Consider the following 135,513-nt stretch of genomic DNA (forward strand, 5'->3'; position numbering starts at 1 on the left):
TTATACAAGTTATAAAGTTATAAAGTTATAAAGTTATAAAGTTATAAAGTTATAAAGTTATAAAGTTATAAAGTTATAAAGTTATAAAGTTATAAAGTTATAAAGTTATAAAGTTATAAAGTTATAAAGTTAATAAAAGTTATAAAGTTATAAAGTTATAAAGTTATAAAGTTAATAAAGTTATAAAAGTTAATAAAGTTATAAAGTTTAAAGTTATAAAGTTATAAAGTTATAAAGTTATAAAGTTATAAAGTTATAAAGTTATAAAGTTATAAAGTTATAAAGTTATAAAGTTATAAAGTTATAAAGTTATAAAGTTATAAAGTTATAAAGTTATAAAGTATAAAGTTATAAAGTTATAAAGTTATAATAAAGTTATAAAGTTAATAAAGTTATAAAGTTATAAAGTTATAAAGTTATAAAGTTATAAAGTTATAAAAGTTATAAAGTTATAAAGTTATAAAGTTATAAAGTTATAAAGTTATAAAGTTATAAAGTTAAGTAAAGTTATAAAGTTATAAAGTTATAAAGTTATAAAGTTATAAAGTTATAAAGTTATAAAGTTATAAAAGTTATAAAGTTATAAAGTTATAAAGTTATAAAGTTATAAAGTTATAAAGTTATAAAGTTAATAAAGTTATAAAGTTATAAAGTTATAAAGTTATAAAGTTATAAAGTTATAAAGTTATAAAGTTATAAAGTTATAAAGTTATAAAGTTATAAAGTTATAAAGTTATAAAGTTATAAAGTTATAAAGTTATAAAGTTATAAGTTATAAAGTTATAAAGTTATAAAGTTATAAAGTTATAAAGTTATAAAGTTATAAAGTTATAAAGTTTATAAAGTTATAAAGTTATAAAGTTATAAAGGTTATAAAGTTATAAAGTTATAAAGTTATAAAGTTATAAAGTTATAAAGTTATAAAGTTATAAAGTTATAAAGTTATAAAGTTATAAAGTTATAAAGTTATAAAGTTATAAAGTTATAAAGTTATAAGTTATAAAGTTATAAAGTTATAAAGTTTATAAAGTTATAAAGTTATAAAGTTATAAAGTTATAAAGTTATAAAGTTATAAAGTTATAAAGTTATAAAGTTATAAAGTTATACAGTTATAAAGTTATAAAGTTATAAAGTTATAAAGTTATAAAGTTATAAAGTTATAAAGTTATAAAGTTATAAAGTTATAAAGTTATAAAGTTATAAAGTTATAAAGTTATAAAGTTATAAAGTTATAAAGTTATAAAGTTATACCCTAACACCCTAACACCCTAACACCCTAACAACCCTCACACCCTAACACCCTAACACCTAACACCCTAACACCCTAACACCCTACACCCTAACACCCTAACACCCTAACCACCCTAACACCCTAACACCCTAACACCCTAACACCCTAACACCCTAACACCCTAACACCCTAACACCCTAACACCCTAACACCCTAACACCCTAACACCCTAACACCCTAACACCCTAACACCCTAACACCCTAACACCCTAACACCCTAACACCCTAACACCCTAACACCCTAACACCCTAACACCCTAACACCCTAACACCCTAACACCCTAACACCCTAACACCCTAACACCCTAACACCCTAACACCCTAACACCCTAACACCCTAACACCCTAACACCCTAACACCCTAACACCCTAACACCCTAACACCCTAACACCCTAACACCCTAACACCCTAACACCCTAACACCCTAACACCCTAACACCCTAACACCCTAACACCCTAACACCCTAACACCCTAACACCCTAACACCCTAACACCCTAACACCCTAACACCCTAACACCCTAACACCCTAACACCCTAACACCCTAACACCCTAACACCCTAACACCCTAACACCCTAACACCCTAACACCCTAACACCCTAACACCCTAACACCCTAACACCCTAACACCCTAACACCCTAACACCCTAACACCCTAACACCCTAACACCCTAACACCCTAACACCCTAACACCCTAACACCCTAACACCCTAACACCCTAACACCCTAACACCCTAACACCCTAACACCCTAACACCCTAACACCCTAACACCCTAACACCCTAACACCCTAACACCCTAACACCCTAACACCCTAACACCCTAACACCCTAACACCCTAACACCCTAACACCCTAACACCCTAACACCCTAACACCCTAACACCCTAACACCCTAACACCCTAACACCCTAACACCCTAACACCCTAACACCCTAACACCCTAACACCCTAACACCCTAACACCCTAACACCCTAACACCCTAACACCCTAACACCCTAACACCCTAACACCCTAACACCCTAACACCCTAACACCCTAACACCCTAACACCCTAACACCCTAACACCCTAACACCCTAACACCCTAACACCCTAACACCCTAACACCCTAACACCCTAACACCCTAACACCCTAACACCCTAACACCCTAACACCCTAACACCCTAACACCCTAACACCCTAACACCCTAACACCCTAACACCCTAACACCCTAACACCCTAACACCCTAACACCCTAACACCCTAACACCCTAACACCCTAACACCCTAACACCCGTTAGGTGGTTAGGTAGTTAGGGTGTTAGGTCTCAGTCGCTTAAAATTAACCTATATAAACCTAACCGGTTAGGTAGATAAGTTAAAATAGCTTATAACAGTGTTAAACCTAACCGGTTAGGTAGTTAGGTTAAAATATCTTATAACAGTATTAAACCTAACCAGTTAGGCCTATTCAAGTGTTTTAAGCCGCCGAAGGCGGCCTATTCCATAGGAAACTTCGGTTAGGTCGATCTAACCGGTTAGGCCTAGGGAAGTGTTTTAAGCCGCCGAAGGCGGCCTATTCCATGGGGAATCTATGGTTAGGCCTAGGGAAGTGTTTTAAGCCGCCGAAGGCGGCCTATTCCATTAAAATCCTTTAATTAAGCCTAGTCAAGTGTTTTATGCCGCCGAAGGCGGCCCATTGCATGCCAAACCCCCCTCCAAAAGATTGAATTAAATCAAAATTTCCCTAGATCTAACCAGTTAGGTCACCTAACCGTAGATTTCCATGGAATAGGCCGCCTTCGGCGGCTTAAAACACTTGCCAAAGCCTAACCATCGATTCCCATGGAATAGGCCGCCTTCGGCGGCTTAAAACACTTACCAAAGCCTAACCATAGAATTTCAAGGAATAGGCCGCCTTCGGCGGCTTAAAACACTTGCCAAAGCCTAACCATAGAATTTCAAGGAATAGGCCATTCGGCGGCTTAAAACACTTGCCAAAGCCTAACCATAGATTCCCATAGAATAGGCCGCCTTCGGCGGCTTAAAACACTTGCCTTGGCCTAACCGGTTAGGTCGAACTAATCTAGAATTTTCAAGGAATAGGCCGCCTTCGGCGGCTTAAAACACTTACCTTGGTCTAACCAGTTAGGTCCCCTAACCATAGAATTTCAAGGAATAGGCCGCCTTCGGCGGCTTAAAATCCTTAACTTAGTCTAACCGGTTAGGTCCCCTAACCATAGATTTCCAAAGAATAGGCCGCCTTCGGCGGCTTAAAATCCTTGACTTGGCCTAACCGGTTAGATCCCCTAACCATAGATTTCCAAAGAATAGGCCGCCTTCGGCGGCTTAAAATCCTTGACTTAGCCTAACCGATTAGGTCGTCCTAAACTAGAATTTCCATGGAATAGGCCGCCTTCGGCGGCTTAAAATCCTTAACTTAGCCTAACCGATTAGGTCGTCCTAAACTAGAATTTCCATGGAATAGGCCGCCTTCGGCGGCTTAAAATCCTTGGCTTGGTCTAACCGGTTAGGTCTGGTTAGGGACGTTAGGTGACCTAGCCGGTTAAGGTGTATCGCGCACCCGAAACATGATCAGAACCGTCGGTTAGGTCCAAATCTAACCGGTTAGGTCATCGCGCTCCTTATAGAGGCGAAAAACGGGTCCACCTAACCTTCACCTAACCAGCAACCTAACCTCAACCTAACCAGCATCCTAACCTCATCCTAACCAGTTACCTAACCGGTTAGGTTACATTTTCAGAAAAATTCTCTTTTTTATATATATTTTTTTATAAAAAAAAAATCCTAAAACTCATGAATAAAATTATTTTTTTAAAATCCTACAAAGCCAAGCAGAATGATCTCTTTAAAAATTAACATTGCTTCTTATGCAAAAAAAAATCCTCTTAGAACGACATTTCTAGTAAAACAAATTTCTCCAAACTATAACAGCAATTTAAATGTTATTAATAAAGATCTAAAGAACATTTATCTCTTTTTTTACAATATAGGCAAGCAGATCCTTTTGGTTTAACGCATTACCAAGCTTTTGCCATCTCGTTACAACTATAATGCGCTATTCTAAATACCAGAACATAAAAAAAATTATTCTTCTAAAAATAATCATAAGCTATTTCAACAATATAGACCATAATGTTTAAAGAGCTGCAGTAGCGTTATTTCTTTATATCACTAGAACGCCCTTACAGTTTTTTGCTCCTTTGCCAAGAGAAACGCTCCCGAAGAAAGCCCCCCTCCAAGCAAAGAAAGTAATCCCTCCCAAACAAAAAAGAAAAAAAAAATCCGCCGGACCAAACCTTGTCTCGAGCCAATCACGCTCCCCGAAAGTCTCGCTGTATGTAAGCAGGCAGTCGAAACGCTACCATGGGACTAATGTGTCCGAGCACGCGACGCAGCACTCAGTAAATCCGTGGAATGTGGCCAGCTTGCACCGGATACCGGCTAATACATAGTCAATTCTGCAAAGGCGTTGGTGTGGTTCCCTCCCATAGGATTGCGCGAACGGCAAACTATGCTTGCCAATGATACCATATGTTCCCACCTAAATGTGGGTAATAGATGTATGCCCCTCGAGCATCCAAATGCATTGCCGGGGAGTCAAAAGACTCACGTGTTTGCCACCCAACTGGCGCCCTGATATCGATGAATAAAGACGGGCAAAGAAGACCTGACGTTACAGTACAATGGCCTACATATATAACGTCCATTGTTGCATTTAGGAACTTTGGATCCCATCATTAACTCGAGTTAGCATATATTTCTTTGAACGTCTTCTGAAATGTATCGAGCGAGGAACCACCCTAAAAAACCCCAATTCCAAAATGCATCAAGGGACGCCGTACATGAACGCAGCCAGTGAAACCCGGAGTGGTACAGCATAGTGGGCCGTTGTAAAGTGGAAAACAGCATTCCCAAAAAGAAAAAAAAAAATAGAAATGGTCGAGTTGGCAGCCTTGCGAAGTAACTTCTACCGACTGATAGAGTTGGTGAAACGTTCGCAAATTCAGAACTGGAAACCTAAGAAATCGAAGCCAAAAAAAAAAACAGTAATCATTCTAAATAGACAATACGTAAACATAACTTATGTAGTTCAGAGTATCTACGAGTTTTCAAACATGAAATCTGCTATTTAGGCTTCAAATTCTTAGGATTCCAGCATTGCATTTGTTTCACCGAGCCTAACAGCGAAACAGATTTCGTGTTATTTGACTATAGCAAATTTTTACTATATTCAAATTACTGCTTTCCATTTAATTAAACGTAGTAACCAAAATTAATTGAGTAAAACGACATTTATAATAAAAACAATTAAACTAAAATAACCATTAAATTGTAACTATCTAAGCTTTTATTAAAATGTATAGTACTTCATAGTTACAATCCTATGTTCCGCTGTTAAAGAAAAACCCGTACTACAGGCAGCCATTAATCTTGCGTCAGGCGAGGGGAATTAGAGGGGTGAAGGGATATCTAGGGAGTTTGTCCGTCAAATAGCGCCCTCCGATCGTAAACAAAAGTAATATTTTCGGAAAACGATTGCGGAAAAGAAGGAAGGATTTTACTACATAACAGAGAAGAAAAAAAATAGATGAGTATAAATTAATAACACAAAGTGAAAATTATTGTGAATTTATAAAGAAATATACTTTGTGGGTATTTTATTTCTGTTACAAATCCTATTCTTCATGAATTTAAATTGCAGGAAAGAAATACAATGAATGAAAAGGACTAATTTATAAAGCATTTCTGTGGCCCAATAGTTTGTGACATAATTAGTGAATGTGTCAGAAAGATTGCTGCGTATACAAAGAAATTAAAATGATGTTTAATAATATTTTGATTCCTATTAGTTCAATATATTATTTTAATTTCTTCCTTAACCATACGTACATAGTAATTATATATTCTTGTAGAACCTATCTAACTAAATTGCAACTATTTTAAATCTACAGCTATTCAATGATTTTTACTATTCAAAGTGAGACAAATTGCGTAGAGTTTCTGCAAATAGTCTGTCATATTCTTCGACATATTACCTAAAATTTATATGCCTCCTTTATTTTCTTCTAGTCTATAATTTTATTATCAATTTTGCAGATAAAATGATTATGTTGATATGTAATTAATTTTATAAATATTGGAATGATTGTTAAACCATTGTCTTATTAAATTTGGAAAATTGGCATTTGAATGATGCTATTTAAATTGGGCCTCTCTTCGATATGTTTTCATAATACTTGGATAGTTCCTTAAAAGTTATATGTGTATAATACTGAGTTCATCTTATTTTTTAGCTTCGTTTTCCAGCTATGTGCTTGAATATACATTTTGAATATAGAATACTTATTACAATGTTGTCAGGATTGATAGAAAGATAATCATCTGATAAGATATAACGACTGAATAAATTAAAGTTTTAGGACAGATAAGTCTCATGAACAAATAGGAATAAGTATTGCATATTGGGAATGGATATCCAAATATATAGCTGGAAAACGAAGCTAAAAACAAGATGAACTCAGCAATATTGGTCGACAATATCCTCTCAAATGGAAGGAAAATATATCATGTGGATGAGGTGCCAAACATATTTAAGTTCAATAAGTCCAGTGTCCATTCTTTAAATTTAATACAGCGAATAGTTTACCAATCATCCTAATTATTATAGAAATAATTAGACAGCAGAATAAGCATATCTGAGCATATTTGAAAATATCTAGAGAATTATTGGTATGTGTTCAAAACTAGAAGGAATAATCAAGGCAAATAAATGTCGTACGAGATGTGAAAGCATGTCAAGTATACGGATGAATAAGAAATTAGCAGAAACTTTATGCAAATAATCTCACATTGAATAATAAAAATCATTGAATAGTTGTGGATTTAAAATAGTTGCAATTTAGTTAGATAGGTTCTACAAGAATATATAATTACTATGTACGTATGGTTAAGGAAGAAATTTATTGAACTTTATAATAATAGGAATCGAAACATTATTAAACATCATTTTAATTTCTTTGTTTACGCAGCAATCTTTCTCACACATTCACTAATTATGTCACAAACTATTGGGCCACACAGAAATGCTTTATAAATTAGTCCTTTTCATTCATTCTTGTATTTCTTTCCTGCGATTTAAATTCATGAAGAACTGGATTTGTAACAGAAATAAAATAACCACAAAGTATATTTCTTTATAAATTCACAATAATTTTCATTTTGTGTTATTAATTTATACTCATCTATTTTTTCTTCTCTGTTATGTACTAAAACCCTTCCTTCTTTTCCGCAATCGTTTTCCGAAAATATTACTTTTGTTTACGATCCGAGGGCGCCATTTGACGGACAAACTCCCTGGATATCCGCCTTCCGCGCGTCATTTTCCCCAGTTGCAGATTCGATGGGTGAATTCAGAAGAGAAACTACGAGCGCTCACTGAGCAATCGCATCTGATTGGTCGTAAGTTTTGCCAATCAGATGAAAATGCTCATTGAACGCGCTCACTGATCGATGAAGCGTAGCATAATTCAAAATGGCAGATTTGGCGAGACCGTGCACACCAACACAATGATAGCCAAGTGTCAATGTATAAATAAATTACACTCAAAAACTGCGAAAATTGACCGATAGTATACATACACCAATTGTACATTCATTGTGCTCGCACGGTCTCCTTTCAAATATTTTAAAAACAATCTTCTAACCTTATCTTTCAATGTCGTTTAGCACAAGTCTATCGAAGCATCTGTAACAATTTTACATAAATATCGGACAAATAATCCGAATCAGTAATTTGTTTGTACCAGTGGATGAAATCACACCATCCTACGAGATTCTATCGAGTGATTCTCTCATTAAAACCTGATCTGAATAAACAACTTTTACCTTAAATCTTAACGAAAGAACATGGCTTTAATGAGGAACTAGATAAGAACTTATTTGAAATTTTATGAAAGGAACTCAAGGGAGATTACATTCCTTTATACATCCAAGTTATGCGCTTTTGTATATAAAACAAAAAAAAACTAATAACATGGAATAGGTATTTTTATTGCTGACGTTTAAAAAAAAAAGGTAAGAATTATAGCACAAAAACCTAAGCCTAGCAAGGGTGTAGCGGCAAATACATTTGACAGAATAAGAAATATTTTGATGATAAAATGTTTCGCTCAAGTACTATTATTGGTTTAGGCGATAATAATTGATTTAAAATAGAAAATATTGCTCCTTCGTCTAATCTTTGATACATATATATATAGGCTTTTCATATATTGAATTTCTGCTTTTTCTGCCTCCTTCGTTTCTCCTTTTTCTACAAAAAATCAAGCATTGTCGGTGTGATTTGATTGTTGTAACAAAATGTGAATTATCATTATTATAAAAATATAAATTTACCGTCGGTTGCTGGAATTTTATATTTTGCGATGGCTTCTGCATACTACCGCCTTGGAAACTTTCGAAATTTACTGCCTGATAGTCGAATTTCTTTGATGGCAGCATAGAGTTTTGTTCCAGTTGTTTACTAATTTTTTTCTTATCACCTTTGGCTCTTGATCTAAAAAGAAAAAACCCGTAAATCGTATCACGTATTTATGTGGTATTGACACCCTGCTTATTATTTCTATATATACAAAGATAAGGTAATTACCTAATAATAGTTGGTCTGTCATTAAAATGGTCGAATTTTTGCATTTTGTCTTTTCCTTTTTTCTTTGGAGGGAATTCTTTCCCTTCCTTCGCCGAGTCATTTACAAGTATAACGTCTGAATCACTGTCGTCCTCAACATTTGCTTCTCTCTTCCGTTTCTTGCCGGGCATTTGGCCAAGCGGCGTTTGATTAGGCTTTTTGCATTTCCCTTTTTCTGGAATTATTTCGGTCACTTGTTTAAAGTGTTCGTAAACTCTATTTACGCTCCTCGCAGTTTCCTCTTTATCTTTACTAAGTTTCGCCAATCTCTCTTCCTCCAACTTTCGATCATCTTCCCGTTTCTTCGCTTCCTCTTCCGCCACCATAGGAAGCACTAGCTTATACCTTTGGAACGGACTTATGAAAATTGGTTTTTCAAATGCTTCGGTATTGCTTCCTTCGTCCTTTTGTAAAACAAATAAAGCCAATAACATTAATGTCTTAAAGTTTATGTGAATAATTTGTCCTTCGAATATTTACCTCTGATGTTGGTGGACTATCGAAAATACTAATTTTTGGAGTTGCTGATTCCATAACAGGATTGTCTTTTGCATTATCGTCCAGCAAACAAGGTAAATTAACTCTGGCTTCGGCGCCATTCGGTATGTCATGGGGGAGATAAGACCATGCTTCTGAATTTATTGCTTCGTTTGTGCGAGCCATAGGTTGTGTGATCTCCACTGGTACCACTGGTTTGATTAAAGGCTGATTTCTAGCAGTCAGTATAATTTTATGTAAATTTAACAAATTCTGCCTCACTAATGGTGGAATAGGATTGCAGCAGGCTAGAATTCCTTGCATTTCTCTGGGGAGGGTCTCAGCAATGTTTAATAACATATGATTGGGTAACACATAGCCTGTGCTATCATCTTCCTCTCTAGCGACTGTATCTCTCCACCTATGAATTTCTCCAAGTGCATATAACTGCTTATTGTTAAACATCTTTTGACTTTTTCGATATATATTCATATATGACTCTTCTGTCCACACTGGTTTTATATAAGTTTGCTTGCAAAGCTGCGTACTTCTATCATAAACAGCTTTCAGTATATTTGACTTACCATTAGCAGAATCTATTAAATCGTTAATTAAAATGTCTTTTATGTAAAGTAAATAATGTGTATCTTCTCTGGCATATTTTTTGAAATCATCGGGCAATGGTCTTATTCGCCAGTCTGCCAATTGAAAACGTTTGTTGGGATCGATATCGCAATAACGTTTCAACAAATAAGATAAGCTTAAATATGGAAAATTCAGTTGCTTAGCTGCTTGATGAGTATCAAACATATTTACGATATACAATGACAAATCCCGCTGGAGCCACTGTATGTCAGATTCTGCGCCATGAAATACTTTCAGTACCGTAGGTTTGGTAAAGATTTCATTCAATTCGTGCAGCTCTGATCTCAACGACAGGGTATCTATAATATAATCTTTATGCTTTGTTGATATTTGCATCAAACAAGTAATTCCTTGAAAGGACCTGTAGGAATGGTGCTCCAAATCTATAGCTATCTCATTATATTCTTTCAAGTCGCCGAGTAGCCTCTTTAGATCGTTTGGCGTTTCTACCATGATTAATGGAGTTTCATCTATCGAATTGTACTTGGCTGGCTCTCGTTTATTCAATTGATCGCTGTGTGGCTCAAATTTGTCGAGCTCCACTTCGTACGGGTGATTAAAAAACTCCCCATTTTCACCCTCTTCTAAATAAATTGCCAATGGCTTTAAGGAATTGGGTTTCTCCTTTATTCTTGGCTCCCAAGGTTTGGGACTGTTATCAATTTTATCCTTGAAAAATATTTGTGGCCTTTGAACATTTTTTCCACCAATCAGTCTGATACTCTGCGAAGCATTCTCATCTAATTTTGGTGCATTTGCTAATGGCATTACGTTCCAGCTGGCGGCTTTAGGTTTGGTTTGAGAAACAACCAATTCTACTATTGGATTCTTACCTATGCCACTTTCCAGATCCATACACATACCCTACAAATAAAAGGCCTTGTTGATATAAACAAAAAACAATCATTTTAATTAATACCTAACATTTTCAAGGGTCTTACCGCCCTATCTAAGAATACATCATTAGCTTCTTGCAAAAGGTCAAATTTTTCATTTATTTCTCTTCTATGAATTTGACCAGGAACTCCAGCAGCTTTAATAATTTTTTGCATTGAATTTAAAATTTTAGACGTGACTGTGTCTTTGGCCCTGCTGAAGCTAGGAAAACAATTGTAATAATTATAATTGCTTCCTGAGGGCAAATTATTTGCAGTTTTTATACCCATTCTCATTGCTTCAAAGGCATCCTAAAATCAAGTGCGAGATCCAGTCTTTTGTTGTTACTGAAAACGCTTCTGATATACGTTACTTTACCTTTACGTAGCTATCGAAACCAAAATACCCAGGTACAATTTGTTCAATGTCTTTAATTTGCTCGATTGTTTGACGGGCATCGTCTTCCGCCCAATTTTTATCATCCTCCGATGCCATGTGGTACAATTGCCTCTAATAACGAAAGCGCCACAAAAAAGGTACGATTAGCTAAGAGTTTAAAACGTGATTGTAAGCGGTAATTATGTGCTTTAAGGTTATGTATGATGTATGGTTAGAGAGGTTATAGTGGTAACGCAGCGAGACTATAGGCCAATTGATATTTTATTCGATAATCGATTTTTTGAAGCGAGTTTTTAAAATACGATGAATCGACACGGACAAAAACGGTGTCGCAGTAAACCAAAGTGTTTCAACTAAAAATGAATAATTTTCATAAGGGATATAAGCGGCTCGTAGATGCTTTTGACGTCGATGTTCGTAGAAAATTGAGAGGAGAAGGAAAGAAACATTCTCAACTCGTCAAAATAGTTCCAATTTGGTTTTTGCAAATCGTAATATTTCCTGAAATAAATTTCAAAACGAAAAGGATGAAGGTAGGTAAAAAAGAGGAGTGTAAAATAATACAAACCTTTACTTTTTAAATCGGTAAAACAAATTTTTTGTTTGACAGATCGCCTAACAAAATTAGAAAAATGGAAGTAAGATTGTAAAAATGATAAACAAGCAGTAAAGAAAACTCAAGTCTTCCTTTTAAAACATGGGCATTACATTATGACTGTATGGGAGTTCTCTCTATTGTACTTTAAATCTGCTTTTGGGCCAGTGCCTTATGCCCTGGTGAGTGTCCAGCGGCCCAGACTTAAGCCCCTGGAACAACAAGACCCTAAATTACAGACGACACTGGAATAAAATGTTTCTATATATAAAGAAGCATGGCTAGATGCCATTTGGCAGGCTAAATTACAAAAATACATACAAGCCACTGATCAATCTGTTAATAAATATAGACCTCCAATTTTTTTTTATTTGTTAGCAAACATCCACTAATACTTCAAAAACAATCAAAGAAGCATTAAAGACTATGATTAATCACTGTGCAAAAGTAAGTTATAAATCGTTTTATGCGGAGATGGCTTAGTTTAGATCAATTTTCAAAGTTTCATTGATTATAGACCTCTATATGGTACCTTTGGATGGATCAAAAGTGGATTTAGTATTTGCTCCAGAAAATTCAACATCGATTGACAAATTGAAATGTGCTATGCAAAAAGCACTATTGTATTTAAGAGTTGAGTGAGCGTATGCTAGTTTAAGGGTTGGTGCTACACATTGCCATTCAATAACTACCATATAAAATCAACAAGAGCTTCTTCGACGCAACAAAAAATTGTTGGTATGTAGTAGTTTTGTCTCTTAATATAAAAGTATTGTTTATAAAACACAAATATAAGAATTTATTTCTTTACACAAATTATTATAGGTACAAATTGCGCTTGGAATTATCCTCGATTAGTTCTACATCTATTGCAGATTCTTATATTAAAATTTTTGACAAATTGTTGTTTCTTAGTGATGCACTAATTGATTGGACTATATTTAGATGGATGGAATGTAATTTAATGATATTTACCAGCACGAGAAGAGAACTTTTTTTACAAGGAAAATATTCATTCAAGGTAAATACCTCAGGGAACCATTGTCTCCCCTATAAGTAGAAAAGTAATAAATTAAATACATAATAATAATTCCTTATTGTATTAAACTGGATTTGAAAATAATTTGTTCCTTAATTTTTGTAGAATTTACAATTGCTTCGAGTACCACCCAAAAGGCCGCTCTCTTTCCAAGTAGCAAAATCATTGGCAGGTTTAAAGAAAGATGCTGATTTTTTGCAGCAATACTTACATAAAACAGATTGTAATCATTTTTCTGTTTCTATATACACATAACAAAATCAATAAAATATAATTTTAATCTTTCTCTGTACAGCTGGAATTAATCAATTGCCGGAATTTGATTGTTCTAAATGGAATCATAGTTGAGAATGGATGTAAAACTAGTATAACTATAAAAGAGAAATCTAGGTCACAGAGATCAAGGTGCACTGCTACATAATAAATCGGTAAATAACTCCATGCCAACAGAAAACCAAGATACTATAAATAATTTTTAAAAGCTCTTTGACCATAAATTGCGCCTATATTGCCTAAAGAGAACTTATATTTTAATTACAGGTTTAACATTTCTTTTAGCTGATTTTTAAAATGAAATGTTTGCTTCCTCCTTAACTCACAATCACCAAACTAGGTGGAAAAGTAGCTTCCATAGCATTTAGCGGTGCACCAGATTACGCAATTCCGTTTCGCTTTGAAATTTACTCCAGGATATATTACGATTTACAAAAACCAAATTGGATCTACTTCAACGTTGAGAATGTTTCTTCTCCTCTTAATTTTCTACGAACATCGACGTCACAAGCATCCCCGAGCGCCGCATATATCCCTTGTGTAAATTATTCATTTTTAGTTGAAACACTTTACTGCCCTCAATAAACATGACAACATTAACTATTTAACACTATTACGAGCGTAATCACTGAATATAATACGGGCGTACATATAGCTATTAAAATTAAATCATTACTCGAAAAAACGAAGGCAAAAATTGAAAATACTCTTGTGACAATTCAGAGATTGGAATTTAAAAATAGAAATATAATTTTCTAACAAACACTATTGTAATTGTTAAGTTTCTAATTGTTATTGTTTTTAATACATATATGAAAAGTTGATTTGAGCAGATTATATGGTGTATGTATCAAGGACCGGGTTTAGGTGGAAAAATTCAGTGCTAGAAACCTCAGAATTTGAAGGGAAAAAAGCAGTAATCATCATAGGTAGACGCCAATTTTATGCGAAGGTGATAAATTGTCATATAGTATGTCTAGTTTCATTTCAGAGTGTCTTCATTTCGCGAGCTTCCGAACATAGAGACTGCTCCTTTGTCCTGAAATTCTGAGGTTTTTCTAGCCCTGAGAGAATTTTTCCATTTTCCACCAGCCCTAAGGGAGGCAATTAAATTGTTTTTAACGATTTCCTAAATTCGACTTTATTGACCAGCTTACCATTTATTCTATTGAAAAGTCTTAATTGGCTCTCTAAACTTTGGTATAATAAAACCTCCGGCAAAAACTTTTTGCGTAGCTATGTCGATATGCAATTATTTTTCAAAAGTTTACACAATTTCTAGGATGCCATTATGACATCGAGAGATAGCATACGGATAATTGATCGCAGAAGACAACTCTTTCTTGATTGAATTTATAAAAAGAAGATATATATTAAAGTATATATATTTTTCTCTCTAACTTTAATACGATCTCAAGCGTGATTTAATGTTGAATTAAGGATTGTTTCCACTACTGTGAAATTAAGGTTTATTTTTGTGACAGACCTTTCCTTGATACATTTTTCATTTTTACGTTAGTACTATATTAGTTTCTATATAATGCTGAAAGAGAAAATCGATAAATATCGAGCATATCGAGTATCGAAGGACGGTGAAGGACGGTACGCGACATTGAATGGAAAATTTAATGGTGCAATCAAAGATTTCTTTACGAGCAGAATATATGTTTAGAATATATTGTCAAAATACTGCATCTGACGTGCATAATTTTCGTCAAGGCGGGAAAAGAATACCTACGGTGTCTGACTTTATTTTTGCAAAGATGATCCGAACGAACGTATATGCGTAGTCACGTGGTGTCTCGGGGGGTATACTATGTACAGTCAGTCAGTACTCAGTAGTCACGTGTCATTTGAGGCACGTGATCCAGTCAGTCAGCGATCTCGTTGGTTATTGTTTATGTAATCACAGATGGCACGACGGTCGATACTTATTCGTCCAATAAACGACGCATCCTGCGATATAATTATTATTTTTACACGTCCTTGAGATTAACGATATTAATTAATGGTTCTGTACCCAATCTGTGCAAAATCTCATTAGCTGGCTAAATTCTTCGTATGTTCGATGGTAAATTGGATTGCGTAAGATGAATAAGGGTAAACTTGACTCTCCATTAGATTTATAGTGCAACAATGCCCTATCAATTCTTTACATCCAAGTCTTTCAGTGAACGCCACGTGGTTTTATTTTATTTTCTAAGCGATTCAATTACGTGTCTCTCATTTCCACGTCTCTCGTAATCCGCAACAACGTAATCTTCTTTGTAGTCTGTGTATATACGTATTATTATTTCATCATAGAACGTGAAATACTTAATAATTGTTCGCCAAGCGCCTTGACCTTTTCTATAGTCCATTATAGATATATATATACCTTGAGCTACCTATATGTTTACATTAAATCTAAAATGAGCTCGCTAGAATGAAAGAAGCTTCTGCTACTTCATCAATATTGTATTATCCTACTCTTTTATTGTTGTACTCTCATAAATTCGTTCGCGTTCTTTTTTTATGTCATAAAACCTTAATGTTTTCAATCTCTTTATTTAGCAGAGAGAGAGAGAGAGAGAGAGAGAGATTATATTGTTCGATGCACAGAAACAATACTGTACTTTTCCTATTGTTCAACAAGTTTGTGCTACCCCTTCAGGCTGCCGCCAGTGTTCCAGTTTTAAAAGTGGAATAATTATTTCACTATTGTAACTATGCAATAAATATAAATGAATGGATATATTTGATCAATGCCATAAATAGCGTTCTTACGTATATTTTGGGTAATTGATAAAAATTTGGAGAAGAGTATTTTTTCAATTTAGAAATATAATGACGAAAAAATGTGATAGAGAAAAGAGGAAAATATAAGCGTTATCGATACAAATAATAACAATACTACCCGGTAATAGCTGCGATACTTTTCATTAAAAATGTGTAGTAATATCAACGTTATAATCAATAATACAAAGAGACATTATTATTAATTAAAACTAGAATAGCGCTCTTGTGTAAATAACTCACGGAACGAATGAAACTTTGGGGCAAAAGTACTTTTGCAATTGAGCAATAAAATAATGAAGCATTGTATAACTAAGGGAGGGCAATTTGAGCGACTCTCGTATAGGTAATGTTTGAATGAGATAGTTGGCATCACACACACACACACACACACACACACAAAATAATATAGATTATAAAAATTCTATGAGGATTCTGCAAACTTTAAACCAAGGCTGTGCTCCAGTCAATGAGCGGCAAACGCGCTAGGTTGGCACAACTAAACGCTCATGAGCGCTCATTGACCGAAGCTCAGTCTTGATGTAAAGTGTGCAAAATCTTCATGGAATTTTATTTGTATTATCCCAATGCTGCCCATTAATTATTTGACATCGGAAATTAAAATGCACGAGGACCCACAATAACATTTAACCAAGATTCTCCGTATAGGTAAGTTATTACGCGAACGCGTTAGTTTTTGCGCGAGAACGCGAATTAAATTTCAAAATTTCCCATTAATCAATAAAGAGGTAAAACAGCAAACCGGCAGCAACTTCTCGCCAATTCCGAAACAATCAATAAAAGGGGAGAGTGAAAAGTCAGCAGAGCAACTTCTCTCTGTTCCCTCCCACTTGTCACACTTATGGTATATACGTGTGAATGCTGCTGTGCATTCATAAAGGCGATACATAATGGCGGGCAAAAAATGTTATCTTTTACCTCTCCTTTTAACCATGGGCTAAATTTAAAAACGAACAACGGGATTTAGCTTAAAAAGGTCTCAGGAATGACCCCTTTCAAGGAAGTGCGGTGTTAACGTTCCACTTCACCCTGTATTAGCATTATTCATCATTAAAGTTATAAAATCAAGGACTCTTTTAAGTATTTTGCTGAAGAAAATGAGAAAATTTAGACCAATTATTATTTCAGCTGAGAAATAAAATTATGGAAAATTTAATATATAGGAGAAATGCAATCGTCACACTGGTTCGAATAGGTAATAATAATACTCCATGAGGTAACGAGTCAAGTGGTGTACTCGAGGGTTGAAGAGGATACGCGGCGACGGATTACAAGAAACAATCGTTGAAGAGGAGGGCGGTCAAGAAGAGGGCGTGGGGAGGGCTTTAAAGCGGGACGATTGACGAACCGCGTGGACCAATCGGCGCCGACTCTCATCTTCAACCCCTTCGGCCTGAAAACCCGAAGACGGCCGAGCCAAGTGGTACATGTACCATAGGAAACGTGCAGCGAAATTCAGTCGACGCGAGTTATCCGACGCGTACGCAATATAATATATCGTTCACGCTCTTCGTTCTTTTCCTCCAGTGTTTCTCTCTCTCTTTCTCCCCTCCCTCCCTCCCTCCCTCCCACCCTCTCCTCCACAATTTCATTACAAAGGGGGAATTTTTGCAAAAACTCTCACCGCCCTCTAAACCTCTACAGTTTTCTTCATTGTCCAAAAATATACAGTGAGTCTATATATATAATATATATATATATATGCAGGGTTGTTCAGATAAAACGAATCAGACACCATGTGGACATAAAATGCTGTTCGACTTTGTAACTGGAAGAGATACAAACTTTTGCTACAACACATGCTTGTAGCGTCGTTTGATTTGCGTTCCAAAAGGTTTTTTGTAGCAAAAATTAATGTCTCTTCTAGTTACAAATTTAAACAGCATTTTGTGTCCATGGTGTCTGACTCGTTTTATCCGAACAACCCTATATATTAATATACCATTGTATTCCTATCGCACTCCGCTCATCCTCGACTATTAATTAAAACTTTCATCCAAGCATTATTATTCTTCAAAAGTTTCCAATATAAATAAAGAAAGAAAAAAAGAAAACGTTTGACCTGGTTTCCCCACATAGAAAACGAGTAAACTGAATTTTTAAATATGTAATCTTGAAAAATCTGTTGGCTACATGTGAAAGATATACCACAGAAAAGTCAATCTGATGGGAATTGGAGTTTACGGGAGGAATTTTACAGTCTTCAACTTTTTATTGTTTATAATGAATTCTTTGCGACGATTAGTATAGAGAAGACACATGAAAGAGATTTCAAGTTATTGTCGACTGTAAGCTTATAGTTGGTCCAATTGGACGAGATAAGTGTGGAAAAGCGAGGGAATTGGTTTAATTAATTTTTAATACATTTTTAAACTATCCTCAAAATTTTTTATTCGTATTTTTATCATCTCGGTGCTCACCATAGTTTTGCGATAAGCTACGTGATTTCGGAGGGGAATAATGTTTAATACGAAACGGGAATATACAGGAGGAGAAAGCGGTTGAGAAAAGGGAAGAAGAATAGAGATACGTGCATGCGTGGGGGGATTTGTAACAGGTGGCAAAGGAAAGAGCATTCTTTTTTCTCAACAAAACTCTCGGAATCCCGTCTCTGCTTTTTCGCTGAAAAAAATATTAAAAACTATAGAAGAAAAGAAAAAAGTAGGTTGCTTAACTACGGGACAAGCTTTAAAATCAGTAAATTGCCAGTTTAGGAGAATGAATGCATAAAACGCGCTCGTTTATTGCAACAGGTGATAGCTGCTGCCACTTAGCCCAATTAACTTTCCTTCCAGCGAGGTATTTTCTGAAAAACATTCAACAGTAGTTTTTTATGCGAATATAAAAAAATGGGGGAAGCAGGAAGAATCGAAATAAAGAAAATTAACTAGATTAATGCTTGATAATTCTCTCTCGTAAATACACGTTTTGTATATATATAGCAGATTCCATTGGAGAGATTCATTTGTTAGAAATGCGTGAAATCTGTACGAACCTCGGATATACCGCGTAACGTCCCTTCGATCACGTCAATGCATCTCTATTCGTACAATAAACATATTGACACGATAATCCATTCATTTGTGCGTGTGTGTGTGTGTGTTTTTCTTTCAATTCTCCCAGGTTTACAGCATAAATTTCAGTATTAATTTACAAAATGGGAGAAGGATGTTTTTGAATAGATATAGGGGTGGGTTTCTGCAGGTGACGTGACACGTTGGGTATATAGAGATAATGAAACGCTCTCGGGAGATGGCATTTGTTTCAAATGGTCTTGTTGACTCTGAATAAAAATTAACTTACGTAATTTATGGGAAAGTGTCCAGCCATGCGTTTATTAATGGCCAAGGAGGAAACGTCGATCAAGTAGAAATTTACCCTCCATAGTCTGCGTGGAATAAATTTATTCAGGCTATATATATTATTGGATTTTATTTAGAGAATAATATCGGCTTTTTTGTAAAATTGTAAAAAAAGAAAAACAATTTCTAATATATACATAGTCATTACCACTAAATTGTGTGTGTGTGTGTGTGTGTTGAAAAATTAGAAACGTGAAGGTATATAATGTGTTGCAACATCAAAGTCTTTTTCTCTTTCGTTGTAATTTCTATACCAGTTTTCACAAAAATTCTTCATTACTTCGTTATGTACGAGAGAATGCGAAAAGAACAAATCTATCAGCAATAGATGATTTTCGTAATATTTCAGTAAGAAAGGAGAAAATTATGACAGTTTTTATAATATCACTCGCGCGATTAATCGGGAGGGAAATCTCCATGAGAAATTCTTAGCTGACGTAGAGCACGTGTCAGCTGTGAGTCGAAGTTAATTTTAGTTTGACAACTAATTGCTTCGGGGACGCTTCGATACTGGTCAGTTTAATTGCCAGTGGGTTAGTTTGGAGGAGGAGGAGGAGGAGGAGGGACTGTGGAACAACTCTCTCCTTTGTCAAACTGTATATAATCAACAATAATTTTCCTTGGCTATACGCGCGCGTTTGCGAGATCCCTCCCAGAGATTCTTCATGGAAATTCTACTTATTCGACGTATACACATACACCCCAGTCTCGAGCTTGAAAAATGACGCTTCTTCGGGTTTACGCTTCGGTGAAAATATAAATAGTGTACGTGGAAGAGAGAGAGAGAGAGAGAGAGACACGACGTCGCTATTATTATTATATCGGCGGAAAGGAGAGGAAAAATGAGATTGGGGGGAGGGGGAGGTAGAGAGCTGAATAGATTGAATAAGAAATATATCGAACGATCGATATTATCCCGATGACAGAATAATTGGCTGGAGCAAGAAAAAATAGATGATCCTAATTTCACATTTTCGCTGCTTAAAGCATTTTTCTGACAAGAAAGAAAATGCACAATTGCCATATATATATATATATATATATATATATATATATGTGTATATAGGTACGAGAGAATGGCCGCAAAGTCGATGGGCCCGGAGATGTCATAAGAAGTGTTGGAGATGCGTTTGTTTTTTATTTTTGGTATATTCAGAGCGTCGCGCGAAAGAATATCGCTTTATTAATCGTTGGTGCCGATTAAATGCTTGGGATAAAGTGATGTATGGGGGGGGGGGGAGGGGAGGGCCAGTGCGTGTGGCGCGACGTCGATGGGATAAAATTTGCATAGAAATAATCGAGGCGAAAAGAGTTTGCTAGGCTAGTTTGCATTATTGGGATTTTATCCGCGCGCACACCTCGGCCAATTTTCTGATTATTCCACATACAAATCAAACTTACCAATCTCACGTGCATGCACCCCGTACAACGGGGCCATATTCCGCAGCTGCAGAGAAACCTGCGCATCCATGCACATCAGGGAATATAATATTATTCCTATATATACCGTACACACCTGTTATGCACACATATTTCTTCACCTTCTCTCTCTCTCTATATATATATATATATATATATGTATATAATAGCATGAATATATAAATTAGGAGACTAATATATAGTGCGTGTACCTGCACATGCGAGTAGCGTAATATATCTATGGTATATATAATCTCGTTGCAAGTTTCATGTTCTTTCACTTGTCAAAGTCATCCTGTGCGAGTTAAAATCATTATGCTTTTATGGAAATGATTGATCGAGCGTGCGATACTTTTTCTTCAACACAATTGATATTCCTGACCCTTCTCATCGCAAAATATGCATATATGTATATGTATATATCAAAGAGAGAAATAATGGGGGGAGGGATAAAGTTATTTCTCGCGATCCGGCGGTGAAATTTAATGTTGTTTCACTTGGCAGTGATCGCGCGTACACATAAAAATCAATCGTCTTATGGGAAGACTATATACGCAATCAAGAGCAAAAGATTTTTTGCATGCACATATATAAATTAAAGAAATGATATAAATAGCGATGGGGGTGTGGGCAAGGGGAAATTTCCATCCGGTGGTGAAATTTAATGCTGTTTCACAGTTGTCGGTGGTCATGGATGAGGTCTGGAGAATATATCGATTATATAAAATCAATCCCTTTGGAAATATAGCTAATGGAGTAATACCTTTTTCATCGATCGATAGTCAATTTCACGGCATAATTCGTTCATGCCTCTATTATTCATTCGATTACAAGAATTTGAACTCGAAGCAGTCAAATGGAATAGCGAATCCATTCAACGTTTCTCATTTTTATTTCTATTGACAGTTTTCTGTGTGTGCATGGACTGTTGAGGAAAAAAAAGTGTATTTTATACGTGTTATTTTAACAAACGCTGGCTTTTATTCCGTCTCTTGGCGTATTTGTTAAAAAAGGAGCTTGAAATTGTGTCCAATTGGCCGGAGGGTTACTGCTGCTGGTGAAAGGCACGAAAGATCCTGCAACCTGCATGCCTCACAGAGAGCAAACACTCATCCCCAGTTGCCCTCTTCGTTATGCAGCACATTGTAAATCGAGCTACATATATAGGTGTATGTAGAATATACACGAAAGGAAGAAAATATTTTCTTTAATCCATCAAATTCCTTTTATTTTATCTTCTCTTTTTTTTCTTCGTTATAAATTAACTTTTTCACCCCACTCCACCCAACCCCTCCCTCTCCACCCTCGTCGTTGCATGCACCTTTCTGTATGATACAAATCGAGCATCGGGTTATGAAGAGAGACACGTAAGATTTATTCTCGTTTATCAAAGAGTAGAATGGAATAAACCTGTTGGAGATTTTCCTCCTCTTTGCTTGCATCTTATTGTTATAGAAATAAAGGGGTTGGCTAGGGAAACTCAGAGAGAGAGAGAGAGAGAGAGAGAGAAAGGGAAATGATTCTTCTCCTTTGTCCTCTCCATAAGTTGGAACGTTGAAGCAATCAAAGATTCCACCCAGCGAAGAATCGATACTCGAAAACATAACGGTATTGTATTATCCTATTTTTAAATCACCTCTGCATATATATGTAGACTCAAACTCTTTTCAGAGATCTTGAGTGAATAGAATATTGAGAGCAGTGTGTGTGTGTGTGTCCTTGAGAAAAGAGGATCAAGCATTTTTTCAATATAAATGGAGTTATGTTAGACACGATCGAGGGGATGGCTTGCATGATGTAATTGAGACTTTGGGGAACATGGGCATATAATCTTATACAGAGTGTGTAATAGCATTGATATTTATAATTTTAAACTCATATTCTTAAGGTAAAACCTAGTGGAAGAGTCCTATACTATAATAACATGCGTAGAAGCATCATTGCTGAGATAAATGAATATGAAAGCGATAAATCAGGGCTTTGATTCAACGGAAAAATTACCTTACTCTCTCACTTTTGTTGACAGTTCTCTTTCGAAAAACAAAAAAGCTCCAACTTCTCCACCGTTCCGTACTGCCGTATATGCGCACGCACACACACACACACACACATATGCACGCGACTACGCCGATTATTAATTATCAGGATATTGAAATGCTTTAGGATCAAACTATTCTTAAATTGAAAATTCCTGTGAAAGAGTTATAAAGATATTGATATTTTTCTTGGAAGGTAAATTTTTCGAGGTACCTTCTCTCCTCTATAGATCCATTGCTTTTTGCAAAATAAGCAGGGGCACCTCGCGAAGGCTATTGCAATGGTCTTGAACACACAACAGAGGCTATGTTTCATCGTTTTTGGTTTATTATAATTTTAATTTATCTTTAATACACAAAAATAAAATTTGCATATTTAAAAAGAGAAATGCAAAAACGAAGAAAGCTCGTTGCGCGTAACATTGTTCCTGAGCATATATGTTTGCTCTTACCCCCGCGGGCCCCGCGGGAAGGAAAAGAAAATGTGGGAAAAAGGAACCTGAAAAAGAAAGCCTGCCTAAGACCGAAAGCTATAATGCCTACCTAGTACGCGAAGCTGAAATGCCTACCTATATCGGAAATCTAAACCTGAAAACACAAGAGTAAATGAAGAAATGGTTTTAACCGAAGAATGACCGATTGGAATCTAACGGTAGCTTCTCTCGGTCATTCACGGATTAATAAAAAAAAATGCACAGTTTTACCCGTGGGACTCACTCATTCTCGGCGAAAATCCAACCATGATTCATCTGCAGCATGCAGGATATGACGACGATGACGACGACGATGGCACTTGCAATTATTTAATAATATATAGGCGTAGTTGCGTGCATGTACGACAAGAAGGAACGGTGGACAAGTACGAGCTTCTCTTTTGTCTTTTCCAAAGGGAACTGTCAACGAAAGTGAAGGAGTAAAGTAATTTATCCATTGAATCAAAGCCCTGATTTATCGCTTTCAAATTCATTTATCTCAGCAATGATGTTTCTACGCATGTTATTATATATAGTATAGGACTTTCCCACTTGGTTTTTCTTCAAAAATATGTGCAGGTTGAGATAAAAAACATCGTTGCTGCGATACACACCCTGTATATAGATACACGCGTTTCTTCTCCACACACACTGGATCCTACAGAAAGCCCGTCAATTTTTCAATCTTCCAATTGAAATTATTCCACTGAGAGTTTTTACTTTTCTCATTGGTCTATTCGATATATATATATATTGCTGAATTCTCCCTTTTATTATATTCCATGTATGTGGAATAAATCCATCGTTGAATATGTCGACGTTTGTCTGATAAATATTCTTGATATTCTGAAGCGCGCGTTGGGTTTTCCTTCAGGTAGGAATCTCAGCTGAGAGATAAGAGAGAAATCTGGAAGAGTGGTTTATTGGGAAGAATGCAATTTTCATATATATACATGCACGAGAATGGATTTGTTTCTTCTCTATGGCTTGGCGTTTTACGCATTTCGTCATTTTATTTTTCTTTTTTTTGTCGAAACAGTTGCTGCGCTTATGCCACTTGTGTCACTGCATAGCTCTATATGTATATATGCATGTGTATATCAACTAGTTTGAATTATTAAGGGAGAATTTACAGTATCTTTGTGCTGCTGTTTAAAAGATTTTAACTCTATGCTCATGCGAATTAATTAAATTATTTCTCTTTCTTTTAAATAAAAAACGAGGCAGAAATAAATAAGAAAGAGTATACACAAAAGAAAGTTGAAAGGGAAAGGGCCAAGTTTTCAAAGGGATTGTGTGGATGCTCTCTCTCTCTCTCTCTCTCTCTCTCTTATGAAATTATTTATGTAATGCGGTCTAGCATTTTCTTTCTTATATAAATTCCATTTTTTCTCTCTCCCTCTCTTTTATATAAAAGTTATAGTAAAGGAGAGTGCAAAAGAGAAAAAGAGAGAGTTATAGGAGGGGTGGGGGGGGAGGGGGGGGGGGGAGATATCAGTTACGCTTGCTTCGCGAAGGTTTTCGATGCTGCTGAAAAAATTCATCCGCTGTGCATGAATTAAATTGAAAAAAAGTAGTAGGAAAACGGTGAAAAATGGTCGAAGGAGCCTAGAAAATTGGTTTTCGGCGTACACACGTTGGAAAGCCGAAGGTATATAGTAATTATTGCAGCTTTTGCACTCCCTTCCCCTTTCAAATGCATGAAATAATTGCCTCTTTCACCATCACCAGCTATATATATATATAGAATGAGCCTGCATTTTTAATTTCAATTGCAAAAATTCTAGGACAAATCTGTTCAAAAATAAAATTACTTTATATAAGGTACCATACATCAGGCAAAATATTTTTCTTACTTTTTTTTCCATGTAAAAATTGCTATTGTTAAAGAAGAGACGTAAATTAAAAGTAAATATATCCAGTTTTCTCCACTTTTCCTCTCTCCTCCTTATCCTTTTTGATCAATTATTCTAATCTCCTAAGAAGCCTGAAAAAATTATTACATGTATGTTGGATATTTTGGAAAAAGTTTGACCGAAAATAAAGGCAGTATACTTTCTTCGAGGCAGATAAAAGGACGAGAGTCTTTAAATAGTTTTTTTCTTCTCCGTCTCTCATTTAGAAAAATGTCCTCGACGCGTGACATGTGTTTCGGAACGAATCGCCCTGAAGCGTACAAATACTCGTGCTTATTCTAAATTGGCTCTGGCGAATATTTCTTGTCAAAGACCCCACCTTTCTTTCCCTTCTAAATTATCCCAGGTTGTTGCATTATTTTCCATCGTATTTCCACCGGCTGAACGTGGATTATATTTTTATAATTTCTGCAGAGGCCGCTAAAAATTGCTTATCTCTGATGCGGGCTGGGATTATTTGGAAAGAAGAAGAAGAAGTTTCACTTGTGGAAAACGTAGAAAAAATTAGGTCGTACTTGTGTGCAATGTTAGTGAAAATTTTACCAGTATAAGAATATTGAAGGTAAACCCAAATAATAATTCCTTTGATCCTCTTTATCTTTCCTGTTATTCCAAGAAGCTATAAAGATAATTAAAGTTTTAGAGTACACACACAAAGGCAATCGATTCAAAGGATGAATGTGTTTTGGCTATAACAGCTGGCCGCAATTCTCTCGAAAAGGTGAAAATAATTTCTTCCTCCAGCGAGTTTTTCTCTCTCTCTCTCTCTCTCTCCCCCCCCCCCCCCCTTCCACAAATCTTTGTTTCTTCGACAAACGTAAACACCAATTTTGCACTTTACGTTTTATGCCCGAGAAAATAGCTGATAAAAATGCAAGCTCTTTTAGCAATTTTAGCCATGTGTTCTCTTGGACGAATAAATACATTAAAAGTTTTTTAATAAATTGCAATGTTTCCAAGGGAAAAAATGAATAGTAAAATGGAAGAAAGTTATTCGGAGTAATTTAAAAAGTTGGGCAGCTTAATTTTCACACACAGGTACTATATAAGAGAAAAGAAATATTTTTTTCTGGCAGCTATAATTCAAATCTAATAGAAGCAGCAGAATATCATTATTGCATCAGAGTTTCAAGAATTGTACGCAGAAATTCGGTATGAGAATGAGAAATTTTCTATAGCAACGCTATAGAAAATATCTCTAATACTACAATAATATTTGCAAAGATTGTTTTCTCTCAGCATATATATATATATATGAATGGGAAAATCATAATGGGTCGTCGAGAGAATTCTCCGAGTCGCAAGTCGCGCAATAACCGTGTGATTTACGCGATAACACGATAAGCGATTCACAGAATTCCGTTAATTACTCTTTGCAAAGGTTAAATAGGAATATCGAGTTACGTGGCACATGGCACGATTTAGAAGCGGAGCAGGTATACCATGTACATATACATATATGTATATGTCTGTGTGTGAGTGCAGAATGTGGAAAATGGATTGGGGAGAAATATGAAAACACATTAATGATAGTAATAAACATATATACACACATATAATAACAGGTGGACCGAGCGTGCACGAGCGAAGAAAAGTTGGGCGAAACGTATAGGGGAAAAGATTGAGAGAGGTGGGAAAGTGACCAGTGCGAAGTTAGCACCCCAAATTTTAAAAATGGAAAAAAACCAAACAGTTCTGGTAGCACCTGGACAAGTTCTACAGTTACTTGCTATTTTTCGAAAACTTCTACAGATTGAACTCGAAAAAGATGATGTGCGGTGCCAAGTTCAGATTCTCTAATATGCAAACGCCAATATCCTTTAAACTAAAAGTACGTCCTATAGATAAAACCTATTAGACATATTTATAGAACTCTTTGGGGTGCCATCAGAACTCTAGTTAAAAATGGAAAATTAAACAGAAATTTGTTTTATTTAATTTTTAATTATTTTTTTAAATGTACAAAAAATCAATTTTTCTAATTTTCTATTTTTAACTAGAGTTCTGATGGCACCCCAAAGAGTTCTATAAATATGTCTAATAGTTTTTATCGGTAGGACTTTTAGTTTAAATGATATTAGCGTTTGAATATTAGAGAATGTGAACTTGGCACCGCACATCATCGTTTTCTAGTTTTTCGAGTTCAATTTGTAGAACTTTTTTTAAAAAATGGCAAGTAACTGTAGAATTTGTCCAGGTGCTACCAGAACTGTTTGGTTTTTTTCCATTTTTAAAATTTTGGGGTGGTAACTTCATACTGGTGGGAAAGTGTGCAGGGGGAGGGAGGGGAGCTGATCCTGTGGGAATCCCCAGCTCATGGAACACGCTATCGCACTGCGAGAACCGCAACTCTTCGAACTTTCTCGCTTCTTCCAATAAGAATTTAAGCTAAAATTTACTTGTTAATATATATATATATCAACGCATTTTTTTTTCACCATAAAATGCAATGATAAGATTTCTTCATAAGAGTCACATTGGAGAAAGAGTACGTTGTCATTTAATTGCATATTTATATAATATTCTGCACATGGAAGAAAAGGAATATATTTGTGTAAGATAATATGAGAGGTGGTGGGAGAGGGTTTTCTTTTGTTATTTAAAAACGAGATTTTTTTCCAGGCAAAAATGTAGAGGGACTCTGGGAAAGGTGCGTTAGAGAGAGAGAGAGAGAGGGTGTGGGGAAAGGATGGACACAAATGGTACAGGCAACGACACTCTGGAACTTTGTAAAGTTCAATACAAGAACTTTGTGGCCCCACATGAAGGTAATTTCATTTTATCACTGTTTTTCTTTCTGTCTCGGTGGAGGGATTATATATATAAATATATTGTAACGTGATGAAATCACGTTACAGAAGTGTACATATTTTTTAACTCTCCTCTCTCCCCCTTAGTGCCTCCCGCGCCTCCCAATATACCTGTGAGTGCATGAGTGTAGTATGACGAACCTTCGGTGGGGCTATAATGTAGTTTTCTGCAGAAGGAATGTTGTAAGTGTCGCCCACGGAAGGAGAGTGTATTTTTTTAGGAGATGGTATGACTGGGAATCGGGCGAATGTTTGTAGGATTAGTTGTAAATAGGCTTATTCGCGAATGAAGAATATTTTATTTCAGCTTAAGAGTAATAATATTAAGATGTATCCTCTGCTCCGACATGAGCTTGAAAGCTGTTATTTCCCCATCCTTATTGCTCTCCTATTGCCTATTGATAAGTCCTTCCTTCTCGCACTCGTTTCTATGTCCTAGCCTGTTTACCCTGGCGCTCCTAGCCGCGGACCGCGGTTCCCTTAGCTTCCCCTTACCGCGCGTGAGTACCGAGCCACTAGTCCCGTCCCCTTACCGCACCCGCCCCGCTACATCACCACGAAGCTCCAGCGTCGTCCGCTACAGAATACGACAACGCAGGATATTCACGCAGACGGCTAGCTAATCGGCTACATGACAAAGCATACAGATGATTGACAGGAACGGCGAAAGCTATATATATGGATCGTGGATCCATACGTAATCGAGGATTGGTCTCTGGATCCCGATCATGCGGCTGACCCAATTATGCCCCTGCCGAATTAAAGGAACGAAACGGAAGGAAGAAGGACTATCTGTAAAGCAGAACCAGATCTTTTCCTGCTATCGAACGAGTCGTTTGGAAAACGATTGCGCTGCGTGATTGGCAGACCGCGCGCCGAGGATTGTGAGGTTGATTGGGTCGTCGCGGGATTATTGAGGAGTACCGAGTTCTCATTCCTGGCCCCAATCTTTGCATTGGTTTCGTGCGGAGTTTTGGAAGAGTGTCGACGCGGGAGGAAGCCGAGAGACGTCGCCGGGGCGGTTGAGTCCTTTTTCCCTGCTGTCCACCTTCCCGTTTAGTGCCCACCCTGTCGCAGCCCCTGCCGATCCCTGAATTTAGCCCTGCCAACCTCCCTCAAGTCCTCCCTTCCCTCTTTACTGATAAGACAATCGGTGTAGCGTATAATAAGTGTACCAGAGCATCGCGGGCGGCCCCTGCTTTGAGTTAAGTTCCGTTGTTCGAATAAAGTTAGTGTTCCCGAAAAAACGGCTTAGATTATTTTAAGCTGGATCGATTCCACCGGCTACAATATATGTATCTACATAAACAAAAGAAATTATTTTACAGAAATCTGGTGTAATTGGGCGTGGGACTCGGTTCTCTGCTGGCCACCGACAAAAGCATCGACTACAGCCAGTCAAAAATGCCCTTTCGAAAATGGCTTTGATATAACTAGTAAGATTTTCTCCCTTATTCTCTGTTATTATTATTAAAAGTACACGCGGAGGAAAGTAGGATAGAAATATATAATAGGAATATATATAAGATTCCCAAGGATATTCTCGTATATGTTTGCCTCCGCGAAGTTTGACACGCGGAGTGAAATTTCTGTCGTCGTTCGCTCGAATATACGAGGATCCAAGTTTCCCTGCATATGTATAGGTCGTCGCTATACAATATAGACCATTGGATTATCTATGACAATTTCAGATATACCGTCTCGCGCGCGTCCCCTTTCCTTTTTTCTATATACGCTTGCATGGGAACACAGCGAATGTGTCCGATACAGTTAAAATTGACCCAAAACACATTTCTCTCCCTTCTCTTTTTTCTTTTCATTTCCATTAGCCTTAGCTCTTCCCTATGAAAAACCCTTCGATCAATTGTTAAATTTTTTTGCTCCACCTTTGATACACTTTTACGCTCCTGTGTATCTATACTAATAACTTTATTAAACATTAAATTTTTCAAAATTACGATTGTCGAAAAAACACACACACGCAGAAAAGTCTATAGTATAATACACATAAAATATCGGATGGTACACACATATCTATTTGCGAAGTATTTACCACACCCATGCAACTGTATCATGTCCTCCTGCACCCTTGACACACATTTTAGCCAGAATGTACAGATGCATATATAGCGATGAAACCATCGCCCCTCGATTCCTAAAATTTCACGGGGAATTTAATATTTCAAAACGAAACTATTCCTATATACGAGTTGAAATTAGTCGAGAGGTGAGATAGCCCGAGAGGAAAGTTGTAATCTTACGGAATTATATAGCAATAGAAGAAAAGGTATAGGTGCGGGGATAGGCGATGGGGAGATTATAATTCAAAGCCAAAGTTTGTAATCACAGGAAGAAACAATAGTCGAGAGTCGCCGGCAAAAGAGCTTTATCGGATTATCACACTGGTAATTGCTTTCGCATATATATATATATATATATATATATATAGGTAGCCATTGTTGTATAGAAAACTTTGAAGGTCCTTCGGGCGCGCGCGCACGCGAGACGAGCCATTATTTATTCCTATTGTGCATATATAGATACTGGAGCGAGACTCAACTTTCCATTAATGATAAGCTCTCTCACGACTGATAAGAGAAAGAATCGAGGAAAATATTCAGATTTACGAAACTGGGTTGGTTGGTTGGATAAAGTTTCTCAGGGCCGTGATGTAATTAGTTTCCTTTGCGAGGGAGAAATATGTATATAGTATATATATATATATATATATATATATATATAGAGAGAGAGAGAGAGAGAGAGGGAGAGTATGAGGGGGGGGGGGGAGCAGGAGAATCGAAGGGATACAGATCAACGATAAGCACGCAGTTTTATCGGGAGGGAATTTTCCATGCACTCGCACGTGGAATTTTTATATATTGAAAGCTTATATTATTATATGATACTATAGCTCCGTAGCTGCGTGGAACAGTAATTTGGAATGTTTCAAGCTTTTTAAGCAAATCCAATGTGTCGAGAATGGATTTTTAATTGTCTTTTAATAAGAGCATTTCGTTTGGTTCGCGCGTATCGCGTTATTTCGTGCTTGGATGACCCGTGGTAAAATTCGCTAAATTCTCGTGAAACCTGATAACCAGGAGGAAGGCTATACATATACATATATATATAGATATGCAGGGGGAGGGGGGGGGGGGGGTAGGAGGGGTATGGCGATTGATTTAAAATTGTATAAATATTGGGGGGGAATTGTTGCAGAATCCGTGGAGAAGAGGTGTGGCTATAATGGCAGGTGGGAGGGTCAAAATGTTTCGTTGAAGAGCGAGGAATCGCCGAATGGCTGGACCAATTACACCAGCTGCTTTACCCCGGAAATGCTGCGACTCCATGGAAAAGTTTACACCAGCAAACTCGAGGGAGAGGTACGTGTATCGTCATCTTGACATTCCAACGAAATTTCTCAACTTTCTTACTTTATATAATAATAATAATCTTGAGGAACAAATTATAGAGGGTTGGATACACTGAAAGGTCGAGTGGATCTGGTGTGTAATATGATTTTGAACGCTAAAAAATCTCTTTGCAAATAATAATAAGAACAATTAATAGTGAGGAATAAATTGGAAGGATGTATTTTATCTGAGACAGAAAGTATATTGTTTTTTCTCTTGAAATTTGTTCCAACAGATGAAGCTGGACATAGCTGAGAGGACTCGAACACTGGAGTTTGTTGGTCTCAGCATTTCATTGGCTGCTCTCGTGGCTTCCCTGGCTATTTTTTGTCGATTCAGGTAAAAAGCATAAAATGTGAGATATTTCTTTTGCGTATGGGAAAAAAGAGCGAATCGATATCTGAAGGAGGAGAAAAAGCAAACCCCTTTTTCTATTATCTATATCTATATATATATATATATCTTGCGATTGGGTTGAAAGACCTTGATCGTAAGCTCTCGAAATTTAATGATATGCTACGGTGAAGCTTCCCCATTGGGATCCGACATTTGGGACATGGCAGGCATCACAAATTTCCGGTCAAAAGTATAGGCAATATATATATATATATATATCGGCTGCCGCGCGCGGAACGTGGGAAACTCGATCGATATAGGTCTCGGGTTATAGGAAGAAAGAGTCAGCAGGCGTGACAGTTTCATGCAGGCTACATATATATGTACATATATTATATGTAACAGATATAAGGTACACGATGTATTGAGAAAAATTATTGTTCCGTCGACGTATAATTTTTTTCTGCGCAATGTGCAATGTGTTATATATGCATATGTATTATATGAATGTAGCTGTGCTAAATGGAAGAGGTATAAAAGTAAGGAAATTAGGCAGAGAATTGTCTAAAATTCAATCAGAATCTATACCACGCTGCTTAAACTTCCCGACAATTAGAAGCAATTTACATCCATCAAAATCTTCATCCCACTTTCTAATTGATTTTATCTCCCCTTCATTAATCATCCCATGCACCTGTTTACCATTTCCAATGAGATATCCAACTTGAGAAATCTCAACCACTTCTTTATTAAGGTATTTACCAGTGAAGGTATTTGTTGAACATGAGAATGACTTTAGAAATGTATTCTACTGCATCATTTTTATAATTATAATGTGTGTGTATATATATATATATATATATATATCATGAGTAAACTATGATTAATTATCTGCAATAATGAAATTCTCTAGCGTGATTCAGTGGATGAGATTTATTTAGGCGATAATAAGCGCACATATGACTTTTTATATATACCTAACTACATCGGGTTGATATACATGCATATGTAAGACAAATGATTATATATATGAAGTAATGAGGAATTTGTGCATGGTATAGGTCGTTGAGGAACACGAGGACGAGGATACACAAGAATCTATTTGTTGCTATGGTAGTTCAAGTACTCATCAGATTAATCTTGTACATCGATTTGGAGTTGCTGAGGAGAAGAACGCATGGAATCCAGCAGGGGATTGGCAACACCGTAAGCTATTAATTCCTTTATCATTGCAATATTTTAGAAAAAATAATAAGCCTGCAATGACAATAGATTGTCGAATTATAAAAATATTTCACGAAGAATATTAACGAGAATCGAGCAATTTCCAATCGATTTTCAATCTCAAAGCTGCAGGAAAATATATTATATATAAATGCATGTCGTATGGAAAATTAAGCGCATGCAGGAATGATATATTGATTCGAAGGTAATTATATACATATTTTTAATAGTGAAATAATATTTCTCTTGTATACCAATACATGCAGCCCGTTTTGTGCGAGGCCAGCTACGTTCTGCTGGAATACGCCAGGACAGCCATGTTCATGTGGATGTTTATAGAGGGTCTCTTCTTGCATAATATGGTAACAGGTAAAACACCGTTTCTTTTCGCTATATCGTCCATATACTATGCAGTATAAATATATGCTTATTGCGAATAATGATTGCCAGCGAAAATAAGGGGACAGGTAATAGGTATAGGTACCTATATACGCGCACATATATATTTCAAAGGAAACATGTAAAGGATTAATGTTGAAGTAATTGAGTCTAATGATCGCGCAGTGACTATGTTCGCACTTTGATGTTTTATCAATGAGACACTAGTTGTATAGACATATATACATATAGGATAAAAGTTGACAAGGAATTCCTCTCTAGTTTCCCTGGTGGTTGATATGATAAGGATTGGTATATATATATATATATATATAAAGGATATACTGAGTGCAGTATTTGGAAGATAAGAGATTAGAGTTGAATGGGAAAAATGAGAGATTTATCAGTGACGATGTAACGCGCGTCTCTGTTTTTTCCGCGTTCGTGTTATTCCTCCCGACGCGATCGACGGTTGTTTTCATTAAATTGAATGTCGAAAAGAGACGCAACGTATAGAAACAATAAGAGTGGGTGGGTGACGCTCGATGAGATTGAGAAAGGAGGGGAGAGGAAGGGGTATCGTCTAGCTCCTTTTCCTTCCGGCTTCCACCTCGAACAGCTTGACTCGAAATGCGGCTAGAATGCTTGCAGTGATGAATTCTCATTGATATACATCAATCTACCTTAAAGTATTCTCTCCGAATGCCACTATATGTAATGACAATGAAGTATTTTATTCCATAGCTTATATAGCTTGTAGCTTATTTTCCAAAGAGATTAGAAACCTTGAAGACTCCATATCGAGGTTTCGTTGTCGCAATTATATCAAACGAATCCTCGGCTGAAAAGGATAGGACACTTGTAAGATTAAATAAATTTTTATCAATTCTTCATCCTTATATATGTATATACTCTTTTCCATCTTTTTTCACAGTGACAATTAATTCTTGAGAGAATCTTCAATAACATATATTTATAGATTCGTTGAATGAGATTTGTCCCTTATAGCTATATAGATATTGCATCGATATAATATTTTATTGTCATTTATTATATGAATGAAACTGCGCTCATCGGCTAATATATCAATAATTCTCTGTCCACTTTATCCTGTTTCACGCAGTGACAGTTTTTCAAGAGAACCTCTACTACCGAATTTATAGATTCGTTGGATGGGGTTGTCCCGTAATTATGACCATGACTTGGGCTGTCGTCACTGCGTTGTATTACCATCCAAAATCAAAGTAAAACAATCATCTCGTTATTTACGTATATATATAATTAGGTAGAAATATCATAATCAATCGCATCGAGTAAAAATGTTTAATTGGTTCAGATGCTGGTGGGGTTACAACCTATCCCTATACTTTTGGATCCTCGAGGGGCCAAGATTCGCAGTGATTTTGGTAATTGATTCTCCTATATATATATATATATATATATACTTTAATCGAATTAATGATTCGTTGGAATAATTAAAATGGATGTATTAATTGCGAGGGTAGCTCAATTTCCTGTTCCTGCTGAATATCATTCGAGTGCTGGTGGTCAAGTTGCGTCAGAGTCACACTAGCGAGATCGAGCAAGTTCTGTAAGTCGAACACGCTTCTTCAACACTTTTATACATATAAATCATGTTAACCATCGTACATGCATACACATTTACATGTGTGTATACGCATACAATTGAATTTTTAAACTCGTGCATGTGTCAATTGGAATGGACAGATCTTGTAAAGTCAGCAGAGTCTGGTAGAATTGGAATTAGAGCGAAGCTTTCACAGATTCTTCAATTAATTAACTGACAGAGAAAGAGAAAGAGAGAGAGAGAGAGAGAGAGAGAGAGAGAGAGAGAGAGAGAGAGAGAGAGAGAGAGAGAGAGAGAGAGAGAGAGAGTACCACCAGAGCAACGTAATTACAATTGGCACCAAATGAAAAGCAACGTTTCCTCTGTTCTTTAAACAATGCTGTTTGTTCAGTCACACATACACAGAGACATATAAAACATCTTTCAATATAGTCCATCTTTTTTTATGTTTCTTTCTTTTTCAAAGAAAATCAAAAAGTAAAGAATTTATTCTTCGTACATCTAAAATTCATAGTGTGAATTGTATCATATATATAGGCATGCAGTAATTTAATTAAAGCTTGTGTGACTCAAGAAAGTATATACTACTTAAAAAATATTGGTAAAGAAAATATTCCTCTCTGATTGTATTTTTTTTTTACATTTTAATTATATATGCGTATATGTACATTTTTTAGAAAAGCCGTGAGGGCAGCCGTAGTTTTGTTACCATTACTGGGGATCACAAATATTCTGTCGATGATAGAAGCTCCTCTGGACAACGTGAGAAAGTTTGCCCTCTGGTCTTACTCCACGCACTTTCTCACCTCCTTCCAGGGATTATTCGTGGCCACCCTTTACTGCTTCTTCAATGGCGAGGTAATAATACGCGTGCCGCACAATGAGACGATGATACGCAAAACTCGCGCTCCCTTCAATTTTCCACAATTTCATAGAAGCTAGGTCATATCAATTTTACTATATAGTAATGAATTTATCTTTGCCAATACGTGTGTGTAAGAGCTTGGTATACTTCAAGTCTATTTTCAACAATAAAAAGATGAGGGTTTTCTTCGAGAATCCTTTTATCCAGAAGTAAGTTGGAATCACAACTTTTTCCAAACGGCCAAAACGAATTCATTATACCATTTGAAATTCATGTAGCAGCAAACATTTGAATTCAACGTTGATAGAAAAATAACATGATGTTGAGAGAGAGAGAGATGAAAAAAGAAAAAAGTCGCGCAGAAAAATGGTGAGGAAATTAATGAAGGAAATAAATGAGCGGAGTATGTCAATAGGAATAAATGGGCTCTCTATTAGTTGGCGCGCGCGCGATAATCTGCCAGCGGAGGTGAGGTTTTTCAGTTTCTTCGCGTTATATTATAATGTGGAGCTGGGAGCACATAGAAGCTGGCTCGTGCGGACGGCAGGAGCGTGCCCATTTGGAAAGGATGCTCTTCCGTTTATTAAAGCTGTGTAGGGTCGCGCGCGCGCTAGTGACTCTTTAACGAGATATCCTCCCTCGCATCTCCCCGCGGCGCCATCCTTCGTGCAGGGTGCATGTTTACACGGGGATTCGTCACGCGATAAACAATTTTGTCGACCACTGTAACAAACAACTTAATTAGCATGAATGTCGAAGCGTTATTATGGTGTGTGTGTGTGTGTGTGTGTGTATGTATACCTGCTCGAAATATAATAGCTGTCAAACGATGAACAACGCTTTGATCGGTTACGCGCGCGTGTCAACCAATTATTATCAATAGTATATATATATATATATATACATCCTGCAATTATTGAACTTGCAACTGCGCGAATCTTATGCATGGGGGCCGATTCATTTTAATCCATATATGCAATGTGTGTGTGTGTGTGTGTAACGTCGATTATCTCGGAGGAATACAAGGGACGCGCGAGTACCGCGGGATGGAGAAAGAGGACGCGTTACTGACTTGACGTACCCTGAGACGTGCACCGAGGTCTCACCCCAAGATCATTTTATGGTCATTGAGATTATTTTCACTATAGCATCTACCATACATTCTCTCTTTCTATATACTTATCATTTCCTGCGCGGCTCGTCCAAAGGTACTTCCCCAGAACAACAATCATCCATCCCGCGTGAGTCGATCTTTTCATCCAGTCCTTCAGCGAACATTATCTCTTTGAAATGATGATAAATAGATTAGCGACTATGAAGTTATTTGGCCAAACCCCCCTCCCCCCTGCTTTCCGTCGCCCCGTTTCTATATTCAATTTCAAATTCCAGTTGTACCTATCGCACAACACACACAATTGGGTGAATTGACAAATGTGCATATTGTATATTATGTATAATGTTTTTTGAGAGGCTCTCGCGAGAGCAAAGTTACGATGAGAGAATGGATGATGATTTTGTTTAATATTTCAGAAATGACCTTCGCGCGTCTGACCTTGAAGTTTGTCGAAATTTTAAAAAAGATATTTCATTATTTGCGACAACCCCCTCACTCTATTTGCAGTTTCAGAAAAGAATTAGACATGTGGATATTTTTGACATATATTTTTAATAATAACATAGGTTGTTTCCGTATACGTGTACTGGGTGCTTTTTCGGGGTATTTTATAAAAAAAAAAAAAAAAGGTGGTTCGGCCTATTAGAGAAACAAGAAGGAAATATATTTTTCGTTCATTAATAATTTTCCGCTCATTTTCCTCTCGCACAATTTTACGCGATATCGACTTTTGCCACACGATGGAGGGCGGTTGGCTTTCAGCAAGGGCTCTCGTTAATTTGCAAATGATTTTAATCAGGAGAGCTATTGTAATATGATGTAGATATTTAGGATTAGCAGTGTATAATTATTTTCGATAAAGAATTGGGAAAGAGGAATATGCATAGTACATTCTGCTTGCTGTTTATCTCTATACATATAATATAATGGCTCTTTATTATTTTGAAATTTATCAGGTCAGACTGGCCCTCGACAAAACCATCTCTGTCTATCTTTCTTTACGAGGAACGGATCAGCAAGCGAGGAGACAGTCGACGTACAGTGGCTGCCAGCCACAGCGAATAACTTCAGGTAAGAGGATAAATTGCTTCCCTTGAGGGGGAGGGGGGGGGGGGGGGGGATAGTCTTCTTCTTCTCTCGTAATGGAAGAAAATAATGAAATATTGACTGACAAAAGTACCATAGGAAAAAATAAATGTTCTCGCAAGGATCGAAATTTTCCATCCATTGTTTATCCTGCGCGCACCAGTCACTCTCCATTCCATTTCCCTCGCACTTAAAATACTCTTTTTTTCAATCAACTGTAAATATATATATATACACATAGTGAGTTGACAAAATCCCTCTCTGCTTAATGGAGAGAAGCAGAGACCCTTTTGTTTTTCCAATCTCGGCTGAATCAGCTTCGTTTAATGCGATACTCCATACACGTAAAATCGATCCAATGGAAAAACAGTGGTTGGATTCTTGAACGTTTCTTATCGTGCGTGCTGCTACTCCTCTTAATTTCATCGTTCATTAATATAATCAACCGTTAGCGAGACCACAATAACCTATAGTAGTAACTCTCCCTCTCTTTCCTTCTTCCTGCCCTTTTTTACACAACTTTTTCTTTCTTTCTTTCTTCATTTTTTTGTTTTTTTTTTTTCTGTACCAGAGCATAAATTAGTCGAGCATACCTATAGAAAAAATGGCATCTTCTTGATAAACATTGCATTTTAATATCGTATATATCGATTTATATTCTATATTACTGCATTGGAATATTTCCTTCATTTTTCTTTTTCTACTACACGTACACGCGTTTCGTCTTATATTTGCAAGTGGTATATAGGAGCACAGTATTTTTTCTAAAATAATTACTCAATAACAGTGTTTGTCCGAGATGTAGGATGTATATTTTCCTTGAAAATAGTTGTCAGGACTTAAAGTTTATATATCGAAAATGTCCCAAGTGCATAAACATTGTATATATGTATATATACGTGTGATTATTTTGCAGTGGAAAAATGTTAAATCAAGTGGGTAATTGGTTGGTTGTTGGTACAGTGATCGAGATGGTGGAAGAGGAGGAAGAAATGAGGAGGTCCGGCTGGATGAAGCTCTGCTGTCGAGAGGGAAAGGCGAAGCAGCAAGTGGATTTCGCTGCCGAGTGAGTAGGACTTTGCCAGCTTTGCCAGAACCACGTACATCACCATGCAATTCCAGACTCTGCTAGGTATAACAAGAGATAAGATTTCTCCCAGACCAATTCACATGTACACACACCACCCACCGCTATCAATAATCTTTTCCATCTCATCGAACCATCATTGTATTTTTTCTTATATATATAGATATATACAAAAGCTTCCTCTCGACGATAATAACGAATTATTGTAAACCATTAATATCATTTTCTCTCAACCACGCGAAACTTTCCCTGAAATTTCCATATATCCCAAGCTTACAACCCTCCCATCGACATAATTCCTCCTAACATATTGCAAGACAATTACATCAGTTATTCAAGAACAATATTCTTCTGCACAGAGGCTCGATTAACATGAAAACTTGACGCACTTACGAAGAATGTTATGTATATGTATATATATATATATATTGCTTAGCGCGATCTATTCGTCGAACGTGTCAGTGTTGATGACCTTGACAAGAGAAATTTTTCTTTTTTTTCAGGAGAACAGACTCGAGTAAGCAGCTTCGCAATAGGATGTTTTCCAGTACACTGGAGACCAGCTTCGAAAGTCCCATCGAGACGAAAACCTGAAAGCTTTCTTTCTTTCTTTCGCGATTCTTCTCCCTCGCCCTCCCTCCCCCTCCCCCCCACTCTCTCTCTCTCTCTCTCTCTCTCTCTTTGCCGACCTTGAAGACGAGGCTGTCATCATCTTGAAGGAAAGTTGAGAGGTAAAAAATATTCCGACGAGTGGGGACCTCTTCGAGGTCCAATAATGCTGTTTCCTTAATCGCCATGTTGCTTTTTCAGGATCTTGCCAGTGGTCCTCAAGGCTGAACCTGATCACGCGTGCTGTAATGCTGAAATTGACCAAGATATATTGCCAACTCATTGCGGAAATAGGATCGAACGTCAGAATCCTCGTTTGCTTCCATGGTCGAACTATAAACGAAGGATTTCGAAAATCGATAGCCCTACCATCTGTAAAACCTCAGCAACCATTATTTTCTCTCTCCATCTCAAATTATCCTTTTTTAAATATATATATATATATATATATATATATATATATATATATATTAGAAACTATACTTGCATTCGTTACATTTGGTACTTTGGTACTGGATGACAGGTTTCCGTTGCAAGGACAAAGAAAATTAATGGTTGCGCTGACGAAAACTCCTCTCGTGCAATTTACTTGTAAATATATTACTTTGTACACTCTTGTAGATTTGGTGCTTCAAGCTTTGAGCTAACAGGGGAATTTATTGAGAAAGGGAGAGAGAGAGAGGTGCTTAAGGAATAATGTAACATTCAATGTGCACCGATTGGACTGTATACCATCGCAAGCTGCCGAATTTATTAGGCGTGCTATTGTTATTGTTATAAATAAATGGGAAACTGATTCGTGTCAATTAATTACGATAACTTTACAATTTATAAAGCTTACGGCTGTCTCTTCTCTCGATTTAGCCAATTATATAACAATTGATTTCAATCTTCGTTGTATCGTAAACATTTATACTGATTTTTATTAGAGACGTAATAACTCTACATTGTATAAGATTTTGTTAAACCTGGTTAAAATAAGTGAATAAACAGAGACTTGTCAGAAAGTTTCAACAATAATCTTTCGAATCGAGGTAGATCTTGATGGTTTTTAACAAGTCAATCCACACTTGACACATTTGGTATATTATTATACTTTATTAGTCTCTCACGTTATCCAGTAGAATATATATATATATATATATATATATATATGTTGCGTATAGAAATTCATTGATCAACGAGAAACATTTGTTAGAGCAGAGTAGACAAAAGTTTCACGGAGGACGGATTTACCTGTTTTTCTACATCTCAGTTTTGAATAGTGTAAAAACGCGATTGATTGCGTTGTCATATATTCATATATAGGGATAGAGAGAGAGAGAGAGAGAGAGAAAGAGAGAGAGATGTAGGTATATTCTAGACGTGTCATTACGACTATCACAGACTCGTTATTGTAAAGAACAATAAAGTATAGATACTGTTAGAAAGGACTATCGAAACTCATCGTGAAAACTCTTCTCAGTGTCGATCATTTTGCTCTCTAGAAAAAGATCCATTTTGCTGAAAATCTCGGATAGATCCAGTTTGCCATCTTGATTGCTATCAGACAATGATATCAAGTGCTGTGCCTCCTGAATGGCATGCCTTGGATTTCTAGGGTCTATGTACATCTGGGCGAAAGAAAGAGATTTCATCATACGCGAATCTCGAGTATTTTATATATGTATATAGATAGCTGAAGATGTACGTAATCTCTCACCAGTAATTCAGCCCTGTCAGCTTTGCCATCTCTGTTTTTATCAATGAGGTGCCTAAACTCTTTTCTCCTCTCGTCGCTACCAGCCAGTGCCTCCTCATCCCTCTCACCCTCCTCCTCATGTTCATCGTTACGACTGTCCTCCTTCAGCTCCAGACCAATTCCATCAGAGGGAGGCTCGGAAAATTCGTCCTCGGTCAACAACTCGTCCCCATCGCGATCTATGCATATATATGATATACGCGGGTAATTGAGCACATGCACATATAGAGGGGAGGAAGGAAGCTAAGAAAAGTATTGAAATCCCACCAAATTTCTCAAAAAGGTCATCGACCATTTGCAAGAGTGCTCGATGACTGCTCTCTGGATGAGTGAAAGCGAGAAACTCGTCCAAGGTCAAAGCATCTGGATCGTTTCTGGCAGCTTCCGCCCACCTCGCTCGGTCCCTCATGATGCTCTCCTTCAGGGTACGCGACATCTCTTTGTGTTTCCTGTCGTGAGAGCTTATGTAACGTTCGGAGAAGCCATGGGACCGTAAGAAATACGCGTGGTACTCCTCCCACGTTATCTCGCCTGAAACATAGCGCAAAGGTGAATGACCTATATAGGGTGCCTCGTACATTTGTGTGTGAAGCGTCTAGTAGCTCTTATCCCTATATGATATATATATATATATATATAGTGCAGATACCATTTCTAGGATTATTATCGATTATCGTGAAGAGTCCAACGTTCTCCCTGAGAGCACGAGCGATGTGCTCGGTGATCTTGGCATGGATCCACTTGGCCAATTCCTGAATGTCGAGCAATCCGTTCCCATTGGCGTCGGCTTTTCGAAAAACGTCCTCCAGCAGCGTCCTCGGATCTTGTCGATTGTCCCTAAGGACGAGGTGTTCCGCAGCAGGCGGCTTGAAAAGTGCCTCGTCCTTTCGCGGGAGGGTCCTTCTCACCGTGCTGCTGGCCGCCCTCTCCTCCTGCATCTCGTACAGCAAGCTCTCGATCACTCTCCTCCTCTCCCTGTCCTCCTCCTCCTGCTGCTTCTGCTCCACCGTCACCACGAGAACCCCGTCGACGTCGTTGCTCTTCAATCGAACGCTCCAATTGTAACGCATGAACAGCAGTGACAAGTAGAGGATCAGAGAGACCGCGACGCTCCATCGCAGAAATCTCGGCGGCCAATCGGAACGAAACCTCCAAATCGTCATCCTTCCCTGTCACACATTTTTAACTCTCTCTCTCTCTCTCTCTCTCTCTCGACCCTTTCTTCAATTTCTCATAATACACACACACACACACATATATCGATAATTATAAGAGAATACCATGCAGGATTTTAATTAATTTTATATATAGCATCATTGTCCCCCTCTAGCTCGCCTCACCGGAAGCACACAGTCGACTCGACTCTCGATCGGCGAATATTCAAATTTACCGCCATATGGCCGCCTCACTGCCAGCATCAAATCGCAGGTATTCTCTTCTCCAGCTCTGATGCAGTTGTTATATGAATATTTTATACTTTCGAGATGAATTTTCCGACGGTCCTTGCCTGCAGCTCGTCGCTCGACTCTCTCCAAAAGTATTCCGATCGAAATATCCTGGATATCATCCGGTTACACAGTATTGCTACAGCAGACACCCTGCAACCACTCTGACATTTTCAGACACGTGTGCCACTTTCACTTTGTTTCTAATAAATATACTGCATATGTATATGTGCAGTGTAACACGATGGAAAATTAAGATTTACATCCAATCGACCGATGATACGAAATTGAATCTTGTATAGTTTATTGTGTCTTTTCATTCGAGAAGAAATATTTGTCGTGCCTAGAGTTTATATCGCGTTTCGTTGGAATCAGCTCGACTCGTGCACGGGAACCTCCCCCCCCCCCCCCCCCCCCCACACACACACACACACACACACACACCGGGTCGAAACTAGAGAGGCGAGAGAAACGTGAACAAACTATACTCCATATACATACGTGTACACTGCGTCGCACATACTGAGCGATCTCGTTTAGCGCAGGATCGAGGAATTGAGTTTGATGACGATTCAATGATGGATCGGGACGGAGAGGTTTTTAGGCTTTCTCGAACCTTTGGATTTTCTTGAAATCGTGGACGGTGCGGGAGAAAGGTGAGGAGGAGAGGAGAGTGCTGCCATTTCATTCGGCGCCGACGGTTTCAGTCGTATTGATCCACTTTCACTCGAACCTCCCACTCTCTATGAAACGTACAAACACACGCACAACACCTTTTCCCTGCACTTTCTCCCAATCAGAACAATCGTCATAACCAATCTCTATTATAATTTGTCTTTTTTTTAATTCTATATACATTGATGAAGGTTGATTGAAAATTAAAAGAAATGCCGCATTCTGAGAGCGGTACGGAACTCTTTCTTTATTTTCTCTCTCTCTCTCTCTCTCTCTCTCATAACCCACACACACACACACACACACACACGCATTTCACACGTATATTTACAACAGACAAATAAATATATCGCAATTGCGATTTACAATAAACACTGGCGAGAGCATAATATAGGAGAGAGGTGCGCAAAGTTTACAAAAACACTAATTGCGCCAATGGCGCTATTAAATAGACAGAGATTATATGTATTTGGCGGTCATTAGAAAATCATTGAAGGGCTAAAATTTTGCCATTCGTTCTATTTAAAAAAGAAGAGGAGAGATATAAGGGAGGGAGACGGAGGGGGGGGGGGGGATGGTGGGGAGGAATAAGAGTAAAATGTGTGAGAAAGAAACGGAAGAGGAGGCGCGATTAAAAATGGATTCTTCGACGAATCCGGGGAGTATCGAAAGATCCAACGATTAAAAATTTTTGCCCAACAATGCTTCCACGCGAATGTTCATATATATATGTACATATTATACGCGCGCGTGTATATCGCGCAACTCTACTAGGAAAGCCTCGACTACACAACCACTACTACACTCTCGGAGAGAGAATATGCATAGAAGAAAAGGAAGGAAGGAAGAGAGAAAACGTTACAACTATTATATAGAATAAAGTTCGAGTCTAAGTTAAATTATACGCGAGTTGGGCGTCTTATACTCTTCTATATCCAGTCGTCGTTTAAGCTACAGGGCACAAGTCTAATGTGTTTGTCCTGGTTCGCGCCCGCGCCGCGGTATAGTACTCTCTTTGACGGAAGGAAGGTAGGAGATTCATGAGGGGAGGGGAGAGGATTTGGGAGTTTTGCCGTCGGATTTCTCGTCATCCATTTCGAGGGCCAAATTCGCGATACCGTGAATGTTGGCCACTCGATTGCAGCTCGGTTTCTGCTCCAATCTGAAGAAACTCGAGACGTAGGGGCTGAGCAGGTCCTGGTCCAGCTCCGCAGGATCCTGAAATCCGGTGAAGAAGCTCACCGCTAGTCCAATGACGATAGTCAGGATACAACCGATCGCGCTGTACCAGAGGTAGCTTATCTGCGGACCACACGCAAGGGGACGATCGATTAAATGACATTCTCGAGGGGGGGGGGGGGGGGGGGATTAAGGAATACATCTTATTGGTCTGCGGCGACCTTGAAAATTAAAGAAAATATTTATATAAAAAAGTAAGAGATGCTCGTGTACCTGGTAAATGACGGAGACTTCCTCCGGTGGCTCGACGTATTGAGTGGAGGGTGCAGCCGTCGAGTTGACGCAGGGACAACCGTCGATGGACACGGGTTTGGTATCGAGGCTAATTTGCCCATTGAGCACTGCAATCTGAGCCCCTAATCCGATCCAGAGTACCAGCACTAAACTGCTAATGGCACCTGATATGGCTCCCCTCGCATTCACCCATGGCACGAACATCCCCAATGAGAATAATCCCAGCGTCACTCCGCCCACCATACCGTTGAAGGACAGTGCTACCTGAATAAGCCAGAGTTGGCGCTTTCCTTATTCGTCTCGAAAATCAAACAATGCGAGAGACGCGCGTCTACGAGTATAAATATATATATATATATATATATATATACCTGAAGCACTCCGCCGAGTCTCTCGACGACAAAGATCAGGGCAAAACTGAGGGCCCCGAAGAAGATGCTGATCCATCTGGCGTAAATGGCACCCTTTCTCGTTGGTACCTCTATCCTCATGAGTCCCTGAAGAATGTCCTCGCAGGTTATGGCTGCCAGCGAGTTGAGAGCGCTAGCGACGGTTCTGCATGCATGCGCGTGTAAGAAAGAAAGAAAGAAAAGAGGAGATGATGAACCTTTAGCTATACAATATATGCATGTATGGAAAGACTGAGATCAATTGTTAAAGTATATACATGATGCACGGACCCGAGAGAGGCGGCAAAGATACCAGCAACGAAGAATCCTGGAACACCACGGAGGATACCCATGTAATTGATCACGTAGAGGGGAAGCAGTTGATCGTTTCCGGTTATGTCCCCGTTCGAGAGGGGATCGCAGTTTTTGTAAACACTGTACAGAACCATCCCCGTGAGGAAATTGATGGTGTAGATGATGATCAGTCCGAAGGACGAAACCCAGAGGGCCCTGAAGAGAATTTCGGAAATTTGCATGCATATACATCATGTATGGTATATATATATATATACTATAGGCATCAGGGGAGAAGGATGATAATGAGAGAATTTATAACATACGTCCTGACTTGGGAGATGCTCTCGACGCTGAGGTACTTTTGGATGGAGGCTTGATTGCTGCAGTACATGGTGGTCCAATAGAAGGTACCACCGATCGCGACGCTCCAAAAACTGTGCCTGACGGTGGGGCTAGGATCCATATTGAAAAACTCTATCCTTTCGGAATGCCAGCTGTCCTGCCAGATCGTCGCCGAACCTCCGGCCCAATTAATCCCGTATCCGGCGATGAGGAAGAGCGAACCTATGAGGACGGCTGCTTGGAACGTGTCCGCCATTATCACCGCCTTCATACCACCCTGAGACGCGTAGAAAATGCACACTACGTAGACTAGAGTTACAGCTATGTAAGTATTCAGGCCGGTCACTGCGAAAGTAAGGCAAACCCCTCGTACATACACATGTACATATATATAGTTTTTCACACACGCAGACAATTTCAGCTGCGCGCTGCAATCTTACCGTGACTCAATGCCAATGCCGGAGCGTAAACGGCCACGGAGGTGTAGAGAATCATCTGAAGCATGTAAAGGCAGCTGGCCAGCAGTCTGCAATGACGGTCGAAACGAAGATTCAAGTACTCGTAGGTCGATGTCAATCTGAGCTTCATGTACACCGGTAGGAAGAGTCGCGAGGTGATCGGTACTACCAGAACGAACGACATGCAGGTCATCCAGAACTGAGTGCCCTGCATATACATATATACGTATATAGATATACGTCTGACAAAAATGTTCCTTTCATCTCGCTCATCTCATCTCTTTATTCCTGAATCACACACGCATGCAAGTTTATATATGTATATATCACCTGCGCATACATCTCGGCAGGATTTCCCAATAGTTCAATGGCGGTGATAAAACTGGCTGCCAGGGACATGGCCATGGGGAAGGTCCCCATGTTCGAGCCACCCAGCAGAAAATCCTCGCTGGTCTCCTGTCTCTTCGAGAAGAATCCATAAAAGGTCCCGATCAAACAGGAAACCAGTAGCATCGTGGCCAGCACGAGATAATCCGCCCATGAAAATCCATGCAACAAGCTAGGATGTTCGTTCCTGCATTCGACCTCTTCCACCGTTGATCGTCGCTGCTCCGCCGAAGACGCGGAAATGAACAAGAAGAGGAACAATGCTACCAATACACGTGCACGCATCTTTGCGCTTCACCTGCACGGAGAGAGAGAGAGAGAGGGAGAGAGAGAGAGAGAGAGAGGGAGAGAGAGAGAGAGAGGGAGAAAACGCATATATCATTTATTCGTCGAAACAATATTTTTGCAGCACATTATGCCGTCTTTGAAAAACACGTATACATGCAAGTATATGTGTGCGTGTACAAAAGAAGAGGAACAATGCTATACTAGTACACTGTACATTCTTGCAGCTATATGTATATATCAGCCGAGAAAATGTAATTGATTGATCGAACGAAAAAACTGCTCTTCTTGCACAGCACTGTCGATGCTTATGGCCACGCGCGCCAGAGAGAGGAGAGGAGAGGAGAGGAGAGGAGAGGAGAGGAGAGAGAGAGAGAGGAACGCGATATTCTTCCGATATAAATCCCCGGTTATTGTTTACATTCTCCTATCTATACGATATTTCCGCGCGTGATTTACGGCCGATGCGAACGATCGATCGAGCAATGAGAAAGAAAGAAAAAACTTGAGGTAAAGAGCCGAAAGCTCCTACGCTCGTGTCATATTGATTTCCTCTGGAACGCGATCGATCAACGTGCCTGTCCTCCTCAAGGTCACTCGCAGAGTCAAGTTTAAAGTCAATTGAGCTGAATTCCAGCGCGCGGGATCAAAAGAATTTATATGCGAGCATATAGCATGGTAGCATTGGCGGAAATTGGTCTGGATTGAAAGTGTCGAGAGTTGGTGGGATGGAGATTTATTGGAAAGATGCATGGGAAGGACGCGCGATGAGATGTAGAGGGTCGCGATCGACTTTTCGCCGGATCTGGCATTTTCATGCAGCATTGCAGCGTAAGATATATATATATATATATATATATAGTATATATCGCCCGATCAGTGTATCTCTCTCTCCATCTCGACATGGGCAAATAAATATGTTTAAACGGTTCTGCCCCGCGATTCCATATATGTATATATATGTATATACGCGCGTATATACATGCAGAAATTCTCTGCACCACCAACGCGCGCGCGCGCAGAGTCGTTAAGGACTCGCTCTGGCTACTTCTGGTTTTAACCGGTTAGTCCCGGCAGCCTCGGGGAGACCAATCGTCGATTCGCCGCAAGGGAAAAGAGTGGAAGGAAAATTGGAAAAATTCTCTAAACGCGAGCGCGCTCGCGCGCGATATATTCCTCCCTATAGAGGCGCGTAGCGAAAAATTCAAGGTTGCGAGAAGGAGCACGCGCGCGTACGTACCGAATCATCGACTCTTTTGCTATACATGCAGGATAAATGATAAAATTCCATTGTCGCTCACATAGCCGCGTATACATTTAATGACGACGAGAAGGCGACAAGCGGAAATTGTTGCGAGCCGCGCGCGCACCGCACGTATCGCAGCGAACGCGCTCATCGATGCATGTACATATAATACCTATATATGTTGAAAATCATGCAATGGAGATCGAATCTTCGCGCCATGCAATCGCTGTGTGTACGTGTGTTTATATATACATATATATGTACGCAGGGTGATATTTCAAAGTGACGCTGCAGCAATTTCTCTACAGACATAGAGAAAAAACATTGAGATAAAATCTTACTGGTTTATATCGCAAAAGGATAGAGAATAAGAGGCACGCAGCTTTGGCTATGTCCTGCACGTGTTCGGGAAAATATTCAGCCCGCAGATATCCCTCGTGGCGTGGCGTGGCGTGGCGTGGCGTGGCGTGGCGTTGGCAAAAACGTGCGAAACTGCAGTTGAATGATTTTGCTGGTTCTCCTCGCGTAACGCATATGTATAATCGGCAAAGTAGAGTACCGATCGATCCAACGATTTTTCCCTCTAGCTCGAAAATTGATTCGACGCGCGATCACCGCGGCGACGAGATGCTCTTTTAACAATTCCTATATATATATATATATTACCGCGATTTCTCGCGCACTAAAATGTATGTGGTGAATCGAGCTGCGTGTGTGTGTGTGTGGTTCGCGGCCCAATATAATTGCGTTTAATGGCGCATGGTGAATTTTTACGCGAATAAGAGGATGCGAGATACGAAATTCTAGTGCACGCAGGCGCGCGCGCGCGCGATCGGCCAGTATATAGTGCTATATATGGTGCGGGATGGGCCCGATCCAACCGAATCCAAGAGGCTAGCTATCACTGCGTGTGCAAGTACCGCGCGCGGACAGGGATAATACTTGAAAGTGTGTGAAACTCTTTTGAGACTGATCGTTTTAATTGCACGTAGCGCCATTTTATATATAGGAAGCATCCCCCTTCCCTTCCATCGCGCTGCAGCGGTCGAACGATGGGATCCTCCGCGGCTGGCCGGGGCCTAGCTTGGGCTTGCTCCTCTCGAAAACCCAATGACATAAAACTAACACGCGCGGCTCTACGAATTTTCCGTCATCCGCAAGCCGGGGGCCCGGGCCTTTTTCCCCCTTCGCCACCTTCTCACACGATGCAAACAATTAAAAACATTGGAAATTATTTTCACATTTCTCTCTTTTTGTCTTCTCATCGGCACGAAATACATGCGCGTATTTCGTGTCGATGAGAAGACTGTACGTAAGAAAATTGACGAGCGATCCTTATAATTATACCCTTGAAATTGCTCCTTAAACATCTTCTTTTCGTAAGTTTTGGAGAATTTACGAGGAAATTGATGGGTGATAAAATTGCCATATATCTAATCCAACGGTTATTATTCGCTATACATTTCCATCGTTTCTTATATTCTCAGCTGCGCTTTATTCTCCTTGCCTTGTCCGTTCGTTGGCGAATAATGGGTGAGAATGATCGAGAGGCTCCACGATGTGTAAACAATTTTTCTAAATTACAACGGCATTTATGTATACAGTTTCATAAACCTCGCGCGTCTGTCGCTGTAAATTTACATTGCTTATGGCAAAAGAGCACAACTTGATTGTTGTACCATATTATACGCTCTTGCCGCTGTATACAAATGCAAAATTTGCGCGTTTACCAAATTTTTCTTTACATTCTATAACCTAATTTATTAATTATCTCCGAGATAAGATTGAACGCGTTATTTCTCCAGTCTTATACATGTTTATAGTCTTTAATAATTAGAGGTTGCTGTGTGTGTGCGCGCGCGCGCGCGCGAGATTTACATTGCCAAAATGCAATTATTCTTGCAGAATAATGCGAGGGAAAAAGATTAAACAGATGTTAAATCTATGTATGTATATGTAAAATCGTTAAGTAAAATGATCGAGTGAATGGTCGACGGTTTTGCAACCTCTTGATTGTTACATGTTCCCAGCAGGTCCCTCGTAAACATCGGCACGTGAATTTGATTCACGTGCCGTCGCCAGGAAGTAAGAAAAAAATAAGTTGGACCAAAAGCAGAGTAGCGTTGACACGCTTTTGTCTTGGACCATTAGCGCAGCGCGCGCGCGCGCGCGCTCGCTTCCTGAATTTCCTCGCGCGACAAAAAGAAGATCCCTATCACTGTGTGTGTGTGTGTGTGTGTGTGTGTGTCGCATTATCCCCACGAGTCACCACTCACCGCGGCAACAACGGAAAGTCAGAACAATATGCTGGAATACGATGCGCATTCATCGCTCGGTGGACATTCTGACGATAATCTTGCTGCTGAGAAAGGATAAGGAGAAGAGAAGAAAAGAAGAAAACAACAAGCCTGCACACAGCGAGCACTATTAAGGATTAGAGAGTAATTATTGTGCCGGAGCGAACAATTAATATGCTTAATTGGAGGAATCATCTTATTAGGGGAATGCCAGCTGAGAGCGACCTGTGAGCGCTGATGACGTCACGAATATCGACTTGTCAGAGGAACTCTAAGGAGAAATATGATGAGCGACCGATATGATCAGGATTAAACCGGTTTCAAAGTCACAATAAGAAAGGGCGGCAAACGAGCGAGCACCGGACACGCGGCCACCAATTCGCCTTCTCATCCCGATATCCATCTTTTCTTCTCCCATTTTTATATACCCTGCCACTATTCCTAATTTTCCCTCTAACCAAACCTCCCCCTTCCCCTTATATTCTTCAATTTCCCGCAATTCCTCGCAAATCTGGACAGATTAAAGATACTCGAGTGATACGTCCATTCTTAGTTTTACAGAAATTCTTCCAATTTTCTCACCACTTAATTTCTTTGCTTTATCAAAGAGAGCATTAGTTTTTCTTCCAGTATACGTATATATGTATAGAGAGAGAGAGAGAGAGAGAGAGAGAGAGAGAGAGAGAGAGAGAGAGAGAGAGAGAGAGAGAAAAATTGGCAAATCGAGAGCACGATGCAATCGAGGCTAATCAAATCAATTGAGAAAATAGAATTGCGATATTGATAAACAACGGTGAGAAGTAGAAAGAGAAGGAGAGAGAGAGAGGAAACGATCCTAGTCGCGTGTACGCACGTGTGCTGCTGTAATAATTACACTGGCATAATTAGCAAATAGATCTTCTGTTAATCAGGATCTAACTGGTTATTGAACTAGAATATATCGAGGTGCGTTAAACCACGGAGGAAAAAAGGCAAACATTGGCACGCGCGGTGTAAACAAGAGATCAAAGAGCACAGTGCAGGGAAATAAAACGCAAGTGTCGTGCGCGTATGTGGAAAACTTGTTAATTAATTATCTTCCATGCTATAGATTGCTACAGTTGGATTGCAAAATGCTTTTAATGTTACTCACGAATTTTCTCCTTCCAAAAGTTTCTCTCCTATAGCAAATTCTCAAACTCCATCCGTTGCGAATTCAATGATTTCAAATTACAGGGAACATCAACACTCTATTATACAACTAAAGATATATTCACTGGTTGTCTCGTTAAAAATAATAATAAAATTACGAATCTCTCGTGAAAAATTAGAAACTTTGGTAAAATTGCAAATGTGGAAGACGACGAAAGCGATCGTGATTCGCTTTGTTATGGGAATTAAAATCGAAAAGTCTATGTAAATGATAAACTGTATAGAAGGACGATGTGTCGAGTGTTAAGTAAATAGAGAGAGAGAGAGAGAGGAGGGGAGGAAGGGGAGATTGATTGTGGACAATGACAATTTTGACGAATCGAATTTAACGAGTATAGCAAAAGGGCGCGATTGAAATTGATAAATACATTTTAATTGGCACATTTATAGTGAGATTAATTAATTTAAAATCATATACCGACTACAAAAGTAACAAAGTGGAGGTGCCTCTGTTCAAATTACCAAAACGATATTCGCGCATAATGCATGGATACGATACTCCTATTTTCTATTAAAATCGTGTAGCGCTGTATTTAATTAAGAACCAGAGTTAAAAAGTATATTCGGGCTGAGCCAAGGAAAGCCTTGACAGTAAAATATATAATTCGACCTAGGCTAATTTTTAATCTCTCTCTCTCTCTCTCTCTCTCTCTCTCTCTCCTCGAGTGGCCACAAGGTCGACTTTGAATCAATTCGAAGAATAGTTAAAATTACAACGACACAGGGAAGCGTGGGGATCCAAGGTTACACGACATGCGCTGGGGTATCTCGTTGAAAAAGGTGAAAATCCCTAAAAATTTGCGAAATACATCGATATTTGTGCAAAGTTAGATCGAACCACTGGCAGCCGGATGAAACCAGTTTCAATTTGTGGTGGTATATATGATAGGACTGAGAGAGATCGACCGGGCCCTTTTTAATCATTTTTCCACTGAATCAAATCAGCCACCAAACGTCACCGTCGTTTTCTCCCCCCGCGAGTTAGTCACGTTCATTAGCGACCAATTAATTCATCAACAAGTTTTATATGGCATTCTACTCCAAGAGGTGTTAAATGATTTGCTGACCCACGTCTTCTCTCGCTTTACTCATCCTCTATTATATCCCTGCAATCGTACATTCCACTCTCATTTCCTCCCCTTCCACCACTTTACTTCGACAATCTTACAGTTTAATTATGCCTAATTTCATTCGTTCATCAAAATATTTCATAATGTTTCATTGTAATAATTGTGATCAAGGTTTTTTTTTTCTTTTTTCTTTTTTTTTTCTGTATACACATGGTACAATCTTAAACTGTGCGATATACATTTATTCAAGGAGAAACAGTGAGATGCAGTCGACACTGCATTGTATATATATTTATATATTCCATAAATAAAAAACGTATGCATTTACGACATATCACTGACACAACACCTATTTACTCGTCAAATGACTAGTAACAAGTATAATGTTTCATGTACCGCTGCCGCACAAGTGTGACAAATAACATTTAAATGGGGTATAAAACTATAAAAGAACTGTAACAATTGTGTGTGTGTGTGTGTGTCTCTATAAGAAAGTATTCAAACGCAACGCTCTAAAAACGCTAAAAAATAAAGTACCCTATAAAAAAAATTGTACCTCTAATATATATTCTCTGTGTAAATAATTAATCCTTAAACCGAATTTAGGAACGATGCTGCGATTTTTCAAGTTTCATTCGTAAATCACCTGACACACGAAACAAAAGGAACAAGAGTCATCGCATGATTATACAGAAGAAACTTGTGTGATAACGGAGTCAATGGATTTTATTCGTTCACCTTTACTAATCTGGTCAACGATCTTCGCACGTCACCATTAAAATCTATTACTTTCTCTACCCCATTAACACCATAAAAAATCTGATTACTCTCCTTACACTAATCTTTTAGGTAACCCCCTGTATTGAGCTATCTCAGCTATTTATCTCTATCCGCCGTTCCCTATACACTCGTGCAACGCAATGTGCGATTCAGGCAAAAATAGTAAATTCTCTTTACAATAAAATATATAAAATGGCAGTTTATAAAACACTGATTGGAAGACGATTCAATACTTGATAATTTTTTACAATTACGATGATTATCATAAGTAGCTTTTCCTTCGATGAACACTTAAAACCTTCACGCTGGTGAAAGCACGGTAGAGAACATATATGACTTTTTTTGGTCAGAGCATTTTCGACATACGGAATGTTCAAAGAAATAGAGTACAGACTACTGATATTCCAAGCACCGCTCATAAAGCCGAGCTGCAATTTTCCGAATAGTCAGTTTTCCCGCTGTTAAAGCTGTATTTCGTTGACAATGCGTTATCCGTAAATCCATTCTGACGCTCTTCCGCAGCCCTCTCTTGACGACGTTCAATTCTTTTGCCGAATATCGGAAAAAATAAGTTTGGATCGAGATCAGTCATCTTATTTCCTAGTATACATCGACTTAAGTAACTAACGATCAAGCCCACGAAGTACGCTAGGAAAAAGCCTATCGGGCAGTACCACATATACGAGATCCTGTACAAGTAGAAATACGAGGAATCGTTGACTCTGCAAGAAAAAATATTCAGCATTAAATTACATTCATTTCTTCAATTTTATCAAGGCGTAAGAAACGAATCAGCTTTTGTTTACTCTTGGATTTCTGGCTCTGTGACGTTAAATAGAATTTGGCTGACGGCATTGACTAAGAAAGTCTGATTGCCACAGCCAGCGGTCGTAACTGGCAATACGGGAGGAGTAGGTCTTGGCCGGCCAAAAGCAATCCACATGCAAAAGCAAAGTGAACTTATTACACCGGTAATGGCGCCCATTTCGGTAGCGGTTTCGCTAGTCATTCCTAATGTAAAAATGGCCAACAGTGGTCCACCGACCACTCCGAAGATTGTTAGACTTGCCTGAAATGTACGAGATCGACGGGAGAATCCGTAGAGTCAAATGGTTACTCTGAATTTAGCGAGAAAAATAAAATTACTAGAGACGGTACCTGAAGCACTCCACCCAAGAGCTGGGCGACAAAAGCAAGCGCTATACATAAAAGTCCGAAAACGAAAGCAAGTGCTTTCCCAAGTATCGTTGCATTTTCCGAATCAAATTCACGATTTGTAAATCTTTTATAAAGCGGCTTAAAATAGTCCTCCAAAGTCACAGCTGCCAATGCATTTAAAGCTGCCGATATTGTACTCAATCCTGCGCTAAATATACCTGTTAGGAAAATATTCATTTAAATTTATACATCGGGTTAAATAGAAATCTGATAAATTCTTATTACCTGCTATGAAGAGGCCGGCTAACCCAGGTATATGGGACATTGTATCCATAACGTATAATGGCATTAGCATATCCATTGACTTTATTCTACCTTGGGCTATTGGATCACAGTCATGGTATTTACTAAATATTGCCAGGCCACAAAAACATGTAGTTACTGAAAGAAGAGATAAAATAGGCCAGTTTAGCCACAGTGCTTTTTGGGCTGAATTCAAGCTCCTACAAACAAACAAATTTTGAATGACTTGACTTTTTCGAATAACCACATTTAAATACAAATGGGCTATTTATTCATAAAAATAAATTATTCGTTCCGAGGAATATATTTTCATGTATACCTTACTGTCAGCATACGCTGAACCTGAACCTGATTAACACCAAAGAGAGATAAAAATGTAAAAAAGCCTCCTATGATCAGAGACCACCATGTATGACGAATTGTGGGATCGATTGAAATACTAGAATGAAAATGGTTATTAGTGAAAAATTGTATTGATACGAGCGTCCCCAAGCTACTATAGAGATTAAGATTATTTGGACACACACACCTATCAAATTGTATGCGTCCTCCTTCTTCCGCGTATCTCCATATACTGTCTAAACCTCCGACAGCGTGCGCTGCAGTACCAATTATTGCAAACAAGGAAACAAACATTAGACCACCTTGGAATACATCGGTCATCAGAACAGCTTTGATTCCTCCTATGCTTGAGTAAAACGCGCAAACAAGACCTATAATGACAATGCTTAGAGTTTTAGACAGTCCGGTTGTTGCTTCCAAAGCTATTGCAGGCGCATAGAGAACTACTCCCGAATACAGAAGCAATTGAAGCCAGGAAATAATGCTCGCTACAGTTCTAGCGCCAGCTCCGAAACGTTTCTCCAAGTACTGCAAAAGACGAGACAAAAACAAATGACGATTATTTGGATTGCTCTAAATCTTTAGAGAAATCGTAATCTCTATCTTGCCTCAAAGCTACTCGTCGCTTGCAATTTGAAGAAAACAGGTAAAAATCCATGATTCACCAATGGCGTACCAAGCAGATACGATATGTTGATTACTACAAATTGAGTACCATAAATATAATTTTCTGCGGACACACCCAGCAATGTTATAGCGGACATAAAAGAGACCATTAAGGCAATACCAACAGGTATAACGCTCATCGACCTATTAGCCGCAAAGTATTCCTGTGAAAGGACATTTTACGTATTAGATCTCATTATCGAGTAGTTATTTGTATTCAAAAGAAAGTCATTGTCCCTCACCGAAATAGTTTTCTGCTTCCCTCCTGTTAGCCTGTAATATATGCCAATGCCAACACTGATGCCAAGCATTATCACTATTATCAAGTAATCCACCCATCCTAATTTCGCTGTTTCTGCCATTTTGTCGTGCCTTAAATTTGAGAAGATCACGCATTAGATAATCAGTTGTTTGTAAATGATAAGCGTTGAATAATAATGCAAATTGATAAGACTGTAGATTGCACCGTCTTCATCTATACTTGTAAATAGTTTTTTTGTTAAAGGTTTACGCTATAAAAGAATATGAAGCAAGTTAGTGGCTCAGGTTTATCATATCACTAAAGTAAACTTTCTTAATCAATTAAGCCTTTGGCTCAAAGTTATAACACATAAATGGTTGCTATTGGCTGAATCAACTCATACGTGTACCAGAAGTACTCAGCACTTTAATCAAAAAGGTTAAAAATTAATTGACCCTGCATATTCTAAACCATTTCTATAATTATTATTTTTACTAATCTCAATTACGTAATATTAGTAAAAACCATTGAAAATGATGATAGAGCATCGTAAAAATGGGCTGCAACAATTTATTGTAAATATTTGAATTAATTTTCAAATGACAAAATGAATGAAAGTATCGTCAATTTCTAACTTACTGAATAACCAGAATTTATCGAGACGCTAGGAACAGAAATCAGTTGCTTGGCGTATCTATGGATTAACTAATCGTTAAGAGAACTTGTAAAGTACTGGCAGCTTGCGCTTTTTGTATGCCCCGCCAGTGGGCCTGTTTTTAACAATCGAAACTTCTTCACCATTTTCGCACGTGCTCCTAAACTTACACCATCCCACACGCGCACACGAAATATCTCTCCACCCCCCCCCCCCCCCCCCCGGCAGTTACACATATACGTACATGTGCAGTATGTGCACGCGTACATACATATATGTACATTACATAGGTTTACTCTGCACACTCTCTGTCTGCACTCCGCAGTTTGTCTATGTGTATGAATAACTTACCTGTAAGCCTAGCTGTGTAACCCTAGTAACACACGATCTTTTGCGTATTTTAATATACTAAAATACTGAGAATGGTTAAAATTTTATGCTTGCAGCTATACGAGCAAAAGTACGATTGAAAATCTTGTTAATTCATGAGTATATCATATAGTACGCAGTGACAAACGTCGAGTTTTAAAATTCGTCGACTTGCGCTATTTGTTTGTACTGATAAATATGCGCGAATTGGCAATTTCGATCGAGTATAAACACGTGGGCTATAAATTCTCTTTCAATTTTTCAAAAAATCAGCACGCGTTCCTTTTACAAAATTGCAACTATACTGGCTCGTAGCTTATATCACATGTTACTACAATTAAACAAATAATTTCATCAATGAAATTCATTCTTTTAAACACCGCACATTATTAAATTTCTTTGATAATCAGTTATCATGAATATATTATAATGAATGACACATGATAGTGGCCATCGCACGTGGGAACTGGGAATCTTCTTCATCTTCTTTTCACATATCGATATATGTATGTACTACATATACACACATAATAATAATTAAACGCTCTTGTCTTTAGTCCACTTTAGTCTCTACACACTCTCTAATCTATAGTCTCTCCTCTATTATGTATAGTGCGCTAGTTTATTACACATGCACGTATGTATGTATACAGAGCACTACCTTTCGTCGTGTTTTGTATCCCTATGTTGACGGTAAAATCGATTTCTACTCTTCCCAATTTTACCCTAGGAGAAGGAGGAGGAAGAAGGGTGGTGATTGGGGGTCAGCTGCGGTGGTGGCGCGCGTGTTGGTATACTATTATATGTATGTGCGTGCACTGCAGAGAGGAGAGAGAGAAAAGAAGCTGATGTTGGTAATCCTGAATACATTGTAGATCTGATTGTAGGCATGCGAGAAAGACCACAAACTCATATTATTGAGATTTTAAACTAATTCTTAGCAGAATGCAAACTAATAGCACTTAAAAATTACTTTGTCCAAAATGTGAGTATTCCATTCTATCTTTGTGTCTTATTGCCGAGGCTAATCTGGCAACGACAGCCTTTATTTACGTTTAGTTTAGGTTACAAAACAGCAGGATTTTTTATTCCCATATAGGCATAGGTCCATTTATTTGAGTTTTGTAACGTCTAATATCGTGTTATCTGGTCCAGTACTCGGATGCAATTTCAATGGAATATTAATATTGTAATATTTCAAATATAGCTTAGATTCATTTGTGGGGAAGAGGGAGGGTGGAAGAGGGAGCAGTGAAGATTTATTTTAGCTAAAGATAGAGTTTAGTGTTACTTGCTCCATTATCCAATATGACAGCTGTGATCATGACTATTTATATTAACAATCAATTATGAGGTGCTAATAGGATCTTTCCTCGTTGTTCCTTTATAGATTTTGAAATCATGTCGGAGCAGGAACGGTCTTCTGATGGCTACAGATGTATTCCTCTGAATAATTATATTCAGAGAACGGCAGCAGATTGCGAAACTATGAACGATGGCTATGTACAATTTGGAGGGACTCCTCAGAATGTCCTAGCTTCGAATTGGGGAGGATACGCTCCTTGCCAGATTGGAAGGTACATTAGAAATAGCGTCTTACAATCGAGCACTGTCGAATCTACCCAGAATAATTCGCTGATGCAATCCCTGTACATGGAGAATATTTCTAATCACGAGGCCAATACAACGGATCAAATTTATTATCATCAGCAAAGCCTTGGTCGTGGCATGAGTGCGAACGAGGGAAGTGATCTGTTGAAAACGATGAGCATAGATGGAACCAATTATATAAATGTCAGTTATTCGGATGGTACTGCAAGCATACCTGACAATCGTCCCTTACCATCGTACTCCCCTCAGACCATTGTGAACAGAGAGTACGGTTTGTTCGGAGAGCAGAGCATTCCTCTCAGCCACGAGACTATTAGCCAGAATATGAACGGGAAGCAGTTCATTGACAATTTGGTTGGTAACTGGGTCCCAAATCAATCCGGGACGTATAGTCCGTTCGGGGGAACGCCAAACTTGGCCGCACCTACGACGCTGGCTCCGGAAGTGAGTGATTTTGATAAGATGGCTAGGAATAGCGCAGAGATGAAAGAGATTAAAGTGGGTAGAGTAGCGACGGTGGAAGTTACGCCAGTCAAGCCATCTTACTCCGATATCCTTACAAAATCACCTCCTGCTCCCCCATCACCGCTGATAACTCTTCCGACGAAGCCGAAAGTTAAGTCGACCGTTAAGAAGGTGTCGGTGAAGAATGCGAAGAACAAGGGGAAGTCGCCTGTGCTGAAGAGGCAAAACTCATCCGGTAGCGACGACCGCAATCTACCAAAAACCCCGATCTCCATTAACGAATCGGAGAAGGAAAATTGCAGCCTTCCTAGACGATGGGTGTCCTTGGACAACTTGGAGACTCAAGAGCTCGGCGAGTTTGACGGTACGGAACAGTCGGAGAGGAAGAAGGCTCCCGGGAAGCCAGCGAAGAAGTTGGAGAGGAGCGAGACGTTGAACAACACGAAAATTCCGGACAGCAATAGCAAGACTTGTCCGCCGAAAAGGTCCATACAGATCAACAATAATTTAAACACGATCAATGGCTTGAGCAAGGCCCCGCAATCCGAGCAGATTGAGAAAAATCATCAAGCATTGAACAAGGCAAATAAGCCCGAGAGAAAGAATGGCAAGGAGAAGAATTCCAAGAGATCCCATAACGAAAAGATGTCACAGACGAAGAAGGGACAGAGGAATCATAAGAACGACAATAGAGATGCTTCCATTAAAGACTTGTGTAAACATTTGTACAAATACGTGTATCGATGGAGCAAAATAGGATTAAAGATATTTTATTGGCTGCTACATTTGATATGCGATGTAGTCAGTATGAGCGCCAATCTGATAGTTCAGCTGTAAGTAATAATATCGAGGGAAGCTCCTTGTAAAGATACGCCGGGAGTGCATGCGATATCGTAATTTTGTTTGCTTGTTTGTTTGTTTGCGCGACCGATGTAATTCATTGAATTTTTATATTTCAGTGGAAAATGTGCATGGTACCATACGATATTATACTTGAGGTATTCAAGAATATACATAGCTGGAGCTTTCTCCAGATTTAGCATAGTGAACGCATTCGGGAGGCGAGTGGACGGCTGGTTCGGTAGTAGCAAATACGCGTTCTGGCGGGAGACCAATGGCAAGCGCGAGAAGAAGGAGAAGGGCCATATGTGGATACGCAACGGATTGAAGAGTAACATAGCGTTGCCGAGCACCGGGGAGGAGGCCATGAAGAGGTTGCTCGACTGCAAAGGGAAGGATCCTTACAGCATCCTCGGCGTTACCCCGACCTGTTCCGACGACGACATTAAGAAGTACTACAAGAGGCAGGCATTTCTCGTGCACCCGGATAAGAATAATCAGCCCGGCGCCGACGAGGCATTTAAGATTCTGGTTCACGCGTTCGACATAATCGGCGAAACGGTAGGGAGAGGCACATATAGGCGTATAGGCGGTGGTCCGGTCTATCCGAGCGGCCTTAATCGCCTCGGGATTATTGCGGATCGCGGGTTCATTGATTTATGCTCATTGTGAAATTTCAGGAGCGTAGGAAAGCGTTTGATCAGACCATCCAAGTGGAAGCGGCTTGGAACGAGTTGAACGATTTGCTCTCTCAGCTTCACAGAAAAATGGAGCAGGCTGCGAACACTATAAGGTGTACGAATTGCGGCCTGAGACACAAGCGTGTTCCAACGCAACGTCCGTGCTATGCGGCACGATTTTGCGCTCAGTGTAAAATACGTCATAGCGCGAAAGAGGTCGGGCGATTATTTTATCGATAAAGTATCCATTGATAAGGCAATCTCGCGCTAGCCTGTATCTCTCGATGTTTCTTTTTTTTTTTTTTTTTTCATGACTTTTCTGATTACTCTGATGATTTTTTAGGGTGACATATGGGCGGAGTCACGGTTAATGGGGTTCCTCTGGTACTATTATGCCTGTATGGATGGTGTCGTGTACGATGTAACGGATTGGGCGGCGTGTCAGGCGAGCAATTTGAAGCATCTCAGGGCCAACACGCACAGCGTTCAATACAGAATCGTTTTGGGATTGAGGACGCCTTCGCAAACGCCGAATAACGCGAAGAAGCGCCAGCAGGTCGACTCCCCTAAAAGGTAAAACGAGAGAGAGAGCGTCTCTGTCTCCTGTATTTTAATCGGGGACTCTCCTCGTCATTTTAACCATCTCCCCAGACACTGACTCTATATATATTCTCTCTTTTTTCTTTTCTTTTTTTTTTCTCTCATTTTTTTGCGCACAGCGAGGCAGATATCGAAGATTTTTTAAATAACCTGTACGATCATGGCAAGCCAGGCGATCAAAGTAGGACGACGAGCGAGGCGAATTCCTTCAAAAGCGAGTGTCGTCGACGTAAGGCGAAGCGCAAGAAGTGAGAGAGACCTCTCCTGCCGAACAATCATTAGTTTCGCCTCAACGGATGTGACGGAAGACCGACAAAGAGATTGTTTTAACATCTACTACTTACCTAAATATGTCTACTATGCAATACACACACCCACACACACACACACACACACACACAAGCTGCTGATTATTTCATTTTAACTTACATTTCTCTCGCGCTAGAAAATCATCATTACTGCGTATTGTTCATGCGTAAATACAAATGTGAATTCCTATGGTGTAAGTTATTTCCAGTGACCGATCTACGCGCGCGATGCATTCTGAGATTACAGCGATTGACATGCATTTATATCTCTCTCACCTAGATTAGAGAATTCTCTCTTGGTCCTCGGAATGATAAATTGAGATGTCCTATACTCTCTCTCTCTCTGTCTCTCTCTCTCGAATGAACGAACGAACGAACGAACGACGGAAATGTTGTGTGTGAAAGAAATACCAGCTGGTTATTTCTAGAAAAAGAAATTAGATAAATTAAGTAGCAGGTACTGTAATTATATAACTTGATTCAGGAAATACACATTTGATGTTTGAATTATCCATCCTTTTTTTGTGATTTACCCTGGACAGGGTGAACTGGAAACAATACTCGGAAAATATTATACATATAAATACACACACACACACACATATGAGATAATTTTGTGAATCGCTTTATTAAAATATGTATAATTTTATCGACGGAATATTGATTTTACATTATAAGTTTTTTTTTACTTTTAACTGTTAAACTCTTAAGTGTTCATAAATGGAATATATTTAATGGGCTCTGGACATCTGTCTTTATTTGGCTTTAATCAAGATAAGTAAGAGATACGTGCCATATGCCGTTGAGCGATGCTAAATCCTGAGCTTTAAAGTACGTTATACGATATAATAACCGTGTCGTCTCGATGATCCGTCAAATATTGAATTTAATAAAATCCAATAGGAAATGGTGGACGAGCCAAGAACAGCGACTTGCCCCATAATTTACAGAGTATTTTTTCATCTTCTTACAGGCGAGAAGGGACAGGGAGAGGGATGGGATGAAGGGGGGAGGGGGGTGGGGGTGGAGGGAGAGGCTTGGAGGAAGCGGCCACTCAAACATCAGGGGGTAAATTGAAAGGAAGACTTACCAATACCAACTATCATTGGCTTCGTCGTACCAATTTAACGAAACTGGCTATAATTGAAGTTTATTTATTGGCTATTGATAGAATTCTAATTACGTAACCAGCCTGGAACACGACAATAACTCATGGCAAACATTAGAATTAAAGATCGTAGGAGACTACTTTGTGGGGGTGGAATTAAGTTTCATCCCCTCGCTGTATCATAGAATTACGTCTGATCGGGGCTTAAATTAGGGTAACTCGACAAAATGGAGGTGAGTGTGTACATGTTTCAGCATTGATCCTTCCTCTCTCTCTCTCTCTCTCTCTCTCTCTCTCTCTATTGATATTAATGATAGACCCTGTAGCGACAATAATCCACCTTGAATTAATCAATTACTGTACGTAGCACGTCGACAAGATCATTCTTCCTTAAAAAGTATATACGTAGGGTCGGGCAAAACGAGCGTCTCAACCGCAAACAAACATACTCTCTGCAAATCTATGGAAAAATGCTCAAAGCTCTCGTTGAGAGTGTCATGGTTCGAGTGGAGAGCAAACAAGGTGGAAGAATTCTTTTCTCAAGTTTTGGAGAAAAATAGCCAAGCTCTCTGCATCTACGTGTAATGGACAAGATTCATTGGTACAACGGGCAGCACACATTGTGAAAAATTTCTTTCTTTCTTATTATATGACAAAAATTACGTGAGTTTTTCGACAACTTTGGTGGACATTCTATTCGTTGCTATATATATATATATGTATATATAAGAATCTGTCGAAGCACAGACACGATTAAAATCACTGGACTGTGTTTAATTTGGCTTGATTTCTTTGTAGGTTGAAGAGCGTGATGTTGGTTGTAAATTCAAGATGGCTGGATATGAAGAGAGGCGATGCGTCGGAGGAGTCGAGGAGAGGATTTGCATAATTGTCTAATTGCGTTAGGGGCCGTGGGTTTGACATTGGAGAGAAGGAGAGGGAAGGTTGTTTTCTTTCTTTTGTTTGTTTGGCGAAGAAAGAAGAGAGCGTACGTATGCTTGGCTGGCTGGTGTACTGGTGGTACCGATGGTCCGTCAGAGGAGGAAAGATATTGCGGTTTAAACGGCTGGAAAATTGTTCAAGCAACCGTACTGCATAATTCCAGCGTGATTTAACGGGGGAATGCTCTCTCGCGTTCCATAAACCAATGACTCCGTGTCACTAGTCAGCAGTCACCATGTCCCATCGGCTCGTACTCCCTCGCATCATGTCTCTCGCGTCGATTCTCGTTTGGAATTCTTCCACGGAGCGCTAAACATTGGACATGGTCCCTCCTCCTGCGCGTCTCGTTAGAAATAATGGTGCGGCAAAGGTTATATTGCGTATAGAGAGCGAGGCAGTGTGGAGTTTTATGATGGAAATGTAGAATCCAGGCGAGATGTGGGACAAGCAGCCACGAGATCTAAACGAACGATTGAATGGGAGAAAAACAAACAAACGCGGACGAATTGCGGCACCTGGGATGGATTTCCCGCTGTTTCCGTTCCAAAACGAAAATTAGCGATAATTGAGTGGAAAATGAAGGTATTTGTGGTAGATTAAAAGGGGCTTGCTAACCGCGCGCGCGCGTTCTCTCTCACTCTCTCCTATTGTCGCTGGGACGAGAGGAGCGAGGACGGGGGTTTGTAATGAATACGCTGCTAACTAGCCTTCCCGGCGGCCGGTATATATTGCCAGGGGGCTGCTCTCACTGCCTCTGTCGACGAAACGGTCTTTGGAATCCGTGTTGATGCATGGCTATAGCGATACGCGTGCACGTACGACGCGACACGCGCCAGCTACGTGCACGCGCACTCTACTCTTGTATTTTCCAAAAGCATATCCAATACCGAAATTTCCATGAAAAATTGGACAAATTCGTGGGCCATACTCTCGCTTATAAATGGATCCTTCGGTTATTTCATGCGTGTGTACTCTCTCTCTCTCTCTCTCTCTCTCTCTCTCTATACATTTCGAGGGAATTGTACGTCCCATTCTGCAACGAATTATTTCCACACGTGCATCTATATCATATTTATATACACACATGTCCATGCACACATGCACAAGGGTAATTTCTCTCATAATTATCCGAGGCTTTTTCAAGCCCAAATGGTATACACGGGGACAAACGAATGATTCTTCAAGAGCGGAATAATGATTTTCTCGATAAGCAAAAAGCACAGCGTGAAACAAGTATCTATATTCCGCGACACAGCCATATATATATATATGGAAAGAAAGAATTTGAAGCTCTCGATCGTCGGTTTGGCGATGAAGAGTGGAGAGGAGCAAAGGGGCAAATAAAAAATGTATAATGCGAAGGTGCGGAGATTTGAGAAAAGAAAAAGAAAAAGAAAAAAAGGTAAGATATCCTATGGACGTATACCCGACCGGGGGGAGATTATCATGGGAGCTAGGTATCTTTATTACGAGCTCTCCAGCTGTCGATTTATTGCGAGTTGGCATAGAATTTCGTTGAAAGAGGACTTTGATCAAAGTATCACGGTTGTTGGAGCGGAATAATGAGCGATAAGGTGATAGATCGAGTAGTGTCCCTAATAAGAAGTTGGGGGTGGAGGAGGAGGAGAAGGGGCGTACCGACTGACACACGCTTCCAACGGATCCTGACGCATTTTGCCTGCTGGCGGAGCACAGAGGGTGCTGATCGTCCTGGAATATATAGAAATAGGTCCGGGGATGTGTATGCGGTTTGGTGGGGGGGTGTGACACGACACTGGATGATCGAAGGGGTGGTGGTGGTCGTTGGGAGAAAAACGCATGCGTATAGACAAGGTGGGCAAGGGAGCCACTCCCGATCGGCGCTGAATGTTTCGCGGGATCCCGATGAGATCCTTCCTTCCTTCCGTCCGTCCGTCGCGTCGCATCGCGTCGCGTCGCGTCGCTCTCGCCTCCAGTCAGTATCACATCCGCATCCGCAGAGGGTCGACGCAGGTCGAGCGCGCGAAATTCGCCACACGCAATATTTTCAACGGTACTTGGCGTGTAAGCGCCTGGGAGTCGAGATCTCGCCTGAAATCCCAGTGCAGGAGAGGAGACGCCGTCGTCGCGGAGGCGAAGCGACGGTACCGCGAGAGAGCAGCTCCACTCTCGTCGGCGCGGCCCGACGTAAGGAGAGACCCACGGGGGGGGGGGGGGGGGGGCCCGGAGAGAGAGAGAGTGCGTGCTAGACCTTTCGCTCCCTCCACACACACACACACACACACATTCGGCAAAAGGGTAAGCCCGCAAAACGGCCGGCCTTCGTGTGTGCTGGGTTCGTCGAGAAAACACACGAACCATTCTCTATTTCTCCTTTAATCCATCTCTCTCCTCATCCTCTTTCTCAAGAACAAAGGGGAAGGCCCCACTTCCGGTCGATAAGATTTTCCCACTCGATTCCCCTTGTAACCCTTCCTCCCTATGCGGAAATTCAAAGTCGAATCGCTCGTTTTGTTGAGTCCATTTTAAAGCGGTGCGCGATAACGGTATAGGCGCTCATACACACGTACGGTCTGTTTTTTGCACTCCGATTCCATCGGTTTTAGTGTTTCAGTGTTTGCCGGAATATCGAGTTACCAGCGGGAAAATTCCTGGATTCGCGCGAACAAGTAGAAACGATTGAGGCTATATTTTTGTCCGATTTTCTTTTTTGCTTTTAGGGAGGGCTAGGTGGGAGGGGGGGGGGGGGGGGTTGTGGTGGTGGATAAGTAAAGGATGGCGGTGGAAAATGGAAAGTTGGTCGCGATGGGAGATCGATAAAATTTTAGAAGGCGCGAGATGGGAGTTTTGGTATGGAATGGTGCAGCTTGGACTAGTGGCTGTTGTAGAATGAGAAGGAGGGGGAGGGGGGGCTAGACATGCGGGTAGGAAAAAAACAAACGCGTGTCACGTGGTCTCTGGCAGGTACACGTATATACGCGCGATACGTTCCTAAACTCGTTAATTCGGGGGGGGGGGGGGGGGGTATATAGATAGATGGAGGAGCACAGGAACTCTCTCTCTCTCTCTCTCTCTCTCTCTCTCTCTCCCTCTCGGGCGCGCACTTGGGATGTGTTGCGCCGTGAGGAGAGCGAATACGTTATAGGTCGGTATCACGATATCGGGCGAAGAATGACATTTTGGGCTACATTGGAAGGAACATTGCACTCGATTCGATTTTCTTGGAGGGCGATCCTCGGCTGTCCGTCGGGAGGCGGCGGGCGGCTCTCTCGTCTTCTTCCATCTCTCTTCCTCCGAGGAGTACGGTGAGTCTTTTTCTTATATAAATATAGCACACACGCACACATATTTAAATATATTTATCACAGTGATTACAACTCTCCCATTTCACTATATATACATATATACCAAATCCACTTATGGCTTCCTTGCGAAATTAATTATGCTCGCGACGAGCTTTTTGCTCTCCTTATATTTCCGTTTAAAGACAACTTTTTTTCCGTGTCATTTATCGGGGGAAGAAAATTTGCTCAATTAGAAATATATATATATATATATATTAGGGTGGTCATTAAAAAAAAAATTTTTTGCGAATCCTTAAAAACCACTGGTATTTGATGAGAAAGTACAGTGGTTGAAACCTGTGTCCTGATACAAATGATGGAAATACGTGCCTCAATGCGATCAAATATAATTTTCGAAGAATTTTACAGTTTTTCGCAGATAACTCGTCAAATATTCGATTCTATGAAAAGATGCATATAACCTTTTCTCTGAAGAATTAAATTCTACATAATAAAGTTTCTATACATTTTTCTTCTAGAATGCATACTAATGGAGATATTGCTGAAAAATCGATCCTACACATTATATTGACATATGCTCATATGAGTAGTTATTCTTATTTCGCTGTAGTTACACATTTTATTTCTCTTTATTTAATAAAATATGTTAATTGTACGGTAAACTAAAAATAATTATTCATATAAACATATCAATATAATGTGTATAAACGAACAAGAGGATCGATTTTTCAGAAATATCTCGATTAGTATGCATTCTAGAAGAAAAATGTATAGAACCTTTATTATGTAGAATTTAATTCTTCAGAGAAAAGGTTATATGCATCTTTTCATAGAATCGAATATTTGACGAGTTATCAGCGAAAAACTGTAAAATTCTTCGAAAATTATATTTGATCGCATTGAGGCACGTGTTTCCATCATTTGTCAGGACACAGGTTTCAACCACTGTACTTTCTCATCAAATACTAGTGGTTTTTGGGGATCCGTCAAAAGATTTGTTTTTAACGACCACCCTAATATATATGTTTTTGTAAAAAACGTTTGGTCGATTATGGTGCAGTAAAGCGATCGAAGCAACTTGGTTGGTGGGTTTGTAAAATGAATTTTGTTGGATGAACTTTGCAGTGGAATGGCATAGTGTCGATGGAACATATAGAGGGGAGAAGGGAGTTTTTAAAATGGCGCAATATAAATTTGATTGGAGAAACAGGAGGCCTGAGGATGGGAGATTGTTAGGAGGTAATTGATATGCGAACAGGAGGTTCGTAATCTCGTGGAAAAGAGTCGTTTTGGCATATTCGTATCATCCGTCGATTCCCACGAAACGACGAGATTATTTTCGAGCGATAAGATTAAGGAAAATCGATGTTGTTGGGAAAGTCACAGGTGTCGTTGGACTGACCGACGCGACGCGACGCGACGAGCAAAGTGTGAAATGGTTTGTTTGTCGCGGAGGAACGAGTGGACGTAGGCGCGATAAAAGCTAGCAAAGAAACTTTCCTCCTTCTATTCTACCAAAATACTCGCCGTCGCTTATTACCTGCGTATACATGTATGCGCATATGTATATTTATAGCTGCATGGTGTCTCGTAAATCGCAACGTAAAATCTGTATCAGAGGATAGAGAGCGGTAAGAATATAATTAGGAACAAACGAAAAATGTCTCTCTTGAATCACTCGCTTGTTAAGCGATAAGAAACGTCGAAAGGATAAATTTCTAATCGTTGGGTGAATGATTAAATTGGAGAATAACCGATGCACACTGGCTGCATTCCTTTTTTCCTCGCGTCATCGATTACACTATCGAATTTGTCGCAGTGCTATAGTCGTAGTGAACGCGAGCACTCGGTATGTGTATGCGTGTGTATAATGGAGCGCGTAAGGTGCGTGAAAATCAAACATAAAAGACGCACCGGCGTTTCTTTAGGTGTATATATACATATATATAGGTGCTCCTGTCGCGCACAGATGCTAAATCAATAATTATATAGATAACTGCAGTATATCCTGGGGCCGGCCGACCTTTTCCCGCTAATTTCTTTTCCCTTCTGGCCTCCGTTAAGGGTGAACCGCAGCCGCAGCCGCAGACGCAGCCGCAGCCGCAGCCGCAGGTGCCGGGTGCGCATGGAGAGATCGCTATACTTTATCCTTCCGCTCTTTCATTCTTCAAATTGAGAGAGAGCGAATGTTGGATAAACAATTAGGCTAATTGTTCAAGTCGATGCGGAGCGTCGCGTGTTTCCCCGCGAGAGTTTCGCCATATGTAGGCGTGTTCAGGATTGGCAAATATATATATAGTATCACGAGAAACATATCGGGTAACCCAGTGCAGGTTTCCGTGCGCGCGCGCGCGCTCGCTCGCACGTACGTTGCTCACTGTAACATGCGGCCCGGCCCGATCTCTCTTCTACCTCGGTTAATATCACTAATGAATCCAAATTTTCCTCCTTGGAATACACACAATATCAATTATAGGAATTTCTATCAAGTGCAACGCTTGCGATTGGCCCCTTTAAGAATGCATTACCTCGCCCCACCGCTTCTCCCATGGCGTGCACCCAAGCCGCTCTCGAGAAATCCGCCAGGCAAATAACAAGGAGTAATAATTTCAATCGATTCCAGCCAGCTCAGCGGATAATCGAGCAATAATCGCGAATGGAGGACCTTAAATATTTATTATGCGCCCGAATTATAACAAGCGACGGCCGAGATTATGCAAATGTTTAATCGCGTGCGCGCGCGCGCGCTAATGGGAAGAAATTGCAGTGCTGGCGCCAGATTAAGGGGCCGCCCCGCGCCGGCTTAAAACTACCCTCTTCCCCCACCCCTCTATAAAAGACTCGAAATTACTCAAACTCTGCGGGGCGCGGCGTATACGCATATATATATAGCGAGGGAAAAATTGAAATTTTCCTCACCCTACGAGCGCGCACGCGCGCGCGCGCGTGGAACGAGTTTTTCGGCGAGTCGAAAATTTGTCAAATGGATCATCCGGCCGGGTGGAAAATGGAATAGAGGAGAGTCGCGAGAGAGAGAGAGAGAGAGAGAGAGGTTATTCCTTCTAGCCGGGAGGAAGAAAATGCGCTGGGCGCCGTGGCCGCCCTTGATAAATCCCCTTTGGACGATCGCGCACGACTTTTCACGGTACGCAACCCTCCTGCCTTTTCTTCCTGCGCGGATGGACACGACAGATTTTTGCCCAAGCTTCGCGGGAAGCGCGCGCGCTCCTTTGCCAAATCCGAAAATCCCCCCCCCCCCCCCCCCCCCCCCCCCCACGGGTTACCTTTTCTTTCGCGTCTTCCCGCTCCTTTGCTCGCGATCAATGTCGAAAATCCCCTGATGATGTATATCTAGGTACGTGCACGCACTAACGAAAGCGTAAAAGCAAGAGTGTTTGCGCCCACGTATATATATATATATATATATATATGAGTTTTCGAGTGCGCGCGATATGCGCCGTCGCTCATTGCTCGACGAGCGACGTAACGTGTAGCGAATATCTGGGCCAGACGATATGAGAATTCACTGCAGGGGAGGAGAGGTTAAATTAAAGTACGGAGGAATTGTTGGCCGAGGCCTCTGCGTGAAATCCGAAAATTCCACCGATTCTTCAATTTTAAATATACATATATATTTTCGAGAATTGTCGTTGGAATCGGTAGTGTGTGTGTGTGGAACTCGACGACAATCCCTTATCCCACAGTTTTTCTGGCAGTAATTTAGAGTGCAACTTGTGGCAATTGCAAAATTCATGGCGAAAGAGGTGCTATATATATATATATATAGGTAGGTGTATATAGGGATGAGAGAGATGTGAAAAAAGGAGTAGAACGGTTGATAAATTTGCCGGAGAGAAATTTGCGAAATAAGCTTGGAAATATGAGACGGTTCTGCATGGGGGACTCGCATTTGTTTGGCGCCGAGGGCGAATATGAGAGGTTTGCCTCTTGCCTCGGGGGCCGGAGCAAGTTTGCGCGTAAAGCAGCGAGAAGCGGAAGATCCAGCTGTGTGCCACTGCTACTTCCGGTGATTCACTCGGCGTGGCCCGACACGTACACACGCGTACCGAGACACGTATACGTCGCAGCTCTTTCACGGCCCGTACGTCAAATGTTTCCTTCCACTCGACTCTCCTATCGTCCGGCGCGAGACATACCTTGTCCAATCTAGCTTATTTTCCAAATCTCCTTCCTTCCTCCTTGACGCTAAATAATAATAAGAGAAGAGAGAAAAGAGAGGAAAGAGTGTTGGATCATGCGTGTCTGGGCTTTTCATTGGGCGTTGATGAAAAATCGGCATAGCGCACGAGATCGATCAACGGCGGCCGACTGATCGATAAGGGAGAGAGAAAGCACACGCTTCGCTCTTTCTCTTCCTGTCAGGCTTTCAACCTCTTGCCAGGCGTGATGGAGTAATTGCAGCGCGAGCTATGAAATATGCAACAGTTTCGGGGAGGTAAATAAGTCCAAAGGGGAAGGGTGGCTCTGGATGGAGGGGGAGAGGGGGGGGGGGGGTTGGGAGAGAAAGAGATAAGGGACTGTGATAAAAAGGCTACCGCGCGAATTATAACTTTTAATTACTCCAAGATGGCAGCGCGGATGGATTACTGCTGCTCCCTCCCTATATATATATATAGTGGAGCGATATAAAAGTCGTTGGCACGAGCAGTCGATCCTTCTTAAATCCCAAGCCGTGTCCTCGATCTCTCTCCTCACCTACATAAATTCTAATCATCGCTCCCTTTTAAAATCAGAGCTCCCTTATATATATATATATATATATAACATTCCGGGCAAATAGGTTTTTAACGGGCAGAGGGCCCGGGTACAGAATCTTGGATAAATTCTGATAAAAGCGCAGCGCGAGCGAGCATCGAGTATTCAGGTTGAGCAAGTCGCGCGCGATTGATACACGCAAGGGCGTCCGGCCGCTCATATGCGGATTTATCATAGAGGCAATGGGGGGAACCTGTACATATATATGTGTACATGTATACTATAAGGGTTGCGCGCGCGCGCGCGCGCGCGATTTTCCTTAATTGAGGTAAAGCTAAGACGCGAGGGAGAAGGGGAAGCGGTTGGATAAAGTCGGCCGGAAAATTGATTGCGAGATATTCCAGAGGTTTCTCACTTTTATCCTCGTTCGCGTCGCCCGCCCGCACCAATTGCCTCTGGTCCGATATCTGTTTTCCTGCAAGAACCGAGACTATGGATCCAGTTAAACACTCCCCCTCTTACCCTACGCCACTCATTAACTCACCGGAAGTTCGCCCCTTGCCATTTCAATTAGGATATTCCAGTTTCATTCTCTCTCTCTCTCTCTCTCTGGAAAGCACACAGAGACACGTAGAAAGAGGACCAGAGTCATCAAGTTTTGACGAGTAGTCGTCTCTCTCTCTCATTCGATATAATGCTGCTCACTGCGCGATTGCTGCATGCAGCGTGAAAAACTTGGCAACAGCGCGCGCGCGGGTACGCACACAGCTGGGAAGCCCCGTGGGAAAGCTATCGTCCTTAGCTCGTGCAGCAGCTAGAGCAGGACAAGTCCAAGTTTGAAAGGGTGATTTACTAGTCCATTGCGAGTTTAGGAATCTGGAAAATGCATTTAATCCGAGGCCACATCTAGCAGTGCCGGTACCGGTGGCTTTTCAGGAATTCCAGCGACGAAATTGAAATTGCGCGGGTCAAACTGCGATGGATTCGTACATAGAGGGGAGGGGAGGGAGGGAGGAGGAGAGAGAGAGACTCTAGAGCGCATTAATTAAAAAACACATCTTTTTCGTCAACTTCTCTCTCTCTCTCTCTCCCTCTGTCGGCACTTTGCGGACGAAGAAGGGGAGGGGGGGGGGGGGGGGGAGAGTGCTAGTGGCGCGTGAAAAAATGGCATATCCGCAGGGTATATAGGTGTGTATGCATGGTCGCGTGCGCGGAGGAGGATGAGGCGAAGAAAAGGTTGCGTTGTGTATCGGATATTGAGTAGGTGTATGGCATGCACGCGGCCCGGAAGAAAGTACCATTTTTCAGTCTGATATATCCATGAATCTGAAATTGAGTGAATCAGCCATCTGCGCCGCCTAGGCTCATACGTGTTCCGCGTGTATAGGTGTGCACACATGCGTTGCCTTGCCTTTTTTCTTCTTTCTCTTGCCGTGTGCTAACGCGTGTGTTTGTGCATCAGGACTCTCGCTTCCCGTCGTCGCCACTGCCGCCGCCGCTGCCACAGAGATGTAGCAACACTTGGATATATATATATATATATGCATGCACGGATCGAGCAGAACGTATACAGAAGAGTGTGTATATAGTTTCCTTCCGAATCTTATCCTTAGAAAGCTTTCTTCCTCTTCTCTCTCTCTCTCTCTCTCTCCCCCCCCCCCCCTTCGTGTTTCCGCGCTAAAGGAACAAAATAGCCTTTCTCGCTCGGATAAATTCCTCTCCAAGTAGAAATCTGCAAAAATGGGCAGACGTGGCCGAGCGGGGTATAGCAAAGGAGTAGAGAGAATTTAGGAAAAGATTAGGCGGTTGTTGGCATCCGGCTAGGAAATATTTCCTCGTAGACATTGAAAGTCGAATGGAACGGAATGAAAGTCCAGTGGCGTGCGCGAGAGAGGCAAAAAAGTTCTACGGGAGCGGCGATATTAAAGGAAGGAATAGGACTGTGCGCAGTATAGTATATATAGGTGAAAAGGGAGAGAGAGAAATGAGGTGGGAGAAAGAGTGTTTTGAGCGATGAGCGCCTGGCTGTTTTCCATTGTGCGCGTGTGTGGTCTCCGTTGCAGCCAATGGTTGACCAGATGTCTGGAATTTCGAGCAGCCCCTCGATTCCCCTTAATTCATTATCTCGCGTCAAGTTTCATCATGCAGACAATTCTCGCGGCTCGCGCTTCGGTCCCGATATTTTCCTCGTCTGTTTTTCCAACGGATTCCCCCCCCCCCCCCCCCCCTCCCCTCCTGTGTTTCTATACACGTGTATATATTTGAGAATAGAAGAGAGAGAGAGAGAGAGAGTCTAGAGAGCGAGGCTTCGTTAATGAGCGAGCGAGTGTACATATATACATATACATGTATACATGCGGAGGAGCGGCACGCTCGTGAAATATTTGACGCGACACACCTCGAGCGACCAAGGCGGAAACGCGTAAACACGAGGATTAAAGGGGCGCCGAGGGGTTTGCCCGGTGGTTTCGAAAAGCGCGCGAGAGAGAGAGAGAGAGAGCGCGTGCAGACATATGCATGTGAGCTAGCGCCGCCTTGGCGCAAGGGTTATGTACGCGTGACGTCACGTACACGCACACATCTTTTCAATTATAAATCAGCGAGTAATTTGCGGGGGCCGGGCCAGGGCACGAGAGCGCCAGCAGCAGTCTTGCGGGATTATGATGCAGGAAATATTGCTCGAATGCTGTGGCGCGCCGATGATATTTGACATGCGGTCTCTTGGGGGATTAGGGGGTGAAAAGCTGCTCGCGTTTGTACGAGTGGCAGAGAGAAGGGACTAAGGAGCAAATTGTCGCATCTCGTTGGAAAGAATCTCTCCTTATCTCTCGAATCGCTTGATTAACCTGGCCATGAAATTCCATTCCACATGTATAAATTGCTTTTCGTTCGACCGTCGAATCCTCCCACCCTTGAGATTTTCCATGCAACGTTGCATGGAAAACGCATATACATGGATGAAGCACGCGCTCGCGCGAGGACCTTCGTTAGGATTCAGCAGGGAGGATAAAAAATCACGTAGGATAATAAGGCAGAGGCGGCGGATGGTCGCGTAGCTTGTCGTGTCGTGTCGTGGCGTGGCGTGGCGTGGCGTGGCGTGGCGTGGCGTGGTACGAGATGACGTGACGCGTGGTTGTATGGGTAAATTATGCAAATGAAAAGTCAAGATATCAGAGTGGCGTACAAGTAAATATGGATGAACACGACACCGTCGACATGTGGTAACACGGCATCGAACATATACGTATAGTTGCATGGCCCGAGTACAAAAGCTGCAGTGACCACCCGAACCTTAATTATCCACGGGGCTTGCGGCCTGATACACATACCAGCTGTCCTCCAGCCATATTACACTTTATACATATATATACACGTCGAAACAGCGCCCCAGTTTACCGCCGTTTGTTTTCCACTCTGCGACACACGCGTGTAGAACGGCGGGTCCGTGCGCAAACCTGCTGCACCCTTTTCCACTGAAAGTAGAAAAGCATGGTATTAATCGGACGGTTGGGATTTTTCTGCTCGTATCGTTATACGAAATTTCAAAGATGTATTTATAGATATATAGATGAAATGGGTAGAAGGATCTGTGGAATTAGCGATGAAATAAATTTCAGGGGATAAATATATCGAGTCGTGCGCGCGCGCGCGCGTGGTTATGGTCCCACTGACAGTAGTAGAAGCTGAGTCCGTCATAATTGCGACTATAGGCGGTTCTTTCCAGTGGAATTATCGCGAAACGTTACAAGGGAGTAATGTACGCGTGGAATGGACGCGAGGATGTCTGGAGCGCGCGAGTGAAAGAAAGCCATTAGACAAGTCGTATCGCGCGCGCGAGTAACGACGGGCTTATTGTGTGTATAGACATTGGTAGAGGAAGGCTAGTTACACTGCACCGCTTGGCGAGTGGTGCGCTGGGAGTTTAAGCCTCCCTGCTACGTCTCGCTGTTACTATACCGAAGGCTAACGGACAGGTAAGCCGCACGCTAGAACGCACTAACATAAAAGCTAATGTGCCGAAGAGCGCGCGGCCCCTTTACACATACACTTTGCTGCAAACACACGGACGTATGTACGTACGTGCGTGGATCTCTGTGTGTTTGCCCAGTCTATCTCTCTCTCTCTCTCTCTTCTTCTTCTTCTTCTCACCCCTTACCCTTCGGTACCCGCGTCCTTAAAAACATCCCGCACACCCCCTTTAACACGCAACGACCCACACGACGACCGCGCCCTAATACTCTCTCTCTCTCTCTCTCTCTCTCTCCGTGGATAAGTTCTAGACGTTCCGGTCCCTCAGGAACAGCTCAGGCCAGATACGACCAGGACTCCTTCTTCCGGAATGCCCCCATCGTACCATTTTCTTATATATATATATATATATATAACTCCCCTCGCCCTCCTTGCACACACACACACACACGCGCACGCACAGAAGAGACAATTATTCCACGCTCATTTTTCACCTATGATCATGGCGATTTTTTTCCTCGGCATTGGCTCTATAAGGGCTGGCTGCTTAATCACGAAAGAGGGTTAGACGGATGGGGAATATCGAATTTCATCAAGCCTTCAGTCGCAGCTGCGAATCGAGCAATTTTCTATGAATCCATTAAGTCTGTAAAGTCTGGCAGGTATACAAAGTCTCTTATTAGATGACAGAGATTACCTCGCAGAGGCGTATGCTCTCTCTCTCTCTCGTGTCGCGCGTCTCCCTTGTGTTTTCTCCTCTCCTGCACGCTGCAGCAGCAGCTAAAATTCGAGAGAGGGGGATATATGCTAGTGTGTTTGCGCGTGTGTCTATCCGCAGGACACATATATATATATAGTCCTGTATAGCAGCTCGTATAAGAGGGAGTGTATCGTGAGATAACGTTGGAAAAATATATCGAGTAAAAGTGGAAATGGTGTGGAATCTCTCGCTCTCGTAGAGTATATAAAGGGGAGGAGGAGGAAGAGAGAACGTTTAAAGCAAAGTGTCGACGGTGCTAATGAGAATGTCAAAACTCGGGAGCTGGAGACTTCTAATTAGTTATTAGTAACCGATACTGGGGTGAGATGGAAGGCCCTTGGACAGAGAGGAGGGGGAGGTTTGTGCTTGCGAGGGATAAGACTATGAGGATTATATATATATATAGGGAAGGGGGGAGGGGGGCTAAAGTTTACCGGCGACTCGTGGTAATAGCGAAGCTGCCTCGGCTATCGATATCATCCCTCTGCCCCCTACCCCCTACCACCCTACTGACACGTTGATAACTACAAGTGTCAGCGATCGGCCATCGATCCTTCACCGACGCGCATCTCCCCTGATTGGCTCGAGAAGCGATACAACTCTCGTAAAAAAATTTTCAAGAATTTTCATCGGGAAATTTCTGAAATTCTCCCAACGTCCGAAAGTTTCTAATTATATATAATGGAGGACGAGATCATTCAGGGAATATATATATATATATATATATATATATATCGTCCATTTTAGCCACGGAGCCGCAGCAACTTGTAATCCTCGCTCTCTGCACGATCGAGCGCGCTTGGTCAACTTGCTATTTGTCGGGATGTGTGTGTGGAGACGGAAAAAATTGAGTCCGAATTCTCTAGGGGCAACTCTGTGTACGTGCGTGCATGTGTGCGCGGCTCGATCGCTCTGCCTGCGGAGCTACAAGGACCCTCCTCACCCCCCCCCCCCCCCCCCCGAGCTTTCCTCATTATACACCAAACTACTCGGCTATCCTATCCCCTAGCTCCTATATAGTATACGTATACATATATATATATATATGTGTGTGTGTGTGTGTACAAGAGAAAACGTACATACCAAAAGTCGTCTTTATTCTTGTCCGAATCCGTAAAGCTCACACCTATATATAACGAAACCATCTGCAGGAAAGTTTTTATTTTTCATTTTCATAGATGGTTGAAAGAAGGACGCGAGGGGGGCGTAAGGAGGGAGGGAAATTATCGCAGGGTGAGTCTTACGTGCACGCAGCAATCTATTTGAACAGGATATTCTTCTGTCGATTCTCCCATTGGAATCCTCGGAGGAAGGGAGGGCATTGATTCACCTGTAATTTTCGACAGAAATTCTTGATCTAGCTGAAATTGAGCGATTATAGGAGATTAGGGATTTAATTAGAGATGGCGCGATAAAGTTTCATTAGAGGGTTGAGAGACTAAAGTATTATCCTCTCGTTGGAGGGGAGAGAGTTGCTTGATCGGATGACGTGGTAATAGGGGCCAAGGGGGAGGATGGACAAATTTTCCTTAAAAAGAGACTCGGGTAATTTCCTCGTCGGAGAGTCGCGATCAGCGAATATAAGGGGGAAAGAGGGAAAAATGTGTAAAAATTGCGCGTGACAGAGCTGTGCAGTGATTTCGCAGAGTCCCTGCATGCGGGTATATACAATAAAGGCTTTTGTGCAAAGCTTTTAGTAGCATTCCGATGTATTGGCACATGCAGGCTAGGACAGGGACGACCGTCTCTGGACAATGGCAAAGCTTGCGAGCCTAGCTCACAGCGCTATATTAAAATACTTGCTCATACTCCATAGCTGTATAGCGGCAGGTCTGCAGCGCGCGCGCGCGCGACTCGTTGAGTCGCGACACGGCCAAAAGCTCGAAAAGTTTATTTCAAAGGAGCTCGCGCTTCCAACATCTCCCATGCACGCACACACACACTCGCATAGACGCGCACGGCGCGAGGACACCTATCGATACAGGAATTTCCGGAATGTTTCGAGGAAAGTCACTGTTAGCCGGTCGGGATATATCGACGCCGCGCATCTGCTCTATACGTATACATACCTAGCACGTATATATATATATATATATACCATTCGATAAGCTTCGAGATACGTATAGCAGCCCCTCGGCACTTGCTTCACTTTTTCAATGCGCTCCGACGATGAAAGAAACGAAGGAGAGAAGGGAGCTGCGTGCTGCAGAATTTTTCTTACCCCGCGGGGGATAATTGCGAAATCGGCCCATATTTGTCGCAGCTGCATGCCCGGCGGATAATAAAGTACGTCACCGAGGAGGTTGGGGGGTTACGGCGAGAGCGTACGCAAAAGCTCATCGATATCGCGTTATGGAGAGGCAACAGTTTCCCTCCGTCTCGCTCGCATGCACCGCCTCTCGGATCGGCGAGCCAACGCGCAATTTCACCCTTATATTGTTTCTTCTTTAAATTCCCAGAAATTCTCAGCCTTTCGATAGAATTTTATTAGACGGGAGGGCGGGGGAATGTTAAGAAATCAGCAGGATAGCTGTGAAAATGTTCGGTGAAATTTTCCATTAAAATCACATAGAGGATGGAAAAGTTGGCTGGTTTTTCTTTCCATCTTCCGAAATTTCTCGCTGCATGCATGGATCTACGCGGGCGGGAGATGCAAAAAGGTCGGGTGCAATGGAAATTTGTCCAATCGAAAATTGTTGTCGCGGTGGAAAGTTCTTTGGGCTGTGCTAGCTTCTTTCTCTCTTTATTCTTTTCTTATCGGGAAAGTAGAAGAAAGGTCGATATCGTTACGTCTTGGCTCGCTCGCCGCTCGGCTGCTACACGGTATATATATATAGGTACACTTGCTCGGATTTTTCTCTTTCTCCGTCTCTCTCCCTCTCACGCTGCATCACGTAATGCTTTACAGTTTTAAATTCACCTGGCTTTTCTATATTAATTTCAATCGGTGCTCTCGCCGCGCTCCATTGTTCGACCCTTACGTCACAAAGAGGGATAATTTAGCGCTAGGAGGGAAAAAGCTGAATTAAAAGTGGAAAAAGGACGACTCGATCGCGTATCTGGATCAAATAAATCGCGCGAGGTCCTCGGGAAATGCGCGATTCACGAGAAAATCCCATTTCTAATAGATTTTTTTCGCCATGCTAAAAATTGATAATTATACCGTTTAACCGAGCGTATATATATATCTATGCATATGCATGTAGGTATGTGCGTCGTTGGATGTGTGTGTAAATGTGCTGATAAAAACAGGGAGGAGGAGGAGGGAATCTGGCATATATATTTTGGGGGCTTGCAAGAGGGTGGGAGGTGAGGAAAAAGAAAGGAAGAAAAAAGGTATAGAGTAGCGCGTAAGACGTGTATGGCGTAATAACCATAGAGGGTGGAAAATAAAGAGAGGGGTGGGTGAGAAGGATAGGAGGGGGGGGGGGGAGTATAGTCTTTGAAAGCCGGTTGTGTGGTTCTGCCTCGCGTTATATTCAATAAAAGCCAAATGTACCGCAAGAGACCCGGCCACCTCCTCATCCGTCCCAAGACCATTTCTCTTTACGCGCTCCTTGCCCTCTTCGCGGAATGTGTCCCAGGCACAAAAAATATAATAACTCAGCGATAAATGCCCCTGAAGAATATTCCTGCAATGGTCTCAACAGCTATACGCGTGCGCAATTAATATACCCTAGCGTATCAAAAGGAATTTCTTCATAAATGAACATATGGCGGTATGCTATTCGACTCGGATGACATTGTAACGAGCGGATAACGACAATAATGATAATAATTATATACATATACGTATGTAGGGGGTAGGGAAACTTGTTTGAAAGAGAGAGAGAGAGAGAGTTCTCGCGTGTGCGCGCGTCATTCATCCGTTTAATGTATTTGTACATGGTAGAATCGTATATATATATATATTATATATATATATATATTGGAGGAGGAGGTGAGGAATGAGGTGGGTCGGGGAGGGGTAGGGCTGTTATTGGGCTACGGGCACTTAATATGCAAATGCAGTGGAGCGAGGCGGCCATCGCATCGCATCGGACTGGGCCCCGGCTCCAGGCGCCAGTCAATACTTTAATTTACATTTAAAATTGCTCAAGGGTTGACAGCCACCTTCCTGCTGCTGCTGCTACTGCTCGCGCGAGCTTACAAGCTTTTCTTCCGCCTTCTCCTCCTCCTCCTCCTCCTCCTCCCTCTGTCCGACATTAATTTTTCTCTTCCCCCCCCCCCCCCCCATCCTATGCACCAGCCTTCACCTTAATTCCAAATCTTTCCCATGAACGGAAAGCCTGAAAATTGTATAGCTCATCCTTTTGAGAGAATCGAGCATAATATGTATAGAGCGCGAGGCGATGATGCTGCAAAGAGGGTTGATATAATTGTCGATTATGAATTTTGATTGGAAGAGAGAGAGAGAGAGAGAGAGCGGAAGTTTGGAGGTTCGCGCTTGCCATGCAGTGGATTTTATTGGGTTGCTGCAGTGGAAGAGGCAATGCCACTAGCTACGCCAGCCAGCTGCTGTTTAATACAAACAGAAGGGCGTTCGAGAGCTTTGCCAGTCGTGCTTTTTGTGCGCTCTGGAGGATTTGCTTTCGTCACGCGTTACAACCCCCGGCCAAATCGCCCCAAGCCGCCGTGTATAAACGTATCTACTCTTGTGCTTCCTTTTTTTTTTGCTTTTTTTTGCTTCCCCTCCCTATATAAAATACACGTAGAAAAGAAAGAAGAGGAAGCGAGCGAGGAAAGCTCTCTTTAGCTCCTTCTCGTTTTTCGAGAAACAGCGAATCAACGCGCCGTATAATTATTGTCATTAGTGGAATTCTCGTTGGATTTGGAAAGTTCTCGCTTTACTGCACGGTGTCTCGCTGTGTTGGTGCGCGCGTATCCCTGTGCATGACCTCCCTGCAGAGAGTCTCGGTCCTCTCTCTCTCTCTCTCTCCTCGCGTCCCGGCCCTCGTGGCGAATTAGGCATCGGGTAACCGATTGTAAATACCGGAGAGCCGAGATGTGGAAAAGGGGAATTGAAGTTTGCAGAGCTTGTAAGAGGACGCGCCGGTAAATATCTTCCGAGACGAGCATCGTGCGCGACTAAAGCCCCCTTCTCCCCCTCCTACCCTCCTTACTCTCAAAATACCGATCTCTCCATCGTGTCCTCCGCTGCACACACACAGCTCAGCTCTCCCCAACTGCTCTCTAGGATACATTCGTCTCTCGATCAATACTCCACAACCTATATATATATACCTACGCGCCTCTCCCCCTCTTACATATCATATATATATATATATACACACACACACATACGCAGAGAGAGAGAGAGAGAGAGAGAGATATTTAAACACAGCGTCATCCTGTATCTCGATACGGGCGCGAGTGGTTGAAAAAAAAGTTGTAAATGCACGCGAGGCGGAGAGCTCGACTGCGCGCGCGGAGGTACCGATCGCGAGGCGTTCGTCAAGGCTGCGGTCCACCGCCACGGCCGTTTCCTCAGCCGCGACTCCTCGTAGCGAATCATTCGAGCAACGTGTCGTCGTCCAATGTTTCTGTCAACAACCCATTTCTTTATTCTGCGATTAATATACACGAAAGGACGGGGGAGAGAGGGGGGGGGGGGGGGAATTCGTTGGCCGCTAATAAGAAAACTTGCAGGCAAAGTTTATTAATATATTCAAAGGACCGTTTGGACCAGTGATATATCTGCAAAGCTACTTGCTAAGTTTTACGGGACCTCTTTTTCTTACCTTATAAATATTCATCTTGAGCCCTTTCGCGCGGTGAAATCGTTGCGCTTGAATTTTTTAGGCTTAATCGACGCGAAATTTAGCCGACGTATATCCCCACTCTCTCCCAAGGGAATCGCTCCGGCAAACCGCAAACTTTCCTTCCGCGCACGCTATTATCGAAAGAAATTATTGACGCGATTCCAACGCCGACTGCATCCTCTATATACTATATATATATATATATATATATGTATATGGTGCTTCTGTGACTGGGGGGGGGGGGGGGGGGGGGGGGGGGGGGGGGGGAGGGGGAGGAGAAAGAAGATAGCAGGAGGAAAATTAATGAATGTCGCGAGGAATTGAAATCTCAATCGCGCGTTGCGCTCTGATTTATATATGTATATATATCGAGAGAAATTTGTGCGCGTGTGTGTTGCAGCTGATGGAGAGGAATGACTGATGGTTGGCATGCACAAAGGGGGCGAGTGTGGAGGATACCGTTGCGTTCTCGGTTGCTTCGAGAGACCGCTTCTTTTGCTAAGGCGATTATGTCAAAAAAAAGAATTAAAAATGTCAAGTTGAAAAGTGGAGCTTGCCAAGGAAGAGGGGGGGGGGAGCATATTGGTAGAAGCATAAAGGATCTTCCTTCGGGGAGCAGGGGTACTCATCCTGGTGGTTGGTGCTTGAAAAGACAAGACAGCTCGCGAAAGAGAGGAGAGGAGAGAGAGAGTTTGCTCTCGCTCCCTCGCTCCTCTTCTTTATTTTGAACCTCGTCCCTCTCTATATTTCCATCTCTTCTCCTTTCATCCCCCGCCTTCCACCACTCGTAACTTTCTTCAACCCCCTGCCGGCCCTTTTCTCCATACCTTTCCGGCTTGCTCTCTCTTCACATTACATTTATTTTACTTGATTTTTCGCTGAATTATGCCTCCAGGGCTTTGCTAGTCAGTTAGGAAAATACTTTTATAATGCTTCGAGGTCTTTTCGAGGTGCTCCAGCTCTTTTTGCTCTCTCTCTTTCTCTCTCTCTCTCTCCCCCCCCCCCCACTCTCACTCTCTCAAGACGACAGGCGGAAACTCTTCGGATAAAATAATCAAATAATTATCCCTGCTTGCCGCGAGCTTACCGAGAGTATATATGTATACAGGAGGACCATGGACACACACTCCAACGTTATATACAAGTGTACGACTATATATCCTTTCAATTACGACAATATCTAATTAATTATTATCCTGCGCGCAATATTAATGGAAAATATTCGTCGACAAACTCGCTCGTTTTGACACTTTAATCGCCCAAGAAAAATTGCTCTGCCATTAGATTCTTTTTTCTTTTGTCAACCACCCGCCCCACGTATTACTTGGAGGAGAGAGTGGGAGAGATGTAACGTTATTGGGGTGCTAATCAAGCAATTTTCTCAAACTTGAAGCTTTGGCTGGTTCGTTAATTAAGAGAGAGAGAGAGAGAGAGAGAGAGAGGAGGGGGGAGATATACGTAGGTAACAATGACGTATCGGAGATATGGAGCGTTTGAAGTTTGATGGGAAGCATGTCGGCACACATGCATATATACACATACATATATATAGGTGTCCGAGTAGGGGTGGTTAATGCGGTGACACGCACTGGGACACTCGATCCAGAAGGGAGTGGCCAGCCTAGATAATTACTTACCCTTCGACCATTAGAGGGTGGAGGGGGGAGGGCAGCACAAACCGGTTTGGCTTAATAGCGAGATGCCCCGTCAAACTATGAAATACCTATCGTTTTCCAACATAATCCCCTCTTAGCGCGCGCACGGTATTACCGAACCCCTCGAGCCACGACTCTCTCTCTCTCTCTATGCACACACACACTTAAAATCAATTATATCATAGCCCTTTTTTCTCAAATATATACACAATAATAATTCTTGGAATATATTTCTCTGCAGATTTCCCTTAAATTCGTTGAAAAATCTCCACACCGCCAGCAGAATCGAAAATAATTGAAACGAGTCGTTCCAATGGGACTCGCGCGACCGACCATTCCCATAAAATTCCACGAAAAACCAAATGCTGTAAATTCCTAAAAACCAATTGCATTATTCTCCCTCCTCTCTGGATTAAACGATCCTGCATGCGTTAGGGATGCTTAATTGCAGTGATCAATATATATATATATATATATATATATACATAGGCAATTTATTCGTTGAAAATATTCAACCAATCTACCTCCCCCCCCCCCCCCTTCCCTTCCCCTTACTACTATAGAGACTGACCTCTATTGCATATGTATAATACACGCGTTAAATGAGGATCAAGCATATATATACGCATATAGATGCATGCAGAAGAGGCATGGCAGAGAGGTAGGTTAAGAAAGCCTAGAGAGAGTACACACACACATATATATATATATATATATAGAAGCTATAGGGCGAGTAAAGTTGAAGAGTATAAAGTTGAGGTATGGGAGGTGCGCCGTGGCACTTGCTTCCCCATTCTCGTTAGCCGTATGAAATGGAAACGGCCATAAATCCTTGTAACCCAACTACGTGTCAGCTGCCCTATACCTATATATATATATATATACACGTCGACGTATGTACCACACACTCGTCCATTAATTGGCGCTATACACACTTTTACATCGCGTAGTCGAGAATTACAAAAGTCTCTCTCTCTCTCTGGTCGAAGAGAATAGAGCGAGAAACGCGCGCAACGCGATAGAAAAACATCTCCAATTGTCCAAGACTCTAGGCACGCGCGCCATCGAAACCCTCGAACATCCACTAAATTCCATATGATTCTTGAGATTGAGAACCTACCTGCGCACATTTCGTGCAGGTCAAACGACCATTTTGAAATGTAAACACGCAATTAAGTGGATGTCTTTAAAAATATCCTCGGTAAGTTTAGTGTTAAAGCCTCTTGCACCAGAGAGATTGTCAGATTCTTGTGGTGAAAATATTGTGTTCATTATAGAGATGATTTAATTAAAAAAGCTTGAAAATGCTCTACTCTGCTCGTAATTTGTAATTAATCGAAAGAGTATAGGTATATATTTGAGTAAAAGTGTAATTTCTTCAGGCATACTATATATGCATGGCATGTATGGTTGATTGGAGGAGGAAGCTAGGCTAGAGAGCGATTTTCCGTTTGGTCGATCGGATTTCAGCGCGAGGTAAAATGGCGAAGGATCAGGTCCTGGGCAGGAGTAATGTGTAAGACTAGAAGAGAGCGAGAGAGAGAGAGAGAGAGAGAGAGAGAGAGAGAGAGGGGAGGGAGCAGAGGAAAGGAAGGGAAGAAACTGGTTGTGCCGTGCAGTGCGTCTCCCTCGGACGTACCCCGGTCGTATATAGCAAGGGCAATAGTTGCCAGCTACCAGTGGTCATTTGTAACTCGATGCTACTAGTCTCAGTTTATTGCCGCCATAAAGATCTCAGCTTCCACCCTGCGCGTATCGTCTTTTCTCCTGATTTTTTCCTCTTTCTCTCTCTCTCTCTCTCTCTTCTTTTCTTTCCTTTTTTTCCCTCCCCGCGCGTTTTCTCACCTCCATACCGGCAAGACGCGACGCGCCAGCAAAAATCTCTGACCATTTCCCTATCTATATATTTATCGCTCATCAAACGCCAGCTGAATCATTTAAAAGAAAAGAATCTTCGTTATCCGAATAACACTCGTTCGACCGAATGATTAGATTGTGCTTTATCGCTATTTTTTCCATAATAATCTCATCGACATTTCGTTGGATCGTGAAATCTTACAGTTGACGCGTTTCTCTCGTATTTTGCATATAATGGATAATAATATATATATATATATATATATGTGTGTGTGTGTGTTTCTCCGAAGCACGCTATAAATAATCCTCGTGCAATGTGTCTCGCGGGAGGAGAAGATAAAGAAGGAGAAAGAGAGAGAAACTATAGGCTGAAAGAAGGAACATTTGCTTGAAATTAAAATTTCTCTAATAAAAAGAAATCGGCGTTGAATTAACAATTTGCAGGACGTGCAGTAGCTGGCGTGTCGTAATTGAAAGAGTGTCCCGAGGGATTTGTACAATGGCCGCGCGCGATGGCTGCAGTATATACTGCACTGTGTGTGTTCTATGGTTTGATAAAAAACAATATATATAGATGGAGCTAGTATAGAGAGAGAGAGAGAGAGAGAGAGAGGGAAAAGTTGTAAAAAGATTGATGATCCGCGAGAGGAAAGGTGAAGAGAGATTCGAGTCAAACTACTGGCAGTGTTTTTCATAAATGGTCTTGCCCGACCCCTTTATATATATCTACTTCCAAGTGGAAAAACTATTTTGCCCTTTAAAGAGAGAAGATTCTTACGTGAAATTCGAGCCCTACCCTGCGACTTTTCCCAATGCACTTTATTTGTCCAGTTTTCCAGACGGATTCCCCGGAAACTTTTACCTTTTCTCGCATTTCTCGCTTTTCCCCTGACAAGAGAGAGAAACCTCTCCCCCTCTCAACTATCTCTATACTTAAATCTTATTTATTTCCTCTCGCCGCGATCCAAAACATTCAATTAATTAAGTTAAGACCTTTTGTTACGGTATATCCTGTATAGCTACTGTATACGGTTGAAAATTTGTCACCAACACATGTAGGTATACCTATATATGCATGCGCGGTATAAATCTATATATAGGAAAAATGAGAGGAGAGATTTTTCGACATTGCTGCGTTGCGTTCTCTCACCTCGACGAAAAGTCTCGCAAATATATCGGCGCATGCAGAGACTCGACACCTACGCGCGCGATCCGCGTATACCTTGCGGGATAAATGGCTATATAGCTGTCTAATTTGCATGAATTTTTGTCCGATCCGTCTTTCCCCTCGCGCCGTCTAATAAATCTCGCTCATTTCGGACAATTGAATTCCTGACGGAAATTTTAATTAGTCCGTCATCGACAGAGCCAGCTGACACGTGCCGAGTGAGAGCGAGCGAGCGAGCGAGAGAGACATAAAATTCTAATAATTAATGAATGGAGGGAAAGTTTTAGTATTCTATTAAAACGGTATTATATATATATATATAGAGAGAGAGAGAGAGAGCGGGCCTTAATAGATTTTTTACTGCTCAAATGAAATCCGTTTAACAAGTTTTCTCATATCGTTTTACGCGCATTTCAGTATACATTAATTAGTTTACGTACATGTTTTTTGATAATGCTCTATAGCAGATTAATTTGATCAGTAGGAGAATAACCGGAGCGAAAACCTGATGAACGATATTAAATTCCTAAATTCCTTCCAAAGCAAAGCTGCAGCGAGAGAAACTTTTGGCCTCATTGCTGTAATCGCTCGTCCCTTCGCATCTCTCTCTCTCTCTCTCTCTCTCTTTACAACTATAAAGAGCTGGCTGGCATATCGAGTTGCAACGATAAATATCACAAAGCAAAAATCTTTATATATCTATATGTGTATATATATATAGGATTGTTGAGATTTTTTTCTTTTTTTCTTTTTTCTTTCAAGAGAGCAGCAGAGAGAATTGATGGAGAAACTTTTGACCTGTGAAAGTTTGGCTGGTGGATGCGGGGGGTTAGGTTAGGAATGATCACGTGGGTATAGGTAAGAGATAGGTTTGAAGAAGCGTGCTGGGGGGAGGGACCCATTCCCCCCTGGCATAGGGACATAAGTATGCATGAGACTGTGGCTTCTCTCCGGGCTCTGCTGAAATATTAATCAGAAGCGTTCCGACGCCGACGCCGACGTCGGCTTCGGCGTCGGCGTCGGCGTCGGCGTCGGCGTCTTGCGAAAACTGTTTACCGCGCGCCAGTCTTAAAGCTGCGTCTCGTAGTTGCTTTGATAAATAATGCGTCTCGCATTTTGCGCGGGAAAACTTTTCGATTGAGCGCGTCTGCGCGATGCAAATTGAGACATGCGAAACTTGGCTTGAAAGAATGAGAGAGGGCAGGGACGGGAGGGGAGGGGGGGGGGGGGAACTAAACTTTTCAATTAATTCCAAAGAGCCCCAGAGACCGCTTGTCTGTACATATACTACTGTACACATAGTTTATTTCATTAAACGCGCGTGGGGATGACTCTGGTGCCAATTCGATGCGCAAATTATTCTTATTATATACAAGTATATATATAGTGTGGGGGGGGGGGGGGGGGAGGGGGGATTTCGCGAGAGAAGAAAATTCTTTTACGATATTTTTGCAGAGAGTTTGTCAGATTTAATGCTCGAGCGAATGTTGGATAGACGGTCCGATTCCGAGAAGAAAACTCTTGTAAAATTGTTTAATGTTGTCAGTATTTTCCGAGTTGCGTAACGACCAAATGTTTGGACCAAGAGTCTGCATAAATTTCTACGCAGTTTCCTCAATTTTAATAATATTGCAAAGATTTATAAGAGTTTTTTTCTACAGACGATAATAATGGTGAAAAATGTCTAATAACTTTATCTCATATTGCTAATATTTTTCAGGTTACGTTAAAATTTGTCCGCAGGCGTAATTTCGTTGGGTCGTAAATCCAAGGAAATTATTGCCTAATTCCTTTATGTATATTATGAACAATAACGAGGAATTATTTTTTATGGATATATATGCATGGTAAGAGGCAATACAAAAACTAATGAATTTTTTCCTTCCCTCCCCTATTATTGATATATATATATATATATATATATCTCCATGCACCCCGAGTCTCTCTCAAGGGTGCATTTAAAACACCTGTGCGATTTTATGCAACTCTCTCTCCTATCGAAGATCGTTGAACATTTTTTAAATAGAATCCTCTCTTTTTATACATGTACTGCTTATTTCAAGAGCTTTCCAAAGACTATAAAAATTTATCCTTTTATCCACAGTGGTTCGCTATAGATATTTGGATTTGAAACGGCGAATATATGAGACACTGACTCTTTATATATTTTTGTTCAACACACACGCGCGTACACCTTGTTAAAAAAAGAAAAAGATTCACACCTATCCATGCCCTTAAAGCAAGATATTTCGTGCCGGGGGCAGAATAAAATGCAGGGACAGCCTGTACATGTATAATAAACAATCGATCGGAATGCGATATTCCACGTTGTAGGAATAATGAAAGGAACGTCGTGGATTGTTATCGCCGGATGAAAATGATCGAGTGGAATCTTGTTACCAATGAGGAGGAAGGAAATGGAGGAGGGGAGCTAAAGAAAGAAAGCGAGAAAGTATAAGAGGAGCGAGTCGAGTCGCGTCGCGTCGCGTCGGTATCTCGATCTCGCAACAACAGCCAGGGAGGGAGAGAAGATTTTTAATCCTTTGCTTTTCTCGTCTCGTTAAACGTTGTTGTTAAGCGACCGAAGCTTTTATTGCTGTAGGAGGGGGAGGAGGATCGCGTCGTCATCGTGGCGTCTGTCGTAAAAGATGGACGCCCCGTGAGAAACGGGTAATGGGAATAAGAGAGGCTGCGCCGCAAGGATAAGAAAAGAAAAGAAACGTGCAAGGGTCTCCTTCTGCAGGGCGAGAGAGAGAGAGAGAGAGAGAGGGAGAGAGAGAGAGATTGATGGTGCCGTTGCTCGAAATAAAACAGGAAACAAGAGGCTCGAGATTTAAGAGATTCCTAATTGCGAGTCTCACTTTCCACGCTCTTTGAGAAAAAAGACAAAAAAATGTATAAACTTTCTCGTCTCGTTCCAACTCGTGCACTATATACTATATACATGCATGTATATATAGATCCAGCACGTGTATAGACGAGGTCTCCAGGAGTAGAGAATGAGAGAGAGAGTGACTCCATCGAAATCTGCATAACAAAACGCGCAATTAATAAAGTTCCGCTGGGTGGATGCAGGATGAGGGAAGGAAGGAAGGAAGGAGGAAGCGACAAAAGAGCATTTGGTCCTTTCAGGCTGGAAGATTGAGCCGCGAGCGAGCGAGAGGTCGACCGGATCGCCCGCCGCCGCCGCCGCCGCCGTCCCGCGGCCTCAACGACTACCAACCAAGCAGGACTAGAGCTCTAGCTGCGAATATATAACTCGACTCGGCTTTTCTAAGGAATCCGCGCGCGAGAAACTTTACAATATTTCGACCGTTTCACTCGGCAACTCTCTTTCCTTATTTTCTCCGCGCGATATCTATATAATTTCTCTGGCTCTTTAGTGCAATAATTATCAGCGCCCACGTGACTCACTTCCCCTCCTTTTTCTCCCACTCTGGGGGATTTTGGTTGATCGAACAGTGCCGGAGAATCGACAGAAGGATTTCCTTGGATAGAGATACGAGTGTGTGCGTGTGCGTTTGTATATATACAGTGGGGACGAGGAAGGGTGCGGAGAATCCTTGGGCCGATGAGGGAGTACAATGGACCCTGAGGAAAGTTGTGCTCGCGCTGCTGCTGGTCGCTCCTCGTGTCACTGTGCGATGTTAATGAAGAGCGACAGTGACACCCTCGCCATCGCTAATTTACCGCCAACTGCTCGGTATTGTTCCCATACCAACGCGATACCATCCCTTGCCAAACCATCTTTTGCTTCTTCCATATATCGATAAGAAACCTTCAACGACTCTTTCTATACTAAATTCGACAAATTTTAACAATTTTATCAATGCAGTGTGTTTTTTCTTTCTTCCAATTATCTCTCTGGACTAATATTTGTATAGTCCAGCAAGAGATACCGGGAGGGGGGATAATTTTCAAACCAATACATTGTACGTGTGTGTGTGTATATATATATATATATATAGAGAGAGAGAGAGAGAGAGAGAGAGAGAGAAAATGAGAATTCTTTTGGTCGCTCGGTTCATTGTGCTTTGGTTATGCTCGGTTTCGCGCCAATATTCACACAACTACTTTTATATACTATATATATATATATATATATATATATAGGAGACTTTTTCCAGCAGCACTGAATTCATTGGGGAAATCAATACACGATTGGCATAGGCTCTCTAGACTGTCTGCCTCTGTCATTTCCTCGCCTCTAAACTGCGGAAGCTGTTTCCCAAGATTTCATCTTCTTCCAAGACTCCCCTCCTCTCTCGTATACTATAGGTATACCTATATAGTACGACTCCCCTCGTTGCATTATTTTTATAACACGTGTATTGCGCAGTTGGCTCTTATCAAACATTTCTGATACACGCGCGTAGATAGGATACATGTATATACAACAACGAGATTATTCTTACTAATTGAATTTGTTCATCCTTTTGACGCGAGCGAGCCAGCGAGCTAGGCCCTGTGGAAAAATGCTATTTACCTGAAATTCAATTATTATATCAAGCTGGACCTGCAAAATTGATTTCACACTGATGCGTATATATATATATATATATATATATATACACTTATAGTCGAGGACTCTGATCGATTCTCCCCTTATTCAAGAGGCTAAAATTCAATTAATCAGTGGTCTCTTATTCCTAATGAAATCTTTGCTGAAGCTGACACCGCAGAAACATAATTAAAGGAGGATTATTTTTGCGCTACACTCGATTCCTTGCACGATTGCATTAAATCTCTCATGTCTGTTCTCTCTCTCTCTCTCTCTCTCTCTCTCTCTCTCTCTCTCTCTCTCTCTCTCTTCACCTTTCATCCAATTTCCTCGGCCAATTTTAGCTCGAAAAGGGGAACAAGTACAGCTTTGATATAAGCGAAAAGAAGAGAGGATATAGAGCTATTAAAGTGCAGACTTCCGGAGCTCTTACATACGGACGCAACGCGCGCGCTGCGTTGCACCCCGCTCGCCAGCTCTTCGATCAGCCAATAAGAATTCTTCCAGTTGAAAAAGAATCAATTGCATCTATATATAATTTTAGTTGTGAAAAAACAGTTGGATAATTTACGACCAAAATCCATGCTCCCGATAGTTTCTGTCATTATCAGTGTACGCTATATGTGTGTAGAGAGAGAGAGAGAGAGAGAGAGAGAGAGAGAGATTAGAATTTTTGAACGTCAACGTGTGCGAGAGAAGCGCGCGAGACACGGACCATGTTTACGAAATCTTTAACGATACTGGGCTGTTTTGTGCTGGTGAGGCAAAGAGTCTCTTCGCGTAAGTCTATATATACGCACACAGACGCACGCATATAGAAAAAGCTAGATAAATGACGTAGCGATAAGTGCATATCGAGTGGATGACTCGGCGGAGATCGAGATGTAGTGTCGGAGTAGTGCTCGAGGCGCGCGGATGTGGCCTGTAGGAAAAAATTGTTGCGCAATTCTCTTTGTAGTACACGTACACGAGTGGAGGTTCCAAGTAAAAATTGTCGTGTGCGCGCGCGAGCAGTATGGATCAGGTGGTATTGAGTTTGATAGCGGTGGTCCTGGGCCTTTTATCGTTTCGCTATTACAGCGAGTACAAGAGGCGGCAGAGAGTATTCGACGATGCGAAAATTCCATACAGGAAGCCATGGCCAATATTTGGCAACATGCTGGCAATCGTGTTTCGTCGAGTGTCCATGCCGGAGATGATCCAACGGATCTACGACAGCAGCGCCGAGGCCAGATACGTTGGATTCTTTGATTTCGATAGCCCAGTCTTGATGATCAAGGATCCAGAATTGATCAAGAGCATAGCCATAAAGAACTTTGACTCTTTCGCGAACCATCGTGGATTCGTGGATCCGCGGCAAGAGCCACTGTTCGGCAGGAATCTCTTCTCCCTGAAGGACGACGAGTGGAAAGGCATGAGGAACATGCTGAGCCCCGCCTTCACCTCCAGCAAGATCAAATCCATGTACAAGCTGATGCTGGAGTGCGCTGACAATTTCGCCAAGGTCGTAGCGAAGGACGCCGAAGAGAGGCCTGGGGAGGACGGCTCGATGGACTTTTGGGAGCTATTCAGCAGGTACACCACCGACGTCATCGCATCGACTGCCTTCGGCATCTCCATCGACTCGATCGCCGAGCCCGACAACGATTTCTACAAAATGGGCAAACAAGTGACGTTCACCGATGCCAGCAGAGCCGGTAAGATCTTCGTCATTAGAAACTTCCCATTGCTCAGCAAGCTGTTGAAGGTGAGGCTGATCGGGGACGAGGTTAAGACCTTCTTCGACGACGTTGTGAGGCAGACCATCGAGGGGAGGGAGAAGCGGGGAATAGTCAGGCCGGACATGATACAGTTGATGATGGAGTACAACAGGAAGAATGCTGCGAGTAGGCTGAGCAACGACGATATGACGTCACAGGCGTTCGTCTTCTTCTTGGGTGGCTTCGACTCGACGGCCACCACCATGGCCTTCATGGCCCTCGAGCTTGCGGTCAGGCAGGACGTTCAGAGCAAATTGAGAGGGGAGATCGACGAGGTCCTGGGGAGGACCGGTGGCAAGCCACCCACCTACGAGGACATCAACAACATGAAGTACCTCGATGCTGTCCTCAACGAGATCCTCAGGTATTATCCACTGGCCACCATGCAGGACAGGGTTTGTTCCAAGAGCTTCCAACTGCCGCCTCCTCTGCCCGGTGCCGAAGCATTCGAGGTGAAGGAAGGTAGCAATCTCTGGTTCCCGGTATACGCCCTTCACAGGGACCCCGGATACTTCGAGGATCCCGACAAATTCGAGCCTGAGAGGTGGCTCGACAAGAGGAACCTCAACAATCCTGCCTTCATACCTTTCGGCATCGGTCCCAGAGCTTGCATCGGTAACAGATTCGCCATTCTCGAGTCCAAGGTCGTCTTCTTTCACATCCTTGCCCTCTGCATCCTCGAGCCCTCCAACGGCACCACTGTACCCATCACCTTCGACAAGAGGAAAGTGCTCATGTCCCCCTTGGGTGGCTTCAAGGTCAACGTACGGCCCAGAAACACCGCCGCGCGCCTCTGATCGACACACGGATCGCAATTTAATCGACATCACCTTCGGACAATCCACTGCAGTGATTCTTAACACTGCGTACATATTTATATGTATAATAAAGCAACTCTAGCTGTCATACCTTTTTCTTCGATACCATTTAATCGGAATACACATGTACGCGCGCGCGCGCGCGTGTATATATAGAGAGGACAAATAAAACAATTGCAAATTATTCGACGCGATACTTGATTCGACCCTCGTGGGATCAAAGTAATCGTGTACGTAAAAGCGAAAGAATATTAAGGTCAATTGAAAAGTCAGCGAGCTTTGGATAAATTTCAGCTCTGCTGGAAATTTTACTCGAGGTTACCGTAGTCGAGAGGTACCTATACATATATCTTGTGTCGTGCAACAGTGACGATTGACAAAATGCCTCTCAAGCGCGCGGCGCCAAAGTACTACGACGCGCGTACGATATGATATAACAAAAAATCATTATGTTGGATAAGGTGGGGGGATGGAAAGAGTAGGAGCAGTCCGAAAGAGACGTACACGCGGGAGCGTCGGTCGAGTCGGCTTGGTTGGAGTTGTTGGTTGGTGCATCAGTCGGCCTTAAAACCGCAGCTAGACAACGTCGCGATACGCGCGCGCTCCCGCGTCTCTCTCTCTCTCTCTCTCTCTCCGCTCCCCCTACCTACCACTTCCATACGTCAAGGTTAATAAAGACAAACACGCGCAGAGACTGCTCGATTATTCATGAGTTGGCCGTTCCACCTCGCTCAGCAATATCACGGCGCAGTTTCATCGCAGCTCGTGTACCCCGATGGCAGAGTTATCCCGAAGAGCGCACGATACGAATTAAAGGATCGACGCAAAATAAGCGAAAAGTATAGAGAGAATTTTAGAGAGAGGAGGAGGAGGAGGAGGAGGAGGAGGAAAGAGCGTATACGTACATATAAGTAAATAAAGACGTTGGGACCACGAGAGAGATGATATTGTCAATGGCAATAGCAGTGGCAGTGGTGGCACTGGCCATCTATTATTACGGTTATCGGAACATGAACGTTTTCGAAAAAGCTGGAATACCATTCGAGAAACCTTGGCCCTTTTTCGGTAACATGGGATCGGCCATACTACAGGTGGAAGCCTTGCCGTACACGGTGCAGAGAATCTACAATCTGTCGAAGGAAGCAAAGTACGTTGGTTTCTACGACTTTACGATGCCAGTGGCACTGATCAAGGATCCAGAATTGATGAAGAGCGTGGCAGTGAAGAATTTCGACCATTTCACCGATCACAGGCAGTTCGTCGACGAGAGCGTGGATCCCCTCTTCGGGAAAAACTTGTTCGCCCTTCAAGGCGAGGTATGGAAGGACATGAGGAACCTCCTGACGCCAGCCTTCACCTCGAGCAAGATGAAGTCCATGTACCTGCTGATGAACAAGTGCGCCAACGATTTCGCCGTGTGCCTGACGAAGGACGCCGAGGAGGCGAGCGGGGAGAGCGTCATCGACTCGAAGGCGGCCTTCGCCAAGTACACGAATGACGTAATAGCCAGCTGCGCCTTCGGCATCGGCGTCGACACCATGAAGGATCCGGAGAACGATTTTTACACCATGGGAAGGGACGTTACCAACATATCCGGCCTCCGAACCCTCAAGTTCTTCCTGGCCAGGAGCGCGCCCTGGCTCGTCAAGCTCCTCGACATCAAGCTCATCAGCGAGAGACCCGCCAACTTCTTCAAGAACATTATATCGAACACGATCCGCGCGAGGGAGGAGGAGGGGATCACGAGGCCAGACATGATCCAGCTGATGATCGACTCGAGGCTCAAGGGGAAGGAGCTGAGCATCGACGAGATGACCTCCCAGGCCTTCATATTCTTCTTCGGGGGCTTCGACACGACCTCCACGCTCATGTCCTTCGCGTCCTTCGTCCTGGCGACTCACGAGGACGCCCAGGCCAGGCTCCAGGCGGAGGTCGACGAGGTCCTCGAGGGTTCCAACGGTAAACCGAGTTACGACGACATCAACGGTATGGAATATCTCAACGCCGTGATCGAGGAGACCCTGAGGCTCTACCCCGTTGCCGCCTTCACCGACAGATACTGCGTGAAGAGCTTCCAACTGCCCCCGGCCCTGCCCGGTGGCAAACCCTTCAACATCGAGAAAGGTGGATCCATCTGGTTCTCCTCCTTCTCCGTGCACAGGGACCCGCGATACTTTACCGATCCGGACACCTTCGACCCCGACAGGTTCATAGGTGACAGGAGGAAGGAGATAGACATGTCGACCTACTTCCCTTTCGGCCTAGGGCCCAGAATGTGCATCGGCAACAGATTCGCCCTCCTCGAGACCAAAGTCCTCCTCTTCAACCTCATGGCTCGCTGCAGCTTTCGACCTACCTCCAAAACCAGGATCCCTCTCACTTTTGCCAAGGACAACTTCAACATGGCTGCGGAGGGAGGTTTCTGGCTCAAGATCGAGCCTAGAAAATTTGCTTATTTCAAACTCGACGAATAATCTCGCGCGACCACGCATCAACATTTCCTACGCGTGCGCCGCTTCCTCCCTGTTCCTCGCGCGAGTCGTCGTGCACCGCCACGCACGCACATGGCGCTCTGCAGATTTTTTTTTATTCCCTGCGTGTGTATATGCATATATATATATATATATATATATGTTAAAAGGCGGACACGCGCGCGCGTCGGCTGCCCCGCTATACATGTGTCGTTGCTGCATGCGCGCAGTGGTTCGGAGGATCAGCCAATCTGTCAAATTCTCTCTCTCTCTCTCTCTCTCTCTCTCTACTGTGTACAGAGAAAAAAAGAGAGAAAAAAAACCAAAGTCCGATAGATACGTACGTTTGTACAGAAAGGAAATCGGTAAATATCGAAGGATGGAAAATGCCGAAAATTTCTCAGCAGCCCGCCATCCCCCCGCTCCAAAATCAACTTTCATTCGGCAAATGAAAGCAAAACATTGAATCCGCGTCATTCGAATTATCTCTCGCTCTGCTCTATCTCATGAAATATAATTTTTATATTATCACCTCAAACTCTGTCAATATTAATTTCCAGTAAATTGGCGAATAGATTAATACAAGTTGCAATATAAACGCGCGGGGATACCGCGCGCGCCGCACTCTTCACTATCGCGTTCCGGCCTCGATATAAAAATGTGATAAATTCTATATCAACGATAAAATCCATCCACGATAATTTCAAACAACACAGGGGCGCTCTATCCTCTCTACATATCTATATATTTACCTACATGGATTATCTTCCGTCTCTCGTTATAAGATAAATGCTAGCTCATTGTAGAGAAGGTTGTACACATTCAATTGCTTTTGTATGGTGACTTGGTCCAAATAAATAAATTCTTACATTAATTACACACAAGCTCGCTCCAATCCCATTCCAAATTGTAATCTCGAAAAACCCTTTGAAAATTTATGAAAACCATTGAAAACGTCAAGCAGTTAAAAAAAAAATGTAGAAAGCAAAGATAAGAACCGAGATTGAGCAATTGATCGTTCCTCACTATAATTAATACGTGAAATAATAAGATTAAGATATTAGGAAATTAGTGAATATATATAATAAATACAAGGGTGATTGAGATGGTGACAATGATTTTTACTGGAATTTAAATTCGATCACTATATACTGTATACGATGGCCGTGTTCCATTATTGACTGTGAGTACTGAAAATCTATAGTTTATGTCACGCAAACTATAGATTACTAGTACTCACAGTCAATAACGGAACACGGCCGATGTGTCGAAAGAATACAATGTGTCCTTACGTGACGCCTGTATAGCATTGCATCATCAGATTGCCCGCAGCCGTTCACGATCGCTCCAAACCGGTCTCTCGATCTCCTCCACAGTCCACGCAGACGTATATATATATATATATATATATATATAGGTACCGTGAAAGTTTCTCGTATGTCACGGCAAAGGTTAAAATTAAGCCACGCGCGTCATTTGTATATATAGTATATCTTGAGGAAACAGTTATCGAACGGATCGAGTGTGTGCCCGTTTAGTGCCGTGCCGAGCATCCAACAGTAAAGACGCCTGTGTACGTTTCAATAACACATATCAAACATTGGCCCACGTGTAAACAACAAATTGCCTTCCGAGCCATATATATAGAGCAACGAGTAAAATTGGGTAAAGGAAATTTGGAAGAGGAGAGCGCGAAGGATGGAGGAGGAATATTGGACGATTCTCTTAGCGGTGGTAGCCGCGACCTTGGCCTGCGTCTATTATTGCGCGTTATTGTTACGCGATCTAAATATTTTTGAAAAACACGGAATCCCACATATAAAAGGTGTCCCACTCATGGGAAACATGGTGCAAATTATATTGCGGAAAATATCCACTGCGGACATGATGACAAAAGTTTACAATCTCTCAGCAGAGGCCAAGTACGTTGGTTTCTTCGACTTTACCAGTCCAGTGTTGATCATTAAGGACCTAGAATTGATCAAATCCATAATGGTTAAGAATTTTGAGCATTTCCGGAATCATGGAGGTTTCGTAGATCCAGAAGTAGATCCATTGTTCGGCAAAACCTTATTTACCCTGAAAGATGAGGTTTGGAAGGATTGGAGGAACTTGTTGTCACCAGCCTTCACATCCAGTAAGATGAAGACGATGTTCAAGTTGATGAACAATTGTGCCGAGGATTTTGCGAAATTCTTGAAGGAACGAGCGGAGGAGGAGGAGGAGATGCAGGTAAAAAAGTCGAGTAAAGGCGAGGCTGCAGCAGGCCTGCTCCTGGATACGAAGGACTGCTTCAGTAGGTACACCAATGACGTCATAGCCACTTGTGCCTTCGGAATAGGCGTAGACTCTATGAGGAATCCGAAGAACGAGTTTTATCTAATGGGGAAGGACGTGACCAACTTCGAGGGCATACGAATCGTGCTAGTTTTCCTATTGAGGTTCGCGCCAAGTTTATGCAAATTACTGAAACTAAAATTTGTGGGAAAGAAAACGGCAAACTTCTTCAAGGACACCATCGTCAGGGCGATCGAGGCTCGAGAACAGGGTCGAGTGAGCAGGCCTGATATGATTCAGCTGATGGTCGACTCCAAGGCCAAAGGCAAACAGTTGACCCTCGAGGACATGGCTGCGCAAGCAATGACCTTCTTCTTCGCTGGCTTCGACACGACCTCGACCCTCATGTGCTTCGCCAGCTACGAGATCGCGGTGAATCCCGAGGTCCAGAAAAAGCTGCAGGAAGAGATCGACAAGGTACTCGAGGAGACGAATGGTGAACCGACGTACGAGAGCATCAACAATATGGAGTACCTCGGTGCTGTTCTCGACGAAGCCCTCAGGATGTATCCAGCTAATGTTTTCAACGACAGGGTCACCACTTTGCCCTTTGAGCTACCACCCGCCTTACCTGGCCTCCGACCGTACCAGGTGCAAAAAGGTCAAGTGATTTGGATACCAGTCTACGGACTCCATTACGATCCTCGTTACTTCGAGGAACCCAAGAGATTCGTGCCGGAGAGATTCCTCGGTGAGAATAAGAAGAGGATCGAACCATCGACTTACCTTCCATTCGGACTTGGACCGAGAATGTGCATCGGCAATAGATTCGCGCTCTTGGAGACCAGGGTCCTCGTGTTCCACCTTCTGGCCAAGTGCCAGTTGGAACCAAGCGAGAAAACCTCTGTCCCGATGAAATTCAGTAAAAAAGAACTTACCATACGTCCGGAAGGTGGTTTCTGGCTCACGTTGAAACCTAGGAAAAATCCTTGGACCTCCGGTACTAAAAAGAACAAAGACGTACGGTAACGAAGATCCGTTGACTCTTCCAATTAGATTTTATCTATATCAGGACAAATGTACGTGCCTGTTTCTATGCTTCGGAATATTCGATATATATATATATTAACGTGATAAAATCCTGAGAAATGTTTTAAGACATATTTTATGAAAATCCGAAAAAGCTTGTAAAACCTATACTCTAATTGTGTGCGACTGTGTTAGATATTTTTATATGAGAATTAATGGTTTATATTTCTCTATTTTATTAGAGCGTTTAGCAAAAATATGATCTCTGATTATATATTATTGTCGTGTGAATGTAAATGTCAGTAAATATATTGCTGTATGCATGGTCTTATATGAGAGATTTTCATTTATTCCTATAAACACGCGATAAAATGGCGCTCGTCATGCAATAATATATATACATATAAATATATTTCTTATCTCGTTTAGATCGATTGAAAATTTGTACACACATGATAAAAACTGATCGTTAGGAGAGAGGATTATAAAATCATGCAAGTTAATCAATACTGCAAGTCCAAAAGTGGACAAATATCTCTCTCCTTGAAAAAAAGAAAAAAGAAAAAAAGAATAGCTTTGATTCTGTAGCAAATATTAAGCGCACGTCATTTGATTAATATCTATGATGTATCATTAAATATAACGTTTGTTATCACCTGCAGCAACTATCAATATTAATTTTTAGTAAATTGCCCAACAGATTGATACAATTTGCTGTAAATGTATATAGATATCACTCTTCACTGTCGTTGGTCTATATATATATATATATATATATATATATATATATGTAATAATAAAAAATTCTTCGGAAAATAAAGAGACAATTTTAAACAATCGATTATCTATATTCTCTTTTATATCTGATTGTAAGATAACTGTGCGCTGACTCATCATAAAAGCATCATGTAGAAAGTCTCAAAAAGTATTTGACTGAAATGAGACTTGAAACGTTATCAGTAAGAAATCGCGATCAAACGATAAGACTTTTAAATCTCGAAAATTAAAAGTCTTATCGCTACAAAAATATGTGGAGAAATTAATTAATAATAATGAATCACGGTGTTGTAATTATCCACGACTATTAAGAATACGATAGAGAATAAATTAATCTTGGAATTTGTGGCAAAGAAATAAAGTGGAAAATTAAAATTATTAATGGTTATAAAGGCGGATCATATAGATCGAGTTGATAATATATGGATCAACCGAGCTATTAATTTATCTTTATTAATTATAATATTTGTATAAGAGAGAGAGAGAGAGAGAGAGAGAGAGAGGTACGTAATACAAGTAGATATGTGTGTGTTGGAAATGTGGAGGAGAATATAATTGCCAGAGTCCCCAGTGACAATGATCGTTTTCCTCTAAAAAGTGTATTTACTATAGTGCGTGCGGGGGGGGGGGGGGGGGGGCGGGCGACCTATTGCAAGGTCGAAACGAAACGATCCAATGTAGCGTCCCTATGCGTAAGCCTTGCGCCCGGTCGCTGATAAACACGCCCAAACCAATCTCTCACGCAACAGTCACGGAAGATGTGTGCGTATATATATATATATATATATATATATCTGTATAGTACGCATAATGAGGAAAGAGCAACCAAGCACGCGCCCGTTGACTGTATTGAGTTTAGTAATGAAGCTAGCGTCCAGCGGTACGGACGGATGGACGGACGTTTGAATAGCGGAACAAGTTGTGCACGATATAAACAAACATCGCGTCGAGTCGTGTGCAGTAAGGAATAAATTTTGATAGAGCGCGGAAGAAAGGTAAATCTCTGAGAGAGGGAGATGAATTCATGGGCGATTCTCTTAGCGGTGATAGCAGTGGCCTTGGCCATCTACTATTATTATATATCGCGTGGGCTAGACTTGTTCGAAAAGCATGGGATCCCACACACGAGGGCAGTTCCGTTGGTGGGCAACATGGGCATGGTTGTCTTGCAAAAAATGTCAGCTGCAGAAATCATGAGGAAACTGTATATACAATCTCTCACCGGAAGCCAAGTACGTCGGCTTCTTCGACTTTACCAATCCAGTGGTAATCATCAGGGACCTGAAATTGATAAAATCCAAAACGGTTAAGAATTTTGACCATTTCCCGAATCACAAGATTTTCGTGGACCATCAGGTGGATCCTCTATTCGGCAAAAAATTGTTTTCTCTCAAAGATGAGGTTTGAAAGGACTGGAGGAAGCTCTTGTCACCAGCCTTCACATCCAGTAAGATGAAGACGATGTTCAAGTTGATGAACAATTGTGCCGAGGATCTTGCGAAATTCTTGAAGGAACGAGCGGAGGAGGAGGAGGAGATGCAGGTAAAAAAGTCGAGTAAAGGCGAGGCTGCAGCAGGCCTGCTCCTGGATACGAAGGACTGCTTCAGTAGGTACACCAATGACGTCATAGCCACTTGTGCCTTCGGAATAGGCGTATAGACTCTATGAGGAATCCGAAGAACGAGTTTTATCTAATGGGGAAGGATGTGACCAGCTTTGACGGCATACGAACATTTAGATTCTTCCTATTGAGACTCCTGCCGAGTTTATGCAAGTTGCTCAAACTGAAATTTGTCGGCGACAAGTCGGCAAACTTCTTCAAGGACACCATCGCCCGGGCGATCGAGGCTCGAGAAGCTAAGGGTCGAGTGAGCAGGCCCGATATGATTCAGCTGATGACCGACTCGAGAGTCAAGGGCAAAGAGTTGACCCTCGAGGATGTGGCAGCGCAAGCGATGATATTCTTCATCGGGGGCTTCGACACGACCTCGACCCTCATGTGCTTCGCCAGCTACGAGATCGCGGTGAATCCCGAGGTCCAGGAGAAGCTGCGGGAAGAGATCGACAAGGTACTCGAGGAGACCAACGTTAAACCTACGTACGCGAGAGCATCAACAATATGGAGTACCTCGGTGCTGTTCTCGACGAAGCCCTCGGGATGTATCCACACAGTTGTGACTTTCAATGACAGAGTGGCCGCAACTCGTCGTTCCAACTGCCACCCGCCTTACCTGGCCTCGAGCCATACGAAATTCGGAAGGGCCAATCCATCTGGATACCGTGCTACGGACTCCATTACGATCCTCGTTACTTTCAGCAGCCGGAGAGATTCATGCCCGAAAGATTCCTCCCTGAGAATAAGAAGAGGATCGAGCCGTGCGCTTACATCCCTTTTGGCCTTGGGCCCAGAATGTGCATCGGCAATAGATTCGGACTTTTGGAGACCAGAGTCCTCATGTCCCACCTTCTGGCCAAATGTCAGCCGGAGCCATGCGAGAAAACCTCTGTCCCGATGAAATTCAGTAAAAAAGAACTTACCATACGTCCGGAAGGTGGTTTCTGGCTCGGCGTCAAGCCTAGGAAGAACCCATGGACCTCTTGCAACGATAACACCCATAATAGCGTCCATGATCATTGATTTCTATACCTATATACTGCAATTTCATTTCATTTATATGCCCTCTTTTGTAATGCTGCCTGCTTGAATAAAAATCATCTTTATACTTTTATTTATATGCTATTATTATGTATGGGGGAGTGGTGTACTGTTATACTTATTTTTGAACCATTTGAAAATTCTGACGAAAGCTCTCTTGTATATAGATTAAGAAAAAGTATACATCTGCTTAATAAGATATTCCGAGAGCGCGAGATTCTACATATGCGTTGTCTTAGCTATATATTTCGGAAAAGTAAAAGTTGATAGAAAATTCTTTTGATCAAACAATATCGTCAGTACTAGAATAATATCTCGCGTAGAAAGTATAATAGTCTTGCAAAGGAATTGATAAAGATTGAAAGAAACCTGGATTCCTATGTTGCATTATAAATGGCAATGGCTGATGAAATACTATACCTTCTTCATACATGCTTATTGGGCTTCTTTCAGTGATTTTCCACAAAAGAAAAATAATTGCGTAGATCGATAGAATTATTTTAAATGCACAATAGCGCGATCGTGTAGATTATTTATTCGCATATATTAGCTGCTTAATAACTTTATCGACTAATATACATTGATTGATATTGTTGGCAAAAAAGAGTGTTTTTGCCACGTGCGCGCGCGGTTGGACCGGAAGCTGCAACAGGAATCAATCTCAATCTCACGTTAAATTGTGCCCGCGCGTTTATTAATCCATTCGACCAAATTGCGCGATTTCGCGATGGGGAATTATTTTCCTGTATACAGAAACAATAGAGAAATGTGTAATTTGGGTTAAACAAACGAAGCCACGTGAAACAACTTGTAGATTAATCGAAATCAGCACAAAGTGTGTCGGATGGCTGCAGTGGATGAGATTGACACCGGCTCGAGCTTCGCGCCAGTGACATCGCGCGAAAAGACATTTGTTCTCCAGTAAAATTAATCAATAAATATTAGTCGATAGACAGAGTTTTAGTTGTAATAGATAGGGAAACTCTCTTGTGTGCCCGATATAGATGGACAGCTTAGCACCTTCTTGTACATCTCCAGGCCTGCATATTTAAAATGTAACATCTTTTCTCAAGGACAAACGACAAGATTGAATGAACAAATGATTAAAGAATGGAATAAAAAATAATTCACCCTATTAGAAAGAATTTCAAATAGATTATAATGAAGAAAATTGTTAGGTGTAATGAAAAACACCAATGGATGGACAATGGTATAAATATTAAGACTCTCTCGGATTAAATTTAAGGGGAGATATACACCTAGAAGACGGAAGAAAAGGTCATTTTTATGAATTTTTTTTAGGCAAACTAATTGAAATGTTGGATTGGGGTTTCAACTATCTAAAAGCATATACATTCAATTATGTGTTCAATTTTTTTTATTTAAAAATTTCAAGTAAATCCAATGTAATACAACGATCCTCGTAGCTTCGTAAAAAAATCCACGCATGCGGGGTACCAGTTGGCCTTTCTGCAAAAATCACCTGAGAAAGAAATTCGAAAATGATTATTAAATTAGATACTATAATCCAGTCTTTGTCATAGCCGATTTTGAAAATATTGATTTATGACAAAATGGCAGATGTTTAAAGAAAAGTAGTGATTTTCGGACCAAAAATTAGTTATTATTTTGCCTATAAAACTAAAACTAAGTTACGGAAAAAGGAGTCCTATGACAAAGACTAGATAATTGTATATAGAATAACTACACAAAATTTCAAGGCAATCGGTTCATTAGTTTTCGAGAAATTTCTGGTAGCGATTTGAAAAATGTAGTTCTGAGAAAAATTAAAGCGTTTGAAAATTTGGGAACGAATAAATCATTAAATTTGTCAACTTACAATGAGATCTATTTCTGCAAGTTATTTCTGGCGATGAATAACGGTAATATGGTATGTTCCTTCATACTTGGAAGGATGTTTAAGGATATCCCATACAGGGATACCTGTTCTTCATACAAAAGAAACACACGAAGGGTCGAAGGGTCCCTTGCCTCTACCTGTCTCCCGGTTTGGAGCGAAAAATCAGTTTCACTTTCTCAGTTAGAAATTTTAACTTGCCCGTTTTCATGAGATATTCTAGAGAGCTCAAGCTTAAAGAAAATGCAAAAAAAAATGATTTTTTTCGACCATCTAGGTGTATATCTCCCCTTAAAAGCTATAGGGGTAATCACAATATGTGTATAATAATAAATAGAAATATTTTTTAAAATAAAAAATAAAAAATAGACAGTTTTCATTTCAACAAAATCTATATGATGATTACTACCTCGTTGGTAAATGGTCCATTTATTCGGCACATGTTATCCTAATATAAGCGATAACAAATAAATTATGATCGATTTTTTGCATTTAAGATGACTCTATCGATCCCACGAAATTGTTTCTTTGGAAAATGACTGGCAAAAACCCAATAGACATTTAGAAGGCACTATTTCATCAGCCATTGCCATTTATGATGCAATATAGGAATCTAGACTGTTTCAGTCTTTTTCGATTCCTTTCCAAATGGATTGCATCCTCTTTGCAAGACTATTTCTTTCTATACGCCCAGGATAATTTCTATATGCATGCAGTTGCAATATCGCTCACACCAAGGAGTATTTTTCATCGAAATAGTTGTCCGAGTGGGAGAGAAGACTGTGCCGGATTCCCTGAATCTCATCGTTTACACACCACCGCCTATATGTGTATAGGTATATCGCTGTACAGTATAATAATAAGGAGGAGGAGGAGGAGAGAGAGAGAGAGAGAGAGAGAGAGAGAGAGAGAGAGAGAGAGAGAGAGAGAGAGAGAGAGAGAGAGAGAGAGAGATAGATATAGATATTAAGCGAGCGAGCACACGAGTCATATAGCAAACAAGCGTGTTGTGTTGCGCGCGCTATTAGGCTTAGTAACGAAGCGAGCGACGAGCGTCCAGCAGTTGAGACGCACGAGCCACTGTTGCCTGTCTGTCGGTCGGTCGGTCGGTATACGTCTCGCAATAACGTAGATATATATACATATATATATATATATATATAATAGAGGAAGGTGGCTGTAGCCTCTCTCTCTCTCTCTCTCTCTCTCTCTCTCTGGCGCGCACGCGTAAACAAACCTAGCTGTGCCGAATTGTCTCGAGTAACAATAAGAAGTAAAGTTTTCGTGAAAAAGCGCGTGTAGAAGAATAAGCTATAGTTCTGATAGAGTGGAAAGAATGGATCACTGGGAGATTCTCTTGGCGGTGATAGCCGTGCTCTCGGCCATCTATTATTATGTGTCACGCGGTCTTGACCATTTTGAAAAACACGGAATCCCGCATGAAAAAGCATTTCCATTGGTGGGCAACATGGGCAAGACTATGCTGCAGAAAATTAGCGTATCAGAAATCTTAAAGAATGTCTATCGTCTCTCGCCCGAAGCCAAGTACGTCGGTTTCTTCGACTTTGGCAATCCGGTGATAGTCCTGAAGGACCTCGAACTGATCAAATCCATAACGGTTAAACATTTTGACAATTTCCCGAATCATAGAGCTTTCATAGATCCAGAAGTAGATCCACTGTTCGGCAAAAATTTAATTTCCCTGAAAGATGAGGTCTGGAAGGATTGGAGGAACCTGTTGTCACCGGCCTTCACATCCAGTAAGATGAGGACGATGTTCAAGTTGATGAACAATTGTGCCGAGGATTTTGCGAAATTCTTGAAGGAACGAGCGGAGGAGGAGATGCAGGTAAAAAAGTCGAGTAAGGGCGAGGCTGCAGGCCTGCTACTGGATACGAAGGATTGCTTCACTAGGTACACCAATGACGTCATAGCCACGTGCGCCTTTGGGATAGGGATGAACTCGATGAGGAATCCGAGAAACGAGTTTTACATGACCGGGAAGGACGTGACCAACTTCGAGGGCGTCAGGACCTTAAAATTCTTCCTCTTGAGACTCATGCCAGGATTATGCAAATTGCTGAAATTGACATTCGTCGGTGAAAAGTCGGCAAATTTCTTCAAGGCCATCATCGCCCAGGCGATCGAGGCTCGGGAAGAGGGTCGAGTGAGCAGGCCTGATATGATTCAGCTGATGGTCGACTCCAAGGCCAAGGGCAAACAGTTGACCCTCGAGGATATGACAGCGCAAGCGATGATATTCTTCTTCGGGGGCTTCGACACGACCTCGACCCTCATGTGCTTCGCCAGCTACGAGATCGCGGTGAATCCCGAGGTCCAGGAGAAGCTGCTGGAAGAGATCGACAAGGTACTCGAGGAGACGAACGGTGAACCTACGTACGAGAGCATCAACAATATGGAGTATCTTGGTGCTGTTCTCGACGAAGCCCTCAGGATGTATCCAGCTTTGGTGCTCAACGACAGAGTGGCCAACTCGTCGTTCGAGCTCCCTCCGGCTCTTCCCGGTCTCGAGCCGTATCACGTTAAAAAGGGACAAGCCCTTTGGATACCGTCCTACGAGCTTCATCACGATCCTCGCTACTTCGAGGAACCCGAGAGATTCGTGCCGGAGAGATTCCTCGGTGAGAATAAGAAGAGGATCGAAGCATCGACTTACCTTCCATTCGGACTTGGACCGAGAATGTGCATCGGCAATAGATTCGCGCTCTTGGAGACCAGGGTCCTCGTGTTTCACCTTCTTGCCAAGTGCCAGCTGGAACCGTGCGAGAAAACTTGTGTGCCGATCAAGTTTAGCAAGAAGGGAATGATCATGCGTCCGGAAGGTGGTTTCTGGCTCGGCGTCAAACCTAGGAAGAACCCATGGACCTCTCGCAACGATAAGAGCAACAGCGAGAAGCTCGTTGATCTATAATTTTATTCCTTTCTAATATACCACAATCTCTTTTAATGCTGTGAATAAAAGTATTTTTTTTATTTTGCAAAGTTTAACTTGCATGTTGTACATATTATTGCATATATGCTATCGCGCTGGCCTAGACCTATTCGAGACTTTTATCAAGGTTCGTGCATGTCTATATATATACACTGGCGATACATGCATATACAGCCCGTAATATACTGTGAATTTATATCGATTCTTTTCTAGTTTCTCCTTTATTCGCGCGCTATTGCTATACTACTGTTTCCTCTATGGACGATGAGAAAAGTACAGAAAGAGGTAATGGTGTACGACGCCTACTATATAATAAGTATACGAGGATATTTTAGTCGCGTATGTATATATGGTAGTATAAGGTAGAGTTTGGAAGCGGCGCGGCGGCGCGCATGAGCGTATGTATATACATCAGATATGTCGGAATAAGAAGCGAGGTGGGGTGTGTGTGGGAGTGAGGTAGTAGACTGTACACTGTCTGTAGAGCCACAGAGGAGAGATGGTAGGAGACAAGCGGCAGACCCGACCAGCCAGCACAAAGCCGAGCACGACGCGCGTGCCGACTGCTCTTGTCAACTAGTTAGCAGCGATCGCCAAGCTGGCGAATGCAATATATACTCGTCGAATCTCAAAGAGATCAGAATTTTCTGCCGTTAGTTTGTTGTGTCGAGTCGCGTATATACATATATAATATATTTTGGGAGATTTTGGTAGGAGAAAGGGATCGAGGAAAAATGGTATACTGGACGATACTGCTGGCTGTAATATCCGTCATTCTGGCGTTGGTTTACTATTTGAGGCACGACACGAGATACTTCGACGATGCCGGTGTTCCATACAAGAAGCCATTGTTGGTCATTGGAAGCATGTGGGAGATGTTACTGCAAAGAGTATCCGTCAGTGAAATCACCACGGCTCTTTACGAGATCGACGCGAAAGCCAAATACGTTGGTAGCTACGACTTTTTCAATCCCGTCGTGGTGTTACGCGATCCGGAATTGATCAAGCAGATAACCGTAAAGAATTTCGACAGCTTCACCGATCACAAGAGTTTCGTCGACGAGAAGTGCGATCCTTTCTTCGGGAAGATGTTGTTCGCCCTGAAGGGCGAAAAGTGGAGGGAGATGAGGACCCTGTTGAGTCCCAGCTTCACCTCCAGCAAGATGAGAGCAATGTTCGAGCTGATGTACAAGTGTTCGGACAATTATTCCGTGACCTTGGCGAAAATGACGAAGGAGCGGGAGGAGAGCGTCGCGGCGGCGGGGGATGGTTTGACCATCGACGCCAAGGACGTGATTACCAGGTTCACCAATGACGTAATAGCCACCTGTGCCTTCGGCATCGGATTGGACTCGATGAAGGATCGGGACAATCCTTTCTACCTACTCGGCAAGGATGTCAGTAATTTCTCAGGTTTTGCCAAAATGGTAAAGTTTATGCTCTTGAGAAATTGCCCGGAGATCTCGGCGATGTTGGGCTTGAGCTTCATCAGCTTGAAAGCGAGGAATTTCTTCATGGGCGTGATAGAAAGATCCATCAGGACGAGGGACCAAGAGGGAATAGCGAGGCCGGATATGCTACAGCTGATGATGGACACTGGGAGGAACAGGAAGGACATGGATGACCTCACCATCGAAGATATGACCTCCCAAGCTTTCATCTTCTTCCTCGCTGGTTTTGACACCACGGCCACGGTCATGGCCTTTGCTCTTCTGGTACTGGCCATCCACCCCGAAGCGCAGGACAAGCTCGTCCAGGAGATTGATCAGATTTTCGAGAAATCTCAAGGTCAACCTAGCTACGAGGATATCAACAATGCGGAGTATCTCACCGCTGTCATCAACGAGATCCTCAGGCTCTATCCTCCTCAAGTTATCATCGACAGGTTCTCTCTCACCCCTTTATTCCTATACATATATATATAGCATTCGCTCCACGTATTTAACCTTGAAATTAATTAATATATGCCAATAATAAATATAGCAGCTATATGACGAAACCGAATGATTTTGTCCGCAGAGTCTGCGTGAAGGATTACGAGTTGCCAGCTTGTCTGCCCGGATCGAAACCGTTAAAATTAAAGAAGGATAGTTACGTGTGGCTTCCGGTTTACGCTCTCCACAGGGATCCAGCGTATTTCGGAGAGAATCCCAATGAATTCGTGCCGGAGAGGTTCATGAAGGAGAACAAGCAGAAGATCGAGCTATCCTGCTTCATGCCATTCGGCGTTGGTCCCAGAATGTGCATCGGCAACAGATTCGCACTCCTCGAGATCAAAGTTTTCATTTTCCACCTTCTGTCGCGTCTTCGTCTCGAGGTCTCCGAAAAGACTGTGGTACCTCTCGTCATAAGTAGAAAGAGCATAGCTCCGCAACCGGAAGGTGGATATTGGTTGAAACTCGTAACCAGGAAATCTACTCCGTTCGATCAATTCGACAAAGTACAAACATAAAATTAGACAAGAAAAAACAACAAATTTTCTTATCTTTCTATATAATTTCCTCTTTGTATCTCATGTCTTGACTCTTATCCAAATATGATAATATTCCTAATTATTCTTATCTTTCACGCTTATCGATTAATAAATGATGCATATTAATGTTCTAAAGTTGTATTTGTGTCCACGAGTAAAAATAACAGTCGATACACTGCGATAGAGATTATAGTATCTTTTTCTCGGAACGATCTAGCCAATTGCTCTTGAATCCTCCACCCCCCCCCCCCCCCCCCCCCCCCCGCCTCTCCCATTCTTCCTTCGAGCAAAGATTAAATGAACGAAACATTGCGAGAACAAGGTCGGCTCAACGAGCAAATAACGAACGAAGCAAAAAAAACAATATGAATGCGCGTTTCATCGTTGATACTCCACGACACGTGCCAAACTTTTTCTCCTGGCCCAAGTATATATATTTGTGACGATGCATTGATATAAAAATGTGTTTATCACGCTCGATAGGTGCAAATGATCGAGAAGAGAGGCGGGAGAAGCAACCCACGGACGAACGATGATTTGCAAATTATCAAAGGAATTTTTTGCTCTCGATAACAAACATATACGAGGCTCGCGCTTCGCCAAGTAGATGTATACGTATATATATATAAATTTGTTGGCGCATAGTGTGCAGCGAGAGATACGAGGAAAAGCCGAGAGTAAAATGAGACGGTAGGTTGAGAGTTGGAGAGAGAGAGAGAGAGAGAGAGAGAAAAGGGGACGAGAGCATAGAGCGAGACAGTGGCGTCGTATAATCTCGACTACGCCTTTGCTCGCACCGGGCTTACGTCATTAGCCAGCGACTACGCGTCAATTTAAATGGTCAAATCATTCTATTCGAGTCTCTCATTATCCCTTCCCCTTCATCCTTCTCCTTATGACGCGCGCATTTGTGCATGCCTGCAACGCTTGTATAATATAACGACAAAAAGCATGCACCAGACTTTTTTTATTCGAGCGCGATATTTCATCAAATTCCTCAGGAGTAGCGACCAATTAGGAGGAATGAAGAAACTCGACTCGAAGCAAAGGCCAATAGCCATATACAATATAATCGCGAATACATGAATGACGCTCTTTGGCAAAGTCTGCAAACGCCATTGGGTGCTGCAGCGTTTCCTTGCCGTGCGTCTGTCTGTGTAGCCTCTATTAACCCCCCCCCCCCCCCCCACCAAATTTCGTTGCGCAAATCTCTCGATCGCGTCTCGCCGTTAATGAAATAAGAATAAGAAAAGAAGTTGCACTCGCTCCTCCAAAAAAATCTCCCACTTGACTGGAAATTCTTCCTCCATTCACACAAGCTTGTTTTTCCATCGTTATATAGAAAATGCCTTGATATAAAAATTCTTCTTAATTTCACTGGAGGAGTGAGGCCGGGGCGAGTGTTTGTGTTTAATTTAAGGGCGATAAAGAGGTCGTTTAAAGAGCACAAAGGACAAGAGCGCATGCACAATTAGAAAGTAGCGGTAAATTATGAGCCGAGCGTGTAGTATAACAATTGGTGGCTTCGCGTCAAGGGGTTTGAGTCGAGCACAATGTAGGCTAGCGCTCCCTAATCGAGGAAACTTGAGGGCGAACCCTTCCTTGCACGGTCCTTCCAACGTGCTCCCTCCACTGTGTGTGTGTGTGCGCGCGTGTGCGCGCGTGACACGCGCGAGCTCTCCTATGGCAAGAAAGGTGGGGGGGGTAAAGAATTATTCGTTAGAAATATGGAAAGAATTAGGTGCGCACATGCAGGAAGTCAGTCGCGAACGCCACTACTCGCGCACATTCTCATTAAAGGAGCATTCACGTAGACCCCAATCGCTTTCACGACTACATTATTATATACTACACACACACATATATATACATAGCTGCTGTTATACGGCCATGGAGCGGATACGTGCCAGCGATACTAAAACGACCTTCCTAAACGCTCCTCTATACACCTTATCCATCTCTCTCTCTCTCTCACACACACACACACATCCTTTACCAGTATATTTCATTAAGAATTTCCGTCCGACGATTCATCGATCGTAACTCCTTGGTGTGTTGTCATTTAAACGCAATATATATATATATATATATATATATTTGGAGAGAGAGAGAAAACGGATGGTCCAACTCTCTCTCTCTCTCTCTCTCTCTCTCTCTCTCGTCGTGTGACACGATCGGTACGGAAAAGTCGAGTCGTATGAATAAATTCAAGAGAGGAATGGGATGAAACTGGTTTACCAGCGGGTTCGGTCAAAGGGAGGAGGAGGAGGGAGTCTGGAGATCTCCAAGTGGAAACGGACAGACACGGGCACAGACTGACGGACGTCGGAGGCCCAGCCGGATTCCCGACAAATGGATTAAGCACAAATTGCTAAACTCTGTTTAATTTGGCCAAATGAATTTTGTTCCTGCTACCCTTCTTGCTTTTGGCCCTTTTCCATCTCTCTCACACACACACGCGCTCGCGCGTGAGTCCGAGCCATTGTCGTTTGCACCCCTGCAACCAAACTTTCACTCTTCTTCTTCTTCTTCTTCTTCCTCCTCCTCCTCATCATCAACTCCCACTAAAACAATAGACTAATTGCATTCTCTAATAAATAAATAATCATATACTATAACGAAGAATGCTCCTCTGTAGGATAAAATTGAAAGATTGTCATATAAATGTTTTATTTATTCTTTTAAATTGCCAGGGGCAGATTGGGGAGACTAAATTGTTGAATGTTTTCAGGCGAGATTCCTCCGCGGCGCAGCGAGAGATCCATGGATAAAGAGTCCGGATTCAACGTAGGCCAGGTTGGCGACGCGTATTCTTGGGGAATTAACACACACTCGCGATGTTATTGCTTGAGAATACACGTAGTTTGCCTGGCTGATCACGTCTCGCGAGAGCTGCCCATGTATCTGCAACTACAGAAACTTGCTTCTTGGTGTGGTCCGACCTGACCTGGCCATTTCTCCTGCAGTGAGTATACGCGCAACCATATACATCCTCGCGCATACCATAATCCTCTCTCCACCACCATCGTCCTCTAATACATGCATGTGTGCATGTGATCGAGCCACGTGGAAAAGTAGAATAAAATGTATATACGCGAACGGTCGAAGAAACAAGTGACGTAAATTTCAGAGTCGAGCTATACTATATAGATCACTTGAAAACTTAACTTAACGATCTGAGTAATGAGAATGCCGTTTTATAACCGTCTCATCTTCTTCTTCCTCGAGGGAAGCTGTGCTTGTAACTATAACTTCCGTCAGCCTGCAGCTGGAGAAAAACAGAAAAAAGTGTGTGTCCCGTGAATTAGAGTCTGCGAATGAGTATCTCTCTCTCCCACGCAGCGCGAATCGAGTAATACTCGCGATGCGCTTGGTCTCTCATCACCTTACCGCCACCCTTCTATAGCCTCTCGAAAAGAAACTTTTATCCCTTCCGGACACTCCCCCCCCCCCTCCACCCCCTCCACCGCAGTGTAACGCCGTTAGGTAAGCAAATTTATGTAAAATGAGATTTAATAAAAATATTCTTGCAAACCAATCATCTTTTGTCACTTTTTCTGTTTTATATACATACACACACACACACACACACACATATATATAAGTATCCTCGCGCGTTAAGGGATGGAAGAAAAAAGAACGAGATAGGATTTGGCACGTTTGCCGTTTGCTCCCAGGTAAGTAGGATTAATTTCTAATTATATATATATATATATATATATATATATGTGTGTGTGTGAGAGAGTGTAAATTGATGGTTGCAGTAGGGAACGTGGCGTACACAGGAGGAGTATCTCCTGACAAATTCCAAAGCTAATCGGGCTTTGCTCATGTGCCCTTTGATATGATTACGATCGGGACCCTCGTATAATAAGGTCCGATGTGCGCATGCGCACATCCTGAAACCTCTCTTGCTCCACTTGCAACGAGCACCGCGCACAGTACATAGCTACATATGTGTATGGGGGGGTTGGTTGTGCAAAAAAACGGGGGGGGGGGGCGAGCCCCAGAACTGGCGCAAAAGCGATCCACCTGCATTTTGCTGATTCGAACGCGAGCGATAAAAGTTGAAGATAATAAAGCCCCCTATATTATCGGCTGATGTATCGCGTACGTCTCTCTAAGGACTCTCTCGCCGTGTTTTGCGATGCTAATAAATCTCGAAAGAAATGCTTAGGCTGTAAAATGACCCTTATTCGAATGATGGATGATATATAGCGGCTCTCTCTCTCTCTCTCTCTCTCTCACCGTGAAACATTTACCAGGAAAAAGCATGCGGTGCAACGCGTCGTGTCGATTTCACTTCTTTTACTGCCTATCAAATTTTCACTTTAATCTGTATACACATATACATATATAAATGTGTGTTTCTACACGACACGTGTATTTTCCTATAAATTACGTCACGTTCAAAGCACATTATATAATATATATATATATAGAAGAAGGAAAAAAATTGGAGAAAGTGCAGGAAGAGAGGGAAGCTAGTCTAATTTGAGGCAAAAGATTGCGAGGTGCGTTAAGAGAAAAAGCGTATATATAGGCGAGATATGCAAGGAAGGGAGAGGCCGAGGATATTTATTATACCGAGAGCGATCCCTCGCGACTCTCCAAGGACGCATCGAGTTCCTTCAACGTCCTTTATGTACTCCGTAATGGCTATTTATCGAGTACCAACTCACACTCGACATATCCTCGAAAAAATAACTTTTCCAAAGGCGTATATGCGATAATAGAGAGAGAGAGAGAGAGAGAGAGAGATAATATTCTATGAAAGAGAAATATAAAATAAGCCTAGGGATATCTCGTTTGTGTTTTTGTGTCGCGCGTCGCTGTATACACGGTCCTGTATGTACATATACTACGGGAGATAAGAGGAGTGTGCTCCCTCTGCTCCGCGCTCACCTCGAACAGCCAAAATTAGTGTGCGAACGCGTCCAACGCAAAGCTCCGCGCGCGCCTCGATGTCTCGTGTTTATATACGCTACCGGTGCAACGCGCGCGCGTGCAATTATAATCACAATAATATAGCATTGTCGCACGCGCGCGCCACGAGAGAGAGCCTGCACAGACAGGCGATTCTCCTCAAAGCCAAGCCTCTAAATTAGCAAATCGAATTTCGACGGTATCCTTCGTAAACTCGAGACACACATATAGCACATGTAGCTACCGTTTACGTTTATAGGAGAAGGAACAAAAAATGCCCTTCCAACCCTCTTTTCTCATTAACCTTCGATTACGCGCGAGTCTCCCCCTCCCTCTCCGTATACCACCGCCTTTTCTCTCACCCTGAAAATACAATCTTCCCCTTCTAATCCTTTCTAGTGAATTATTTTCTTCCGTTACAGCTCTGGGCAGTCTATCGAGCTTTATCGATGAAAGGATTTTTCCCACTATTATATATATATATAGCGAGATGGTTGTGGTGTACATGCTGCGACATGCCGGACCAACACACTGTTGTAAAGCGAGAGAGAGAGAGAGAGAGAGAGAGAGAGAGAGAGAGAGAGAGAGAGAGAGAGGAAGGACACAGGTGGTCATGTGGCGCGTGCTTAAAAAGCTTTCGAGGTTGCGATAAGGGCACTCGGAGGAAGGAACGCTGTTGTTTCTGGCTGGCGCAATAAGGGACTCTCGCTGGAGAGAGAGGTCTCCCCCACCCACCCACCCTCTCTCTCTCTCTCTCTCTCGTAAATAGAGTAGAAAACTGTAATGAAGACGCTCCAAGAGTTTATCCTAAGGCGGCCGATTGGTTCATTCTCACGAGACACCAAAGCTCCCCCGACCACTCCCATTGGAAAATTGATTTCCTCCGGCAGAGGCGACAGACTCCCCTCCCTTTCATTGGCTAGCTGGCTTCTCGCAGGAAAACAAGCGACCAGTAATTTCGGCGACAAATAAACTTTTGCCTCTCTTCTTGGCGCGCGTACGACCCTCCTGCACCCCGTCCACCACCCCTGTATGTCGTGTGTGCACGGGAAAAGCTATACATATATAGGTATAGGTAGGTACATAGGTGCGCGTATCGCGCGCGCGCTCATCCGAATATTTGTCGACGGTCTGGATGTGTTGCGCGCGGAACTCGGGAGGGGGGAGGAAGCTCAAGGGGGGAATCGAGCCTATAGCTCCGCAATGGGAGATCGATGAACGTGACGGAAAAGCGTCAGTCGGTCCTTGTGTGTCGTCTATATATGCATAGGCGAGATGCTCCGCTCCTACGTTGGCTTCTCGTTCGCTGCTGCATGGCCTTCTCGCGGATCGTTAAAGAAAGGACGCGACGATTCTTCGCGCGAAAGGAACCTTATCTTCTTCCACGAGATATCGCGGCTGAAACGAGGGGAATGCTTATTCGCACAGGTGCCCCCCGAATACCTATACTCTCCCCGCTCCATCATCGCGATCCTTCCGATCGATTCGAAGGAGTCGTCTGCCCGAACGATTTCAAGCTTATCAATTGACTTTTCAATTATATAATATACTTGTCTTTGCTTTCTCATCTTTCTTGCAAGATTATATATTATTATTTCACGTAGACTCAGCTATGGAATTAAGCATTCTCCAGAGATTTTTATTTCTCATTAGGATGCCCCGAATATTATTACTTTTTTATATATGCATGCGTGTATACGCATATAGGGTATATTGATATACGCTTTTGCGCGAAAGAGTATATAGGGAATGTCGTATATAGAGAAGCGTATTGAGGTGAAGGATCACTCGTTTCAAGAAGCACAATTAAAATTTTCATATCTATATATTTGTATATAAATAAAGTAAGTTGCTCGAGTGACTGGATTTTCATTACTGTTTTCCACTCTGATCAGGGAAGACATATATGTCCAAGTTAAAATATACTTGTGCAAAAATGATGGAATCCTTGTTAAAACGATATCCACCGCCGAGTCCCATCGAAGGAGACGCAAGATTATTCGTGCACCCCTCGTAGGTATATATATATATATATATATATACTGTATGCAAGTTTGATTAGATTTGACTTGTTAGCAGTATCGTTGTACTCTCCTGTCGAAGAAGAATTCTATATAATTGTATTTGTCGCGAATAAAGGACCGAATGCGATATTGGTTGGAATTTTGAGATAGTGTGAGAGGCGTCTGGGAAGGAAGAAGGCATTTTTGAAGGTTGAAGGGATTGGAAGAACGAGGAGGAGAAGGAAGGTGGTGACTCTAACAAAGCTGACATAACTTACGTAAAGTGGCCTGACGCACACGTGGAAGACAGCATTCTTTGGCGAGTGCACACACGCTTAGAAAGGATAACGAATGTTATTGATGTTCCACCAGCGGAAGCCTTATTGTCGGTTTATACGACACTCGCAGCCATTTTCGGCTACGAGTACTCGATATGACCCTCCCCCCTTCACCCCTTCTCCAACCAAATTGGACCCAATTGCTTTACCTTATCCGACGACGAGCGCAATTATCCTCCCACCTTATGGAAAAATCAAACGCTTTTTCTCTGCGAGATAAATTTCAGAAATTTTATCCTTCTTCAGAGAGGTTTAGGAGGGGTGAAAGTGTATGCGCAAGAGTGAGAGAGAGAGAGAGAGAGACGGCGCGAGGATATGGAAGAATTCAAAGGTAACGCGGGCGATGGGGTGTCGAGGAACGGAAGGATGCATGGTTGTGGGGGAGGGGGAGGGAAAGTCTGGAAAGAGAGGCAGCTTCGATACGAAAACTCGATATTTGCGATCCACTTTAGCCGGCACCGACCAGAGCAACTTTTATGACTTGAGCAAATGTGTCGATGTAGACTTAATGTCAACGTGTGCTCCGCTACCGCCACTTTTTCACATTCCGACGCAACGACATCCGGCCTCGATTATCAATCCACCCCCCTATACTCTCTCTCTCTCTCTCTCTCATAGCTATATAGTGTCCGAGCGACGAAAATCCCTGTTTGTCCAACGCGTCCTCCAGCAAAAACTATTGGACAGCGAGAGAAGCAGCTATATATATGTACATGGGAAAAGAAGAAGGAAAAAGAAAGGATGATCGATTGGCAATAATTACAAGATCGCTGCAGGGAGATGTAAGGAAAGTGTTTCACGGGATTGCGCGCTGCAGCGCGCGAGAGCCGAACGATGAAATTCCTAGCTGGGCGCGGAGAGAGCTAGGATGAAAAAAGTAATTTGACGATGAACGCTGCTGGATAATGCATTGCAGGCAAATTGCAATGGACAGAATCGGTCCTTCGTAATTTCTTCCGAGACTCTCGATAAACAAGGAGCTGCTGCTGCTGCTACTACTACTACTACTACTACTGCTACTGCAGCAGTCTCTTCCATTTTATTGATCGACTTCCCATTCCCCCTTCAACACGCGATACTCTCTCTCTCTCTCTCTCTCTCTCTCTCTCTCTACGCTATATATTTTATCCACTTTGATCGACTCGCCCATTAATATATATGTGTGTGTATATATGTATGTATCAACGTGTACCATACAGATGCTGCAGAGTTGCCGAAATCCTCGAGTGACCGTACCGGTTGTATATATACTGGTGTGAATAAGAGGGAAGAGGAGGGAGGGGGAGGGGTGATCGAGCCGTCAAAGAGGGTGCAAAGATGAAATTCTTAGCTCGGGTGGCAGGAAGAATAGAGGACCACCACCACCCGTGTCGAGAATGGTGGAATTAAATTTATTCAGCCAGTGCCAATAAGTACAGGGAAGAGTTCAACCCTTGGTGTTGGAATCCACTCTCTCCTATAGCTATCTCGCTTTCTACGCACACATACACATACAGCTTTATATATATATATATAATTTTTTAGGTACCATCTCTCTCTCTCTCTCTTTCTCTCTCTCGAGTGTTTCGGTATATATATATATATATGTACGCGCAGCTATATAAGAGAGTGCAGGAAGGCGATACAGCTGGAATTAGAGAGCAATAAGAAGGACCAGGTTAGTTCAGTTTCGATTTATACATATATATATATATATATATATATATATAGAATAGGAGAGTGGATAGAGAGCAAAGTTGCATCGTAATCGTGGAGACATTGGCTCCGGTGAACTGGGTGTCGTAAGATTAAGCTATAATAGTCGGAGCGGACCAATTACACTGCCGCAAGCTTCGCCTAACGCTGGAGAATCACTTCTGGATGAGTTCCGGCGTTAAAGCGAGTTCTCCGCAGCGCGATACGAGCCTCAAACTTGCCGGATCCGAACGAGAGAGCGCTCTGCCCCGTTATATATAATCTTTAATTCGATGCACACTTTTCTCTCTATATATATATATATATATATATTCGGAGTGGTATAGGTGAGAGAGAGAGAGAGAAGAGCAGAAGGGAGAAATGGCGAAAGATAATGTAGGGGGGAAGGTCGAAAGGTTGTAACTCGGTATATAAATAAATAAGCGACGCGGCGTTGCTGTGGCTTCTGCCGTACACTGATAAACTCCGAAGGTTATCCATGCGTGAAACGGAGCTAAACTTTTTCCACGCCTGTGAAAAGCCACGATCCATGATAAATCATCCCCCGGAAGGCCAGATTAGGCGTATAACGCGAAATTGGACGGTTTATATATATATATATATATATAAATACATATAGGTGCGGCGAGAGAACAAATAGCGAACGAGGATCCTCGACATGCATCCGCACCTACATATGAAAATTCCCATCAGAATTATTTCTCTCTCTCTCTCTCTCTCTTTCCCTATACATATATCACTGATAATAATAATAACAATTGCGAATCGCAGGAAAGAAGGACAAATTTCGAGCTATGTATATCTATATGTATACAGTATACATTCGATGTGAAACGTTTTGAAATATATCGAGTCAACGAGTAGACGTTGGAAAATTCCATTTGACTTTGAACGCGATGACAAGTGGTCGAACACTGTTCGTTAGACGAGAGAGAGGGAGAGAGAGAAGGGTTTGGCGAATATCGGGGGAAAGCACAAGAGATTTAATGGATATAGAAGGGAGTGAAAAGTTTGAGATTCGGATAAAATGGTACAGTTAAGGGTTAAGATTTTTGGTAAGAGGGTTGGGGGTGGGGATGGGGATGATTTGCTTAGTAGGGAGGAATGCCTTTGATCCGTGGAGGAAACCTCTCTGTTTTCCGAGTGCGTATTAATTTTCATAGGAACCCTCGTTGCCATAGCCACAGATCCACTGGCGGCGCAAGAATAATAAGTTTTCGAATAATTTTACGCATAGCCGATCACGCGAATTCCCCCTCCTCCTCCTTAGTCCCCTCTTGCTTTTCGCCAACACACCACCCTCCTTGACCTGCTATCATCTCCCCGCCCCTTTACCCCTCTGTGTATTTCACTTTTCCAGCATATTTCTTTTCGACGCTCCATTCTTCCTGCTACCTCATCGAACTCTTGTCATTTCTGATTAAGCCCCGCTCAGTTAGTTGAACTTTCAACGCAACGACGAAATTATGAATCAGCCCCGACATTCTCTGGCGGAATTTCAAAGTTTCTTAATAAAAGTGTCAGTAAATAAATTCACTCGATATTCATTTTTATCGTCTCTAGTCCGCGCGCACTATCTATATACATGTATAGGTACTTTGAATTTTTTTTTTCTTCTTTTCAAGAAAATTCAGAAGGAGGCTCCTGGAAAATGGAAAATCCAAGAAGAATCGAGAGGCAGATAATTATAGAAATGGATCTAGGGTAAAAGGTAAATGAGAGAGAGAGAGAGAGATGATGACGTAGGAGGAGCGTTAATCTCGAAGGGATAGTGTTTGCATGCGTTATAATAATTCGTTTCTCTTGATTGAAAGGCCCGAGTAAACAGTGGAAGATAGTTTTGCAATTTGAGTCAAACGTTCGAGCATAATTAACGTTTTCCTGCAGGAATGGCGTATACTATACGTATTAGACACGCGCGAATATCCCTCTCTCTCTCTCTGTCTCTTTCTCTCTCTGCTCAAAAGTCAATCTATGCACTCTATGGGTACATATACGGAACGAGCAAAAGGTAACCTTGACGAGAAGAATTCCTTTGGACACGCTCGTCCGATCATTTATCGCGAGAGTTTTTCTCGTTCTACATATACGTATAAAGAAGAAGAGAAAAAAAAGAGAGAGAGAGAGAGAAATTTGGAGGAGTCTTTGGAAAAACGAGTTGAAGAACGAAGGGTGAAAATAGCGAGAAGCGTGTTTAGCATGCAAGGGAGGTGGGCGACCCTCATAAAGGACAAGAGGAATCCACAATGAACCGATAAGCGAATAATCCAGCTGGAGGGAGGGAGAGGCTACGAAATGCGGGTCCCCCGTGCCCCTTCCATCTCTTTAATCCTACAGGACGAAAGGAGAAGGAGAAGGAGGAGAGAGATGCAGCTGCTCTCTCTCCATCTCTCCTGCCTGGCTCGCATTCAATTAGGGCTACTGCGCTTCTGCATATTTGGATTGTTATCTGGAACCTAGATCCCATACCATCACCCTCCCTCCCCCTCCCCCCCCCCCCCCCCCCCTCCACACCTTTCTAAGCGATCCGTCAATCCCCAAGAAAATTTCCTGCTTCCCTACATCAAAAGTATCGCTCGCACTCGTCGGTCTGCACTTTATAGTCACTTAACTCGGTATTGTGTGCATGTATACCTATATATATATATATAATAGTATAGGCAATATAATACTAATAGCGAATGCTCTCCAGAAAAAAGAATCAATTTTCCCAGAGTCTCCTCAGATTTTCTTCGTTATATGCCATCACTCCCCCCCACCTCACCTTACTCTTATTCCCCACTTTGTTCCTTCCTCTCTGCGGATAATTTTGGTTTTCGCGCGAACCCCCAATGATTCGATTAATAGTTTTTCTCTTGCTCTCCTGCTCGCGATTGAATTTCTCGGCTCTGGCGAATAGCGCGCCGAGAGAGTAAACTGATTCATCTCACGATCAGTGTCTTCCCTGCTGTATCTGTATATAGGGACGCCTCAGCCGGAAGTTGGATTATAGAGCGTCGTGCACTTCCATCGAGAGGAATATTCAATCTATATACCTATATACATGCATAGCACTGGAGGAATAAAAAGATGGAGCAAAGTGGGACTAGGCTTAGCGAAATTATTCATTGCACTGGTAAATCAGGCGAGATGTCTTCTAGCTATTGCAAGTAGAGAAACACTGAATGTCTCCGATAAACGGTCGATTTGTACTACTTGTTTATCCGTATTCCTGCATTTGACACTTTTTTTCATCAATCATCGCACTACTCCTTTCTTTATAACAAATATAGTATCGATAAGTAGAAGGAAATGATTTTAGAGCACCATTCGTTGTGTGTGTGTGTGTGTGCGTGTATACATAGAGTTCGAGAGACGTCTTGGGGAGAGTACATCTGCGAGGATTATTTCTCGCTGATCCGTATACGATATAAACGCATGTATAGTTTAACTCCGATAGCGTAGGATAATAATTGAGAATAAGATGAGCTATTAGCCATTAGCCGATGCTGCCTCGAATCTGCTGTGACTTTTGGCATTCTGCCGGGACTCGCGCGGCGGTCTTTGCACGGACCACCACAACCTCTCTCTCCCTCCCTCTGCATGGATCACGGTGAGAGAGCACGCGTTAATCAAGCAATAATCAACGTGTTCGACTCGATTCGCTGTAACACCACTCCATTGGACTATGATTAAACTCTGGCAAACACTATAGCTACCGCTCGTTCGATATCCGCTACTATATCTATACATATATATATATATATATGTATCAAGTTAAAGAAAAGAAATTGCAATTTTTCAACTTGTGACAAATTAACGTGCATGGGATATTTCATCGTGGCTTGGTTTATTTCTTGGGAGAAAAGTTGGGCAATATTTTTCAAGTGTCGGGGGAGGGGGGGGGGGGGGGGGGGTTGCGCGCGCGCGCCTCTGGCAAGATTCTTAATATTTTCACAATTGCTCTCGTTCGTGCTCCCTCTCCTGACAAATCCTCCTCCTTTCTCCGCACTATTTCTGCGCCTAACGATAATAAATTGCGAAATCCGGAATCAATGGCTCGGCACGTTTCAGCCACGTGTAATCGTGACTCTGCACGATTTGTATATTCAATCCCCTCCGGCCCCAAATCCACTGCAGGATTTTATAACTGGTTGACCCTACCGAATTACTCTACTTTATTTTTCCACCGGCTAGTCGATCCCAATGTGTGTGTGTGTGTGTGTGTGTGCATGCATGTGCCGCAGCCACTTATTTTTCCATACGTGCGTTATACATGCGTATGCGTGCGCGCACGTATCAGATATACGTAGCATGGCCGATGAAAATGTTGCATTCGTCGGATGTGTATATATAGTCGCGATTGTCGGTTCAGCGAATCATAATTACGAGGGGCAACGTCGCTCGCTAAATTCTCGTTAATCGGTCATTCGATATGCTCGATCGCTATACTTCCCTATACAATATCTTTGCCCTTCGGAGACCTCTTTATTATATCATCGCGTCATTATCGCTATCCACCATTCGCCACTCTTTTATTTCTCTCTCTCTCTCTCTCTCTCTCTTATATTTTTATTATATATTTTCATACTACGTACATCGCGCGCTCCGGTAATCCCAACTATCATTGTTATTACAGTCGAACGATTTCAGTATCACGTTCGATTCTTGAGGAAATTAGTGGAATCCTCGATAGCAATTATCTCAGTTGGATAGAGGAGCAGAGAAGCTTTACCAGAGTTACGGGGATTGATTTTTATTTTAAGAAGATGTTTACACACTACTCTAAATAGACTCGTGACTGAAAAAAATCATGAAAAAGAATGATTTCTCATTCGGCAGAAGAGAGTAGTTTGAACCAGAGTCCAATTTGGATTTTGATTTCGAGAGACTCGAGTAGTTTGATTGCCAGTGTGTATATATACATATACATATATGGGTAGAGAGCGTGGAGAGAGTTTAGGTGTGAAAATAAAAGATATTGCTGGTGGTTTAAAAGTTGGGAGTCCCGGGAGGTTTGTGGTAGTAGTAGAGAGCGCCGCTGAGATATCAGAGGGTGGTGTTAACATGAGAAGGATGAGGGTGGGAGGAGATTTGGAACGTGGTGATGCGCGAGAGGGGAGGGGGCAAAGCCCGGGGGTCCAAATTTGCATCTGGCAAAGCAACCTCGGACTACTTTATTTGATTGGCTAGCCGCAGGGGCAGAGGCTTTCTCTTGGCGCGTGTGTGCGTCCATCTACCCTCGTGCAACACCCACCCCCTCCCCCCAGAAATAATTTCTCTCCCCGCATGCACACACACACACACACACCCTTGAAATCATCAAACTAAGAATCGTCGTGGAACGCGTTAATTATGATCGAGAGAGAGAGAGAGAGTGGACGATTGATGGAAAATGGAACGTGGCACGCGGGAGAAGATTGGTGGTAGCGAGATCCTTAATGACAGGCGCTCCGATCGATCTTGTCCCGGCTCGGCTCGACGCGACGCGACGCGACGGCGGCGACGACGACGACGCCATCGTCCACGGCGCCGCCGATGCTCCGCGTCCTCCAATAATCATCCGAGCTTAATAAAAACGGCTTATCCGACGAAACAATGGACTGTCGATTGCAGGAGAAGCGTGCGGCGAGGCGAGGCGAGCACGCGCGCCATAACAGTTTGGCTGCACAAACCGTATGATTGGCCCCACTTGCCTATATAGTGGTACATACATACACACAGTACATAGCAAAACAGCTGTGTGCGCGCGCGCGGTTAATCACCCTTTTTTCTTTCTCCCTTTCTTGCCCCTTCCCCCCTTAGGACGGACGCGGAGCTGCCTCGCGCGCGCCGCCGGCTTTGCCCAACACAAAAGCGAAAACACGGCCAATAGCAAATCTCCCCCTTTTTACACTATATATACATATACGAGACTCGCGGAGTAATTAACTTTCCAAGGACGAGCTCGAAACGCGTCTGAAACACACGCACGCAAAGAGAGAGAGAGAGAGAGAGAGAATGTGCAGGAGCTTTCTTATAATGAAATTAGTTTTTCTACTATATATATATATATAGGATGATCGAGTTTCTTCCACGAGGTTTTCCAGTGGTTTTTACTTTGAGATCGGTAACAGTTTTCTCGGAGATTGAATTGGGTAGGAGGAAGACAAATGAAGAGTAGATGCTGTTGATATGGATAGTAATGAAGGCAGCTTTGGCCAAATCAGAGTATATTCCTGAACGAGAGGTATATATCCCCCCGATCGTAAATCTTAGTTCGGAGTGACAAGAGGATCTTTTTACGCGCTTTGTTTTTCCAAAGGGCGGTCGAGGTGTGGGAGGGGGAGGAAAAATCCGTTTTGCTCGCGTTACCGATGTGACACGCCGGTGGACCGTGATTTCTCTCGGGGCTCTATATATGTATATATATAGAGAGAGAGAGAGAGAGATATATATAGAGGCATTTACGAGCGAGACGAGTCGGGACGGCCGCCGCGCGTTCCACCGAACGCGAGCGATAATGTTGGGTGGTTTGTACTTGGTTCATAATGGTGGGGGGAGGACTCGTGGGCACTCGAGAGAAATTGGGAAACGTTGTTCCAGCAGCACACGGGGGGCTATTGAGCTCGCGTAGCAGCCCCGAGGACTCTGTGCCGAGAGGCGAGCCAACTTCATCAGGCTTCCAGATAACAATGCTATCGAGCTAAGCCGCGCCGAGCTGTTTCGGACTTTGGCCGTCTCCTGCAAAGCGACCAAATTGCCCGCACACACCGTACCAACTTCCACCTCGTCGAGATGTCCGGCGCAGATCCGGAAGCACTTTGGATGCCTCCCCTCCCTCCTTTACACACCAATTTAACGAGAATCGAGCTGCGAATTATCCCGTACCGTGCCTCCAAAGACCTTCAAAGTCTCTGTATATCACTCCAAACTATATAGTAACATTTTTCCTTCGAAAGCTATATAGTTACCGATTAACGTACTTGTGCGAATTATTATTCGAGGCCTCGATTCTTATCGAGGCACAATAATTGACATCTTTCGTCTCGAGGGACACTTGCGCGCGCTAAATCAAGGAGAATGGATCAACGAATTATCAGAGAGTCGCGCGCGAGCTTCGAAAAAAAGACATTCGAGGTCGATCGGTCTCTCACACACACACACACAAACACTATTCGATAGAAATCACTGAAATGGAGCAACGTGTGCGGGAGATTTGTGAGGGAGGAATTTTGTACATAGATTTAGGGTTTTATCAGAGCTGCACGGCGAGAGAGTCCCCCTTCTCTTCTAATTCCATGCAATCGGTGGTGCTTTCCAGCTGCGGGGGATTCGTGCAGCTGGGGGTGTGTTAGGGTTTCTATGTAGAGCGGTAGAGCTCGGTCGTAATTATTTCTTAATGGAAATAAATCGTGTCGCGTCGTGTCCCCGAACGTGTCTTTAAATCGCGCGTAGAGCTTGGCACCGAGGAGAGAGAGAGAGAGAGAGAGAGAGAGAGGGGGGGGGAGGGGTGTGTGGGACGGGGGCCACCTGTTTGATTCCCTCCAAGGTATCCACGCCTATTTGTCTATTTCGGTTTGCTGGCGTCCGCCTCTCCGTCTGCCATCGACACGGCCACCACCACCCACCCTGCCTACCGTCCATGCACGTAACGCTCATCCTCCTCCTCGCGTCTCACCCAGCCTTCCTACTCCCCCGAGACAATCAATTCCAATCCTACGAGAGAATCACTTTTAAATCTTACTACCTCCTACAGTCACTCTCCCCCCACCTCCGTCTCTCTTACCTGAACCCTCCAACCCGTGTCTTATAGACGACAGACGGACATCCGTACATTCCTGTGAATAACAATGCTGCAAACATCTGTTTCCAACTGTTGAGAGACGCGCCGCGTCTATCGTGCTCCTTCCAAGAGTCTCCTGCTTTTCACATTTTTTCCTCATCGAGATCCTTCGAAGGTAATCGATCGCTGGCAGGATCTACCGGAGAACAGCTGGAGAGCCGCGTTACGCGGATGAGATAAAAATGCTTGAAATGAGAATTTTGTTTGACTTTGTGTTTTTCTTATTTTTTTCTTTTTTTTTTTTTTTTTTTTTTCTCGCAAGACCTCTTTACATTTATTTCTCTCAGCCTGGAGCGATAATAACATCAGCGTTACCGGTGGTAAATAACGGTAATGAAAATAAGAATTTTAGTTTGTAACGATCGTACACCACTCTAACCGCATTAATATATATATATATATATATATATATATATAATCATGTATGTATATTGTATATTATATATAATAACAGAGCGCGCGCGCGCTATGTACACAACCACAATATAGACGCTTATGTAAAATAAATGGTACAAGACATTTTACACAATGATCGATTCACAAGTTTGAAATACGCATTCGATATATGTATATATATATATATATATACTATTTGTAACAATTTCCATTTCTCTCCTCCCCCTGTTTCATCGCGAGAGACGGCATCTTTCTTCTCGAGAGGTGTGTCCCTCGAGCACGTATCGTAGACTCGCCACTAACATTCCCTCTCGATTCTCCGCTGGAAAATCTGTGGCGCGCGTACATACACCGCGATGAATACATGGAGTAATAAATATTTGTCTACGTATCGTGCGCACGTTTCGCGTAGCTAAGAATAATCGAAGCCTAGAGCTCTCGCACTCTCCGCATCAGCCACATTTATCGAGATTGTTCCTTCCATTCAACAGGGAGAAGAAACTCGTAGTTTCTCCTGCATGTATATAGAGGGATTAAAAATAAAGGAAACGCACGCTATTGAAATTTTACCGAGAGAATCCTCGAACGAACGATCATGCTGTAGAAAATTCCAAAGGATTTTGATGCCAGAGCAGAAGAGGTTCTTCCGGTCCACTGTATATGCGCACATATATATATACACGTGTATAGAGTGGTGGTTTTGAAACGCTCAGCTTGGAATATCGATAGGCCCGCGAGGATATATATAAGTACCTCTTATAATATATATATATATATATCTGTCACCAATAAAATTATTCTACGTAGATATAGTATATAAGATTCGTAAGAGTTCTGTACAAAAGCAAATTTGGAGAAGGTCGTTGCTGTACAAAGACGATTGTTGCCCGCTCGATTCGCAGCCAACATAGCTTACAATTAGATCGAATTCGTGTATATTACAGTATTTACCATTAACCCTAATCTTTCCTCACGAGCACGCACTGTGTCTCGGACTTTAATTTCAGCCAGCTTCTCGTCGCGCAGTCCTCTGTACAGGCCGCTACACAAAATTACTGGCAAGCGACTAAGACGATCCGAGGAGAATTCACAAATGAGAATTATGCACTTGCTTAAGTTTACCCATTGGTTTGATTACGTAACTATCCTTATCTCGCAATATTTATCTTTAAATCCTGCGTATTATGCCACACGGAGCTTCTTCTATGTACACATTCTCAGCTCCATCTTGAGGGAGAGATTTGAAATCAGCAGCGCAGGGGCTGTTATATAGGGGCTGAACGTCGATCAAGGAAATTCCACGTGATAAATAATCCTCGAGATATCCTGGAAGCCGCGTTAAGATGGACGAGGCTCCTTCGCGCGCGACCACTTGCGGAATCGTGCGTGCGAGCAAATGGACCACGAGGTCAAAGCTATATGTATAACACACACAACGCGGTAGCGACAAAGAAGGAAAGAAAGCAAAGTATTTCACGGTGTGAGAACCGAAGGATGGAAAATTTCTCTTCGACAATCACTGTATAATCTGTCTCGCGAGCTTCGTCACACACGATGACGCGCGTCCGCGTGCGATGCCGCCGCCACCCCCCCCCCCCCCCCCTCCCCTCCCCCTCGCGTTTGTAATTTATCCAAAGGCACTGAAAATCGCCCTGTGTACGCCTCTCGTCGTCGTCGTCGTCGTGCAAATGTAGCGCCGCTTCTCCGCGACGGTTACGCAAGCACAGCTTTACGCAATATATTCACCTACCTGCAGGGTAGATTGGATAATTGCCCCGAGTTCTATCCGCGCGCAGCAGCGCAGAGAATTTTCAGTATTTGCTGCAGTTTAACCGAGTTAAAACTGAATGGAAAGACCCATTGATCGTTGCTGATATAATGGAGAATGAAATGGACGCGTTATTGGCAAACTCGTCACAGAGGATTATTCGCGATTCTCGCTAGCTCCAAGAACATTATCATTATCGTTATCATTATTATTATATCGGAGATGCGCGGCCAAAAGAAGTTCTACCGCTCGTCGCATCCTCCTTCCCATTCACCGTCGCCGTTCATCCGGCCATGCAACGGGTACATCCATTCTGCGGAATAGCTTCAGTTTTCGATAAACTACGCACAAACACACACACACACACACACACACTGGTATAAAGACAAGAAGTAAAGCAGAAGAAGAAAAGGATCGAGGAACGCGCGGAGAAAGAAGCTATTCGCTCTCGGATGACTGGTGGGAGGAGGCTGTTCGATCGTTTCGGCTGTTGCTCTCGGTGGCGGCAGCTTCGATCACTTCGAATTCTTCGGTTGTCGAGGAGTCTGCCGGTGTTCCTCCCCCTCCCCCTCCCTGCTGACCAATTTGCTCGCTACTCGACGACGAGGTCTCGTTGCTGGTGCTGCTGCTCGAGCCTCCTCCTCCTCCTCCTCCTCCTGCTGCTGCTGCTGCTGCTTCCGATGCACCTTGGGATGTACTTTCGGTCTCTGAACGATACAAGAAACCTCTCCTTGTAAATATGCATAAAGAGAGAGAGAGAAAGACGAGCATAGTCTAAATTACGCGAAGGATTCTCACCGAGGGAAGAGGAACTGGTCGACGCTCGGGCCTCCGAAGCGGGTGTACTCGACTCCTCCGGCCTCCTCGTCGATTCCGATTGCCGTACGATCTGCAAGAGTTGACTTATGTTCGGTGGATTCGTCGAGAATGGCCTACTGGGTTGCCACTGTTGGGCCCTTGGTCCGGCTGCTGCCTGTTGACCATGATTCCTGAAGAGAAGCTGCTGTAGTTGCGCCTGCTGAAGAATCGCTGGCAACTCGTAATGGTGGAAAAAGTACAGCATCGAGTGCTACGACCAGAGAAGGCACACACAATAAACAATTTTATCCCTATACATTTCTCCTTTTTATCTTTATTATTCTTATCGCTATCAGGAAAAATGGCAATTTTAATGCAGACCCGATATGCGCGCGCCACTTGAGAGCTGGGGCAAATTGTTGAAATCTCATTCGGTTTACGCGGCCACATACGCGCTTACGGTAAATATGTAGAGAGAGAGAGAGGAAGACAAAGAGGGATTATAGAAGGCCGATCGCGCACGCACGCGCGCGTGCGGTGGATAAAATCCGCTACGAGTTACGAGACACAAAAGGGCCGCTGACACACAACGAATTTACCAAATTTCCATATAGATTTACTGGACGGCCTCTCTCCCTCTCTCTCTTCCATACGTGTACACACCCGCACACTCTTGCCTTCCTTAGTCCCTACACTTTATTTCACGTCCGAAAGATCTCTGGCAACGAGAGAGAAGTTAGGAAGTAGTATGCAATTTTCCAAAGAGAACTAACCCCAACTGGAAATCCCTCCTCCTATAATTTCTCCATCTCGCATACATGCTGCACGCGACAAATCCAACTAGGGGATTTTTACATTTTCACCTGTTGATGCAAAAATCATTTCATGCGCGGACGAGAGAAAAATCGACGTACGAAGATTTCAACGAGTTTCGAGTAATGCGCGCGTGCACAGATATATGTGTATATATATACCGAAAGCCGCGAGGGTCTTGGAGAGGAAAAATGAAAGATCCGGAGGGAGGAGAGGGGCTAAGGAAGTTTTTCTCAATCGTACCGTAAAATGAAATGCGTAAGCTTGGAACTATTGGCCATTATTTGACTTTCTAAGAGGGAGAGTAGCCAATAGCCATTTGGTTCACGTCGTCCACAGAACCGTCTAGAGATCTAGAGAGAGAGAGAGAGAGAGAGATATCTATTTTCCATATTCTCTGAATGTACCCCCCGTGAACAGCCACTACTCGGATATTCGATATTCGATATTTTCCTTTTCCGTCTGCTCCACTCTCCCCCTCTGTCACTCTATCCACCGTCCTTCTATCTCAACTCTCATCTTCACCACTATATATAGGTATACTATATATATATATATATATAGAGAGTGCCAGGTCTATTCGTCTCTATTGACGCATCTATTTCTCAAACAACTATAAGAGACACTAGCTCGGATTAATCGTTCCTCCTGCAACAATCAATTTCGTGCTAGCTGTATATAACTATAGAGATTTGCCGAGTGTTTTCGGGGGGCGGGGGGGGGGGGGGGGGGGGAGAGATGTGCAGAGGCAGAGCATTCTCCATATGCATGTATGTGTGTAGCGCGCACAGCGGAAGTTGATCGGTTGGACAAATTGGGTCGTATCGGTCATCCGGGATAGCAAGAATAATTGGTGGGTTGGATAACGGGATTAGGAATTTACGCGACGGCTGCGTAGAGAGGGAGGGGGATCGAGATTCGCGAGAGCCCGCTGTGGGGCTCTTGTTGTTGGTGCCTCGCCTCGGAGAAAATCTGCACAGGCTATTCGGTTCAATCGCGTCGCTCCTTCTTTCTCCAGGGGAGGCTATGGTAGGGGCTGGTCAGAGTGAGAGAGGGGGGAGGGAGAGGCAATTGGATCGAGGCCCGCGGCGTCACTTGCGCGAGAGCATCGATGATTACACGCCGCGAGACACCGATATATATATATATATATATATATATACATGTGTATGTGTGACTCTGTGCTGCGAAAATCCAATTTTATCCTATAACCTGTACGAAATAGAATCTAGCTTCACTGGTATATGCACATACATATGCCTGCACACGGAGGCGAGAGAGAGAGAGAGAGAGAGAGAGAGAGTGGCAGGCTGTGTGTGCAAGCGGGCCAAACTCCGAAGGAAAAACTGGCGGCGTATCCCGCGCAAGAAACTTGCACTCGAAGCGCAAAATCCTTTCCTACCTGTTGCTGTGTGTTGCAACGAATTATTGTTTCGTTACAAGAGAGTCTCTCTCTCTCTCTCTCTCTCTCTCCCTCTCTGTCATTGACATCCCTGTATAGGAATATTCCGAGGATAATATGCTGCTGACAGGCAAGAAAATCGATGCAATGGGAATAATTTGAAACGCTCGGTAGAATGGAGCCAGCCACGTGAGCGGACAGCGTATTTCCTCGATAATTTTCAAGAATTCAACAGTTTTGGTTGGTTTGCTTCTCGTGGGACAAACCGAGCTGCTCATCACTGATAATTTATATACATATATATGGAAGAGCTTGAAGAGAGAACCCCAACGATGCTTCTACTCGGTTTATAGTGTAGATAAAATTCGATGGAATTATACTGCATTAAAAAGAAATAAACATACAAATGCTGAATGCATATATACAAGGTATCCCATTGCAGGAACGATGGCCGTGCCAATAATACCATCGGATAGTGGACGAAAATCTAAGTAAAAAAGTTTTGTAAAAACTTTTCTGCTAGCACTTTTGCTTCAAAATTTATTTGCAATTAATTAAGATTATCCATTACAGTAGTCTTTCTTAACCGTTTGGCTACTGACGTATTTCTTCGGACATATGCCAAAACTGCGGCACTAATTGCGTGTATGTATGGGGAAATATGTAAAACAATTTTCATACAATAAACTCACTAGAGCGCGATAGCGCTCCTCAGCGCTCAGTCAAACGGTTAAAGAGGAAGATTGTTTTGGTCGCGCGCATCATAAAAGGCCAAAAATACTAAGATTCCGTGAATTAGAATACTAAGAAAGACACAAAGCCAAACATCCACTCGAGACTATTCGAGTGGTTCAAGGCCGATCGGCAGCTTCGAGTGCGAGCGCCATAAAAACAATCAAAACATAAACACAAGGCTCAAGTAGATGTTTGGCTTTGTGTTTTTTCTTGGTATTCTAATTCGCAGAATCTTTCTGGCCTCGCGTAACGCGACCAAAACAATCTTCCTCTTTAAAAAAGGAACTACTATAATCGATAATCTTTAATTGCAAATAACTTTTTAACCAAGGGTGCTAGGAAAAAAGTCTTTGCAACTCTTTTACCGAGATTTTTCTCAACTATTCCATGGTATTATTGGCGCATGGCCATCGTTCGTGGGGGACACTCTGTATATAATACTCTCTGGATGTATAACATTTTTCGTAACAGTTTGCTCTTAAAACTTGGTTCACAATCGTGATTTACGGAAAATAGCATCTCGTTGATAATCGACGAGGAGATTGATGAAAAAAAGGAAGAAAACTGCAGTGTTTCTCAAAGGCTATGTACGAAAATCGATGCAAAGTTTTTCTTAGAGAAAGAGAGAGAGAGAGTGTGTGTCACGTGACCACAGCAATATTCTCTTCGGACAGAGTTATTAGGAAGAATGAAAATTGTGTTTCTGTTGGTTCGGGAGGAGAGTTTGCTGGGTGGTGGTGGGGGGGGGGGGGGGGGGGGGGGGGGGGGGGAGGGAGGAGAGGCTCTCGCAGCTCTCCTCATTAATAATTGGCAGGTGAGATTGGTTCGAGAGGGGTGGGACGCGCGGGGGATGCACTGATTTTCCGACTTCCGTTTCCTTCCTGCCTCGTCATAATACTTTTCCACTTTTCAAATAACTTTCCGCCTCTCTCGTCGTTATTCCGCGAGATCATTCCCCTGCCCCTTGCCACGAAACTCGTTGATATTCCAGGGATTAACATGCAGCTGCTCTACAAAAAACTATACATATACGGGCGTATGAATATATCTATATATATATATGTAGACTTACCTGAATAAAGAGCCACGACGTGACGAGTGCCAAGCCACTGTACTGTCCATTGAATCGATAGTGGTAAGCGTAGAAGGAGAAGTGGTACAGGTAGAAAAATCTGTGAAACAGACGAAAAGAAACGATCGGTTGGAGGAAGAGAGGCTATACACGGGTGTACATACGTAGATATAGACGCGCGTCAAGTCTCTGGTTAAAAGTTGAGAAGAGGGAAGAAGAAGAAGGGTAAGTCGGAGGAATCTTATGTTATATTCAATGAATTCAGAATGCGTTTCGAGAGAGTCTCCGGTTGCTCTTTATCCGGAGTTTGGTCTCCCCCCCCCCCCCCCCACCTCCTCTCGTCCCCACGTACAGCAAAGTCGCCCATACGAATGGTCTTCGTGGTCGGTAAGTCGCGTCGCGCTTCCCGGTTCTCGCCGCTGCAGTAGGAGGAGGAGGGATACTTTGGACGCGCGACGTAGCCGGAATATCAAAAACATCTCCGACTCGCCGTCACTTTTCAAACAGTCGCCGCCGCCGCCGCGTGCTCTGACATTCGTCACTCGATCGCTTCGCTTTTCCCTCGCATTCTCCCATTGGTCCTGCGATAGGCCAGAGAACGTCCACGTAAATCTGTCGTAGGATCGAAAAATCTCGCCGGCTCGAAACGGGAAAAAGTAGACCCTGAAGAGTGCGGCTGTACCGAGAAGTGCACTCCCCCCCCCCCCCCCCCACCAACCTCCACTCACCATCCCCCTCTGGACATTGTAAATCTTCAATTTTTCCCCCATTTCTCCATTTCTCCCGTCCCTGCGCAACGTGCCTCGTCGATGCTGAACCTTGAGAAAAAATGCTACAGGGAGAAAGAAAAGTA

General features: G+C 42.2%; 10 protein-coding genes and 1 pseudogene across 14 annotated transcripts; 6 read left to right on the forward strand and 5 right to left on the reverse strand.

Annotated features, from left to right (window-relative positions):
• Nucleotides 1-8,331: 8,331 nt before the first annotated feature.
• On the reverse strand, nt 8,332-11,621 carry Rrp6 (exosome component Rrp6). Its single transcript, XM_066745953.1, has 6 exons — nt 11,366-11,621; nt 11,053-11,298; nt 9,470-10,975; nt 8,951-9,393; nt 8,698-8,857; nt 8,332-8,614 (listed from the first exon to the last, which is right to left on the reverse strand). The coding sequence occupies exons 1-6, from the start codon at nt 11,480-11,482 to the stop codon at nt 8,567-8,569; spliced, it is 2,520 nt and encodes an 839-aa protein (XP_066602050.1). The 5' UTR covers nt 11,483-11,621; the 3' UTR covers nt 8,332-8,566.
• Nucleotides 11,622-17,608: 5,987 nt separating this feature from the next.
• Pdfr (Pigment-dispersing factor receptor) lies at nt 17,609-40,143 on the forward strand. Its single transcript, XM_066745944.1, has 15 exons — nt 17,609-17,759; nt 27,918-28,063; nt 29,434-29,541; nt 31,322-31,485; nt 31,751-31,854; nt 32,913-33,057; nt 33,342-33,444; nt 34,577-34,697; nt 34,790-34,859; nt 34,959-35,044; nt 35,719-35,899; nt 37,977-38,091; nt 39,070-39,172; nt 39,697-39,924; nt 40,004-40,143. Exons 2-14 carry the CDS (start codon nt 27,985-27,987, stop codon nt 39,785-39,787), a joined length of 1,470 nt encoding a protein of 489 aa, XP_066602041.1. The 5' UTR covers nt 17,609-17,759; nt 27,918-27,984; the 3' UTR covers nt 39,788-39,924; nt 40,004-40,143.
• A 101-nt stretch (nt 40,144-40,244) lies between these two features.
• On the reverse strand, nt 40,245-43,727 carry myd (mayday). 2 transcript variants are annotated; one of them, XM_066745945.1, is made up of 5 exons: nt 43,490-43,727; nt 42,193-42,707; nt 41,811-42,074; nt 41,505-41,722; nt 40,245-41,415 (listed from the first exon to the last, which is right to left on the reverse strand). In XM_066745945.1, the coding sequence occupies exons 1-5, from the start codon at nt 43,507-43,509 to the stop codon at nt 41,236-41,238; spliced, it is 1,197 nt and encodes a 398-aa protein (XP_066602042.1). In that variant the 5' UTR covers nt 43,510-43,727; the 3' UTR covers nt 40,245-41,235. The 2 variants fall into 2 exon arrangements, with proteins under 2 accessions (XP_066602042.1, XP_066602043.1); XM_066745946.1 differs by having other exon boundaries at nt 42,193-42,712.
• A 193-nt stretch (nt 43,728-43,920) lies between these two features.
• Nucleotides 43,921-49,517, reverse strand: LOC136784970 (sodium-coupled monocarboxylate transporter 1). Of its 3 annotated transcripts, XM_066745942.1 has the most exons (8): nt 48,882-49,517; nt 46,953-47,307; nt 46,605-46,830; nt 46,146-46,509; nt 45,817-46,035; nt 45,508-45,691; nt 45,116-45,400; nt 43,921-44,965 (listed from the first exon to the last, which is right to left on the reverse strand). In XM_066745942.1, exons 2-8 carry the CDS (start codon nt 47,292-47,294, stop codon nt 44,702-44,704), a joined length of 1,884 nt encoding a protein of 627 aa, XP_066602039.1. In that variant the 5' UTR covers nt 47,295-47,307; nt 48,882-49,517; the 3' UTR covers nt 43,921-44,701. The 3 variants fall into 3 exon arrangements, with proteins under 3 accessions (XP_066602039.1, XP_066602038.1, XP_066602040.1); XM_066745941.1 differs by having other exon boundaries at nt 46,953-49,517; XM_066745943.1 differs by lacking the exon at nt 48,882-49,517 and having other exon boundaries at nt 46,605-46,690; nt 46,953-47,239.
• A 3,641-nt stretch (nt 49,518-53,158) lies between these two features.
• LOC136784973 (putative sodium-dependent multivitamin transporter) lies at nt 53,159-58,077 on the reverse strand. Of its 2 annotated transcripts, none has more exons than XM_066745949.1 (9): nt 57,595-58,077; nt 56,590-56,719; nt 56,290-56,511; nt 55,869-56,209; nt 55,659-55,778; nt 55,322-55,539; nt 55,037-55,254; nt 54,685-54,947; nt 53,159-54,600 (listed from the first exon to the last, which is right to left on the reverse strand). In XM_066745949.1, exons 2-9 carry the CDS (start codon nt 56,707-56,709, stop codon nt 54,294-54,296), a joined length of 1,809 nt encoding a protein of 602 aa, XP_066602046.1. In that variant the 5' UTR covers nt 56,710-56,719; nt 57,595-58,077; the 3' UTR covers nt 53,159-54,293. The 2 variants fall into 2 exon arrangements, with proteins under 2 accessions (XP_066602046.1, XP_066602044.1); XM_066745947.1 differs by lacking the exon at nt 57,595-58,077 and adding an exon at nt 57,228-57,407.
• A 364-nt stretch (nt 58,078-58,441) lies between these two features.
• LOC136784974 (uncharacterized) lies at nt 58,442-62,765 on the forward strand. The gene is made up of 6 exons (XM_066745950.1): nt 58,442-58,597; nt 59,003-60,521; nt 60,648-61,089; nt 61,209-61,424; nt 61,552-61,781; nt 61,928-62,765. The coding sequence occupies exons 2-6, from the start codon at nt 59,014-59,016 to the stop codon at nt 62,058-62,060; spliced, it is 2,529 nt and encodes an 842-aa protein (XP_066602047.1). The 5' UTR covers nt 58,442-58,597; nt 59,003-59,013; the 3' UTR covers nt 62,061-62,765.
• Nucleotides 62,766-92,700: 29,935 nt separating this feature from the next.
• Nucleotides 92,701-94,504, forward strand: LOC136784980 (cytochrome P450 9e2-like). Its single transcript, XM_066745955.1, has one exon. The coding sequence runs from the start codon at nt 92,854-92,856 to the stop codon at nt 94,393-94,395; it is 1,542 nt and encodes a 513-aa protein (XP_066602052.1). The 5' UTR covers nt 92,701-92,853; the 3' UTR covers nt 94,396-94,504.
• Nucleotides 94,494-100,524, forward strand: LOC136784978 (cytochrome P450 9e2-like). The gene is made up of 2 exons (XM_066745954.1): nt 94,494-96,622; nt 99,908-100,524. The coding sequence occupies exons 1-2, from the start codon at nt 95,358-95,360 to the stop codon at nt 100,191-100,193; spliced, it is 1,551 nt and encodes a 516-aa protein (XP_066602051.1). The 5' UTR covers nt 94,494-95,357; the 3' UTR covers nt 100,194-100,524.
• A 1,087-nt stretch (nt 100,525-101,611) lies between these two features.
• LOC136784981 (cytochrome P450 9e2-like) lies at nt 101,612-103,699 on the forward strand (annotated as a pseudogene).
• Nucleotides 103,700-106,531: 2,832 nt separating this feature from the next.
• Nucleotides 106,532-111,045, forward strand: LOC136784975 (uncharacterized). The gene is made up of 5 exons (XM_066745951.1): nt 106,532-108,413; nt 108,489-108,564; nt 108,651-108,730; nt 109,022-110,322; nt 110,457-111,045. The coding sequence occupies exons 1-5, from the start codon at nt 106,821-106,823 to the stop codon at nt 110,887-110,889; spliced, it is 3,483 nt and encodes a 1,160-aa protein (XP_066602048.1). The 5' UTR covers nt 106,532-106,820; the 3' UTR covers nt 110,890-111,045.
• Nucleotides 111,046-127,457: 16,412 nt separating this feature from the next.
• LOC136784976 (uncharacterized) lies at nt 127,458-135,430 on the reverse strand. The gene is made up of 5 exons (XM_066745952.1): nt 135,389-135,430; nt 135,030-135,241; nt 134,661-134,760; nt 130,639-130,909; nt 127,458-130,547 (listed from the first exon to the last, which is right to left on the reverse strand). Exons 1-5 carry the CDS (start codon nt 135,428-135,430, stop codon nt 130,279-130,281), a joined length of 894 nt encoding a protein of 297 aa, XP_066602049.1. The 3' UTR covers nt 127,458-130,278.
• Between the last annotated feature and the right edge of the window lie 83 nt (nt 135,431-135,513).

The sequence above is a fragment of the Prorops nasuta genome, unplaced genomic scaffold, assembly GCF_024137725.1.
Source record: "Prorops nasuta isolate Cenicafe-Biocafe unplaced genomic scaffold, Cenicafe_Pnas_1.2 PNAS00110, whole genome shotgun sequence".
In the NCBI taxonomy this organism is placed as follows: Eukaryota; Metazoa; Arthropoda; class Insecta; order Hymenoptera; family Bethylidae; genus Prorops; species Prorops nasuta.

Coding starts and splice junctions, on each gene's coding strand:
- Rrp6 (XM_066745953.1), bottom strand. CDS start 11,482: ATGGCATCGGAGGATGATAAAAATTGGGCGGAAGACGATGCCCGTCAA. Junction 11,299..11,365: donor GTTTCGATAGCTACGTAAAG/GTAAAGTAACGT, acceptor ACTTGATTTTAG/GATGCCTTTGAAGCAATGAG. Junction 8,858..8,950: donor GACAGACCAACTATTATTAG/GTAATTACCTTA, acceptor TTTTCTTTTTAG/ATCAAGAGCCAAAGGTGATA.
- Pdfr (XM_066745944.1), top strand. CDS start 27,985: ATGGACACAAATGGTACAGGCAACGACACTCTGGAACTTTGTAAAGTT. Junction 31,486..31,750: donor CCAGCAAACTCGAGGGAGAG/GTACGTGTATCG, acceptor TTGTTCCAACAG/ATGAAGCTGGACATAGCTGA. Junction 34,860..34,958: donor CAAGATTCGCAGTGATTTTG/GTAATTGATTCT, acceptor TTGCGAGGGTAG/CTCAATTTCCTGTTCCTGCT.
- myd (XM_066745945.1), bottom strand. CDS start 43,509: ATGTGCGACGCAGTGTACAC. Junction 42,708..43,489: donor ATGTGCGACGCAGTGTACAC/GTATGTATATGG, acceptor GTGACAGGGAAG/GATGACGATTTGGAGGTTTC. Junction 41,723..41,810: donor TGACCTTTTTGAGAAATTTG/GTGGGATTTCAA, acceptor ATATATGCATAG/ATCGCGATGGGGACGAGTTG.
- LOC136784970 (XM_066745942.1), bottom strand. CDS start 47,294: ATGCGTGCACGTGTATTGGTAGCATTGTTCCTCTTCTTGTTCATTTCC. Junction 46,036..46,145: donor AGCATCTCCCAAGTCAGGAC/GTATGTTATAAA, acceptor AATTCTCTTCAG/GGCCCTCTGGGTTTCGTCCT. Junction 45,692..45,816: donor ATCTTTGCCGCCTCTCTCGG/GTCCGTGCATCA, acceptor GCATGCATGCAG/AACCGTCGCTAGCGCTCTCA.
- LOC136784973 (XM_066745949.1), bottom strand. CDS start 56,709: ATGGCAGAAACAGCGAAATTAGGATGGGTGGATTACTTGATAATAGTG. Junction 56,512..56,589: donor GGAAGCAGAAAACTATTTCG/GTGAGGGACAAT, acceptor GTCCTTTCACAG/GAATACTTTGCGGCTAATAG. Junction 55,255..55,321: donor AGCCGGCCTCTTCATAGCAG/GTAATAAGAATT, acceptor TTTTCCTAACAG/GTATATTTAGCGCAGGATTG.
- LOC136784974 (XM_066745950.1), top strand. CDS start 59,014: ATGTCGGAGCAGGAACGGTCTTCTGATGGCTACAGATGTATTCCTCTG. Junction 61,425..61,551: donor TACGTCATAGCGCGAAAGAG/GTCGGGCGATTA, acceptor ATGATTTTTTAG/GGTGACATATGGGCGGAGTC. Junction 61,782..61,927: donor CAGGTCGACTCCCCTAAAAG/GTAAAACGAGAG, acceptor TTTTGCGCACAG/CGAGGCAGATATCGAAGATT.
- LOC136784980 (XM_066745955.1), top strand. CDS start 92,854: ATGGATCAGGTGGTATTGAGTTTGATAGCGGTGGTCCTGGGCCTTTTA.
- LOC136784978 (XM_066745954.1), top strand. CDS start 95,358: ATGATATTGTCAATGGCAATAGCAGTGGCAGTGGTGGCACTGGCCATC. Junction 96,623..99,907: donor GACACCTTCGACCCCGACAG/GTTCATAGGTGA, acceptor CGTGCCGGAGAG/ATTCCTCGGTGAGAATAAGA.
- LOC136784975 (XM_066745951.1), top strand. CDS start 106,821: ATGGATCACTGGGAGATTCTCTTGGCGGTGATAGCCGTGCTCTCGGCC. Junction 108,565..108,650: donor TATTCGAGACTTTTATCAAG/GTTCGTGCATGT, acceptor ATTCTTTTCTAG/TTTCTCCTTTATTCGCGCGC. Junction 110,323..110,456: donor CCTCAAGTTATCATCGACAG/GTTCTCTCTCAC, acceptor TTTTGTCCGCAG/AGTCTGCGTGAAGGATTACG.
- LOC136784976 (XM_066745952.1), bottom strand. CDS start 135,430: ATGGGGGAAAAATTGAAGATTTACAATGTCCAGAGGGGGATG. Junction 134,761..135,029: donor ACCGACCACGAAGACCATTC/GTATGGGCGACT, acceptor TCTGTTTCACAG/ATTTTTCTACCTGTACCACT. Junction 130,548..130,638: donor GACCAGTTCCTCTTCCCTCG/GTGAGAATCCTT, acceptor TGTATCGTTCAG/AGACCGAAAGTACATCCCAA.